At 37.8% G+C, this 105438-nt stretch overlaps 1 protein-coding gene across 1 annotated transcript; it reads right to left on the bottom strand.

Moving 5' to 3' along the window:
• Positions 1-17279: 17279 nt before the first annotated feature.
• On the bottom strand, positions 17280-94720 carry UBE2W (ubiquitin conjugating enzyme E2 W). The gene is given in 7 exon segments (XM_082601323.1): positions 17280-22717; positions 30772-30847; positions 34066-34221; positions 43409-43511; positions 51487-51578; positions 94198-94230; positions 94232-94720. Coding segments are annotated over 7 exon segments (543 nt in total). The 5' UTR covers positions 94301-94720; the 3' UTR covers positions 17280-22703.
• Between the last annotated feature and the right edge of the window lie 10718 nt (positions 94721-105438).

Genomic DNA, 105438 nt, shown 5'->3' with positions numbered 1-105438 from the left:
TAGCATTTAGTAATATCTTTGCTGGTTTTACTGAAGTGTTGAATAACAGGTCACCTCCAGCCCTTTGTCTTTGAATTGTTAGATCCTAGAAATAAATCCATTGTAAGTGACACGTCATTCTATGCAAGCTCATAATTAGTTTTCTATTTTAACATATTACATACAGGAACTTTATATGTCATACCATTTTTACCTTCAAATCTATTGCTTGAATGGAACTTAAATCACTATGCAACTTAATATATCATTTATATCCCATAATGGTAATCATAAACGTGTTTGTGCATTAGGCACCTAACCATTATTTATTTATTTATTTATTTTCGGCCTCACCACACGGCATGCGGGATCCTAGTTCCCCGACCAGGGATCAAAACCACACCCCTCCTGCACTGGAAGCGTGGAGTCCCAACCACTGGACCGCCAGGGACGTCCCATATCCATCCTTTTAAATAATAGAATTCAAGTGAATTGAGGACAAATACATATAATTTACCTCTAAAATACACTATGAATTTCTCTATGACACATCTCTTATCAATACCTCTTATGATGTCTCTTATCAATACCTTTCAAACATTCCTCAATAGAAAATACAATTGATGATAAAATATAGGTTAATACTGACTTTGTTAACAAAATGCCAGAAAGCAGGTTTTACTCTGTCAAGTTGAGTAGATTGAGTCCCAACAAACATAATAAAAGAAAAAAATTAGCTTTCCATCACCATTTAAGCATCACTTAGCAAATATTTATTTTCTTTCCAATAGTGAAAAAATGCTCATATAAGGTACAAAAGGCCTAGGGGAAGTGTGGAAATGTGGGAAAAGTGGGCTAAAGAAAATGTGGTATATATACATATACACAATGGAATATTATTGAACCATAAAAAGGAAGGAAGCCTTACCATTTGTGACAACAAGGATGGAACTTGAGGGCATTATGCTAAGTGAAATAAGCGAGAAAGACAAATACCATGTAATTTCACTTATATTTGAGGTCTAAAAAAGGAAACAAAAAAAATTCCCAAACTCAGCCAGAGAACAGATTGGTGGTTGCCCGGGGGCGGGGTGGAGGCGGGGTAGGCGAAATGGGTGAAGGTGGAGTCAAAAGGTACAAACTTCCAGTTATAAAACAAGTCCTGGGGATGTAATGTACGATATAGTGACTATACTTAATAATACTGTGTTGTATATTTGAAAGCTGCTAAAAGAGTAAATCTTAAAATTTCTCATCACATTTTTCTCATCTCATCAAAAGGTACAAACTTCCAGTTATAAAACAAGTCCTGGGGATGTAATGTACGATATAGTGACTATACTTAATAATACTGTGTTGTATATTTGAAAGCTGCTAAAAGAGTAAATCTTAAAATTTCTCATCACAAGAAAAATAATTTGTAAATATGTGTGCTGATGGATATTAACCAGACTTTTTGTGTTTATCATTTTGGAATATATACAATATATACAAATATCGAACCGTATATTGTACACTTGAAACTAATATAATATGTCAATTATACCTGGAAAAAAAAAAAGCTTAGACATAAGCAACTGAAACCTGGATGGCAGGGCTGTCCCTAGCTGCTACGTCTCTCCCCACTCACCAGATAGTTTATATTCATACACAACCTCACAGGTTGGAATATTTCACATAAGTACACACACAAACACCAATCTGTTATTTGCCATTTGGGCAATACGAAAATCCTGCAGTGGACCGTTGTAGGTAGATGTCTTCTGCCAATTCAATACCCCAACCTCATTCTCATTGTGTTGGGATACTCCTCCTCAATTTCACGTGGTCCTGATGGGGCTGTAAACTCGCTACCACAGGGGCAGCCAAGAGACCCAGGCTTGTCAAAGTACCTGGTACCCCCAGGCTCAGTGATGACTGAGGGGTGTTGCAGACATAAGATCCAAAAAAGAACAAGCAGAGTTCGCTTTAAGTTGGCTTTACCAACATTGGGAAAGGGTTTTCTTGAGGCTGCGAAGCTGGGAAGTATAGCTGTCAGTGACCCTCTTGCTCACCATTTGGGGAGAATTTGCAGAATAAAGCCAAGCAGAGCTGGGAGGGGAAGACTCAGCCCTCACTACCACCTTTGAGCCCTGTTTCCAGCTTTTCTGAAGCCAGTGCCACCTCTGGCTCTCTGGTTTTATAAACCAACTAATCCCTTTTAGCTTAAGTTAGTTTTACTTGCAAACAAAAATAGCCCTAATACAAAGCCCGGGTCTAGCTTGAAACATGGAGAAATGGGAAGGATGTTTGCAAACATTAAAAATTATCTGAATTGCTTCTCAGACTTTTGGCTAAGATCAAGTGTAAAAATAATCTGAAATTCCTTTTTGATGACTGGGATTTGTCACTGATCTCAAAACAATTCTCTCAACTAAAATCCCATATTTATTCTAAATAGGAATTGTATTTCCTCTTAATTTTTAGTTAGCAGTTTAAATAACTTCCTCTCTTTCTGCAAGAGAATTAAAGTTTGTACATATTGTTGTTGTTCCCTTGCTGTGTTATTCTCCCAGGCAAGTATTTACACTCCTGATACTGAGTTACAGCTGAAAATTACTTTGTCTCTGCCCTTCTGGAAAAGAAGGAGAAATAACATTGCTCGTAACCTAAGAAACTTGGAAATGAGTTAAACGAGTCATCCTCAGATGATTCTGGCTCTGTGTCAGAATCGTCTGGGAGAGCTTTATTCCCCTAAAATATGAATTCTGGCTCCATTCCAAATCTTACTGGAAGGAGACTGAGTTGAATTGATTTAACACTCAGCAATACTATAGTGAAAGAAGTTATAATTTTTTCTTAAAGAGACAGAGATATAAAACATTATCTCTTCCGTCGCTGGGCAGCATCCATGAGCTCATGAAAATCTGTTCAGCTTTGTGAATAGAGGAAACACTTTCACCATGGAAGACTGAGCTACAGATGTACTTCCGGGAGCATCAAAATGAGAATAATGAGAATACACACATATATATTTCTACAAATATTCTACAGCTTTGTTCTGTAATGCAATGAAGTTGCTTGGAAAGAGTTTGAACTTCTTGACACTTGCCTTTTGGGCTTTTTGTGGTGGGTGCAGAGTTTGGGATTCATTTTTCCTCACTACTAAGGTAATGCTCTTTTTTTTTTTTTTTTTTTTTTTTTTTTTGCGGTACGCGGGCCTCTCACTGCTGTGGCCTCTCCCGTTGCGGAGCACAGGCTCCGGACGCGCAGGCTCAGCGGCCATGGCTCACGGGCCCAGCCGCTCCGCGGCATGTGGGATCTTCCCAGACCGGGGCACGAACCCGTGTCCCCTGCATCGGCAGGCGGACTCTCAACCACTGCGCCACCAGGGAAGCCCGGCAATGCTCTTTTGAATATTCCACCCTATGCCCAGGAATTACAGGGTTTTCCACTCTGGCTGGTGAGAACACAAATTCTTCCCATCTTTTCATGATCTCTGGGAGTTGCTCTTTTTGGGTGGTTCCTTCCCCAGCCCCAGATGGGTTCCTCACACGCTGAGGACTTGCTGGCTGCCACCTGTGGTACTGGAGCTCTCTCCACAGTGCTTCTGCTCCCCAGCGCTTGGACCTGACAACTCTCGTTACCCTGGGCCTCCCTTGCCTTCCAGCTTTGTCTCCTCACATCAGGAGGCTGCTGGGCTCCACCTGGTTCCCCTCTCGGCACAGCAGCCTGGAAACACTCGCCAGGCAGAAAGCTGTGCTGAGTGTAGGGTTTGCCACATCCGTTTCCCTTCTCTCAGGACCACTGTCCTTTCTTACCTGATAGTCCATGTTTTGGAAACTGTTGTTTCATATATTTCATCTAGCTTTTTAGTTCTTTCCATTCTTTTCTGTTCTTTTACTTCTTTAAATTGATCCTGGCTACTTCACCTTGGCTGAAGAAGTTTGTGATTTTTAAAAAAGACATTCTACTTTGGCAAAGTGGTGGGGGACAGTAGCAGGGGCTTCCTCTTGGCCTTACCTAATATGGTGGCTTTGACCGCACCCCTCCTGATGGACTCGTATAAGGTTTACTTCAACTGCCATGTAAGTCAATCCCAGGTATACATCCAGGTATGGGGGAGTAACCACAGAGCAGGGTCACAGACCCAGTGGACCCACTGTAAACTAGAAGTTGCCAAGGACCCTATTTATTTCCTGACCCCCCATGTATGACCTCTCTGATAGGGGAGCCATGATGACATTTCAGGCTTCTTCTGTCCAACAGTCCAAGAAATGTCTGGACTTTCCTCACTGTATAATCACCTGACTAACTAACTGTAGGTAACTTCGGGGAAGAACTGGGGGCATCGTTATAGTAGCTACTTGACATGGTGCTGCAGGTTTCTGCCTCTGGGGGCTGGAACCAGCCTTACAGTCCATGGGTCCTGGGTCTAAATAGTGTTTCTTGTCTGAAAACATGGAAAATCATGTAATTTTATCGAGCTGACCACATTTTATCGAGCTCAGCCTCCTGTTCAACCGCTCTTGCATTTATTTATTTATTTATGACAAATAAAATGCTATATATTTAAGGTGTACAATGTGATGTTCTGATACATTGATATGTATACACTGTGAAATGATTACCACAACCAAACTAATTAACATATCTATGACCTCCCATAGTTACCATTTGTATGTGTGTGTGTGTGAGAGACACTTGAGATTTACACTTAGCAAATTTCAAGTATATAATACATTATTTTTAACTATAGTCACTATGCTGTACATTAGGTTTACTCTTGCTTTCATTTAATGATATATAATGAGCAATATTCTCATTGGTTGCTTCTATTTTACTCCTTTGGGGCTCTATGTTCTAACCATCTCCAGAATTCTCTGAAGTTCAAGCCCCTTCAGCTGCAAATCTAGACAGTTATTACGATAATTAAAACTCCTTAGGATGTAGACAGAAGGGAGTCCGTGTACACTGGTGGTGGAAATGTCAATTGGGGCAGCTACTGTGGAAAACAGTATGGAGCTTCCTCAAAAAGCTGAAAACAGAACTACCATATGACCCAGAAATTCCACTCCCGGGTATATATCTCTAATTAGAAAAGATACATGCACCACAATGTTCACAGCAGCATTATTTACAATAGCCAAGATATGGAAGCAGACTAAGTGTCCATATACAGATGGATGGATAAAGAAGATGTGATACACACACACACACACACACACACAATGGAATACTACTCAATCATAAAAAATAATGAAATTTTGCCATTTGCAACAACATGGATGGATTTGGAGGGTATTATGCTTAGTGAATTAAGTCAGAGAAAGGCAAATACTGTATGCTATCACTTATGAGGAATCTAAATAATAAACTAGTGAATATAACAAAATAAGAAGCAGACTTACAGACAAAGAGAACTAAAGGAGAGAGGGAGGGGGAGGGGCAAGATATGGGTAGGGTATTATTAAGAATAATATGCCAAAAAAATTGAATAAACTAGGAGAAATGGTTAAATTCCTAGAAACATATAACCTGCCAAGACTTGAATCATGAAGGAATAGAAAATCTGAGCAGATCAATAATGAGTAAGGAGATTGGATCAGTAACCAAAGTCTCCCAACCAAAAAAAAAAAAACCTGGGACCAAACAGTTTCTTTGGTGAATTCTACTAAATATTTAAAGAAGAATTAATGCTGATCCTCTCAAACTCTTCCAAAAATTGAAGAGGGAATACTCCCAAACTCAATTTTATGAGGCCGGCATTACCCTGATACTAAAGCCAGATAAGGATATTACAAGATATAAAGTTACAGGCCAACATCACTGATGAATACAGATATAAAAATCCTCAAGAAGGGGCTTCCCTGGTGGCCCAGTGGTTAAAAATCTGCCAATGCAGGGGACACAGGTTCGAGCCTTGGTCTAGGAAGATCCCACATGCCACGGGGCAACTAAGCCTACGTGCCACAACTACTGAGCCTGTGTGACACAACTACTGAACCTGCACGCCTAGAGCCTATGCTCTGCAATGAGAAGCCACTGCAATAAGAAGCCTGCGCACCACAACAAAGAGTAGCCCCCACTCACCACAACTAGAGAAAGACCGCGGGCAGCAACAAAGACCCAGCGCAGCTAAAAATAAATAAATAATTAATAAATAAATTTATTTAAAAAATAAAATAAAAAATAGAACTACCACATGATCCAACAATTCCACTTCTGGGTATATATCCAAAGGAAATTAAATCAGGATCTCAAGGAGATATCTGCACTCCCATGATCACTGCAGTATTATTCACAATCACCAAGACGTGGAAACAACATAAATGTCCCTCTATAGATGAATGGACAAAGAAATTATTATATATATATATATATATATATATATATATATATAATGGAATCTTTTCCACCCATAACAAAAAACTTTGCTATTTGCTTCAACAGGAATGGACCTTGAGGGCATTATGCTAAATGAAATAAGTCAGACAGAAAAAAACAAATGCTGTATGATATGATATCACTCAAATGTAGAATATAAAAAAGCTGAACTCATAGAAACAGAGAGCAGAATGTTGGTGGTTACTAGGGGCTGGAGGTAGGGAAATGGGGAGATTTTAGTCAAAGAGTGCAAACTTCCAGTAAGATGAATAAGTTCTGGGGGTCTAATGTACAGCATGATTACTGTTAATAATGCCATATTATAGGGAGTTCCCTGGTGGCCTAGTGATTAGGATTCTGGGCTTTCACTGCCATGGCCCAGGTTCAATCCCTGGTTGGGGAACTGAGATCCCGCAGGCTGTGCGGCTCAGCCAAAAAAAAAAAAAAACCAAAAAATATATTATATATATTCAATAATTATATATAATATATATTAAAATATACAGAAAGCTGCTACGAGAGTAGATCTTAAATGTACTCAGAGCTCTCTCTCTCTGTCTCTCTGTGAGCTCATGAAGAAGAGATCATGTGAGCAGAGGATGGCAGCTGCCTACCAGAAGAAGAGGCTTCAGAATGAAATCCAGCTTGTCAACACCTTGATCTTAGAGTTCCCAGACTCCAACACTGTGAGAAACAAATTTCTGTTGTTTCATCCACTCATCTATGGGATTTTGTTATGGCAGCCCAAACTGACCAAGAGAGAGGTCAACACAATTTATTAACAACCAGCCAATTCCATTGTCCTTATATTCATTGTTCTCTCATATTTTCCAAAGGCTTGAACCATTGTCCTGTCCAAGGCAGTCTCCTCCAATGGAACATTCTTCCAAGTCACCATCTCATTGTCAGGGCGAGTGAGTGACTGGGTTGCAAAACTCCATCTTATCATCTTCTTGACAACACCCAGTGCCAACTCTGTTGATTCGGGTTGTGCAGGAAGCAGACACTGAGTTAGGGGTGTGAGAGCTTTGTTGAGGGGAGGGGATTGTGTAATGCTTGAAAGATAAAGACGGATGGGGCTGGGAAAACCAAGCCATGATGCAGATCTGAAACCTGTGAAGGGAAAGGGAGTAGGAAGCAGATTTGGGTAGGGAGAGCATGAGATGCAGAGAGGCAGATCTGACAAAGTCTCACCACTCTCATGGGAAGACCTAGAGCAAGGATTACCTATTAGAGAAGTCTCACTTTGAGCTGAAGGGGCCAGGCCTCCACATGCTCAGTTACTGGCTGGGGGATGCTTGGGAAAAGGGTGACTGGCTCTAGAAACAGAGGCAGATTATCCCTGAAGGGCTACAGTTGGTGGATACCAGCTAACTGCACTGCTTGCACCTGACCAGCAAGTTATTTCACAAAGGGAGGTGGGAGCAGTGCACCCCCATGGTGACACACTCACCTTTTGGTCACTCGAGATATATTGTTTAGAGTGGAATGTGTACATTTCAACAGATCAGAAATTGCCTGGCAATATGTAGATTTAGTTATTCAAATAGCAACCAAAGGACTGATCATTTTGAACCAGCATAAGCTCACCAAGAACAAGTTGCACCAGAAAACCAGCATCTCCTTTCTTTGATAAAGCTAGACAGAAATATGGCCTGAGTGGTGAGAGTTTAATGTGTGACAGAAAAGTATTAGGTAGTAGTTTAAAGAATACACCGAGCTACGGATACTAAATCATATTCTGTAAGCTGCTGTCCTTTGCTTGTTTTAAACATCGAAAAGAGGTAGAACAAATGCTTCAAGGTGATACCGAAAAGGAGGCAGAGAGTATGTTGCAAGACGGAAAAAGAAAACAAAAAACACAAGGCTCAATAGAATGGCAGGACTAAACAAGATGAAGCCTTACACAAAGCCTAAACTTTACTTGGGACCAAACAATAATAATTTAAAAAGAAAGAAACCTATACAGATATAAGCAAAATGAAAAACATAGCTTTACCTATCAAAATCATGTGTGATGTGGCTGCCCAAAAAAGTGAATTCAATCACAGGTGTTACTAAAAGCAGTGTCTAAACCAGTGTTTTTCAAATTTGTTCTAAACAGCAAACCCTTTCTCCTAATGCAAACATATGCAGAACATCAATATGAAATATATTCAAGTGTGTCCCTGAGGTACCTCCAAGAAATTCCTAGAGCTGTGAGAAGCAGCTTAAAAATCTCTGACCTGGGCCTCCCTGGTGGCGCAGTGGTTGAGAGTCCGCCTGCCGATGCAGGGGATACGGGTTCGTGCCCCGGTCTGGGAGGATCCCATATGCCGCGGAGCGGCTGGGCCCGTGAGCCATGGCCGCTGGGCCTGCGCATCCGGAGCCTGTGCTCCGCAACGGGAGAGGCCACAACAGTCAGAGGCCCGTGTACCGCAAAAAAAAAAAAAAAAAAAAAAAAAAAAGAGAAAAAAAAATCTCTGACCTAAACCGGAGAGTAAATTCCATTCTCTTTCGTCTATCAGAGTATTTGAAGTAGTAAGATCAATTCTGGTTACCACACTTTAAAGCACCCTTGAAAATCTTGACCCTACAAAAGAATGACGAAAGGATATGAAAATGTGTCATGTAAAAAACCAGTGGGGGAGATGTTTTCCTGAAAGAGAAATATGTTCTCAAAACATTTGGAAACATCTGGAGAAGGAATAGGATTAAGTCTATGTGTCTCCAGAAGGCAGAACTAGAAAAAAGAGATGAACAGTGTGTATTAGTTTCCTAGGGCTGCTGTAACAAATTACCACAAACTGGATGGTATTTATTCTGTCACAGTTTTGGAGCTACAAGTCCAAGGTCAGCTGTCAGCAGGATCATGCTCTCTCCACAGGCCCTAGGGAAGACTCCTTCCTTGCCTCTTCCACCTTCTGGTGGTTCCCAGCAATCCTTGGTGTTCTCCCTGTGTGTGTCTCTGGGTCTTCTCCAATCGTAGAACACCACCACTCATATTGGATTAAGGTCCACCCTATGCCAGTAGGATCTCACCGACTAATTATATCTCCAACGACTCTATTTTCAAATACAGTCACATTCTGAAGTACTGGGAGTAAAGACTTCAACACAATTCAATCCAACACGGAGACAGATTTCAGTTCGGAAGAAATAACTTGTTAATAATAAGGTTTATTCAAAAGTGCAATAATTTTCTGAGTTAGGTTAATTCCCGTCAGTGAAGGTAGTCAGGAGTGATCGCTTCAAGGATGTTGAGAAATGACTCATTTGGTTAGGTTACTGGACTAGAAAATATTAAATTCCTTTCCAGCTTTTTGACAATAGGCAATAAGCTCATGAACCAAGAAAATATCACACTGAATATTTCATTATCATTGTCACCTAAAAACTTCAGCTTGCATCTCCTCTCAGTAATTGACTATATAAGCTACCATACTTGGTGCTATGGGGGATATAAACATATCTCCTCTCCCAAATCTGCTTCTCCTCCTTGTGTTTTGGTGAAGGTCATAGCTCTCCACTCAGTTGTCCAACCCAAGAATATGGGGGGTCATTCAAAGTATAAGCATATTGACTTAGGGCATGAAATTTTGGAGTCAGTCACTCAGGTTTAAATTCAAGCACTATCACTTTTCAGCTGTGATTCTGAGCAAGTTGATTACAGTTAAATTTGCCTATGTTCTCATACTCTATTTTAGGCCATCATCATCCTTTGTCTTTTATTTGAAAGCCACATAATTCTGTTTAATTGAGGTAAGATGTTCAATAAACTAAAATTATTTAAAGTGTGCAATGTAGAAATAAGTGTGTAATGAGTTTATATACACATACACACACACATATATATATACATACGTGTGTATATATATAATTATATACATGCACATCTGTGAAATCCAGATAATCAAGATAAGGAACATATCCATCACCTCCGAAAGTTTACTCATGCCTGTTCCCACCGCTCCATATCCTCTGGCAAACACTTATCTGATTTATTTTTTTATTGAGGTTTAGCTGATTTACAACACTATGTAAGTTTCAGGTGTACAACATATTAATTCATAATTTTTAAAGACTATACTCCATTTATAGTTATTAAAAAATATTGGCTATATTCCCTGTGCCATACAATTTGTAGCTTATTTTATACATAGTAGTATCTTTTAATCCCTTATCCACATCTTGCCCTTTCCCCTTCCCTCTCCCCACTGGTAACCAATAGTTTGTTCTCTATATCTGTAAGTCTGTTCTCTTTTGTTATATTCACTAGTTTGTCTTATTTTTTAGATTCCACATATAAGTGATAACATACAGTATTTGTGTTACTCTGTTTGACTTATTCCACTTAGCATAAAACCCTCCAAGTCTGTTCATGTTGTTGCAAATGGCAAAATTTCATTCTTTTTTATGGTGGAGTAGTATCCCATTGTGCTTATATATACACCACATCTTCTGCATCCATCCATCCCCCCCACACCCTTTCCCCTTTGGTAACCATAAGTTTGTTTTCTATGTCTGTCTATGAGTCTGTTTCTGTTTTGTAAATTTCATTTGTATATTTTAGATTCCACATAAATGCTCTCATATATTTGTCTTCCTCTGTCTTACTTCACTTAGTATGATAATCTCCAGGTCCATCCATGTTGCTGCAAATGGCATTATTTCATTCTTTTTGATGGCTGAGCAATATTCCATTTTGTGTGTGTGTGTGTGTGTGTGTGTGTGCGCGCGCGTGTGCGCGCACACTACATATTCTTTATCCAGTCCTCGGTCGATGGACATTTAGGTTGCTTTCATTTCTTGGCTATTGTAAACAGTGGGCTATGAACACTGGGGTGCATGTATCTTTTTGAATTAGAGTTTTCTCTGGATATATGCCCAGGAGTGGGATTGCTGAATCATATGGTAACTATATTTTTACTTTTTTAAGGAACCTCCTTACTGTTTTCCATAGTGACTGTATCAATTTACATCCCCACCAACGGTGTAGGAGGATTCCCTTTTCTCCACACCCTCTCTAGCATTTTTATTGTTTGTGGACTTTTTAATGATGGCATTCTGACTGGTGTGGGGTGATAACCTCATTGTAGTTTTGATTTGCATTTCTCTGGTAATTAGCGATGTTGAGCATCTTCTTTTATCAATTGTTTTCAATAACTTGTGCCATAGTTAAGAAATCTTTGCCAAATTCAAGATGTCAGATTTTCTCATTTTCTTAAAGCAGTTTCACCGTTTTTACTCGTGATTTGGGTCTATGATTCATCTGGGATTAATGTTTGCATAAGGTGGGATTGTTACTTTTTGCAAGTGGCTCTTCAAATGTTTAGTACGACGTGTTGAATATTCTTTTTTTTTATTAGTCTCTGCTTTACAACAAAGTGAATCAGTCATACATATACATCTGTTCCCACATCCCCTCCCTCCTGCGTCTCCCTCCCTCCCACCCTCCCCATCCCACCCCTCCAGGCGGCCACAAGGCACCGAGCCGATCCCCCCGCGCCACGCGGCCACCCCCCACCATCCATCCACCCCGTGCCCGGCAGTGTATACACGTCCATGCCTCTCCCCCGCCCAGTCACAGCCCCCCCACCCCATATCCCCAAGCCCACCCCCAGTAGGTCTGTGTCTCTATTCCTGTTTTACCCCTAAGTTCTTCATGACATTTTTTCCCTTAAATTCCATATATATGTGTTAGCATACGGTATTTGTCTTTCTCTTTCTGACTTACTTCACTCTGTATGACAGACTCTAGGTCTATCCACCTCATTACAAATAGCTCAGTTTCGTTTCTTTTTATGGCTGAGTAATATTCCATTGTATATATGTGCCACATCTTCTTTATCCATTCATCCGATGATGGACACGTGGGTTGTTTCCATCTCCGGGCTATTGTGAATAGAGCTGCAATGAACATTTTGGTACATGTCTCTTTGAATTATGGTTTTCTCAGGGTATATGCCTAGTAGTGGGATTGCTGGGTCCTATGGTAGTTCTATTTTTAGTTTTTTGAGGAAGCTCCATACTGTTCTCCATAGCGGCTGTACCAATTCACATTCCCACCAGCAGTGCAAGAGTGTTCCCTTTTCTCCACACCCTCTCCAGCATTTATTGTTTCTAGAGTGTTGAATACTCTTTTCTTCTAAAAGTGCCCTGGAATCTCTGTTGAAAATCAACTGACCCTACCTTTGGACTATCCCTTCTGTTCCATTGATGTGTATGTCTATATTTATGCCAATACTTTACAATCAATTCATGTAAGCATCATCTGTTGTCTGGATTAAGCCTCTTGTTTTCTCTTCCAGTTTTATGACCTTTCCAAACACACACTCCAGCCTATGGCCAAGGTAATTTTTCTGAAGTGCAAATCTGACTGTCAGTCACTACTGCCCATAAGATAAAATCAAAACTCTATAACCTGGTCTCTCATGTTCTAGCTCTAGTTTTATCTCTTGACTTATTTCCACCACTCCCTCATCCAAATTGAATGCTACAAACACTGTTCTTTCTCACCCTTGGTTTTTGCATTTGCTGTGTGCTTTATCTCATATGCCTGGCAAATACTCTTCACTTCTGCTGGAATTCTTTCCAGACTCCCTTAGTCAGCTTTGATTGCTCCTGTTTTTTTTAAAATTAATTTTTATTGGAATATAGCTGATTTACAATGTAAATCATTTGTTTCTGCTGTACAGCAAAGTGAATCAGTTATACATATATATACATATACATATACATTCTTTTTTTAGATTCTTTTCCTGTATAGGTCGTTACAGAGCATTGAGTAGAGTTCCTGTGCTATACAATAGGTTCTTATTAGTTATCTGCTTTGTGATTGGTCCTGCTGTGATGCTCACTCCGCATTCTCTTATTACCCTAGGACACCACTGTCCTTCCCTGCCAGATCATAAGCTCCTTGGGACCCAGGAGGCACTCAGTATTTGAATGAGTATAAAGTTGAACAACACAGGTTCTTGTTCTTGAGAAATTCCCAACATGGTGTGGCATGCAGAGCAGTAAACCACGTCAGACTGTGTCACTCCCTACCCCACACCTCCAATGCTTTCTAGGTCTGTTGTTTCTGTTTTTTTTTTATCTTGACGTCCTGTTTCCCAGATAGTCTTTGTGTACTGATCACTGTATTGAAATAAATCCCTTGGAGGAATAATTTGAGGCCTACGAAGAGAATAGCTTTCTCCAGAGAGGAGTTTTCTGATCACCTCCTGAGGACATGGCCGGTCATGGACCTCTTCTTAATCTAGGTCCACAGCCTGACATTCCCCAAACCACTCCAGGGTGCAAGTCTGAATCAGGGCTGTTTCCTCAAGTGACCTTTACTCTGGGAGTGGAATTCTACGGGGTTCTGGCTTTTAGTTTTTTTTTGTTGTTGTTGTTTGCTGGAGAACTAGCCCGGCCAGCCGGGCTCCCAGGAAACCGGGCCCGCCCTCTTTAAGTTAGTTTTGATGGGTGGGATGTTGGTGTAGTAACTCAAGACTCATTTGGGGCATACCCTGGGCTTTGTTTTCTGGGCAAACTTCCCTGTGATATTGCCCACACATCGGCTCAGTTTCCTAATTCCCTCCCAACTGACAAATGCCCTGAGAACAGAGGCATCTCTGAGTGCTAGGCTCATCTCTTTGTTTAGTGGAAACTTTGAAAAATCAGTTTCAATCTTACCCTGACTCGTAAAGCCCTGTATCATTTGGCCTTTGGCTTCTGCTCCCCCAGTCTCTGAACCAGACACATCATCCTCTGGGCTGACCTTCATACACGTCCTGTCCTAGAGCTTTTAAAGTACTTTGTTACCTTTGTGCTTGCCTAGAACCCACCCACAAAGTTTGTACTTTTCAAGTCATGACAACACTTTTTGCAAACAACCTGTTCCTCTGATTATCAGAAACTGCCATTTCTCTGTACCCCTTCAGGCTCATCACTGCTGTATTATCTATTTCTTATCGCCCTTATCATAGGCCTTTGGAAGATATATGCTTCCTCTTATCTGCCATCCTTCTTGGTATAGGAGAGGTCATCACTAAGTATTTGCTTAATGTCCATTTTTAACCTTAGTGAGTGTCAGGTTTACCTTTATGATCTCAGAGTCCCTTAGATATATTTAGTTTAAAACACTTATATTCTTAATTTGTGAATACATTCAAGCAATTTACCTCAGAGATAAGGCATTTTATAAAAGAAAGCAAAACCTATTAAGAATGACAAATGATTTACTTTAAAGCAATTTTTTTCAAATTCTCTGGGACAGGAAGGGTAGGGTGTTCGATATAACATTTCACACAGATGGTGGTTTGGTTTAGATGTATGTTTCAAAATTGCTAGTGCCTAAGTTTCTTTGAAAAAGCTAGGATAGAAATACAAGCACAATCAGGTTAATTCAACTAACATTTATTAAAAGCTTCTGTGGCAACTAAGACCCAACACAGCCAAATAAATATTTTTTAAAAAAAGCTTATGTGATATGTACTGTGTGCCACATGCTGGATACACAAACACAACTGAGACATTATCCCAGTGTAAAGAGCTCCAGATAGAAAACTGGTAGGGGGTAAAGAGGGAAGGACAAAGACGGTAACTTTATAACTACATCTGAACTGGACCTTGCAGGTAGAAAAGCAGAAAATGAACATGCTAGGAACAGGGGAGATCATCAGCAAAGTACAGGTAGTCTTGTGGCACTCTTACTTCCGGAACAAGGTATGTGGAGGGCTAAAGAGCAGCCACAGAACATCGGGACCAGGCAGTGATAAGTCATAATGACAAGGGGACTGGAGAAAAGGGAAAGAAATTCCAGAGATAGTTTGAAGGTAGGTTCAACAGGACTGAAAAATGTCAGAGAGGACTACTAAATAGTGTTAGATTCTTCGTTTTGATAACTAAGTTGGATAGGAATGCAATTAACTATAACAGAAAAAGACATATGGATGGCCAAGAAGCACATGAAAAGATGCTCAACATCACTAATTATTAGAGAAATACAGATCAGAACTACAACGAGGTATCACCTCACACCAGTCAGAATGGCCATCATCAAAAAAATCTATAAATAATAAATGCTGGAGAGGGTGTGGAGGAAAGGGAACCCTCTTGCACTGTTGGTGGGAATGTAAATTGATACAGCCAGTATGGAGAACAGTATAGAGGTTCCTTAAAAAACTAAAAACTGAACTACCATATAACCCAGCAATCCCACTACTGGGAATATACCCTGAGAAAACCATAATTCAAAAAGATACATGCACCCCAATGTTCACTGCAGCACTATTTACAATAGCCAGGTCATGGAAGCAACCCAAATGTCCATCAACAGAGGAATGGATAAAGAAGATGTGGCATACACACACACACACACACACACACACACATACATACATACATACACACAATGGAATATTACTCAGCCATAAAAGGGAACAAAATTGGGTCATTTGTACAGACATGGATGGACCTAGAGAGTGTCATACAGAGTGAAGTAAACCAGAAAGAGAAAAACAAATATCGTATATCAACATATATATGTGGAATCTAGAAAAATGGTACAGATGAACCTATTTGCCAAGCAAAAACAGAGACATAGATGTAGAGAACAAACGTGTGGACACCAGCGGGGGAAGAGGGGGTGGGATGAATTGGGAGATTGGGATTGACATATATACGCCGCTGGGTATGAAACAGATAACTAGTGGACCTGCTGTATAGCATGGGGAACTCGGTGCTCTGTGGTAACCTGGGTGGGACGGGATATGTGTATACATATGGCTGGTTTACTTCGCTGTACAGCAAGAGATAGCACAACACTGTAAAGCACCTGTACCCCAATAAAAAAAGTTAAAAAAACCCCCACCATATAAAAGATAAAAGAAATAGGCATTTGGGGGGCTGAGAGTGGAGATAAGAAATTTTTCATGTTAAGTTGCCTTTTCTGCAGGATATAGCCAACCACGTTAAGGTCTTGCCCGATGATATGTATCTACCCACATTAGGTCCTTGAAGATCAACTACATGTATGAGAAGATATTCTCCACCTTACTTCCTTATTTCAGCTTTCCTTATTTGTCCCTTTTACTCAGTTCATGTTTAATTTTGCCAGGTATTACGTTAGTATGAAAAGTACTGTGGAATATAGAGAGGGTTTCAACAAAACCACGTATCCACAGTAGCTTAAACTAGTGAAGAAAAGTTATACCTTCTGTCAGAGGTAGAAGTTATTTTAAGGATTCTAATAAAAGGAGAGAGTGCCATCAAAGTACAAAGAAAGACGAACCTTGCATCTATCTAACCAGCTATTAATCTAGTTGTTTAGGACTGCAGAAACAGCTTGTTGGGATAAGAGAGCTTTATGGTAGTACAGCTGCCCCAGTGAGGAGTACAGTGCTCCTGGGTAAGGAGATCCCCTGTGAAAAGAAAACTTAGAATAGCAGCAGGACATACTGAATTTCTTCCTGCCAGGAATAACTGAGATGTGGAGATATCCCCTTCTTCTGCTTACCTCCTTCTCTCTTCTCATGGCTTCAGGAGTCAGTCATTTATGTAAATTAGTTGATCCGCTTGGGAAAGCATGTCCTTATTAATCATACAACTTGAAGCTCAGAAGCACCAGACTCATGGTAACTCTGAGCAAGTGCTCCAGTCTCAATTCCATCTTTTCTGAAAATGCCCAGTCTTCTATCAGGACTCAGTTAAAGCAAAAGAACCACTAAAACACACTAGGTTACACTACTAAGCAAAGATGATCTTTAAATAAAAAAACAAGTGTCTTTAGTGACTATCTTCATTCTGTTGTATTCATTTTGGAAATGGACATGTTACTATTTCCATAATCCTTTAAAGATCACAGTCTTTTATAAAGAAGAACTATTATATAAATTTTCACATTATCATAAACTACAAAAAGGTTTAATATCTATCCAATTTAGCATTGAAGTCTACAGAAAAAGAAATCAATGACAACTGCTTTATTATTAAAAGTTACTGAATTCCATAAAGCACACAATGTAGTTTGTATTCAACTAACAAAAGTTTGATACATGTATTTAAAAATATATAATATATAGATTTATCTGTCAACATTTATATTCTATTTAAAAAGCAGTAGCTTTACATATTTTACAACTTGATTTTATAAAATACATACATCCGCCCTATGCAAATCTTCAAGCATGAGCTTCCATTCCTATTAATAAAATGCACAATCTATATTTCTGAATATTCAGAGAAAAATGGTACCAACTAAAAATAACATATCCATTATGACTTGAACATGCACCTAATTCTTGGCTACTAGATAACTGACCTAATAATCTATTCAAATAACTATGTTCCTTGAGCTTGACAATCAGTTTGCATTATGTAAACAATCTGTGATTAACTATGAAGAGACTTGCATTTCCAGGGTATCTGACACAATCTACCAAATTCTTTATTCGTCCTGTTTCAGGTTTTTAATTAGAGAGGCAAGATTATTCAGTAATTTGATGTGCCAGGAAATCTGACAAGTGAAGTCACACCTAACAAGCCAAAGCCCGGTGAGTTTTGAAACCGTGCTTTTGCCTTTGAGAAAACAGCTCTGAGAATTACTGTGGGAGCAAATTTTTCTCAAAATTCTGATGGTGTATGTGCCAAGAAATAGAACAAGAACTATTTCTCCTTTCCCAATCAACTTGCACAACTCGAGTTCTTTAGGTTTGTGAAGACGTTCTGGTTTCTATTCAGACATTCCCTCCACATATTCAAAATGGCTTCAGATATCACAGTTTTATTAACAAAAAACTTTTCATAAGAAAGATATTCATGTAATAATTTTGGAGATTCATCCCCAACTATAAGTCCCAATGCTAATATTTGAGAATTAAAGTCACAATAAACACCTCAATTATCAGGATCATAGTCAGAACCAGAACCTCAACTTGAAGGACAGAGATCTAAGTTTGAAGCACATGTTTAGATTCCACAGGCCTCTAATGATAATGATGTATATAAATCTGTCTTTAATTTATGCTGAGAAAGTAGAAGTCTCCCACAAATTATTATTTTTAAAACATAGTTCCAAGTCTCAAAATGGTTTAGAAACTTAAATGGAAAAACACTTTCACCAAAATAAGTAATTTAATTCATTTGGGCAATAATTAGGCTTTGAGAGAGTCATATCCAAAAAGTAAATGAAATTCCCTCAAAATCAGTATTTAAGAACTAAATTATAGCTAACAACGGCTTATTTATCAAGTAGTCAATTATTCAACAAATTTAGCCATCTACTGATGGACTAAGATTAGGTATCAGAAATTATTTTATTTGTAGGATAGAATCTTTTTATTAAATTTTTTTCTGATATAATGTAATTTTAATAATCCTCCTTCTCTAGATTTCCTAACCTCAAGAAAGGGAAAGGGAGAGGAAAGGGAAGGAAGGAAAGAAGGGAGGGAAGAGGGGAGAAAATCTGAGAGGTCAGAGGGACACTGAAGACTGATCCACTGGTTATCTGTGAGGAGATAGGAAGAAGAATAAAGGAGGAATAAAAATAAAGACTGCAAAGAGGATTAGGGCCAGGAGGTGCAGATTAAAAGATACCTTCTTCACAGGTCTTAATCATGCAAAGGCATTAGCATAACAGAATAGTGCAGTAGCTGATTTTGATAACAATGAATCCTCAGAAAAGACTCATATGGTCAAGCCTCAGCTCTTTTTGAAAATAAACTTATGTACACAATTACAAATCTTAAGCATTCAGCTAAAATATGTACAAAAAACTAAATAAAAGTGAGATTGAGAAATGTAAGCAGCAGTAACCATAAAGGCTTAGAACTAGTGACACTGAATTCTTTATTTAAAAAAAAAATTTTTTTAAACACACAGTACCTCCTCTTCTATTTTTAGGAAGAAGCTTTAACACGTTTTAAACACCTCAATTCTCAAAAACAATAGGCTTTTTAAAAAATAAGAGTTGATTACCAGAAACAAGTAATATGTGGTTACATACCATTTTCATATCATTACTCATTTCAATTCATCTTTGATGCAATCTGGGAACAATTAAGCAGTCACTAGATACCTGTTTTAGAATCTGAAGAAATTATTATCCACCACAGGAATCTAATGATATATATTTTTGCATATAGTTAAAATTTCTGAAGGGAAAAAGTAGTAAACTATTCTAGTTACTTTATACGAAATATTTATATACCTAGTCAAAACAATAAGTATTAAGATCTTTCTCCAGATGAACTCTATATAAAAGCTATTTTTAGCATTTTTTTCCAGGGATTAAAAAAAAGCCTTATTTCCCTGCTAGCTAAAGAGGAGGAATTTGTACATTACAAGTAAGTCCTTTAGAAATGAATATTAAATTCCTTAAGAGAACAGCCATAAAATTTATTTTTAAAAATTTATCTTAAAAAACTGAAAACCGTTTCTCTCTTTAAAATCTATGGCATTAATTACCTACTTGACATAATTTTTTTCTTTTTTCTTTTTTTTTTTGGAAAGGGCACCAAGTTCATGATCTAAACATGCAAAATAAGGAACTGAATGTATTACTGCCATAACAGAATTTGGCAAACCAGAATGGCCTTAAAATAAATAAATAAATAAATAAAAAAGAAGAGTACATATTGTCCTAAATCTGAAGGTATAATTCTGTAGACCTATGCAGCAGATAGTGCCTCACAGAGGGAGTGCAGGGAAGAGGGAAGTACCATGTTCCTATGTACATTTCCTTAGTTATTCTGGTTGACATTCAACAACGCAATACAGAGAAATATTCTTTTTATTATTACAAAGCCGTTAATTGCCCTCTCTTGAGCAATGACTCTGGTAAACATCTTATGCTTTTAATAATGTAACTTATATTTAAAATTAACTTAATTAAATCTAAGTGCACAGGAGTTTTCAATGATTCCTAAATTCAACGAAGTAATGCATAAGGTGTTACCAGATTGCAAATTTTGAATGGTTGGTGCTTCTATATTTCAGGATATTTCACCCTATCTTCTTCTCCTTAAACCATAAAATGTACCAAAATTATTTGGTTTTCTTTTGCTTTCCTCTGTGTCATTTTAATTTATTGTACGGTATCTCTATGTAGAGAGAGAGGTATGTTAAAATACTATTATTTGTATTAAAAAACTCAATTGAGGCTATATATGACCTATTAATCTATACGATAGCATTGTTAACCTTCGACCTGGTATATTAATTCCTTTGGTGAATAAATGTCACAGGTCATTTCTTTATAAAAGGATTTTAGTAAGAGGACCAGCAGTACAGAGAGAGACCTCACCCCACCCCAGAGAATGATCAAGTGAATCAGTAGTTTAGAGCAGTTATGTAAAATATGAAAAATACATAATTTACAGCTGCAATTTTCATATTAAAAAGCAGTTAGAAACTAAGAGTAGTTCAAAGCATTCCAAAAAACATTTTTTTTGTCTTGGTTAAATCAGAAAACTAATAAGACTGATAGAGACTACTGTGAGATTTGTGTATATCTCTAGACAAGAACAAAAATGCTTTTAAGTTTAAACACTGGTAGTTGCTAACCAGCAGTATAAACGGTGTCCACAATTTGGTGGCTGGCCATAGTTTAAACTTTTTTTTCAAGTTATTTCTACAGCAGACATATTTTAGAAGTCTACCCACCCCTGAGTTCAACAATTATACTTTTAGAGTGTAAAATTATATGCTCTTAATTAACAACATGTACAAAGCTACAAAATGTCCTCTATACAGAGATTAAAAACAATTTTTAAAATATTCTTTGCCAATTATTGACTGGATGGTTTTGCTGGGGTACATATTTCAAACCTTTTAGCCAACTGGCTTTCATTTTTAAGCCCAAATTGATTCATTATATTCACTGCAGGATATGTCAAAAAGAGTGCAACAATAGGCATTAGTAAAAATAACATTGTAGTAGAAACAGATTTTGCATATGTGAAAAGGTAATTTATAAAATACATTAATTGCTTTTTAAAAAGAGAACCTAGTTGCAGTATCATTAACTTACATGGTACTGAGAGTTGGACCTTTCAAACAATTTTTTTTCCTATAGAAAATGTTATCTAGCTGTAAGCAAAGTCTTAAATAACAACAAAACAGAGCAAAACAAAACAAATCCCTCCGGAACAGAACTGTATGGTTGTGTGAGACAAATAAGCAAACATATCATTCTATAGTGTATTTCTGCCTAAATTTTAAAATAAAAATGTCCACACTCTTTTGTTAAAACATTAAGCCTCTGTCAAAAATGTATTTCTTATTTTAGGGTACAGGATTGAAGGACAAGATGATACTTACAAGTAAAGAAAATTTACAAGAAAAAACTTGACAAAAGTTTTTCAATTAAAGTACTGTAACATTCAAACTTGACTTAACATAACAAAAGAAACAAAACTGCAAACAAAAATGTTTATGGATTTTCCAAACACAAATGAATGAAATAGTGTCCAGGCAGCAGGGCTCATGCTGACGGCTAGCGGGAAGCAGCAGAGTGTCATCTGCTGGGGACAATCGGTAACGTACAAACGACAAGCCCAACTCATGGACTGCAGCAGTTTACGCGTCACGGCCATTTTTCTTACTTCCAAAATAAAGCCCTGATTAAACCATTCATACCCTATATTACTCACACCTTTACTTCAGAGACTGAGGAACTATATACAACAAATGAATTCATTTTCACCATAGGGATAACATATTGTACCTCTCTGCCAATGTCACTTGAAAACTATCCATGTCAAAACAATTTGACAGCAGATATAAACAATTCAATAAATACGCAATGATCTTTCATTACAGTCCTTTAAAGACGCATGTTAATTCATGCTGTTAACCTTAGGTTCACAGTGCATAGAATCCAAATATAAGCAGTTGGGGTGACTTTCAAAGTAATGTTGGATCCCTCACTTTATTTATAATCCCACTCTAACTGATAAGTTCATTTCATAGGCCCTATCATGCATTAATCATTGGGTGGCAGGAGTTAATGAAAATTTTTCCTGTTACAACGTCCATTGCCGGCAATGAACGTCCCAAAACCGCCAAGGAAGTCATTGTTATTGCACAATACATGAGGACCTGGAACTTTTTCAAAAGCTTAAAAAAATAAAAATAAAAAATGGAATTATATTTGACATTTCCTGACACCTGCATTAATACTGTATGACTAATAAAAGCATGTCAGTTGCCTGGACTGAACCAGCGATCAACATGCGCCCAGAATGCACACGAGTAAAAATGCAGTAAAAGGAAGTAGTCTTCATTGCCTATAGGTCACTTCCAGTCAAAGGTTAAAGTTCAAAGACTGAATGATCAAAGTGCTCATTTTCTCAGTAGGACTATCTTCTGCTAGGAGGATGATAACAGTGGCATCAACAAGTATCATCTTTAAGAAAAGGAGAAAAAAGATAATTAAAATAGTCAAGCATGCATAAGTAAAATCTGCAAGTTAGTCTAATACAGAAATAATTTCAAGTAGCAAGAAGAACATGGTTTACATTTCTGACTTGTCTCCCCCAATCCCTGCAAATAAAAAAGTCCATTTTGTGTTCGAGTATATAGTGACAAGCAAATCAAGCTGTATTCTTTCAGGGAAATGGTAGTTTACACAAATCTTAAAATGATATTATTATCAGTATGTTCTATTTCAAATAATAAATTGATATATGTTAGCACATATTCATGATTTACCAATCATAAGAGAATTCTTTTACGGGCAACAATTTAAAACTGTAATGAGACAGGAAGTAAACTTCTGACCAACACTGTCATGCTATTTAACACAGAATAATACAAGTCATGTCACTGAAAGAAGTAACTGCACATATGAGCTACAATCTCTAAATCAATCAGTAGTAAATGTTATTAATTTCTCTTCAGAAAATAAATTTTTCAGCAAGTATACATACACATGCAAAGGAGGTCATTTTAAAAAACACAATCCCACAGGTATAGTAACACCTTCTGATAGGCTCAACACATTTATGTAACACATATAAATTCTGGGGAGTTGATGACTTATTTTACAAAATTTACTTCACAAAACCTATTTGAAGGATTTTGAGGACTGGTTATTCTTCAGAAAGAATCTCTAGAAAGAAGTAAGACTAGTGGCAACTACCCAAAAGTTGTGAAAGCTCTCAAGGAGAAAATTCTAAACAACTGGCCAAAATATTTTACACAAACCATCCCATGTTAGGATTGATATACTGCTAATAAAATTCTCATTCATAAAGACTCAATGACAGCTAAAAAGCAGTAAATCTGACTTCTATGCTGGGCAAATTAGTGAAACATTCTACGATCCTATACGTTAAGGGTAATCTAAAGGGTGAAACAGACTAAATTTTAAAAATAAACTGTATCTAAATCATTAGAATCCTTTAAATAAATAAATAAGAACATCTTTAAGAAGAGAACAAGTAGATAGTTTATAGCCTCTAACTGTCACATTAAAGCATCTGTTTCTTAAATGACTGTGGATCTTGGAATAAAGAGGATATATTTGTCATGGATCAGAATAAGCTTAAGAATAATGAGGAGCTTCCTTAAAACATTACTTCTCCAACAGAGTATTTTATAACACTAGGGTCTCTTGAAATTAATACTAAAACATTTAAATCTCTAAGCTAAAAGATGGCACTAAACTCTACCTAGTATAGTATGTCAAACTACTGGGGATGAAGTTTAGTATCGTACCACATAACAATGTTTACAATAAGAAAAGTGACAGATAAAATCCAAATTAAACATAAAGTTATCTAGTTAACTAGATAGCTTTTATCTCCAAAGACATATCATCTTTGATAGGTGGAACCATAAATATATCTTTAACAGATTGTTAACTCTGAAAGTTTTTCAGTATAGCAGGCTGTTGTATGAATGTGCTACGTGCCACCAGAATGATTAGGAGATCTATGAGAAGCCATTCTCCCAATCCCAATCCCCATCCCCATCTTGGGTCAGATGTTAAAAGATGTTTAGGACTAACACGATACTACTTGCTTTGAATCCTCTATCTTTGGAGAAATAAGCTTATTAAATAAGTTCTGAAGATGGATTTCAATTATTTCTGATAGCTGGACCCAAAGGGACTATAACATTACATATCCATGATGGCTATATGTAATAAGGAATCTATGAGTAAAAGTTCAGTATGAAGACAGGTTATGAGCCAAACCCATGTCTACCTTTTCCCTAAATAAGAAGGGAATCACTAAGAAGCAAAACACAGTTAACAAAAGGAACACAGTTTCCTAGCTATATGAAAAGGATTATTGGATACTAGGACTGGCTTCCAAAAAAAAAAAAAAGTTGGTAGAGTAAACCTATCTTGGATCAAGACAAATACAGGTCTATAAAAGGTGGTGAAAGAACACAATATGTTTAACCTCTTGGCTAAAGTATTTGTGGCAAAATTATGGCCTGAAAAAAAAAATCTCATAATAAACCGCTTAAATTTTTTCTGGAACTACAGAAGAACCTACTAAAATTATACCCTCAAATATAATACATAAAATACCAGTTCCAAAGAGGTGACACCTACCATGGCTAACTTCACTGGGCTTCTGGGAAATGTGAATGAGAGAACTATATTAGAAGGTGGTCATTCAATTTTCCCCAAAGTATAAAAACCATCACATTATATTGGAAACCATCTCCCTGGATATTCCCAGGGAGAGAAGACTAGAAGAAAAGGAACATAGTAAGAGGTCAGTAGATATGAAGTGGGACGCTACCTCCAAGAAACACAAAAAGAAATCTTTACAGTTAAGCTTGTGTCTCAACAGTTTGGGAATTAAAAGTTTTCCTTTGATAAACTGGTTCAAGAAAGACTACACAGTAGACAATAGAGTTGTTATCCTGTAGGAAATAAAGGCCAAAGACTTAAACTAGAGTGAAAGTTTGGACTCAGGAAGTTAGAAAGTGGTTTTGTAACCCTAAAAGGTAGTACAAATAAAAAGGTTCAAAACTAACACAGGTAAACCTATGGATAGTTATTGGGCAGGGAGAAAAGGAGTTGGTTAATACTAGTCTGAGACAATTTTGTGTTCCTATCTCCTCATTATCCTACAAGGAGATGTTCCAGCTGAATGGAACCAGAATGTAGTCTACAGCTTTATAAAAAATATTGCTTGACTCCTCCCCAAATTACCGTCTCATCAGCCTATTGGACATAGTACTGAAACATTATGCCCATTTAGTTCTTATAAGCCTAGTTTTCTGCAGCCCATACTCAGCAGCCGTCTTAAACTATACTGTTCAAGTATCTACCACCTTAAGGAAACTGCTTCAGGAACCACAGATCTGTACTCCCATCTGTGAAAAGCAACCATTTATGAAACTAAGTCATATACGTTTAATATTGACCCCAGGAAACTGATGGGTATCATGAATGGACTCTAGTTGGCTATCTCACTGAAGTATTCTTAGGATCTCATAAAAAGATACTTTTCATCTTTTTAAAGAACAATTATGTCTGTTTTACGATACAGAACTCTGAGGCTCAATCATTAATTTGTGCACTGAACTGGGTACAGATCTGTTTTCTAAGGAAGATTCTATACCTGAATCATAGGTGAATTCTTCAGCCTTTTGTATGCTGAGATGAGCTGTCTTATTCAAATACCTATTTTTGTTAGGCCTCTTTACTTTTTTAACCCTATTCTCAGCTCAACTAATTTTCAAAGCATATGGACCCCCACCTTAATCAGCAACACAGAATATCTGCATTCCAGTGCAGGAATGACCTTAATTCCTTAGTGAACAGAAACTATAAGAGAGCTCTGGACAACAGGTTGATAGTCAACTTCACGTAATTAACAACAAGGAACATGTATTCACATACCAATGACTTTTTACACTTTAACAAGTTATTGCGTTCTAGAGAAGAATCTCAAAAGAAATGCAATATAAGGTGTGATGTGTACAAAGACAGTAACAGTGGGGTAGCGTGACTGGCCTAATTTTCAAGGTATACTAATAATGTGAAAGATCACAAATTTATGCTCAGAGAGGCTTTTTTTCAAGAATCCAACAGTGGTATCTGGCAGCTCAATTTTGGTGTGTCAGCTGAGTCCTTCTCTTCTAAAACCAGGAGATCAACTCAATTTCAGATTTGTTGTTCTTCATTAATGCCTCCAGCCTACATCCTGGAAGCCCCCTCTGAGGTACACAGATATCACTCAGTATCTGAACCAAAACCTCTCTTGCCTCTTTGATTACACCTGACAGATACTCTGACCCATGCCGACCCAAGTATTTTGGTCAGCACCACACAGAGGGGCTGTGGAGCTTGACATGAGGCCTACAATTCTGCTTGGTTTCTAGAAACTGAAATGTTAAGTGTTTCAGTGAGTTCTTCCAACTCCAAGCAAGTCTTTGTTCAGTCTCTGATCTTTTTGTTTAGCATTGCAGGTCACATCAGGACACTACTCTGATCTTGTAATCCTTTCAGAATTAGAGGATGGTAAGAAAATAACTAGAGTCCGTATTTCTTGGTAACTGGCATTAGTTATAAGGAGAACATAATCAATGAAGATCTTCTGGAACTAAAGCAGCTAAGCAGAAAAACATAAGCTGAAACTTCAAAAGTTCCAAAACAAAGCTAATGTGGTTCTGCTTAAATGAGTATGATTACCTTTTTTGATAAGATTTTCCAAATTCAACTATAATACCAAGGTGGGCTATTTTTCATACTGTTTATAACTGTTATTGTGAAATGTATAAAGGAGAATATACACTACACAGCTGAAATGCTTTAGCTTTGTAAAGGTAAAGGGAGAGTTCAAGGAAGAGTCCCTGTACCCAACCACCTGTATGACAGAGCGGGTGCCCTATCATCTCAAAGCATAACGAACACTACCTTTCTTTGATTTCGTATGACACTCACTCATGGAGCAAAACCGTCCATTTAAGGGAGAATGCAGGAGAGGAATGATTCAGGCATATAGGATTCAAGCAGGAGCAAAAAACACAGTGAGATGAGAATGGTCACTGTAAGGCAATGAACTGAGGAGGTTTTAAACAGGATTATTTGTAAATGAAAAAATTTATCTGTACCTGGGACAGGAAACTAGAAAAGGATAGTCATGATTCAGTTGAATTACAATCAGGTGCCTTTTTAAAATGGCTACTTTGTATTGAGGGGGATACTTTTAATCTGTTTACTGGGAAAATGAATTCCTATACAAACCCTGTACTATTTTACATTATGTAAGAGGTTAATTTAGTTTGAAAAGCCTCTTTTCTTAGTACTTCTCGGCTAACTTGGGAGATGATCCACCTTTAAACTGTTAAAAGACTTTTCTACTTTAGTTATAAAAGTATGGCTTTCACAAGTAATAGATAAAAGCCATTAACTATGAAAAATAACTTCTACTATGAAGTATATTTTATTTTAAAGAATTTTTATATTTCCAGTTTTACTATGCAAGTTTTCTTATTCAAAAGCAGGCAATAAGGGACTTCCCTGGTGGTCCAGTGGTTAAAAATCCACCTTCCAATGCAGGGGATGCAGGTTCGATCCCTGGTCGGGGAACTAAGATCCCACATACCGTGGGGCAACTAAGCCCACACACCACAAATGGAGAGAAGCCCACGTGCTGCAATGAAGATCCCGAACGCTGAAACTAAGACCCAACACAGCCAAAAATAAAAATAAATAACTAAATAAATATTTTTTTAAAAAAGCAAGCAATAAGAAATTCTGGAAGTATTCTTAAGTAAAGGCCTTCTGATAAGTCTTTTTGACTATACAAGGCAGCATTAGAGGGCTTAAGAGATGATTATCTTCCCTACCAGGGAATAAGGAAGGGAAAAATGGGAATATACTGTCTAACAATGGGGTGGGATAGAGTGGCAAAGAGAACTGTACTTTCAAAGTATACATATTTTAAAAATTCCATCACTCTAAGACAATTTCTTCTCAAGTTTAACAAAAAGACTTAAAAGTGGTTTGAAAACACTGTGGAAAAAACAACTGGGGGATTTTTCTATTATTAGTGAGGTTGGGTCTGAAATAGAATGACTACTATCTTGGCAACTTTGACATTTTAAAAAATGTTTGATTTAGTTGTATTTGTCAACATTCTTGATTGACTCATCTTAATTTCTGATGAATTTAAGAACTTATGCAAAGGTAAAGGGTGCTGTGACACTCAAGGAATGTTTTTTTCTTTTTGAAAAGGTTCTTTGTAAAGGCACAGAGGGAAGAGACAGCTTAGTATTTAGTCCTAAAAGGCAAGACGAAGTGCAAGAATGAGAAGGCAGAAATGTAAACGGAAGGAAATGGCCAATTAATTCAAGTAGGATCTTGTTTAGTTTTAGTGGACCTTCAGTATGCAGAAAGAATTCCCATGGGAAACCTGTCCTTTTATATTTAAGAATCCCTGAAAGAGTAGTTATCAATCAAGTGACCAGCTATATCAGAATTATTGGGGCTATCTTAAAAACTAAAACAAAACCAGCATTCTGGTACAGTAATAAAGTTGATCAGATTCCTTAAAGGAGGGAGTAATCAACAAGGCTTTGGTGAAAGAGTTCCCAAGAAGAGTGGAAGGAGTCCTTCCAGGCAAATAGCACACGTGGAAACAACAGAGGATAAGGAATAGAGTGCCTATCATAAATAATGCTCCATGGAACACTGCATGCATCAAACATTTTTTGTATTAAAGATGATTTTCCAAGGATGGATTCTCAGAAGTTTAGCAACTGAGACAAAAGGTTCAGTCTTGAACTTCAAGCTTGTTAAATATCGCTGAACTGCTAAATACTGCTGAACTGCTGTTTCCTTAAAGGATTACACTAACTTGCTATACCACCAGCAAATAAGAAAACAGTTTTTTGTCTTTTGTTTTGTTTTTTGCCATGGGGCATGCAGGGATCTTAGTTCCCTGACCAGAGATCGAACCCGTGCCCCCTGCAGTAGAAGCATGGAACCTTAACCACTGGACCATGGGGATGTCCCCTGAAAACAGTTTTATTCTACCCTTTATTCTCCTCCTCCAACACTGCATTCATTTTATAAAACTGTGCCAATTCAGTAAGTTTCAAAATATTAAATCTGTCATTATTTTACTGTGTTGAACTTTTTTGACCACGCTTGTAATTATTCTTAAGCAACTATTATAAATGGTCTTTATTTTTAATCAAGCTATGTCTTTCAAAATTTTATTTTTTTAACTTTATATCGACTGTGATTTGAGGTTTTTCTGTGCTTTTTTTCTTTTAATTTATTTATTTTATTTATTTAGTTTTGGCTGCGTTGGGTCTTCGTTGCCGCACGTGGGCTTTCTCTAGTTGCTGCGAGAGGGGGCTACTCTTCGTTGCGGTGCCTGGGCTTCTCACTGAGGTGGCTTCTCTTGTTGCGGAACACGGGTTCTAGGCGTGCGGGCTTCAGTAGTTGTGGCACGTGGGCTCAGTAGTTGTGGCTCGCGGGCTTAGAGCGCAGGCTCAGTAGTTGTGGCACACGGGCTTCACTGCTCCACAGCATGTGGGATCTTCCCGGACCAGGGCTCAAACCCATGTCCCCTGCATTGGCAGGTGGATTCTTAACCACTGCGCCACCAGGGAAGCCCGAAAAGAGTAATTCTATTTCAATGTCTATTCTTGCATTATCTTTTGGTGTTTGGTAGACATATCCTCCTTCATTATCCTTTAAGTCAAAATTCATACTGCTCTTCTCAGCTTTCTTCCTAACCTTAAAAGCACCCACTCTATCATTCTACTGAATTACATTAAACCAATAATTTGTAAAGAATATACATTTTTATAATACTTTAAAAATAATTTTTATAAATTATTTTATGGTTTCTCGTGAATGTAAACTTTCTGTTCCTAATTTCAAATACCTCTTTGAGGAAGCAGTAGTCAGCTTAGAAAAGATGCTAGCAGCCTTCAATTATTAAGCTACCATTACCCAACACAAACAATAGAAATCAAATTATTAAACATAATGTATTCATAAAGCTACAATCAGTAGAACCTCAAATTTTTTCAGGAATAACTATTAGAATAGGAAGAGCTTTCTTTACGTTAACGGGCCATCTCTAACAATGCGATCCTCCGCCCTAACAACAGTACCATAACTAAATGAGTACACGAGGCGTCATAGCTTCTATATCAAGTAACAGGTTTCCCAACAGGCTAGTTCTAATTTGACTTAATATTATTAAGGACTTCTGTTCTGAAGTACAATGGTAAAGCAGAATGTTAAAGCGATTTTAGATTTTACTTGTATGATGGTCATGATTTTATGTGCCCCATTAAAAATCTAGTCTAACTTATCCATAAAATATCTTAAACTATTTTAAAGATTCATCTCCGTATTACAAAAGTACAACATCAATTATATATTCTCTCTTTTTCCCAAGCAAGCATATATATAGTCTTTCAAACCAAAATACTGAGAAGTTATCATTCTAAAATAAAACTGCTTACCATGATACCACCATTTTGTTTTCTTTGGATTCTTGTTACATGTTCGAACATAAAAAGAATTATCTGGTGGTCGTCTCTGAAACCAAAAAGAATTTAAATAGATAAGAAGTTGTAAAACAGGAAAACATAAGGGGGAGATAGTTTTAATGAAAGCTCTAGCAAAAATATTACAGAAATGCAGATGTCATAACTGAAAAAATAATATATTCCAGGCAATGTAACCTCTTGACACTGAAATTGTTAAAAAAAAAAAAACAGGTGTGCGTATGTGGTTTGGGTTAGGTTCCAATGGGATTACTAGACAATGACTATAAACCTAAAGTGGCAGCATTAGGTTGTAAAGAATTTTGGTTTCATTTATCTTATCTCCCTAGAAATAATTTAATAATTACTTTTGTGAGCTAATCAAAACAAAACTCTACCTAACTAGGTTTGTCTGAGAAACCCTAGCAACTTATAATCCTCCACAAGGGATTACTGTTTTCCTGTAAACAAATATCATCAAGGAGAGACCAAAGGATTCGGTTTCCAAAATGTATGTAAGAGGCAAAGGGGGGAAAAGACACATTAGCATTTCTGCAATGCATACGCCCTGACTAGAACAATATTAGAAGCACACGGCAGCTCTGCAAGGAGTTACATCAGAAATAGCTGTAACTACAACTAACAACACTGAAGACAGGTTATGAAAGAATTTTCTTGAAAACTGTTGGATGTTGATCAGACACAAGAAATATGTGCCTCTACAAAGATTTGGAAACATGTCAAATTTGTATTAAAGCCACTGAGGGCAGGTTAGTAGATAATATCATAGGTCCAACCAAATAGCAATGGTGAACAGGACTACCTAGGTAGCAGGAAGGAAAACTGACAGTCCACTGGGCACTTGTAAAATTCATATATGTAACTATGATCTAACTCTTAGGAGATAATAACAGTAATTTAACAGAAAGGAAGAGGAGAGCATAAGACACTAAACGACTATAGCAAGATTACCCTGTTTATACAGTTAGAGAAAATTCCTGAAAGATTATTATCATGACATTATATGTCTACTTTAAAGAACAGATGACCTGCTATTGTTTGTCCTATAAAGTCATAACCTGTGTTCATGTGGAATAAACTGCTACTACGGTAACAAACACTAAACTCATCTATTTATCAGAACCCAATCTTCAAAAGGCAAGTTTCTTTTTGTGAAAAAGGAAACTGGAACGAAAGAGTTATGACTAAAAAATGCCTACAGTTAAATTCAAATTTGTATTCAGGGAGCTGACTACTCTCTGAATACAACGGAAAGTGAAACTCACGGGACCATGTCCACCACAGAATAAAATTCACCCGTTTTAATAGAACAGCTTTCGGTGAATATTTAAAAGACTTTTCAAAGCCTATTTGGTGCTAGATTCCCCTCAGTGCCAAAACACGTTTCCTCTTCTTCTTAGTAATCTAGTACTTAGCACAGTAACAACGGCACATAGCAGGTACCTAATAATGTCTGAATTTTATCATTTTCCACAAAACTAACGCTGTCAGAACTCTGACTTCTAGATTATCGTTTTGGTTGAATAAATTATAATTTACAGTTTATAGTATGTAATATAGTTTATCAATAATTTAAATGGAATGATTAGTCTTATACCAACTACGCAAGAAACACTAACAGCAGACAACTAGAATGTGAGGGGAAAGGTGAGGGTTAGAAAGGACGAAGGAGTTAGAGAACGTAATCATTTTCTAGCTCTTAACAGGACATCATTACCTTTAAATGTACACAAAGCTAGTAATCAAAAGGCACATGTAAGGGCTATGCGCAGACACCACTCGTGTTCATCTTAACTCCTCTTATTAAACCCTAGAATTACTGCCTCATCTTTCTATAGACACTAACATTAAGAGAAGCCCCTGTGACTGGAAACTGCTCTGTGCCACACCTGAAGGTTCAGAGCCTGTATGTGCGGTGGAGGTGGAGGTGGAGATGGGGAGAGGAGAAAACATGGAAGCAATAAATGAATGAAACTTGTTTCCAAGCCCTTGGGGTTAACAAAAGCTCAAGTGTAGCCTAAAATGCAGCTCAGAAAAGCTAACAACAGGGAGGAAACTCAAGTTAAAAGGTGATACTAACATTAGATAATATGTACCCTATTTCATCTATTCTAAGATGTACATTTTTTTCTTAATATTCCTAAATGGGGATACATGTCTTTCAACTAATGGTGTATCACAGTTTAACTGCCAGAAGTTTCATTCTTCCTCTTGTACATAACATTGCATACTAAGGGCTCTTATGCTACAGTTAAAAAATACATATACAATTTAACCCATTATTTCCCATTCTTATTTGAACAAAAAAAAATTTTTTTAAACCTAACACCAAGAAACCTCTTATGGAACTAACATTCCAAGAAACTCACTTTGCACACAAGTGGCTTAGAGTGTTTCAAAATCTAGATAACCTACCATTTAAAAATGAAATACTATCTAAATGTTTTCTAAATATTAATTTAATAAAAATGACAGTTGAATTTGGAGAAGAAAAAAAACCTGCTAAAATAAATAAATAACCCCACAGCTCCCTAATCTCTAAGGTAAATTCGTTTTTTCCTTTGAAGAGAATACAAAAGGAAACCCCCATGGACAAGAGATGCTTTAAAACCTCTCAAGCAGGAATGACAAGACACTAACCCTCAAGCAGGAATGACAAGAGGGCCAGAAACACAGAGAGGATTTAGATACTTTAAAAGGGTATTCTAAATTTAACTCACAAGGTTTTTCTTTCTGGTCTTTCCCCCACTTTCTCCATCAGACACAGAATCTGTAGATTAGTAAAGGAGAATAAGAGGAAAAGTCCTGAAAATTCTACTGGTAATCTAGTCCTCCTCCTTCAACCTAGGCTTTATGATAGGAGAGGTCTGGTTCCCGGGAAATCCCCTAAAAGAGGCTGATAGGGTGGAAGCCAGCAGAGGGGAGAAGGGAGCCATAATGCTTATTCCTGGGTCCTTCCACTGTGAAATCTAGAAACAATAATTTCTTGTACACTTCTGCCCTGTGCATGCTTACAGAAATAAAATTCAGATTATTTAAGAACATCTGCAGAAATTTCCTGTTTAAGAAATATGAAACAATGTCTGACTTCTATTATCAAATTATTTTCCAATCTATTACTAAAACGTTCCCTATAACTTCGTAATAGAAAGCATTAAGTCCTTTCTTCAAATAAATTATATATTAAAATAGCTTCTCTACCCAAACTAAAAGAAGAACTATACCTGGAATAATTCTGAAAAGTCCTACCTTTTCTTTGCAGCTGGAAAGCATGCTAATAATGCTAAGACAAACTGATTGGACTGAGAGCGCTGGGGACCAGTCTTCTGTTAGAATGGATAAACAGATATGACCATTGCTATAAACATGAGGATGAACAGGAATATTCTCACCAGTAAACATGACCTAAGAAAGAACAAAATTCCATTAACACTCAAATATTCTGTATTACCAAAAAATAAAATGTTCTCCAGGTAAGTTAATATTTTAAAACCAAATTAAAAACAAATAAAATCAATGCCAGGAACAAGATAAACAACTGCTTTATTCTTATCAATTCAATAAGTACTGGTTTCACTATTATGAATGACCATGTAGTAGGAAAAAACTCCAGATTACCTATTTTATATTTCAGCTATTTTTCACAAATTCCTTTTAAAATTTTCTAAATTACCATGTATTTTTAGACTAGTGAAAGACAACTATATTTACAAGAATGGTTTTTCAAATTATTCATTGTTCTCTGCATATAGAAATCAAATACACTAAAATTTCAAATGAAAGTATTCAACTTTAGGACAATATGAATTACAGGCAGTAGGAACACCACTTCCACCTATAACAATGTTATTACCCAAGGTGCTATATGCAAAAAGAAATGACTGCTACATCTTCCACCTCATCTAAACTCACACTTCCATTATGATGGGCACAAACTACCACTTACTAATCAGCAAACATCTATGTGCTTAGATGAAAAAACGAAGGTTGAATGAGTCTCCCAATTACTTGCTGTTTTGTCTCTATCTTTTCTTTTACTCAGTTCTTCTACGTTTTCCCCTTTCTCCATGTTGCCTCAGCACTGTTGTGAAAGGTAATCAATCTATTATTTCCTTCCTTTGCCCTAATAATTCAATGTCTCAATAATACTGTTTCTTAAACATATCTACCTAAGCATCTGAATAGGCAGGAGAGTAAATTCGTACATCCTGAGGAATCTGTAAGCATAGCCCAAAGTAGGTCAAAGTAGAAGTCTCATATTTAAGAATGCTTAGGGCCTCCCTGGTGGCGCAGTGGTTGGGAGTCCGCCTGCCGATGCAGGGGATACGGGTTCGTGCCCTGGTCTGGGAGGATCCCATATGCCGCGGAGCGGCTGGGCCCGTGAGCCATGGCCGCTGGGCCTGCGCATCCGGAGCCTGTGCTCCGCAGCGGGGGAGGCCACAACAGTGAGAGGCCCGCATACCGCAAAAAGAAAAAAAAAAAAAAAGAATGCTTAGATATGTTAGTTCATAATAAATTATTTACTTTGATATAAAAATTAATCTGTCAATCTTTTAAGTGAATTTTATACTGCAGTATAATATATAATTTTTATTGTTGCTTAGGAGTAATTCCTATTTCCTGATCTGGCCCTTAAAAAAAAAAAATCACCTGGAGAGCTGGCTAAAAATACAAATTCAAGAGCCCCACTTTCCCAGATTCTGATTCACTAGGTATGATGGCATTTTTATAAAACTCATCAAATATAAGCCAATAGTTCCCAAACTAGGCTTACAGTAAGTATATCTCAGCCCTGCAAATTACCTCACACTCAGATATAGCGGAATCTTAGTAAGGAGAAACCCTACCTTAAGTGATGACAAACTGATGAAATATATTGCTCTAGGAATAAGCCCTCTTTTTTTCCTTTATAGAGCAGAAGACAGCCAGTGAAATAAGGGTGGCCAGAATAAGGTATGCCATATTTTAATATGTGATATGCTATGGGAAATTACCATAAGCTAGGTTTTGCTTTTATTTTTAAATTTCTACCTACATATCTGGTTTTATTACAATTTTACAAATATTTACATTTAACAAAGCACTCTTTCATATAAGTAGGAGTTCTCCAATATTTCAAATATACTGCTAACATATGGGCCTCATTTCCTTGGCTGAAGCTAATATAAGACAGGAAGAGGAATTTTTTCTCAAAGGAATGACTTCATACACTTGTGTTTCTTTCTTTCTTTTTTTTTTTTCTTTAAATTCTGGTGATCCACCCTCCATTCCCACGAAAAAAGAGCTAAAGTAAAGCTGAAAATTAAAAGTAAAGTCTTAAAACAAGAGATATCAAGTGACTTGTCCTACCCAATTGCAGAAGACCCCCTGAAAGACTTGGGCACAGCTGTGTTTGAAGCACCATTTATCTCAATTATATCTAGCAGAATTAGTGCCTTTTTCATCACTTTTTGCTCAAAAAGTGCTGCTCTGCAAAGGGAAATGACTGCTTAAAGCTCTTGCAGCTCCATGAGTCCATCCACAATTATTTTTTAATTAATTTTTTAATAAATGTGAACTACAGTTTATTATATTATATGCATTTGATATTCCCACAATGCACTGTGGATGTCTAGAGTGGGAGTTTACAAATCTCACACAATATGCATCTGCTTTGGGGTGTTCATTTTGCCACAAAATGCCATTTGACTAACAGGATATTTTCATGAAGAACACAGCGGTGCCCACGAGAGCTTACTCCCTGGCCACAATTATTTTTAAAGGCTATTTCTTTTCCAGTAAGGTTTTTTTTGAAAACAAGTCATGTAGAACAGTGCTCTGGTACCAAAAAAGTAAGAACTGCCAAGTTATTTCCTTGGGCACAAATGAAGCAATCAACAACCATCAAAGAAAATACACAGACAGCCAACCAAAAGGTTATCACGAGATGCTTTGACTAGCCAATTCACAAAGCAGAAGGAAAGCAGTATTCTTTTTGGAGAGAAATGATTATAAACTAAATCACTCGGTCTGAGAGCCAAGAAGTATGCACGAACCAAAAGTAAAGGAGGAGAGAAGAGAAAGAAAGGGGATGGGGAGCAGTGGAAGACACCTACGGCACAAAGAGCAGACATTCTATAAGCAGAGAAGAGAGCCAGAAATCAGGGAGAAAGAAAGTTTTGAAGTTTGAGGGGGCTGAAATAAAAATAAATTAGATCTCAATAATGCTTAAAAAAAAGCAGGGGCTTTTAAACCTGCTGCATTCAGGGCAAATGCAACCAGCCTAAAACTTCTAGCAACCAAAAACAGGGGAACGAACTTGTTATACATGGTACAGGTAACCCCTAGAACCCAACCTGGCAGATAGAGAATTTTAGAAGTTTGTCTAAACATGGACAGCCTCCATCCAGGATTTCCTGAATTCCATCCAGGAATTCAGATGAATTCCTGAAATATAAGAAAAAACTTTTTTCAACAGTTTATCCATGTAAAAGGCTGGTAAGTAGTCTGCACAGACAGTTTGATGCAAACTTTGTTATTCTGGTTCTCTGCATGTGACAGAAGAGTAACCAGCGCTGAATTTCTTCAAGACTACACTCTTTTTAAAAAAATAATTCATTTATTTATTTATTTATTTATTTATTTTTGGCTGTGTTGGGTCTTCATTGCTGCACACAGGCTTTCTCTAGTTGCAGCAAGCCAGGGGTATTCTTTGTTGCAGTGCGTGGGCTTCTCACTGCGGTGGCTTCTCTTGTTGCGGAGCACGGGCTCTAGGTGCACGGGCTTCAGTAGTTGTGGCGCACGGGCTCAGCTGCTCCACAGCATGTGGGTTCTTCCTGGATCGGGGATCGAACCCGTGTCCCCTGCATTGGCAGGCAGATTCTTAACCACTGCACCACCAGGGGAGTCCCAAGACCGCACTCTTAACTATCCTCGTTTATTTAATATGCAGTACAAGCCAGAGGAGGGAATGCACATTTCAGGTTTTTTAATACAGCCAAGTAGGCTCTGAAAACTTAAAAAGACTTTAAGCTGTTTCCAGAGTTCAAAAACCTTTCTGGGGGGGAATCGCAAATAGCTGATAAACTATCTAAAACAGATATGACAATATAACTGAATACAATGAATTTGAAACCAAAGGGAATAAAGAATTTTGCTAATTCATTTTTTAAACAATTTATTCAGATTCAAAGTAGTCACATAGATTGAACAGCGCGACCAGAGACTGCACACATTCCCCACTGCATAAACCATACTGAGTAAAATGGAATTACAGATTTTTAATAACAAGCTATTAAATGGAAAAAAAGTCACAATGTTAGAAAAGGATGTTAAATCTAACGCATGTGAACCACATCTGAAGTTCTGAGTCTGCATCAGAAGAAGTCCTCATATGTCTGTAAATTTCCAAATATCCCCCATCAGTGTGGCTCAAATTCAAGAGCAGGTGAGATGTGAGAGAGAACCACGCTCAGGATCCACGTAATTTTGGAGGTGAGTTCGCATATCCCACATCCAACCTAAAATTTTAAGTAAGCCAACCTCTGGGTAACCTTTGGGTACTAAAAAATCTAAACTGAAAGCCACCCACAGTGACAACATAAAGGATGGATATTAGCTAGCTGTTTCTAACGTGAAATTCATGGTAATCATCCCTGAGGACTTCCAAAGACTTCAGGCTCCATACTGTATGACCTCACGGTATTGAGATCTTACCACAATGAAGGCACACTATGTGCTCAGACGAGTGCTCTGCGAGTGATCAGAAAGTCAGACACCTACTGCGGTATATCAAGCGAGGTGAAAATACAATACACACAGAAGGAGCAATACAAAACAGGCTATAATTATAAAGCCAATCTTCAATATAGATACCAAGGTTTCTACAGGGACAATATGAGGGGATGTTTTCTCTGATTAAAATTGTCAGTAGATGACAATATTTAAAGGGCAACTATAAAAACTGAACATACAAGCAGAGAGTTTAATAAACTAAATCAAATATCTAATTATGAATAATATATATGACACAGGTAGTCTAGCATAAATGAATGATAAATATTTGACAAAAGTGACTGGGAATAAGAATTTTAGCATAGTTTTCAATTCAATTCTCCCCTTTCAGTCATCTAATATGTATCAGCAGCATGAATATTGATAGCTTTCCCAAAGCAGGGAGAATCAGACCACGAGCAAAAGGATGAGGACACTATGAATATAAGTTCTGGATCTCTGCAATGAGGGAATTTGAAGCAACACAACAAAAGGGTTCGTGTTAAAGGGGCATGAATAGGAAGGGGAATAGGAGTGAGGGGAAAGTGATTACTCTTTTGCCCCAATGTTTCTAAAGCTTTATGATCAAGGCAAGTATATTTTTAGCATCTTTAACATAAGTCCAAAATACTGCCACCTTCCACAACCTCCACTGCTACCCTTCTGGTACAAATCACCATCACCTCTCACATGGATCACTGCAATAGGGGTACCCTTGTGCCTCCAGAAGTCAATGTGCCACATAACAGCCAAGTTTCTCCTTTTAATTTTAAGCAGGAGCATGTCGTTCCTCTGCTCAGCATCTTCAAGGGCTTCCTACCTCATTCAGAGTAAAAGTCAAAATTCTTATGATGGGCTATAAATGTCCTATCCAATCTCTGATGGACCTTCCAGCCCAAATTCTCTCTCTGACCTAGGCCCTACTCTTTTCTTCTTGATTATACAACACTCCAGGGACCCACTTGGCATGCTCCAGATTCAGGACCATTGCATTTTGTCTTCACCTGCCCTTTCTCTCACCTCTTTGATGTGGCTTATGCACTCACCTCTTTCAGATCTCTGCCCCAATGTCACCTTCTCATGAAATCTTTCCTGATCACTCTACCCAATGCTGCAACACGCTGACTCCTCTTTTCTGCTTTTTTTCACCACCTTCCATACTATATATATTTTGCTTTTTGTTTACTGTCCTTCTCTTTCTGCAAGAATGCAAACTCCACGTAAGGAGGGTTTTTGGAGGGCCACTTTGTTCACCACAGAATTGCCAGCACCTAGTAAAGTGTTCGTCTTATGATACATGCTCAGTAAGTACTTACAGAATTAATGAATAAACGTCTATCTCTCCAAATACTAAACAGATGATCCGCTTTTTAAAGTCAGGCCCAATTCCTTTTTAATTTCTGTGCTCTCAGCCATCTCTAAAGTACACAGTTCATGCTCAACACATGTTAAATTAACCAACCATTTACCTGTATCCTACTAGCATAAGGAAACAGAATACACTATATAGGAAGGATTTCATTTTCTCTATGGCTGCTGGTAAGTGCACATTACTAGAAAACAGTGATGAAAAGGTGCTTCATCTCTGCTCCCATTTTAACTGAGAAAGTTTTCTGTTGCTGTTATTGTTTCTTTTAAAGCAAATGATTGGGCCAAACACCATGTTTTACATAGGTAGCCTTTTCACTGTAAAGTGAGATACATGTGAAACTAATTATAACTAGTAGAAGACAATAACACAGCCTATAAATTTTATGTATAGTCTTACAGATCTCATTTACAGAGAAAGATCTCACTGACACAAAAGTAATAATTTCACAATGAGATGTTTATTCTACAGATATGTCCTCAAATTCTACTCTTGTAAGTAGTGGTAAATTTAGTACTGCTTATTGCATAGGAAAATGAAAGACTAATTACCTAACAAGAGCCAATGCTTCCACATCTGAACAAATAAAATCTTTGGTGAATGGGGGATTTTACTGCCCTTATCCAGAGCAATGCAATGGACCTTTGGAAAGTTTTAGTTACCATAAAAATCTTGAAATCTATATGTACATCAAGCTTTGATTACTGAACATGTTATAATTATTTTATAATCATACAGATGATGTGATTAATAGAATTTTAAAATAATTTAAAAGTATTACTGGACTCAGAGTGGTCTGTTATTTTCTCAATCATGGATATTAGAATATTACATATATATATATATAAATATATAAATTAACTGATGTTAAAAGGGAATCCTCATATTCCAAAAGATTGGGAACAACCGCCCTAGGGTTTCCACATCATTCTACATGTAATCTTTCACTTTCAGAGATAACATTACTTAATGGTTACATTAATAAAGTATGATGCAAATATTACTACACAGTTGAAGGCATGGAGGTAATGTGTGGCTAAAATGCTTCAGTTCAGACTCAACCATAAAGGGACCGGACTGCTAAGCTTGATCTGACCCCACAGGAAATAAGAACCATCACAGGATTTACCAAGAAGGGTGGGGATGGTGGTGGTGGATGTATGTGCAACAACCAATGAGGTGACTGCACCTTCAAATAAATCTAACAGCACTGTGAAAGGACGGCTAGGAGTGGAAACAACTAGAGGCTACTTTGTGATAGTCCAGGTAAAGCTGAACACTTGGACCACACAGCACTGACGATAAGGTAAGAAAAGTGGTGGACTGCCTTAAGTCTGTGAAAGGATTGGAAAAACTGCATTTAAGAGTGAGGGAAAGGAAATAAATTTAACATGAGAAGATAGGTGGACAGAAACCCAAGAAAAAATTCTTTTTTTATTTTATTTTGTTATTAGAAAAAAACAGTTTAGCTGTGTTAAATTTGGACATCTGGAGGTGTTCAAGTAGAGATGTCCAACAGGGGTGTGAAATTAAACCTCAGAAAGAGATTGTACACAGAGCTGGAGATCTGGGAGTTAGTGGCTTAAGGTGGTTAAAGACTTCAAAAAGTGAGAAGAAAAAGGGAACGCTGAATAAAGAACCTGGAGGACGGGACTTGCCCGGTGGTCCGGTGGTTAAGAATCCGCCTTCCAATGCAGGGGACATGGGTTCGATCCCTGGTTGGGAACTAAGATCCCACATGCTGTGGGGCAACTAAGCCCACGTGCCACAACTAATGAGTCCACGCTCGTCACAACTAGAGAGAAGGCCACATGCTGCAACGAAGAGCCCACGTGCCACAACTAAGACCTGATGTGGCCAAAAATAAATAATTAATTAATTTAAATAATAATGTCAAAAAAAAAAGAACCCGGAGGACACCAAAATCAGACCAGAGAGCAGGAGTATAACCAGGGAAGGAGGATAAAAGGAATATGAGATAAGATGACAGAATTTATTACAATGGTTCTTATGGAAATATTAAAGATGAAATTCAACTGATGGTTAAGTTTGATATTTGATTTAGAATTAAAAACTGAGAGTTTAGAGAATACTTTTTACTTGGTTTCATGTTTACAAAATATTATTTCCCTCTGATTAAAACTTTGTGAGTTCCCAAAGTAAGCCTTCTCCAATAGTCCCCTAGGCAAAGTTTCTGAGCTGGTGAGCCGTATTCTTCCTTCAACGAACTTAGGCTGAAGGTGACAAGTGGATACCTCACTGCCTTCAAGCAATAACAGTAAGATGATGCTGATAACCCGAAAGCCAACAACAGAAAGTGAAGATCATTTTCTGGAAAGAAGGAATACATTTGCTTTGGTTTTTGATTACAGTCTACACATGGTTATTATAGAAGCCTAGGGGTCATGACAATACATACGTCTTTGCCTTTTTTTTATGAAAAAGATAAAAAGGAGCCCCCAACCTCTTAATTTTCTGCTCACATGGAAACTTTAGAACTCAAGGAGTCCATTTCCATTTAATTCTATGCCTTAAAACAATCATCTCTTTATCTATAGCACAATACAATAATTGACTTCCATCTATACTCTTACACGGCTAAGAGAATTGATTAAGCTGTTTGGTATATTCTATTTAAAGTAGCAATGAAATATGATTTTCCTCAAAAACAGCATACTTTAGCACCTCACATGTTGAATTTCAAGTTATTTGGGAAATCTCACTATCCACAACACCTCATTACCTAGCAATGCTTCACAGAGTTGGGCACCGTCTTATCATTTTGCTACTAGTAATTCATTACCCATCTTTTCAAGCCAGAAATCTGGAATTCATCCTAGAGTCTCCTTTTCTCTAACCTCCAACGATTGATCATTCACCACAGTTAAGCAGCTCTCAACATTTTTTCTCCACCACCATTGTCCCTTGTCCAAGTTTTAAGACATTAACTAAATTGACTCTGCCCCAAATTATAATGAACAGATTTGGGGCTGACGTCTAGATATTTAACATCTTGTAATAATATATTCTGCCCTTGCAATACTAAAAGGCGCAAAAGACAGCATGCCAACGTGAAATCAAAGAAGTGCTCCTTCCCAAAAAGCACTTGCCTCTTAACGATGTCATTCTATCATCATCTTATCGAGGAAGACGTGCCTCCAGTTATTCCAAATGCTAAGTTCTCCCACAACCCACGGGCCTGTGTTAGATTTCCATCCCTTTTTTCTGCTTAACATGACTGGATAAGAAAGTCTTAAGTTTTCAGAAGTACAAAAGCAGCAAAGCCCTAATCTCAGTAAGGTAAAATGTTCATATGATCTTGATTGTATTATAAATAAGATAAAGGAACAAATCTATTCACATAATTATAATGAGTTTCTTTTATAAGTTTTTACTGAGTCAAAAATCGCTAATTTAGCATTTTGCTATAATCCAAAAATACAATAAAAATTTAAAAAGCAAAACAGTTACCTGAGGAGAGTCAAAAGGATATCGACTACTAAACTTAAATAGAAGTTGAAATTTTTCCCCTTCATATAAGGTACCTGGTGCACCTTCCATATCTACAATCCACCTAGAATAGAAAAAAAAAAAATTAAACTTCAGTTATAAAGGATTGGGGTGAGAAGGAGAAAAGAGAACACCAAGTATTCCTCTATGCCAGGCACTGGGACAAGAGTCATTCGTGTATAACAACACACTTCATCCTCCCAACAATCACAGGAGTAGGTATTAATACCCCTGGCCCTATTTCCTTCTCTGACACTCCAGTTAAATAGCTAGATCAAGGTGAGACAGCTAACAAAGGACAGAGCCAGATTTTAACCCAGGTCTGGAAAAAAAACAAAATAAAACCCAACTGAGGTGTGCTGACACCAGAGCCTGCACTCCTCCCACTCGATTTATGCTACCCTATTTTTTCAGACTATTTTTACAATTATGGAAAAGATTTTATAGATAACATCAAACTAATCAATTGTCTTTCTGATATCAATTATTTTAGAAGCTATGAGAGAAATCAGTATCAGCAATGACTACAGAGAACTGTAGCTATCAGACCAATTTTCTCATCAGCATTCTAGAGAAGGCTAAACAGGAAAAAGGAAGCTAACTTGACATCAGTACACTTACTCTGATAGCTAGTTAAGGCTCCAGAAGGCCCTTCCTTTGTCTCTCATTATGTTTCAATTGTTTAATAAAACCCCAAATAGATTTCTATGGCATCTATGTAAGCTTATTTTGTTTTCATATATAACAATCATGAATATAAATCTGTTTATAATTATATTCTTATAACAAGAACTATCTCTTGTTCTTTTTTTTTTTTTTTTTTTTTTTGCAGTATGCGGGCCTCTCACTGTTGTGGCCTCTCCCGTTGCGGAGCACAGGCTCCGGACGCGCAGGCTCAGTGGCCATGGCTCACGGGCCCAGCCACTCCGCGGCACGTGGGATCTTCCCGGACCGGGGCACGAACCCGTGTCCCCTGCATCGGCAGGCGGACTCTCAACCACTGCGCCACCAGGGAAGCCCTATCTCTTGTTCTTTTAAAAAAAAAAAAGTGCGGGTAGAGGAATAGAGATTATTATGACAAAGATGACAGGGCAGAATTTAGAAGCAAAATGAGTTCCTAACTATATCCATGCCACTTATAATTATTGTATACGTGGTCAATTCCTTTAATCTTATACTTTTCAGGTATAAAAACTTATTATTTTAAATACAGGGAAACAAAAGGAAGATTGAGGATATACTGTTGGGGTTCTGTTGAGCACCTCACATATTATGGACTTAGGAATATGTAAAATAATAAATGTGCTTACTCTCTGAAAGCAATCAGGCTGGAACACATATAAACCCTTAAGAACATGGTTATTCATTTTCACAATGCATGCTAAATACCTTATATGGTAATAAAAGATGCGACCACAGACCCAAGAGGCAATATTTTACAGTAAAATTAGACAGATCTGTCCCTTAAATAGCTGTGGGGCCCTGAGTAAGCTGTTTTATCTCTCCTGTTTTAAGTACTTCAATTGTAAAATAGGTATTTTTAAAAATTAACCGCTAAAGCTAAAAAAAAAAGTCACCTCGAAGTGTTGTTGGAAAGATACATCACGTTACATATGCAAAAAACCTAGTACATTCCTGACATCAGAACCAGTACACAGTAAATAAAATATAATGCAAAAGCTGCATTAAAAAAACAAAAACAAAAAACCTATTCTCTTTAAAACTAGGTCCTTCCTCCTAATCAAACTTATAAGCTTTTGCACAGCACAGGAAACCATCAACAAAATGAAAAGACAACCTACAAACTGGAAGAAAATATTTGCAAACAATGAGATGGATGAGGGCTTAATTTCCAAAATATACAAACAGCTTATACAACTAAATATCAACAAAGCAAACAACCCAATCAAAAAATAAGCAGAAGACCTAAACAGACATTTCTCCAAAGAAGACATACAGATGGCCAACAGGCACATGAAAAGATGCACTGAATCGCCAATTATTAGAGGAATGCAAATCAAAATTACAATGAGGTATCACCTCACACAAGTCAGAATGGCCATCATCAAAAAGTCTACAAATAATAAATGCTGGAGAGGGTGTGGAAAAAAGGGAACTCTCCTACACTGTTGGTGGGAATGTAAATTGGTACAGCCACTAAGAAAAACAGTATGGAGGTTCCTTAAAAAACTAAAAATAGAATTACCATATGATCCAGAAATCTCACTCCTGGGCATATACCCAGACAAAACTGTAATTCAAACTATAGTTCATATATATGAACTATACATGTTCATAGCACTGTTCGCAACAGCCAAACATGGAAACAACCTAAATGTCCATTGACAGATGAATGGATAAAGACGTGGTAGATATACACAATGGAATACTACTGAGCCATAAAAAACAACGAAATAAGGCCATTTGCAGCAACATGGATGCAACTAGAGGTTATCACACTAAGTGAAGTAAGTCAGAAAGAGAAAGACAAATACCATATGGTATCACTTACATGTGGAATCTAAACTATGGCACAAATGAACCTATCTACAAAACAGAAACAGACTCATAGAGAACAGACTTGTGGTTGCCAAGGGGGAAGGGGGAGAGAGAGGGATGGACTGGGAATTTGGGGTTGGGAGATGCAAACTATTACATTTAGAATGGATAAACAACAAGGTCCTAATGTATAGCACAGGGAACGACATTCAATATCTTGTGATAAACCATAATGGAAAAGAATATAAAAAAAGAATGTATACATGTGTATAACTGAGTCACTTTGCTGTACAGCAGAGATAGGTACAAAATTGTAAATCTATTATACTTCAAAAAATATATATATATAAAACCAAAAACAAAAAGATGTACATATATACAATGGAATATTACTCAGCTACAAAGAAGAATGAAATATTGCCATTTGCAGCAACATGGATGGACCTAAAAATTATCATAGTAAGTGAAATAAGTCAGACAGAGAAAGACAAATATTATATGATACTTCTTATACGTGGAATCTAAATAAATAATACAAATCAACTTACTTACAAAACAGAAACAGACTCACAGACATAAGAAACAAACTTATGGCTACCAAAGGGGAAAGGGGAGGGGAAGGGATAAATTAGGAGTATGGGATTAACAGATACACACCACTATATATAAAATAGATAAACAACAAGGATTTACTGTGTATAATAGCACAGGGACCTATATTCAGTATCTTATAACTTATAATGGAAAAGAATCTGAAGCTGTATACCTGAAACTAACACAACATTGTAAATCAACTAAAGTTAAATTTAAAACAAACAAACAGGGACTTCCCTGGTGGTCCAGTGGTTAAGACTCCATGCTTCCACTGCAGGGGGCACAGGTTCGATCCCTGCTCAGGGAAGTAAGATCCCGCATGCCACATGGTGCAGCCAAAAAACAAACCAACAACAAAAAAACCCACCACCACCACCAACCAAACAAAAAAAAACACCACCAAACTAGGTCCTTCCTAGCCATGAACATCCCTTTTTAGCCCCACCCCCCACTCCCACCTACTATGCTGGGATAGTCCAAGAAAAAAATCACAGGATTTCTTGGTGCCCTTTCGTTCTGTTTATAAGGCAATTCTTAGGACACATAATGTACCATAAATTGACATGTGACCTATCCAAGCATAGCTCTTAAATAACAGCTAAGAGACACCTTGCAATATATGGGTGAGATAGGTCAAAGAAGGCATACTTCTCAACATTGTGCAGGATAATTTAAAACGTTTTGCTAATTTAAAAAGTAACATATGTTCACTATAGAAAATTTACATAAGCATAAATAAAACAAAAATCACCCAAAGATAATCACTGTTAAAGTTTTTAGGGTACATTTCATTCTAGTCATTCTGCAGTTTCTATATCAATGGACTCCAAGTCCAGAAGAGTTGCATTTAGGTGCACACTTAAATTACATTACATTCAAATCATCAATGTTCACGATTCCAGTCACAAGCACACACGCCCCAGAGTAAGGATGATGGGAGAAGTCTCACTTCTTAACCTCTTGTGAATACCCATTGTTCTGTGATTCTAATGTTTAAAACAGGTATTTTTCACACATTCATGGCTCCTAATGAAAGAAACAGCCATCTATGCCACTCTGAAGGAAAAACTAGCTTTGTGGATATATTAATATAGGATATATATCAATACAGCCTCTCTCAAGGGATGTTCAAAGGCAATTATGACTACACAAAATTTCTGCCTTACATGATATGATGTCTATGGACTGTAACTCAAGGGGTGCCATTTTACTTTACTACACTGAGAAACCATTTCCCTACTTAATTAGTTCTAAGTCAATCTTTCTGTATCTCTGTTCTTTCCTTAGGACAGCATATAGTTGATTTATTAGGTCAAAGGATATGATACGCATATATATATATATATTTTTTTTTTTTGCGGTACGCGGGCCTCTCACTGTTGTGGCCTCTCCTGTTGCGGAGCACAGGCTCCAGACGCGCAGGCTCAGCGGCCATGGCCCACGGGCCCAGCCACTCCACAGCATATGGGATCTTCCCGGACCGGGGCACGAACCCGCGTCCCCTGCATCGGCAGGCAGACTCTCAACCACTGCGCCACCCGGGAAGCCCCGATACGCATATTTTTTAAGGTCTACATGCTACCAAACTGTCTTCCACAAAGCTTAACGTGCTTTCATCATCTTCGTTTACCCATATACCCCATCCCATATAATCCCACTTAAACAACATTTTTTTTTTTTCTTTATTTTGGCCACACTGCACAGCTTGCAGGAGTTTAGTTCCCATACCAGGGACTGAACCTGGGATGTGGCGGTGAGAGTGCCGAGTCCTAACCACTGGACTGTCAGGGAATTCCCCAAGTAATAATTAATTTTTTCAAAATAGGTCAGTAGCTACATCAAAACCTTGCTTTTTTGCCCTATCTCTGATTGCTCTGATGTCTATCTTTTGCTTCAGCTTCTGCCGTGGCCTGATTAAAGAAACTAAAAAACTGAATAGGAAAAAGTATACATACAATAGTATTTTAAAATCAGCATTTATTTCCTGTTAACTATATGCGTCTCTTTCAACTAGATTAATATTTGGTTTGGATTTTCCTGGTGGTGCAGTGGTTAAGAATCCGCCTGCTAATGCAGGAGACACGGGTTCAAGCCCTGGTCCAGGAAGATCCCACATGCCACGGAGCAACTAAGCCTCGTGCGCCACAACTACTGAGCCCGCGAGCCACAACTACTGAAGCCCGCATGCCTGGAGCCCGTGCTCCGCAACAAAGAAAGGCCACTGCAATGAGAAGCCCGCGCACCACAACGAAGAGTAGCCCCCACTCGCCGCAACTAGAGAAAGCCCGCGTGCAGCAAAAGAGACCCAACACAGCCAAAAATAAATAAATAAATAAATAAACTTATTAAAAAAAAATTTGGTTTGTAATTCTTCCACTTTGGAGATAATGCTTCAGTGGAAGGGGAGTCCTAAACACTAGACGGCCAGGGAATTCCCAAGATCTAATTTTTATAAGACTATTTTCATATCCTGGAAGATGGTCCAAAGATAATAAAACTTTTGTGGTTCATTTACAGTAAATTATTTTAAGAGAAAAATTCTTGCCTGACAAACATCTCTAAGTGACAGGTTTACTCTGTAGCAAAGATGCTGTTTATTTTGGTAGTTACACTTTCGGTTGCATTGGGTCTTCATTGCTGCGCGAGCAGGGGCTACTCTTTGTTGTGGAGCACAGGCTCTAGGCACTCGGGCTTCAGTAGTTGCGGCACGTGGTTTCAGTAGTTGTGGGGCACGGGCTTACTTGCTCCTCGGCATGTGGGATCTTCCCGGACCAGGGCTCGAACCCGTGTCCCCTGCATTGGCAGGCGGATACTTAACCACGGCACCACCAGGGAAATCCCAGTAGTTATAATTTGTGGTAGAAATATCTATACAAATATTTCAATCTTAAAATCGTAAAATGGTCCTTTAACTTTTTATAACTCATTGTGTTGTGTAGTTCCTCCCCCCCCCCCCAAAATAAAGGTTGAAAGTGGAAACGATTGGTACCTACTTCCTTGAAAACTATAGGGCTAGCTCTTATAGGATATTCTGAGGCAGGTTAACAAAGGTAAAGAGGAAAAAGATGAAAATGGAGTATAATCCACCTGTTTAATGATACAGAACAAAAAACAGTCACTTGTTTAATCATATAGAACAAATGCTTTATACTCTAAATGTCTGCTCCATTTTAAATTCTGTTTGAGATAAATGAAAAGTCAATTGAGAGCTGTGAAAAGACATGGAAGAAACTTAAATGAATATTACTAAGTGAAAGAAGCCAGTATGAAACGGTTACACACTGTGTGATTCTAACTATATGACACTCTGGAAAAGGGAAAACTATGGAGACAGTGAAAAGCCCAGTGGTTGCCAGGGGGTGGTGGGAGGGGAGGATGAACAGATGAAGCACGGAGGATTTGTAGGGCAGTGAAAGTGCTGTATGATACCATAATGACGACACATGGCGCTATGCATTTGTCCAAATCCACAGAATGCATCAAGAGTGAATTGTAGTGTAAACTACAGACTTTGAGTGATTATGACATGTCAGTGTAGGATCATCAGTTCTAACAAATGTGCCACTCTGGTGGGGGATGCTGGTAAATTAGAGGCTATGGCATGTGTGGGAGCAGACGGTACATGGGAAATCTCTGTACCTTCCACTCATTTGGCAGTGAATCTAAAACTGCTCAGTCAACTGAGAACCCAGCAACGTTTTAAAGAGATCGTTATAGAGCTAGATACTCTACGGTATCTACAGTATGTAGTAATACACACTACATTTTCTTTTTTTTCTTTTTTTCTTTTTTTTGGCTGTGCTGTACAGCATGGGGGATCTTAGTTCCCAGACCAGGGATCGAACCCACGCCCCCTGCAGTAGAAGCATGGAATTCTAACCACTGCGCCACCAGGGAAGTCCCCCATACTACATTTTCAAACATCAGTATATCCATTCAAACATCAACATGCCCTTTCTTCATACGCCTGTTCTTAAAGCTTGGCTCCTGTCTTAAGTACTGACTCAAATGTCAAAGTCAAAGGTAACCAAAATTGTTTCTTCTGAAAATAAATATGTCCCTGTTGTGTGAGCTTTGGTCACTTTTGCTCTTTGGACCCAGAATATCACTAAATATTTGAATTGTTCAATTTGTCCTACAAGTTGGTCTACAGTAAACTTTTTCTTGTTGGCTTCTACCCCTTTTACAGTTTTGGAGTTTTTTTTTTAAGGAGAGAGTCAACTGCTTAAAAATTTCCCATTTTAGAACATTTACCCTTGTCTAACAGAATTGTGAAATCAAAGGAGTGGTAAGGATAGACCACACTGGGTTGTGAAATCTTAGGATGATACTCTTGAAAACACTTTAAACTAATTCAAATGCTCATTTTTAACAGAGGGGACCAATACCTCTACTCTGCTTGGCACATACCTGGGAAGAGACTTCGGCTCCACTCCCACGGCAGGAGCTAAATTCGAGAATACTTCTATGTCCTCCTCTACCCTTCACTTCTTCATCCTCATGGAAAAGCTTCTTATTATTAAATGAGATGCTAAGAGTGTGACATTCATTCAGCTACCCTTCTGTAAAGAAAGCAACTACGTAGTATGTTCAGGGGACAGGGATAGAGATACCTCTTGACTGTCATTCTCTTCAGAGCCTTAAATGTTTTTTAAAAACCTGATAAATAACCTCATACCAAACTGCTCTATTACAGGTGAAGAACATTTCATAACAAAGTCAGACCAAAGTTTTTAAACGCTGCCTCATTAGCAGGAAACTTTTATAAAACCAAATTGTATATATAAATGCACAGAATAAGATCTGTTTACTGTACTTACCTCTTGGTGGAAGACAATGGGATGAAATAAGAAAATAATTCTGTATTTTTAAAATGAGTATATATTCATACATTACATTGATAACAAAAGAAAAACAAACAAGTACTTTAAAACTTAAACACTTACTGTGTAATTGAATTTTGAACACTCTTTTCATTTAAAGTCATTCCGGGAGGTGGGTCATTTTGCAAAGCCAACAGTTCTTTCTGTAGTCGTTTCTAGAAAAGAATATCAATAATAACTTGTACTTTTTTTCCTTACAACATAATATACTTGTATTCACACAGTATGAAATCCTTGATTAAACTTCGTCCAAATGCTCATGCCTTTTCCTTTACAAGTCCCTTACATCTTCTATATATTTTACATGCCTAATTCTCAAATTTTTAATTGCCTGTCCTATAATTCACAATCTATTGTCAAAATATTTCTAAATATATTTGTAAACATAGATGCTGTAAAGTGGTTATGAAGAGCAGCCAGCTACCTATAACACTTCAAAACTACTCCATTAAAGTTATAAGGTTATAAATGCTTAAAAGTTTTAGCAGGGTTTCCTTTACTGCTTTTCAATTATAAAAACCACAGTTCTCCATAATCCTTAAAGAATGCATCATTTCAGACAGACAAGCTTTCCAGAAGAACTATATTAAGTTAAAAGGTCTTTTGAAAAAGTTTAAAATAATTTTAATTTACAATTTACAGCCCCTATTTTCTTAAAATAGGATCATTCACATATAATTTAATCTTTCAACACCAGAATATAACATACCAGGGCCTGAGATACATAGTTATTTTTTCATACACTAGATGCCCCAAAATGGCTATGTATTTGCATTCTTGTTTGTACAGCTTTTAGTGTTCAATTCTTCCCTTGTTATCATCAGTGGACATTGTTTTTCAGTATACAATAAAGCAAAACAGAAACCACAGCAGCCCATAATTTACAGGTTTAAAAGCAAAATAACCAATGTTATTAGAAGTGCATGTAACATTATAAAGATTCTTAATGAACGTCTTTTCTTGGATTAAAGCACACAAGCATGGATTTCTGTTCAGAACTCCAAACAACTCTCTTCTTAAAAGCTAGTTTCTGATTTCTCTAGACAGTGAAATATTACTATCAATACAGCAATGTTTCTAGATCTTTTCAATTCATAACGCCTTTAAATAAGCTTACCACCATCTAACAACACTACAGAATAGAAAACTCCTCCCTTCTTTGCTGAGAATCAATGGCTCTTTAAATTGCCAAAAGCGAAAACTTTTCCTCAGATGGTGCAATATCATAACTGCTAGTAACGTGGAAAATAAGATATCAACTAATTGCAATTTCTGACCTCAGCTGCCTTCTAAAATGCAAAATTACAAGTTGAAAATGAGTTTAGAAAAATTTTAATTATCCAAAATATAGAAATAAAGCTGCATAAACAATTTGTTTTGAATAAAGGAGGATTATATTTGTGGTAAGTGTCTTATGTTAGAAGAGGGTTTTTAATTTATTCTACTTCTGTCAACAAACGTGGGTTCTGTGATCAAGTAAATTTTCAGAAACACTGGGCTCAACAACAACAAAAGAAAGAGGATTTTTTTTTCAAAGCAGGAATTCTCAGAGACTTCTGATATACGAACTTGCACAATGATTCTCTAAGGGAAGGAAGATAACATACAGGCTTCCAAAAGTACTGGAATCCTCTCAGTGTAGGGCATCTTTCAATGACTACATTTTGGGAAACACTGCTGTGGAAATCCTCCAGATCTTGAAAACTTTACTAAGACAAGGAAGACAGCCCTTGTTATTGAATTAAGATATAAAAGAAGGTCGATTTGCATAGCTACCAACTGAAACAGGATATAAAGGCAGGTTAAGAAGAATCATGTTGGTGTTAAGTATTCCTAGGTCTCGTGAAGAGCACTGTGGAAAAAGTAAAGTTTCCCCCACCCTGACACTACTTCTTATAGGTCCACAAAGAAAGGGGCCTGTGGTATAGCCAAACTCCAAGAGAATCTCCAAGTAACTGCCTCCTGGTATTCACATCCTAGTGTAGTTCCCTCCCACACTGTACCAGAGTTGGTCTGTGTAACCGACAGAATACAGCAGAAATGATGGTGTATCACTCCCAAGATGAGGTTCTGAAAGATTATGATTTACATCTGGGTCATTCTCTCCAGAATCACTTGCCATATTGTGAACAGTCCAATTCAGAGGCCTACGCGGTAAGGTTAGGGCCGCCTGCCAATAACCATGGATGATTTGGAAGAATCTCCAATCTGGAATCTCCAATTCCAGCCAAGATTTCAGATGACCGCAGCTGGGGCCAGTATACTGCCTGCAAACTCAAGCCAGAATCCAACTCTCTGCTTCAAGACCCTTTGAATTACATGGGATTATAAATGCTTGTTCTTTCCAATCACTAAATTTGGGGGCACTGTGTCACACAGCGAGAGATGATTAATACAGAACCTCTGCTCCCACCTCTCCCCATCAGAAGGGGCTATCATCCACTTCATCATTTCAATTTCAGTATCACAGGTCAGAATCCAAGACATTCACTGGAGCATGGTTTTTAATGGAGGGGTGGAGTCACTACATTAAAAAGACAATTCATGCCAGTCCCTTACTGTCTCTGCTCTCAGGCCATAAACTACCTTGCACATCCACATCCTCTGCAATACAGAGACAGAGCAGGACGGACATTTGGGGGGTTAATGAGTATTTACTAAGCACACTAATAAAACGAATGATTTACCAGTGTACTAATAAAACTTACCGGGGGGAAAAAAAAATAAAGAGTAGAAAGTCAAACAGTGTGTCTGGCAGGCTCATGGAAACAGGGAATTCACTCTTAGGGATCCTTCCTGGAACAATAATCATTGAAGAGGGCAGGAAGTGTCTTTAAGTAAGCAAACAGGTCCCTCAAGGGCCCTCTGGCTCTTCTAAGAAACTGGTTCTAAGAACCCTGAATGTGAACACAGAAGCTAAAAAAGGAGGACTTAAAGAGTTCAGTGTAAAAATAAAGGAAAATTCATACTCACTTGAGAATGTGAAGAACTAGCATAACTGTTTAGAGATACCATGTGTTTAGAGATCATACCATGCAGCATCTATCAACAGAAAGCTATCATCCCATGAGGAAGCATTCACCTCCTAACTTTGAGGACAAAGTGTTAGCAAAAGTAGATGAGAAACACGTGCGTTAGAACACTGGCAAAAGCAGTGATACCACCAGATTATTAGACCATCAGGGCAACACTGGCTGCTTTCCCACACAGTGGTGAAAATGAGAGCCCAGAATTGAGATAACTGGAGATAACTGGAAAATAACTGCAGAAGGTAACTAAGTAAAGAAGCAGAACTACTTACAAACTACTGGGAGCTAAGGGGGCTGAAAAATTAACAGTTCCAAAGGTTCACAGCCAAATACCACCCTGTCTGTCCCTAAATCGGAGAGGTATGGGAAAATTAATTACATATATTACAAACGTACCATGGTTCTTTGAATCTAAGACAATCAATCATAAGACACACTATTATTTTATGTAATACTAGGAAAGGAAAACTGCTACCAATGAAACAATTACACACCACTGATTAGACATATATTGATTTCACATATGTTAAAGTAGGGGAAAAACTGTGCATTAAAAAATATGATATATGTTATTAATAAAAGTTTGATCTTCCTGGGGACTTCCCTGGTGGCACAGTGGTTAAGACTCCGCACTCCCAATGCAGGGGGCCCAGGTTCAATCCCTGGTCAGGGAACTAGATCCCACATGCATGCCACAACTAAGAGTTCGCATGCCACAACTAAGGAGCTGGCGAGCTACAACTAAGGAGTCCGCCTGTCGCAACTAAGACCTGATGCAATCAAATAAACAAATAACTATTAAAAAAAGAAAGTGGCTAGAGTAGACAACCCACTTTTAAAAAAAAGTTTGATTTTCCTAACTCTTTAAGTACTAGAACCACCTGAAAAATAAAAATTAATTTTCTGAGTAAATTTAATATGCTTAAAATGATTCTTCTCTCAATATTTAACACGTACCCGGCGATACATGATCTCAATCAATAAATATGCACTTTACTCCCAGACTGTGTACAGCAGTACATCTGTCTTCCAAGGCAAAAAGGCCAGGCCCAGAATCTAAATGTTTTAAAGCATCCCAAATCTAGAGTAAACCTGAAAATTCTATCTAGCCCTCACCTTGCAATGGCTCAAGTCTGGAAAACTCATAGGAATTTGAGCTCTTCTAAGAGATCCAAGTGGGTTTATATACACAGTAAAAAAGATCCTGATATATCTAAATACCATGAAAAAAAAAAGATTTAACACTTTCAGAACTGGCTTGGCTTTTCAGTGGCTCTGTAGTCCAGCCAGCACCTCCCTTTCTCTCCTTCCTCATGAATGCAAATGAATCTAAGTGATATGAATCCACTGAAATTTACTACTTTTGGGGGTAAAAAAACCACTGACAAATCTTGCAGTTAACTATTATCAACCACAAGATGTTGGGAAACAACACAAAACTGAATGTCATTCCTGTATGTCATCATACGATGGTTGAGAATCTCTAAGACTACTGTAACATCCTAGGATGTGTGGCCCTGCACTTAAGAGTGACACAAGTTCAGTTCTTAAAGCTTTTTCCCACTTCAGTACACGTGAGGGATTATTCTTGAGATTTACTCTTCCCTATGACTGGCGTTTACTATAGGGGTCGAGGAGAGTATTTCTATAACATGAAAAGGCTGACCAGGAGCTTAACGCTTCCTCTTCTCCACTACCACTTCTCCAAGAATCACTAGAGTAGCTAATTCACAGCAAAGGTCAAGTGTGGGGACATAAAAACGCCAACAGAACAAAACAGATACATATATTATTACTCTTAGCCTTATGAGATTTAAAGTCCTCGGAAAGCTCAAGATACAGTTTGGTTTTTTTTGCGGTACACGGGCCTCTCACTGTTGTGGCCTCTCCCGTTGCGGAGCACAGGCTCTGGACGCGCAGGCTCAGTGGCCATGGCTCACGGGCCTAGCCGCTCCGTGGCATGTGGGATCTTCCCGGACCGGGGCACGAACCCGTGTCCCCTGCATCGGCAGGCAGACTCTCAACCACTGCGCCCAAGATACAGTTTTTATACAAAAGAGTAAAAGCAATTTAAAGATCACTTTAAAAACTGTAAACACTATGGGAATTCCCTGGCGGTCCAGTGGTTAGCACTCTGCATTTCCACTGCAGGGAGCACAGGTCTGATCCCTGGTCAGGGGACTAAGATCCCACATGCCGTGTGGGACAGCCAAAAAAGAAAAAAAAAAAAGTAATCACTATGTTCTAATCAGTCCTGTTCCATTTCCAATTGATAATATCAATGCCTGTCCCAACATAGACCCATAATGTTAAACCAAGTTTGAATATGTTGGCATGATCAGGAAATGAGATAAAATGAAGACTAACACTTTTCAATATCAAAAAAATTTTAAATGAACATGGTAAAACTCTGAACTCTAATACAGATCCCTGACATTATGTGTATTGAACATAATTTAGTCTGTTAATACTGATTACTCGCAATTATACTCCAATAAAAATGTCAAAAAGTTTTTTTTAAAATAATGATTACTCTACTGTGACATCCTCAGACAACAGTGAGGTCTACAAGCCCACATGATCCTTCAGTATATAGTTCTGATAGCTTGATAGCCCCAGTTTTCACTTTTTTTAACTGTCATCTGCTCTTTGACTATCAATAACTTGTCATAATATCTAACCTCTAGTCACTGACATTCTCTTTCTTTCTCCTCTTTTCTTTCTCTGTTATTTGCTGTTTCCCCCTCCCTAGCCCCACCATACATTGCCAAGCAAAAGGGTTTACTTATTTTGGTGAATATATCACATTATTTCGTGTAACAAATCCTAACCAATCTTCAGTGCTGGCATTTAACATTGGCTAACACTTATTGCTTCATTTGCTCTTAAACCATACTATACTTCCTCACTGAAATTAACCGGAGAAATCAGGTACAATTTTTCCAAGTCCTCATAAAATGAAAAGCACAGCCCAGTAACAGGTCCACAGACCACACTATGTGTAGCACAGTGCTAAAACATGGTGTTTCATCCCAGTGATGCCATCTTTACCCCTTCGGCTTCTGATCATTTTCGTCAGTGCTCATGCTTATGTATTAGTTAAAGTTTCTGCTTTTTCAGACAGCTGAGGATGATGAGTATGACTGCATAAAAAAGTACTACTACAGCTGTATGACAGAGAACATTAGTGTTTAATGAAGAATACCACGCTCAATGAAATGCTCTTAATTTAAAAAAAAGGAAAAATATACTAAGTCTTTTTTTAAAATTTATTTATTCATTTTAATTTTTGGCTACATTGGGTCTTCGCTGCTGCATGCGGGCTTTCTCTAGTTGCAGCGAGCGGGGCCCAGGCTTCTTTGTTGTGGGGTGCAGGCTTCTCATTGTGGTGGCTTCTCTTGTTGCAGAGCACAGGCTCTAGGAGCACGGGCTTCAGTAGCTGTGGCACACGGGCTTCAGTAGTTGTGGCTCGCGGGCTCTAGAGCGCAGGCTCAGTAGTTGTGGCACACGGGCTTAGTTGCTCCGCAGCATGTGGGATCTTCCCGGACCAGGGCTCGAACCCATGTCCCCTGCATTGGCAGGCGGATTCTTAACCACTACGCCACCAGGGAAGCCCCTAGACTAAGCATTTTAAATAGCATCCTAAAAAGCTCATTCATATATAAAACAGTTCAGCTTCTAAACTAATGTATTTGTGTAAGTATCATCCCACACTAATATATGTTGAAACCAAGCCACAAAATATTTAAATGATACTCTTATGGTTATGAATCAAAACCAGGAGAGAATATATCCCTCTTAGATACTAATAACGGCAGTACATCAATGGACAAACTGACAAGATTCCTGGCCCTGTAAAGCTTAAACTCTAGTGAGGGAAGAGAGTTAATAAATAATAACAAAAACAAATAAGTGTATGGTATATTAAAATGTGATGAAAAATGGAGCAAGTTAAGGAGTTGGAGAGTTAGGCCTCACATCTTGTAAAATTTTATTTAAAACTGACACTTTGAGACCCCGAATAGCCAAAGCAATCTTGAGAACGAAAAATAGAGCTGGAGGAATCAGGCTCCCTGACTTCAGACTATACTACAAAGCTACAGTAATCAAGACAGTATGGTACTGGCACAAAAACAGAAAGATAGATCAATGGAACAGGATAGAAAGCCCAGAGTTAAACCCACGGACATATGGTCACCTTATCTTTGATAAAGGAGGCAGGAATGTACAGTGGAGAAAGGACAGTCTCTTCAATAAGTGGTGCTGGGAAAACTGGATAGGGACATGTAAAAGTATGAGATTAGATCACTCCCTAACACCATACACAAAAATAAGCTCAAAATGGATTAAAGACCTAAATGTAAGGCCAGACACTATCAAACTCTTAGAGGAACACATAGGCAGAACACTCTATGACATAAATCACAGCAAGATCCTTTTTGACCCACCTCCTAGAGAAATGGAAATAAAGACAAAAATAAACACATGGGACCTAATGAAACTTCAAAGCTTTTGCACAGCAAAGGAAACCATAAACAAGACCAAAAGACAACCCTCAGAATGGGAGAAAATATTTGCAAATGAAGCAACTGACAAAGGATTAATCTCCAAAATTTATAAGCAGCTCATGCAGCTCAATAACAAAAAAACAAACAACCCAATCCAAAAATGGGCAGAAGACCTAAATAGACATTTCTCCACAGAAGATATACAGACTGCCAACAAACACATGAAAGGATGCTCAACATCTTTACTCATTAGAGAAATGCAAATCAAAACTACAATGAGATATCATCTCACACCAGTCAGAATGGCCATCATCAAAAAATCTAGACACAATAAATGCTGGAGAGGGTGTGGAAAAAAGGGAACACTCTTGCACTGATGGTGGGAATGTGAATTGGTACAGCCGCTATGGAGAACGGTATGGAGGTTCCTTAAAAAACTACAAATAGAACTACCATATGACCCAGCAATCCCACTACTGGGCATATACCCCGAGAAAACCATAATTCAAAAAGAGACATGTACCAAAATGTTCATAGCAGCCCTATTTACAATAGCCCGGAGATGGAAACAACCTAAGTGTCCATCATCGGATGAATGGATAAAGAAGATGTGGCACATATATACAATGGAATATTACTCAGCCATAAAAAGAAATGAAATTGAGCTATTTGTAATGAGGTGGATAGACCTAGAGTCTGTCATACAGAGTGAAGTAAGTCAGAAAGAGAAAGACAAATACTGTATGCTAACACATATATATGGAACTTAAGAAAAAAAAATGTCATGAAGAACATAGGGGTAAGACAGGAATAAAGACACAGACCTACTAGAGAATGGACTTGAGAATATGGGGAGGGGGAAGGGCAAGCTGTGACAAAGTGAGAGAGCAGCATGGACATATATACACTGCCAAACGTAAGGTAGATAGCTAGTGGGAAGCAGCCGCATAGCACAGGGAGATCAGCTTGGTGCTTTGTGACCGCCTGGAAGGGTGGGATAGGGAGGGTGGGAGGGAGACGCAAAAGGGAGGGGATATGGAAACATATGTATATGTATAACTGATTAAATTTGTTATAAGGCAAAAAATTAAAAAATTAAAAAAAAACAAAAAAACAAAAAACTGACACTTTGAGAAACTATTCTAAAGGGTAGAAATCCTTATTTAGGGTAGGAAGAAATATAAACAAGAGTGGGGAAAACATTAAAAATGTAGAGCTATACAACAATGATTGCTAATGCAACTGTACATAAAATGTCCAACATGTTTTCTGTAATTTCATCTAACAATCAACTAAAGGTGGAAGGTTAACTATAGGAGGATGTGATGGAAAAAATAATAAGAATACCATACACATTAATATCATTTCACTAATAAATTACTACTTTCCCCCCAACAATATTAAACAATTACAACATTTTTCTTCTTTCAGGGTGAGATGACATGGCACTGAAATGATTTTACCTTATTTTAAAATAAGGTAGAATTTGATTCATGCAAATTAAGAAAAAAATACTTTTTTCCTAAGTATACTTCTATAGCCCTTAATTCTAACATTTATTTATTGAAACTCTTCCCCCTTTTAGGAAATGGAAAGCCTTCAACAAATCAAGGCGTTCATTCTTATTTTAAGCTAACATTTTGGGGAATTCCCTGGTGGCCCAGTGGTTAGGATTCGGCACTTTCACTGCTGGGGGCCTGGCAGTGACCTGCACTTTCACTGCCGGGGGCCTGGCAGTGACCTCGATCAGTGGTCGGGGAACTAAGATCCCACAAGCTGCTCAGCATGGCCAAAAGGATAAAAAATTTAAAAATAATCTAACATTTTCAAAAATCAGACTGGGATGCAAAAAAATGACAAGACTAAATGAGTCCTGTTTCTAAAGAGCCCACAGTCTAAAAAGACAAATATGTAAATAATCTCTACATGCTTTCAGGGTACAGCAGTGTTCAAAAAGAGAGTGATCAAAGGGGAGAAAAACCAGGACCGTGGTATACTGAAAGCTAAAGGAAGAATGCATTTAAAGACTAAACAAAATTTTATTTCCAGCACAATGTAGATACTCTGAATAATTCCACAGAAAACAAAAATAAAGCGAACACACGAACTTTGAAATATTCAAAGGATCAGGGTTGGATTTCACTTTGGGGTTTTCTACCAAACCCAAGGGGGGTACCAAACCCAAGGGGGGCAAGACCAAAAAGTGAGGAATCTCTCGGAAGACCTGAATAAAACTATGGCCCTTCAGTGTAATAGTGAATAAGATAAATGGCACAGAAAGAGATAACAATGAAATTTACCTGCTCAGAACTTAGCAATGGGTATAGGAAGAAAAAAACGTCTCCCATGAAATGTCAAAATCTCAAGCAGACACCCACATGGGTCTGAGTCTGAATTCCTGCTGAGAACCTTAGGCAAGAATTTAATCAAGTGGTCAAGGAAGAAATGCCCCAGGCAACTCACAGAATCAAAAAAAAAAAAAAAAAAAATCCTGGGGAATACAACTTCTATCCACTGAGGCAACAATTTGTCTTTTCAGAATCTAGAAATATACTTTAAAAAGTAGTAAGAACCAAATGAGAAGTTATTCAGAAGACAATAGCATAAAATACCTGATGCAATAAAAATCTATCTTCCTAGGTGGAAAAGCACCAGATCCCCAATTAATTTACTTAATGTTCTTGTAGCATTTATATAACTGTGAGCAACCTAAGGCAGAGATTATGGTCTACTTATCTTTGTAATCCTAGCATTCAAACCTGTGCCTGACAAATAATGTTTTTCCTCAGTAAATGCTTTTTAAAAAAATTAATAAGGATGTTGACTGCTTCACTGTATACAAAATCCAGAAACAATATATGTGTCTATCAATAATTATACAAATTATGGCATATGGAAAGAAGGCTACACAACCATTAAGAATGATGTGGATCTCTGTGTACTAACAACAACAGAAGAATCCCAAAACATAATGAAACGGAAAAAAAAAGCCTCAAAAATATATAATTCCTTTATATTAAAACAAAAGCAAGAGATTTATATAAACGTCATATAAATGCATATGGGAGAGAAGGAAGCATATCCAACTATTTTACAGTAGTTCCCTCCTAGCACCATAAATGGAGGAGAAACAGGACACCCCTGTTTACACTATATACTTTTATATTATGACTCTTCTACAATAAGAATGTAGAAGTATATTTCTTGTATAATTAGATTTAAAGGCTCAATGGATGAAGAAAACATATCCACATAAAAACATGAACACAAATGTTCAAAACAGCATTAATCATAACAGAAAAAAATAGAAGCTACCCAAATGTCTATTAACTGATGAACAGGTAAATAAACAAAATCTGTTGCATTCATACAGTGGAATGTTATTTGGCCATAAAAAAAAGAATGAAGTACTGATACATGCTGCAACATGGAGGAACCTCAGAAACATTATGGTAAGTAAAAGTGGTCAGTCACAGAAGACCACATATAGGTTGATACCATTTATTTGAAATGCCCAGAAGAAGCAAATCTATAGACATAAAAATTAGACTGGTGTCTGCCAGCAGATGGGAAGAAGATGGAGAGTGAATGTTTATGGGTACAAGGTTTTCTTCTGGGGATGATGAAAATTTTCTATTAGATAATGGGGACAGTTACACAACTGGGTAAATATACTAAAAAAAAAAATCACTGATTGGACACTTTAAGTGGATGAATTCTATGGCATGTGAAATGTATCTAAATAAAAAAAAAAAAACCTTTTTAAACTCAGTGGATAGGTTAAACACAGGTGAAGAGAGAATTAACACCTAGGAAGATGTCTGAAGAATTTTTCCAGGATGTGACAGAGAAACAGAGGTGAAAACATGAGACAAAGAGAATACAAGAGAATAGGAGGCAACATTTAAAGAGATAATGCATGAGAATTCCCCAGAATTGTTCAAGACATCAATCCTCAAGTCCAAGTCCAGAATGAATTCCAAACAGCATAAATAAAAAGAATCCCAAACTCACACACATCACTGTGAAAGTACAGAACACCAACTGAAAAAGAGCTAATCCTAAAACTAGAGATAAAGGATTACCTACAAAGATACATAAAAGTAGAATGATGGCTATCATTTTAAGAGCAATAATTGAAGTCAGATAATACTAGGATTTAGAAAACAAGTGGAATTTTATCTTCTATCTAAGTGAAAATAATTGACAATTTTAACTCCCACACCTAGCAAAACTAGATACAGTTTCAAGAACACAGGTGAAAAGAAGGTATTTTCAGATAAAACAGAGTTTACCACCAACAGTAAGCAGCTAAACAATAAATCTTAATTTCCTTCTGGAAAATAATCCTAAATGACAAGTGAAAGATGCAAGAAGACATAGGAAGCGAAAATACATAAATATGTAAGTAAATCTAAACAATGATTGTATAAAACAACACAAGCTCACAATTACTTATGTAAAAATCCCTGGGGCCAGATGTTTCAAAATTAAGAATTTTCTGGATTTTATAAAAACAATAACAATGCACACCACCAAACTAATTAGTATTTAGCACTGAAATATGTGAATGTTTATAGCATATGAAATTTTAAAAAACACTAGGCAATCTCATACCCACTCATTTCAGGTTTCACCAGAAGAAAAATTTGTAGTCAACTTCCAAAAAGTTTTGATTTCTAAATCAAATTTATTTAAATTTATTTAAATTTATTTACTTTTTCCACTTTATTTTTTTTTAAGTTTTTTTTTTAATTTGGGTATAGTTGTTTTACAAAGTTGTGTTAGTTTCTACTGTACAGTGGAGTTCCCTGTGCTACAGCAGGTTCTCATTAGTTATCTATTTTATACATATTAGTGTATATATGTCAATCCCAATCTCTCATTTCATCCCACCTCCCCCTTCCCCCCTTGGTGTCCGTATGTTTGTTCTCTACCTCTGTCTCTATTTCTGCCTTGCAAACTGGTTCATCTGTACCATTTTTCTAGATTCCACATATATGTGTTAATATATGATATTTGTTTTTCTCTTCCTGACTTACTTCACTCTCAGTTTCTAGGTCCATCCACGTCTCTACAAATGACCTGATTTCATTCCTTTTTATGGCTAAGTAATATTCCATTGTATATATGTACCACATCTTTATCCATTCGTCTGTTGATGGGCATTTAGCTTGCTTCCATGTCCTGGGTATTGTAAACAGTGCTGCAATGAACACTGGGGTGCATGTGTCTTTTTGAATTAAGGTTTTCTCTGGGTATGTGCCCAGTAGTGGGATTGCTGGGTCATATGGTAATTCTATTTTTAGTTTTTTCAAGGAACCTCCATACTGGCTGTATTAATTTACACTCCCACCAACAGTGCAAGAGGGTTCCCTTTTCTCCACACCCTCTCCAGCATTTATTGTTTGTAGATTTTCTGACGATGCCCATTCTAACTGGTGTGAAGTGATACATCATTGTAGTTTTGATTTGCATTTCTCTAATAATTAGTGATGTTGAGCATCTTTTCATGTGCCTCTTGGCCATCTGTATGTCTTCTTTGGAGAAATGTCTGTTTAGGTCTTATGCCCATTTTTAATTGGGTTGTTTGGTTTTTTGATATTGAGCTGCATGAGCTGTGTATATATTTTGGAGATTAATCCTTTGTCCGTTGATTCATTTGTGAATATTTTCTTCCATTTTGAGGGTTGTCTTTTCATCTTGTTTATGGTCTCCTTTGCTGTGCAAAGCTTTTTAAATTTCATTAGGTCCCATTTGTTTATTTTTGGTTTTATTTCCATTATTCTAGGAGGTGGGTCAAAAAAGATCTTGCTGTGATTTATGTCAGTGTTCTTCCTATGTTTTTTTTTTAAAAAAATATTTATGTACTTATTTACTTGGCTGCGCCAGGTCTTAGTTGACACGTGCAGGATCTTTAGTTGCAGCATGCGGGCTCTTAGTTGTGGTATGCAGGATCTAGTTCCCCGACCAGGGTTTGAATCTGGGCCCCCTGCGTTGGGATCACGGAGTCTTAACCACAGGACCACCAGGGAAGTCCTCTTTCTTTGTTTAAATTGAAGTATAGTTGATGTAAAATATTATATAAGTTACAGGTACACAATATAGTGATTCACAATTTTAAAAGTTATACTCCATTTACAGTTATTATAAAATATTGGCTATATTCCCTATATTGTAAAATATAACTTTGTAGATTTTTTTATACGTAATAGTTTGTGCCTCTTATCTCACCCCTGCCCCCTTTTCTCTCCCCACTGGTAACCACTGATTTGTTCTCTATGTCTGTAACTCTAAGCCTTTTTTTAGATTTTGGATTTGCAATAAAGTATATTAGCCAGAAATGCCTAATGTGTAAGATCAGGGCAATCAACATATAAATTAGTAGGCAGGTGATGGGAGTTAAACCCTTCCAAGGTCATTTTATTTTTTGAAAAGAATGCAAACATACTGATAAAACTTTAGATTTTGATAACTATGTATGTTAAATTAGCTATCACAATTCTTGCAAATTAACTTTAAAAAAAGACAACTGAACAGAAAAATTGGTGAGAAACTAGAACACATGATTGACAGAAAGCATCTTAATGACAATATAGGAAAAAGGGGTCAACCTCAGTGGGGAACAGAAAAATGCAAATTAAAGCCATATTACAATAGTGACATATATCTACCAAAATAGCTAACATTAAAAACTGACAAGACCAAGTTGACAAGTATATATGTTCAAGAAATGGAACTCTCATACACGGTTGGATGAAGTGTAAATTGGCAAACTATTTGGTGCTTCTTTGTAAACCTGAATATAAACATATGCTCTCACCCACCAATTTCATTCTAAGGTATATACCCAACATACATATGTTCGACAAAACACACGTACGAGAATATTTATAGGAGCATTATTCATGACAGGCCCAAACCAGAACTAACTCAAATGCCTATCAACAGTAAATTGAGTAGATAATCTGTGATATATTCATACACTGCAATAAAAATGAATTTTTTCTACACAGAACATGGATCCCATAAACTTAATGCTGAGCAAATGAAATCAAACAAAAACCAAAACATTAAAAAAAACCCATCTCATATAATTTCATTTACATAAAGCTCACAAACAGGCAAAAGTAACCTATGGCATTAGAAGTCAAGACAGTGGTTACCTTTGAGAAAAGGAAGTAGTCATTAGGAGTGGGCATAAGAGAGGCTCCTGGGGTATGAGTATTATTCTATTTCATGTGGTGGTTATAAGGATGCATTCACTTTGTGAACTCTATATTTAGATTTGCGTACTTTTCTGTATATTACACATACTTTAGTAAAAATGTTTATTAAACTGTCCTAAAATTGACTGTGGTGACAGTTGCCCAACTCTGAATAATAAAAGCCATTAGCCTGGATACTTTGAATGATCATGGTATGTGCGTTATTTCTTAATAAGACTTAACAAAAACAAAAAATGTTTATTAAACAAAAAAATAAATGAAAAAAACACTAAACGCAGAAAATGTTAATTGCTGAATCTACATAAAGACTAGAGATGTTGTACTATCTTTTTTCTACTTTTCCTCATGATTGAAATTTTCGTAACAAAAAGTATGAAATAAAAACTAGAGGGCCTCCCTGGTGGCGCAGTGGTTGAGAGTCCGCCTGCCGATGCAGGGGATACGGGTTCGTGCCCCGGTCTGGGAGGATCCCATATGCCGCGGAGCGGCTGGGCCCGTGAGCCAGGCCACTGGGCCTGCGCATCCGGAGCCTGTGCTCCGCAATGGGAGAGGCCACAACAGTGAGAGGCCCGCATACCGCAAAAAGAAAAAAAAAAAAAAACTAGAATGGTAACAGCAAAATAAATGCAAAAATAGCTAGGGTAACCTGTAAAAGAATAGGAGTGTGTAAGTTCCAAACGTGGAGAGGTGGAAAAAGCAAAATGAGAAAAAGGAAAAAGAAATCAATACTAAGACACAGATACAAAAAAAGGACAAATGAAAATCATACAAAATGAAAGAAATTCCATTATATCAGTCAGTAAAAAAATGAAAGTTCTTTAGTTAAAAGATAAATGGATGGTGACAATATACAGTTTATGTGATTTTTAAAAGATAAGGGCACCGAAAGGTTCAAAATCAAAGGAAAGAAAAGATACCAGGCCAAAGAAAGTTGACAAAGTTACACTAATATCAAGTAAAACCGACTTTAAGACCAAAAATACTAACAGAGATTTTAAAAAAACAAACTATATAATGGTAAAAGGTTCAGTTCATCAAAAGCATAGAACTTGTATACACCCCACTAATATGTATAAAATAGATAACTAATAAGAACCTGCTATGTAAAAAAATAAAATAAAATTTAAATGATAAAAAAAACTTGTACATACCCAACTTAGCTTTGAAAATAGACAAGCAAAGGAAAATTAACAAATCTACTTTCATAGTAGGAAATTTTATTAAGATCTCTCAAAGTAATGGATAGATCAAGTAGACAAAAAAGCCTGTAAACTATTTCAGTCAGACTCCCCTGTCTTCTTCCATTCTGCCAATAGAAGGTACTGGGGGGAAAAAAAGTAGAAGAATAATGCCATTCCCCCTCTCATTTTATTCCTGGTTCTGAAACACCTCCAACAGAAGGTATCTCCTATTGAAGTCAAGAGCTGGCAGCTGCAGATTCCAGAAAAATCAGCAAAAGTTGAGCTCCTGGGTTCTTGCTGAGTTGCAGGAGTGTACATGGTTCTACCAAGTAGCAGTAACTTGTACCAGTGCTCCAGCAGCTTAGTAGCAAGTGCAGGCTCTTTGGTTCCAGTCATAGGTAGTAACAACTCCCAGATCCTTAGACAACCTCCCTCTTCCTCTCAAACCCTCTCTACCCTTTCTGCTGCTCTAGTCCTAACCATACCCTTGTAACCTATTACCTGTATGAAATCTCTCTCTGCCTAAAAGTATCTAGAGTATTTAACTATTTTCCTACCTGCTCACTGATCAATAGGGCATTTTAAAAACACTGCCACTAACTAGAGAAAAAAATCTTTTCAAGCACTTACAAAGCATTTATAAAAACTGGTGTGAAGCCATAGAGTCTACCTCAACAAATTTCAAAGAACTGTGATACAAATCACATCCTCTGACTACAATGCAGTAAATTAGAAATCAACAGCAAAAAAGAACTGGAAAAAACCCACATACATTTGGAAATTTTAAAACACACCTTCGAACAACTCAATGATCAAAGAAGAAGGAAACCAGAACATATTCAGAAATGAATTATCATGGGAATTCTCTGGCAGTCCAGTGGTTAGAACTCCGTGCTCTCACTGGCAAGGGCCCAGGTTCAATCCCTGGTGGAGGAACTAAGATCCCACAAGCCCCACAGCACAGCAAAAAAAAAAAAAAAAAAGGAATTATCACAAAAATATTACCTATCAAAAGGTGTGGAATATAGCTAAAAGTGTACTTAACAAAGTATATATTAAGAATTTTATATGTTTACTTTAGAACAATAAGTCTTAAACTTTTTGGTCTCAGGAGCCTTTTACACTTATAAATTTTTGAGTAACCCAAAAAGCTTTTGCTTATATACAGGGGGAAAATATAGATATATTGCTATTTACTGCAATAGAAATTACAACTGTGAAATTTTAAATTTTGTTAATTTATTTAAAAATAAAAATAAATTCATCATTTATTAACAGACACTGTTTTATGAAAATAACTATTTCCAATACAAAATGTATTATACATGAAGACTGGCATTATCACAGCAATCAGATAAAAAAAAGAAACAAAAGAAATCCAAATTGGAAAGGAAGAAATAAAACCATTACTGTTTAGAGATGACATGATACTAAACACAGAAAACCCTATAGAGGCCACCAAAAAAACTGTTCAAATTAGTAAATGAATTTAGTAAAGTTGAAGGATACAAAAGTAATATACAGAAATCTGTTGTGTTTCTATACACGAACAAGAAACTATCAGAAAGTAAAATTAAGAAAACATTCCCATTTACAACTGTATCAAAAATTAAATACCTAGAAAGAAATCTAACCGAGGAGGTTAAAGACCTTTACTCTGAAAACTATATTGATGAAAGAAAGTGAAGACGACACAAACAAATGTAAAAATACACCATTCTCATGGATTGGAAGAATTAATATTTCTAAAATGACCATACTCCCCAAAGAAATCTACAGATTCAATGCAACCCCTATCAAAATACCAATGTATTTTTCACAGAACTAAAACAAATCTAAAATCTGTATGGAAACACAAAACTCCAAATAGCCAAAACAAACTTGAGAAAGAAAAACAAAGCTGGAGGCAACACACTTGCTGATTTCAACTTATACTACTAGGATACAGGAATCAAAACAGTATGGTACTGACACAAAAAAAGACACATAAGTCAATAGAACAGAAAAAAGCCCAGAAAGAAACCCACACTTACATGGTCAATTAATCTGCAAGGAAGGATGTAAGAACATACAATGGGGAAAAGACAACCTCTTCAATAAACAGTGTTGGGAAAATTGGACAGCTACATGCAAAAGAATCAAAATGGACTACTCTCTCATTTCAGGCACAAAAATAAATTATAAATGGATTAAAGACTTAAATGTAAGACCTGAAGCCAAAAAACTTGTAGAATAAAACTTAACGAGCACACTCTTTGACAACAGTCTTAGTAATATTTTGGGGGATGCTACTGCAGTCAAGGGAAACAAAAGCAAAAAAAATAAATAATAAATGGGTCTACATCAAACTAAATAGGAAGCTTTTGCACAGCAAAGGAAACTAACAACAAAGCAAAAAGGCTGCCTACTGAATGGGAGAAGATATTTGCAAACAATGTTATCTGATAAGGGATTAATATCCAAAATATACAAAGAACTCATACAACTCAACATCAAAAAAACAAACAGCGTGATTTAAAAATGGGCAGAGGGGGACTTCCCTGGTGGCACAGTGGTTAAGAATCCACCTGCCAATGCAGGGGACATAGGTTCGAGCCCTGGTCTAGGAAGATCCCACATGCCATGGAGCAACTAAGCCCATGCGCCACAACTAATGAGCCTGCGCTCTACAGCCTGTGCTCCACAACAAGAGAAGCCACCGCAATGAGAAGCCCGCACACCACAACAAGAGTAGCTCCCGCTCGCCACAACTAGGGAAAGCCTGCACGCAGCAACAAAGACCCAACACAGCCAAAAACTAAATTAATTAATTAATTAATTAATTAAAAATGGGTAGAGGACCTGAACAGACATTTTTCCAAAAAAGACATACAGATGTCCAACAGACACATTAAAAGATGATCAACATCACTAATCATCAGAGAAATGCAAATCAAAATCACAATGAGGTATCACCTCACACCTGTCAGAATGGCTATTATCAAAAAGACAACAAATAACAAAGGTTGGGGAGGGTTTGAAGAAAAGGGAACCCTCATGCAGTGTTGGTGGGAATGTAAACTGGTGCAGCCACTATGGAAAACGGCATGGTGATTCCTCAAAAAACTAAAAATAGAACTATCATACGATCCAGCAACTCCATTTATGGGTATTTTCCCGAAGAAAACAAAAAGGGTAATTTGAAAAGATATATGTATCCTTATGTTCATTGCAGCATTATTTACAACAGCCAAGACATGGAAGCAACCTATGTGTCCATCGAAAGGTGAACAGATAAAGATGTGGTATACATACACAACAGAATATTACTCAGGCATAAAAAAAGAATGAAATCTTGCCATCTGTGACAACATGGATGGACTTCGAGGGCATTACGTTAAGTGAAACAAGTCAGACAGAGGAAGACAAATACTATATGACTTCACTTACATGTGGAATTTAAAAAGCAAAACAAATGAACAAGCAAAAAGAAACAGAAACAGATTCATAGATATAGAGAACAAATAGGTGGCTGCCAGACAGGAGGTGGGTGGGGGAACGAGAAATAAGTGAAGGAGATTAAGAGGTACAAACTTCCAGTTACAAAATAAATGAGTCAGAGCAATGAAATGTACAACATTGGGAATATAGTCAATACTGTAACAACTGTATGGTGACAAATGATAATTAGACTTACCATTATCATTTTGTAGTGTATAGAAATATTAAATGTTGTGCTAACATAGTGTTGTAGGTCAATTATACTTCAATAAAAAATTTTTGATTTAAAAATTTTTAATTTTAAGCATAAGCTCTTAAAAATAAAGGTAAACATGTGATATACAAACATATGTAAACATACTCTGATCAGGAAAGGCAAAGTTAAGTGAAATATAAAACTCCTTTCAATTATTCATTTTTTAAAAAGTAGCTTTATCTTACATTTTTGCTAATTTCTCTTACATTTTTGCTAATTTCTGGATTTTTAAAAAAAAGACATCTAGATTTGAAAGGCAGCAGGATTAGCCCTGGTAGGCATCAAGATTTCATCACAGACTCAAATATGGACACATACAGGCCAAATGGGACAGAAGAGATAGCCCAGATGATGCAGATCCACAAATATTTGGAAACTTGACTGTTGACCAAATAGGAAAGCTTCTTAGTAAATGGGGCTAAGACAAATTGTGTATTCATTAAAAGAAAAGAAAAAAAAAAAAAAGAAATTGGATCCCTAACTCAACCCATAAGGGATTAAAGATTTAAATGTGAAAGACTAAACTGCAAGACTTTTTTTTTTTTTTTTTTTTTTTTTTTTTTTTGTGGTAGGCGGGCCTCTCACTGCTGTGGCCTCTCCCCCTGCGGAGCACAGGCTCCGGACGCACAGGCCCAGCGGCCATGGCTCACGGGCCCAGCCGCTCCGCGGCATGTGGGATCCTCCCAGACCGGGGCACGAACCCGTGTCCCCTGCCTCGGCAGGCGGACTCTCAACCACTGCGCCACCAGGGAAGCCCTAAACTGCAAGACTTTTAAAAGACAACAGTTTAGGACAGAATTTTAGAAAAATTTCATGAGCTCACAGTAGAAAAGGATTTCTTAAAACAGAGAAAGTACAAACCAAAAAGGAAAAAGACTGATAAATTCTCTTTGTGGTTCATCAAGACACTGAAAGTGAAAAATCAAATCTTAAACTGGGAAAAGAATTTAGTCATACAAAAGAACTCCTGGGCTTTCCTGGTGGCGCAGTGGTTGAGAGTCCGCCTGCCAATGCAGGGGACACGAGTTCGTGCCCCAGTCCGGGAAGATCCCACATGCTGCAGAGCGGCTAGGCCCGTGAGCCATGGCCGCTGAGCCTGCGCGTCCGGAGCATGTGCTCCACAACAGGGAGAAGCCACAACAGCGAGAGGCCCGCGTACCGCAAAAAAAAAAGAAAAAAGAAAAGAAAAAAAAAGACTTTGTAACATGGAATAGTACTTCGTCTAAAAAATGTACTGTTACATCCAGCAAGACGGATTAATCTTAAAAGGTTAAACAAAAGAAGTCAGAAAAAAGTAAAGAAAAATAGGGGATGATAAACAAAATCCAGGAGAGCAATTTACTCTGGGAAGGAATGAGGTACAATTAGAAGTACATAGAGGGGGCTTCAAAAGTAACAGTAACTTATCTCTTAAGCTAGATGAATATTAATATTCTTTATTATTTTATTAATATTCCTTAAAATAGTCACTTATGATTTTTAAATTCTTTTTTATGCATCATACCCTTTTTTTTTTTTTTTTAGGCCACTTAGGAAAAGCTTGGTTGTGAAAGGACGGAGAAGAAACTTTAGCGTAAGTAAATATTCATGAGACGAATCAAAACAAAGAGGAAAGGGGAGTGATAACTGATATGTGAAATACCTGTGAGGAGATGTTTAGGATTAGGGACTGACTTTACAAGGGAATTGTTTTTTCAATGTTAAATGCCATGTTTATAAGGAAAAGACAGAAACCAAAATATTTAAAAATTAAAATAACCCCTTAATCTCATCATCCATTGATCTTCCCAGGGTACTGATTTTTCTTTTTACTAATCTATAGTTTTCTAACATTTCAACAATGAACATACATAAAAATTTAATAAAATGACTGATAACTGACAACAGTGTGGCAGATGTACTGGAGGAGTTAAGACAGAATGAAGGCCAGGAAGCCATATTGAAAACTACTTAGAAAAATAAAGAGGCGAGACATTACTAGTGAACAATCGAGATACAAAAGACTGGATTTAGTGGTAAATGATGGGGGGAGTAAGAAAGAAAAAAATGAGAATGAGTCCAGGGTGTTAGCTTGGGTAATGGTGGTACTATTAATCTGAAACAAATACAGGAGGAGGAACAGGTAGAGGCAGCCAGTCTCTGTCTATGTGGCATTGGAGGCAGCTGAGATTTGGACCTGTGGATTCAAGCTTCTCGTGAATATTCAGATAGACAAAAATAACTGAATCAACCAGAGCTGAAGCCTGGCCTTCTATTTTATTTTTATTTGTTTATTTATTTGGTTGAGCCAGGTCTTAGCTGCGGCAGGCGGGCTCCTTAGTTGCGGTGTGCATGTGGGATCTAGTTCCCTGACCGGGATCGAACCCGGGGCCCCCTGCACTGGGAGCACGGAGTCTTATCTGCTGCGCCACCAGGGAAGTACCCTGGCCTTTTAAAACTCTAGGCTGGGTATGCTCTCTACCATGAACCTAATGGATCCATCATGCATACTTTTTAAACTACCTCAGCTCCAGGAGGCAATGAGTTCACAACCCGTATTTCTCAAGCTAGTTCAGAAGTTATCTGTCCAGTGTTTTGGAAATTAACGTTCCAAATACAATACCAAAGCCAAATTTCTCAAGCTAGTTCAGAAGTTATCTGTCCAGTGTTTTGGAAATTAACGTTCCAAATACAATACCAAAGCCAAATTTCTCAAGCTAGTTCAGAAGTTATCTGTCCAGTGTTTTGGAAACTAATGCTCCAAATAAAATATCAAACCCGAATTTCTCAAGCTAGTTCAGAAGTTATCTGTCCAGTGTTTTGGAAATTAATGCTCCAAAAAAATTATTTAAGTTACCCAGAAACCTTGACTCTGAATGAAATAAAATACAGTTCTGAGTCTACCTTTCTGCCCTTGTGATCACTACATTTCATGCTATAGGTAAAAAGCAGTAATTAGCACTAAGCCTGATAAGAGTTGAGGTCTCATTTTAGCTAACCTTTTCTGACACTGGAAGAATATTTAAATGCGGTGGGTTTTTTCCTTGTAAAGGTACAATTACAAATTTTTTATTATACCTTCCAGATTTGGTTACACTGGGCTACATTCAGAGGCTTTGATAAGTATTAATAAAGTTGCTGAAACAAATATAATGTCATAAAGCATAAAACATGCTATGCAGTGGAAAATGTAGATTATAGCCAGGGTTTGGCACACATCAAGTCTTAAATAAATATGCTGAGTGCAAAGTTTGGTTTGACCTACAAATCAAACTGCAGATCTATCACAAGAGACAAGAATTAGGATTTAGGATAATAGGATCTGTCACTTATTTTTTTAAAATGTAAGTAAAATTCAAGCCTTAGAAATATAAGTGCATGGGAATTCCCAAGCAATCCAATGGTTAGGACTCCACGCTTCCACTGTCAGGGGCCCAGGTTCAATCCCTGGTGGGGGAGCTAAGACCCTGCAAGCCACGTGGTGCAGCCCCCCAAAAAAGAAAGAATACAAGTGCTATAAAGGATATATTCAATTGGCAAACTCAACACCTGCTTTCCAGGAGTGTATACTATGTGTGACTTTGGATAAATAATAATCTGTAGCTTAATTTCTACATAATTAAATATCTACCTCAGATTGTTAGAATGAGATGGGTCAGCAAATTTAACAATATTTTGAAATTTAAAAAAATATTTTGAAGCTCATGAAAATACGTATCAACTTCATTTGTTTGGAGGAAGTTTTTTTTTTTTTTTTTTTTAACCTGGGCCCTTGGCAGTGAAAGCAGAGAGTCCTAACCACTGGACTGCCAAGGAATTCCCTGGGGTAATATTTTAAATAATAAACTTCAGCTTTTCTTTCAGCTCAAATCTATAAACTGTGTCACCAATATTCTCCAAAATTCATTAATGAAAAGCTTCCTTCTAAGTAAAAATGCTAAATATGCAAAATGTGCAAACTGCCAACTTGTTTCCCTATTTTTAGCCAATAACTAAAAGAAAAATAAATAAAAATCACACCACCCCTAAAGTCAATCTCTGGTCCTTCACTTAACTCCCAGAGAAAGAAAATTCTCTCCCATTCTTGAAACCCTCCCACCTCTCTCTCTGGACCTCATGCCTTATCAACTCATCCAGGATATTGTTCTCAGGGTTAATAATCTGGTTTCTAATAACTTCACTCTTTCCCAGTCCATAACCCCTTCCCCTCAGTCATCATTTGGGTCTCTCCTAGCTTTAAAACAGTCATCATTTATCTTCTCAGTCCATTCCTTCCTTTCCTTTCACTGTCCCACTCCATGAATTCGGTCAACACCCACTGCCTCTACTTCCCCTCTAATACATTCACTTAAACTTCAATCCCTGCAAGCTTCTCAGAGTTCAAGCCACTTGCTTATTAAACCAACTGGAGGTCTAATTTCACAAACTTATCACTTAACAATCTCCCATGTGAAGAGCTTTCCCCCTTTGATTCTATTATACCAAACTTGGCTCTCTTCCTATTTCTGCGATACTTCTCACATTTTACTCGCAAGGCTCTCTTTCTGTAGGCACCCCCAGAGCAAAGTTTTCTGGTATTTTTGGTGTGCTCCTTCACAACTTTCAATTCACTATCAAGTATTTCGAGAGCTAGAAAATACCAATTCTATGACTTAGTAACAGCATTCTTGAAAACTTACTCTGAAGAATAACACTAAACTGGGTGTGGGGGGAGAGGGAGCAGCACACATGCAGCTTACAATGGTAAAAAAGTGGAAACAGGAATACAGCTAATTAGATCATGACATACTGTTAGAACAAGTACTGATGCTCAACACTCTATACCAAAAGGCAGCTTGCACAACTTTTATCTTTAAAGTTTTGTGACTTAAAAAGATTTTATAAGGTTCTTCTTAAGCTGTAAAAATAGATGGATCTTAGTTGCATAGATTTATCCTTCCTCTAGATTTAGTCTCAAAGGAACACACATCTGGTTACTGTTAGAATACTCTTCTAACAAATATGTATTCTTAAAGATGTACTGCATTCGTACTGCAAATTTTACTATTCTACGTTCAACATTTTTCAGTGAACATAAAACCTGGTTTTGCAATGGAACTCATCTTGGATAAATAAAATTGATACTATAAATAATTTGAGAACATTTTTACTCTGTCAGGTAGATTTATCTGAAAAGTACAAATTACAAATACTTTAAATTAGGGAGGCCACTTCTTGAATTGCAGGTACACCTTAAGTATCATAAACCTACGCAAGTTACCTAACTTCTGGGCCCATTTTTTCATTAGAAAAAAAAAAAAAAGATTAACTTAAATTATCTAAAGTTCATTTTTTTAAAATTTTTTAAAAATAAATTTATTTATTTATTTTTGGCTGTGTTGGGTCTTTGTTGCTGTGCGCGGGCTTTTCTCTAGATGCGGCGAGTGGGGGCTACTCGTCCTTGCAGTGCACGGGCTTCTCATTGCGGTGGCTTCTCTTGTTGCAGAGCACGGGCTCTAGGCACGCGGGCCTCAGTAGTTGTGGCTCGCAGGCTTAGTTGATCCACGGCATGTGGGACCTTCCCGGACCAGGGCTTGAACCCGTGTCCCCTGCATTGGCAGGCAGATTCTTAACCACTGCGCCACCAGGGAAGTCCCTCTCTAGAGTTCTTTTAGTTTAAAAATTCCAGAACCCAGGTTCTACTTAATTTTCCCAAGTTAAAGCTTCCTCCACATACTGTCAGCCTAATTCAGTCATATATACCTATAATTACTTTTCTGTAGTTTTACAAGTGATATACATATTCTCATTATGGTTCTAAGCACTTCTCAATATTATCTCATAAATCTTGTGTGATATTATAATAACCTCATCTAATGTGAGTAGTGTTATTTATATATATTCATATCCCTACATAACTATAATGGTTTAAAAATGTTCCAAAAAACTATAAAGCTGTTTTTAGCACAAACTTTTTTTGTTAACCAAGTGAACAAATTACCACTATAAAACCAAGTATGTTCCATAACTCATGTTATCATTACCTTGTATCTTATCTAAGGCAAATAAATTTCCAGTTTTGTTTTTTTTTTTCCGGTATGCGGGCCTCTCACTGTCGTTGGCTCTCCCGTTGCGGAGCACAGGCTCCGGATGCACATGCTCAGCGGCCATGGCTCACGGGCCCAGCCGCTCCGCGGCATGTGGGATCTTCCCGGACCGGGGCATGAACCCATGTCCCCTGCATCGGCAGGCGGACTCTCAACCACTGCGCCACCAGGAAAGCCCAAATTTCCAGTTTTAATTTAAAACAGTATTGGGGAAAAGCTAGTCAGTATAAAATATTTTCCTCCCCCTTGTTCCCCTTACCCACTTAAATATACACAAAATATTATAACCCCATGCATTTCTAGGCATTACTTACAAAGAGAATTTCTATCAGCAGGAATAAAATCTTAAAATGAACTCCTAGGGCTTCCTAGTGGCACAGTGGTTAAGAATCCACCTGCCAATGCAGGGGACATGCGTTCGAGCCCTGGTCCTGGAAGATCCCACATGCCGTGGAGCAGCTAAGCCCGTGCGTGCGCCACAACTACTGAGCCTGCACTCTAGAGCCCAGGAGCCACAATTACTGAGCCCATGTGCCACAACTACAGAAGCCCATGCGCCTAGAGCACATGCTCCGCAGCAAGAGAAGCCACCTCAATGAGAAGCCTGTGCACCACAACGAAGAGTAGCCCCCGCTCGCCACAACTAGAGAAAGCCCGTGTGCAGTAACGAAGACCCAACGTAGCCAAAAATAAATAAATAAAATAATTTATAAAATGAACTACTAACCTTAACATTCCAGGTTAGTTACCTCACAAAACCCAAATATCCATCTAATGAAAAGACAGCTTGGGCAACTTTTTTTGTTACATTCAATGTATATAGCCATTTGTTCTTCCTCAGTATGTGTATGCTCGGTTATGCTATGCTGTGATTTTAGGGATTTCCTCCACCAATATTTTCTCTTGATAATGTAGGTGGAAACTTTTATAATATTAGTTAGACTCATTAACTTTAGAAAGTAAGAAAAAAGAATCACATTTAATGTTGACAGGAAGATTTTTTAACATAAGGAATACAGCAATATGCTTAAGAACTGGTGTTTAAGGTAGACAGCAGAATATCTCATACATATATAAGTGACCAAAATAAAACTGATTTTCTTTAAAAGTTTCAATTTGTGTTTTATAAAAGACAATAACAATGTGTTATTAAAAAGCTACACAGGGGCTTCCCTGGTGGCGCAGTGGTTAAGAATCTGCCTGCCAATGCAGGGGACATGGGTTCGAGCCCTGGTCCGGGAAGATCCCACATGCCGCGGAGCAACTAAGCCTGTGCACCACAACTACTGAGCCTGCGCTCTAGAGCCCTTGAGCCACAACTACTAAAGCCCACGCACCTAGAGCCTGTGCTCTGCAACAAGAGAAGCCACCGCAGTGAGAAGCCCGCGCACCGCAACGAAGAGTAGCCCGCGCTCACTGCAACTTGAGAAAGCCCGCACGCAGCAATGAAGACCCAATGCAGCCAAAAATAAATAAATTTTATTTTTTTTTAAAAAAGCTACACAGTATAAACACCACTATTTTAAATAAAGATTAAATTCAAATCTCTAAGCCTTCTTTAAAACAATTTTTGCTTACAAATTTACACATACTTGGGCCTCAGTTGTCAAAAATAGCAACAGTATGATTCTGAGGTTCTCAGAAAGAATATCTTTAGTATGCTTCTTTCACTCTATGCAAACTCAGAAGTCAACAACTTCTTTAAGATTAATATGTAAAATCTCTGGAAATACAAGGCCATTACGATTTAATTTTTTTTAAAAAACCAACAACTCGTTTTTTTCGGACAGTAATGCAAAACTCAGTTTATTAAAACAATAAAGAGAACATAAAATCTATTTATACCACGTTTCATTCTAATAAAGAATGAAGAAATATGAAAGTATAAATGATTAACTTATAAAATCAATTTTGGCATCCTATGTCGTCAGTTTAAGAAATTATCAATTTACCTTTCCATTGTTTTTTTCAATTACAAAAACAAGGGCTGCTGAATATTTAAAAATTTAGTCTTAATTTTTATCAGTTTATGAGGATCAAAAATAAGATAATAAAAAACGTTAATGGGGGAGTTCCCTGGTGTCCTAGTGGTTAGGATCCAGGCTTTCACTGTGGTGGCCCAGGTTCAATCCCACAAGCCAGAAAAAAAAAAAAATTCAATGTATCTTAAATAGAAAAATCTGGTTTCAGTCACAACCCGATACAACAGTCAATTTTAGAATAGGTGCTGAGAAAAAAAGGAAGAAGTAACACCTATTCACACCACTTTTGCTATTCAGGATCATAGATAATCCTTTCCAAGCCATCACCATTAACTTGTCTTAGTCTCCTCTGGTACTTCAATCACTGTCATCAAACTTCTGAAAACCAGAGGCCTGCAAGGATTAAGCCAGACGTCTATATCCTTGTAGGGGTTGTTTTTTATGCTTTTTGGTAGAAGTATTCCAAACTGACGTATTTCTTCCATTATAATTTAAATTGAAAAAATCTGAAGTAAAGCTCTGTCACTTTGAAAAAACTGTCACTACCACAGATAAAGAACAAAGAGTGTTTGTTGCTCACCACCCAATTCTACAAGAGTTAAGTAGTAACCCACTGCAGTTGCCCACCAACAGTACAACCTGAGAGGAATTCAGAGTGAAAAACAGGATAAGGAACTCTTTGGATAAACAGGCCCTTAAATAGTTAGATGCATATCTCAGGAAGAATTTCAATGATCCCAGATGCTTTTATCTTCCCACACGCAGAAAAGCACTAAAATCATTCACTTGAGATATCTGTTCTTGGTGACTAGCAGTAATCTTTTACCAAGATGTATGCTTGACTGCATGTATTTCCTAGCCAAAAATCATATATAAACTGGTTTCTCGCCTGCCTCTTTCGAGCAGTTTCCTCAGAGCTAACTGAGTGGCTATGTCCTGGGCTATAGTCCTCAGTGAGACCCTGAATAAAATTTAAACTCGTAACTCTTATGTTTTATGGCTTTCTTTAAGTCAATACCATGTTTATGGGTAATAACGCTTATCAGTAAGCCCAGTCTACACTTCACAGACCATCAACAGATGTCCTGTCCTCTGCTACATCTGAAAGAACCAATCACAAACTCCCTATACCAAAACCCCTCCACCCAATAAAACCTCATACCTCCTCCTCCCACATGCACAAACAGATCCACACCCAGACACACCCTACGAATAAAACATTTAGAAAAGGAATACAACTTCAGGAATGAGAAGTATCCTGAGACACAACATATTTGGACTTAGGGAGAGAGCAATCACATAATTTTATTCTCAATGAAGCAAGACCTAAAATTATTTGCTGTCAAAATAAGCACTGTGGACTCGAAGCTTAAGGGAAAAACCTACCATAAGGAAAAAAAAAAAAAGAAGACTTCCATTGAAGCATTACATCCAAAGTGAAAGAATTACAAACCAAATATTAATCTAGTTGAAAGAGATGTATGTAATTAACAGGAAATGAACATTAATTTTAAAATACTATATACTTTTTCCTATTCCATTCAATTCTTTAGATTTCTTTAATCGGGCCAGGGCAGAAGCTGAAGCAAAAGACAGACATCAAAGGAATCAGAGATGGAGCAAAAAAGCAATGTTTTCATATCACTTCTGACCTATTTTGAAAAAAGTATTTACTTGAGTTCCTGTTCTATTTATTTACTCAGAAAACACTTGAGTGCTTACTACTGGGAGCACACTGCCCTTAGTAACTTAAAGATCTAATAAAGTACCTTTATGGTAAGTACAAGGCAGAAGTGAAAAATCCTATGAAAGAGGTAAAAGGTGCTGTGAGGGCACACAAGGTAAGAAAAAGTGTGTACAGCTATGAGACTGAGGCTAAGTTTGGTGGATTCATGATGCCAGATATAAAGATTTAAAGAACTAATGGGGATTTCGAATAAAATCTGAATTCAAAAAGTACAGGGACTTCCCTGGTGGTGCAGTGGTTGGGAGTCCGCCTGCCAATGCAGGCGACAAGGGTTCGAGCCCTGGACCGGGAAGATCCCACATGCCGTGGAGCAACTAAGCCCGTGCGCCACAACTACTGAGCCTGCGCTCTAGAGCCTGCGTGCCACACCTACTGAGACTTCATGCCACAACCACTAAAGCCTGAGCACCTGGAGCCCATGCTCCACAACAAGAGAAGCCACCACCGTGAGAAGCCCGCACACACCAACGAAGAGTAGACCCCGCTCACGGCAACTAGAGAAAGCCTGTGCGCAGCAACTAAGACCCAACACAGCCAAAATTTTTTAAAAAATAAACAAGACAGACAAAGAGTAGAGGGACTAATTAGGTAAGTTAGCTAGATAAGTTTTTTTAAAATCTCAGAAACAATGAAAAGACAAGACTGAGAACTGTGAAAATACCCAGAATTCAAAGTGGAAGCTCACTATTAAAAAGTGAGTAAAAAGATTAAGTATTCATAACAGGGAAAGGCTACTGACAGAATCTACAAATTTGCAGTAATGTCCAGTTCAGCCTAAAGACAGGAAAGATAGACCCAGGACCCAGAATCATAAACAGCCTGATTCTCAGTGATTTTAACAGACTGACAAAAAGCTCTCAGCATAGGCCTAAAATGGGAGCTGCATGGGGTAACAACAATAACGGCCAAAAGACTAAAAACAAGACTAACATTCCAAGGGCTATTCACATTTTAATATAGGACTCCTAAGATTATTTAAAACAATCAAAAACAACCAAACCAAACTAAAACAAAAAAACCCTTAAGACTGTAATTATTCATATTCAACTCCAAAGATTTCTGATATAAAATTTGTAAGTTTGTCTAGGTAGACAACTGGCACAGAAGAATCACTAAGCTCATAACTAAGCCTAGAGGACCACCCAGCAGCAGCATAGTAATGTACTTTGTTTACTAATCCTCCTCCACAAAGAACTCTCAGGGCAGATACGTTGTTTCTTTGTATAAAATGGCCACCAAACAAGAGATTTCACAAAAATTGAAAAGGCAGTCAACATTTGCTCTGATATGTACAGAAAATGGATGTTCTTTGATAGAACTGTGATCATGTAAACAGCCAGAAACATAAACATTTTCATAGTCTCAAACTTGGTTCTTAAAAAGATCTCTCCAGGGCTTCCCTGGTGGCGCAGTGGTTGAGAGTCTGCCTGCCGATGCAGGGGACACAGGTTCGTGCCCTGGTCCGGGAAGATCCCACATGCTACGGAGCGGCTGGGCCCGTGAGCCATGGCCGCTGAGCCTGTGCGTCCGGAGCCTGTGCTCCGCAACGGGACAGGCCGCAACAGTGAGAGGCCCGCGTACCGCAAAAAAAAAAAAAAAAAAAAAAAAAAGATCTCTCCAGAAGTATCAACTTTGAAATGTCTACCATCTCCTGAACCCTAAATCTGGAGATTTATTATATCTTATCCAATTTACATAATTTGCACAGCTAAATTCTCCCATTGTAGCTGAGTTCTCAGCTTTGGTTGCAGACCAGACTTAGCAAGGAGCTGAGAAAAATTCCAATACCCAAGATGCATGCCAGACCAATTAATCAATCTTTGGGGATAGTTGTTGTTTTTAAAGCTCACCAGGTGTCTTCAATATAATGCCAACATGGAAAACCACTAACTTGGATTGTGTGGGTAACTCAAGAAAAAAACTGGGGGACAGTACTTACCTACAGTACAAAATGGAAAAAGGCAACAAGGAACCTGAATGTAGTAACATTACATTTTGCCAGTTTTAACCTGGCTTCAGTACATTTCAAATCAAAGGTGGACTGAAATTTAAATCCAAATATAGTCAATTCTCATTATTCACAGTAGTTATGTTCTGTAAAGTCACGACAAATACTTAATTAGCAAACAGTGAAACACTGTTCCTAGGGGAAATACAGGGTTAGGTTTCTGTGATCCTCCACTCACATTCATCCAATCAGTAATAACCTTAATTTGTGTGTGTTCCTGTTTAGAGTTCTTAATATATATTGTTTATTCAGTAACACTGAACCCAAGGGCAACAGTACATGCCTGAATGAAGGTTATCTAACACACATATTTTCTACACACGACACATCAGTCTTCTTGCAACTAGGAACACTGAATGGTACTCCAGTACTGTGCTTGGGGGCCACTTTAAACAGTGAAATCACTAAAAGCACAAAAATGTGAAAGAAAGTGGCACTAAACAGATCCAAGAAAGGACACTCGTTTACTGTATGACAGCTGCAAAGTTGCCCTGATTTACCTGAGCTGCAACATGCACGTCAGCAACTCAAATCTTCCCACTCTGCACATGTGTGCAAATCACCACAAAACCACCATGAGAATCGATTTTAGGGTTACAAATAAACTTTACAAGTAGGTGGACTCACAAATACAGAATTCATGAATAATGTGGACAGACTGTAGAAATATCAAATCAAGTAGCTCAAACTAATTGTTATAAAGATAGGAATTTGAGGTTTCCAGCAACATAAAGAGCAAAGATGGCACCAATATGCCCAGCTACATAATTTTCTCCACTAAAATCCTTAAATTGGTTTTCCTATTTAAGGAAATGTAACCATTTTTCTCATATCAAATCTATATACTAAAAAAACTATATATCAGTTTGCTCAATATAGCTTCCTTTCATGCAGTACAAAAGTCATCATTTTATCAACTAGCTCTAATCACAAAATGCAGCAATGATTTAAAGGTATGATGGTTGGACTAGATGACCTCTAAAATGCCCAGTGGCTCAATGCTTTTTGCAAGTCTAAAAACCAAAGTTCGTGTGTCTATTTCAATTATAATAAAAGCCAATATAGGAATACATAAATATCCTCAGTCATAGTTTATCAGGACTATAATCACATTTTTTAGTAGTAGGGCTGTAATATAAATTCTTATCTGAAAAAGAGCTAACAGCTCCAGTCACCAAGAGAAAGAATGTGAATCCAGCAGGATAGTGTCAAACCTGATGGACTCTCACCTGGGACCTATACAACTTCAAAAAGAAAACCACCTGCCATAGTAATGCTATAAAAGCTAAAAATACCTCAGACCATATACAAAAGTTAACTCAAAATAAATCAGACATAAATGTAAGAGCTAAAACTATAACACTCTCAGAAGAAGAGAGGTATAAGAAAGTATGTCTTCATGACCTTGAATTAAGTAATGATTTCTTAGATATGAAAACCAAAGTACAAATGACAAAAGAATAAACTGGACGTCATCATAATTAAAAATATTTGTGCTTTAAAGGATACCATGAAGAATGTGCAAACGCAGCTCACATAGGAGAATATTTGCAAATCTCATGTCCGATAAATTCAGAATATATAAAGAACTCTTACAACTCAACAATAAAAAGATAACTTATCTTTTTAAATGGCAAAGGATTTAAATAGACATTTCTCCAAGAAATGTATCAATAAGCACAAGAAAAGATGTCCAACATTAGTCATTAGGGAAATGCAAATCAAAACCACAATGAGATACCACTTCACGCCCACTAAGATAGCTATAATTTTTTAAATAGATAACAAATATTAGCCAGAATATGTAGAAACTGGAACCTCTGCACACTGCTTGTGGGAATGTAAAATAGTGTAGCTGCCATGGAAAAATCTGGCAGTTTCTTAAAAAATTAAACATAACAGTTACCAAATGACTCAGCAATTCCACTCCTAGGTATATACCTAAGACAAATAAAACATGTCCATACAAAAACATGTTCATAAATACCCATTGCAGCATTATTCAAAAAAAAAAAAAAGCACGGCTTTCCTGGTGGCGCAGTGGTTGAGAGTCCGCCTGCCCATGCAGGGGACACGGGTTCATGCCCCGGTCCAGGAAGATCCCAAATGCCACAGAGCGGCTGGGCCCGTGAGCCGTGGCCGCTGAGCCTGCGCGTCCGGAGCCTGTGCTCCGCAACGGGAGAGGCCACAACAGTGAGAGGCCCGCGTACCGCAAAAAAAAAAAAAAAAAAGCAGAAATAATACAAACAGTCAATTAACAGATGGGAACAGGAAACAAACCAAATGTCAATTAATTGACGGATAAACAAACTGTGGTATGTATAACCATAAAATGGACTATTACTCAGCCTAAAAATGAATGAAGTACTGATACAAGCTACAATATGGACGAACCTCAAAAACATTATGCTGAGTGAAAGAAGCCAGTCCCAAAGGCCACATATTGTATGATTCCATTTATATGAAATGCCCCAAATAGACAAATCTATAAAGATAGAAAACAAATTAGAGATTTCCAAGGGTGGAGGTGGGGACTTGGGGGACAGGATAACATGATACACTGGGAACAGACTGACTGCTAGTGGGTAAGGGGTTTCTTTTGGGGGTGACTTTGTGAGTATATTCTTTTAGTGACAATGGCTGTGAATGTATTTTGAAAACCACTGAATTTTATACTTTTAAAAAAAGGTTATGTTTTATGATATGTGAGTTATATTTCAATTAAAAAAAGAAAAAAATTGGGACTTCCCTGGCAGTCCAGTGGTTGGGACTCTGCGCTTCCACTGCAGGGGGCATGGGTTCGACCCCTGGTCAGGGAACTAAGATCCAGCATGCCATGCGGCGCAGCCAAAAAAAAAAAAAACTGAACATGCCATGTAAGACTGAAGTAAGAGGCTCAAAATTTTACTTGGCTAACTCTCAAATTCTGAAGAAGATTGGCAAAGAATACATGCTAATTAGAAATCATACTTCCTCTCTCCTTCCTGTGGTGTGTAAATACAAGGAGAGGCTTCATATAAAGGAAATTTGTTTTTTTCCATTGGTAGCCGACACAGGACCAGGAATCAAAATTTTTTTAAAGTGAGTACTTGACAGAGGTAGTTCAAAATAAGAGGCCTATAGAATTACAAGATGTAACTCACAAACAATTCCAAAGATCTATAACATGAAGTAATTTGTAATTTTACCCCATAGGATGGGTAGAAAAGAGGTTACACAGATACTACATGGTAAAGCTAGAATTCAAACCAAGTTTATCTGAATCCAAAAGCTGTGCTTATTCCACTGACATTTACTGAGGCCCTACTACATGCCAGGCACTGGGGTATGGCCAGGAGAAATAGTATATTAATTAACAATATGTCAGGGATATGAAGATGAAATTTAGCAGGGAAAGGGGCACTGCAAGCGCCACAGTGGAAGGACTCTTTTTCTGTCGTTGTTGCTGTTTTTTTTGCGGTTCGCGGGCCTCTCGCTGTAGCGGCCTCTCCCGTCGCGGAGCACAGGCTCCGGACGCGCAGGCTCAGCGGCCACGGCTCACGGGCCCAGCCGCTCCGCGGCATGTGGGATCCTCCCGGACAAGGGCACGAACCCGTGTCCCCCGCAGTGGCAGGCGGACTCCCAACCACTGTGCCACCAGGGAAGCCCGGAAGGACTGTTTTGTACTGGGTGATCAAGGAAGGCTTCTCTGAGAAAACTGCATTTGAACAAAGATCTGAGATTTTAAAAAAAAGGAAGTGAGCCATCAGCTATGTGGAAAAGAGCACTTCAAGCAGAGGAAATACCAGGGGCAAAGATAGCAGGGAGGCCCATAAGGCTGTAGAGAAGTGAGATGGGTGGGGCAGTGGTCATTAACAGGGATTTTGGATTATATTCTGAGTAAAATAGGGAAGCCACAGTAAGGATGTGAGTGAAGTGACACTTGACTTTTGTTTTGAAAGAATCTGATGAGTTGAGAAAAGACTGGAAGGGAACAAGGGCAGAAGCAGAGAAACCAGTTAGGAAGCTGTTGATATAATACAGATGACAGGTGATGATGATGATTTACATCAGGTAATGATGCAGAAGAGCGGACAACTGGATTCTGGATTTATTCTGAAGGTAGAGCTGGATAGAATCTGCTGATGGTTTGACTACGGAGTGGGATGAAACCAAGGCTTCTGACTGAACAACTGGAAGAACGAAGTTGCCATGTACCATATGGAGAATACTATAGAAAGAACAAGTTTGGGAAGGGAAATCAAGAAAGGAGTTTTACAAATGTTTACCTCTCTGTTAATCTACTTTTGTCTTAACCACTTCACTACACTGATGTTTGTGCAACACAACTGTTATGTAGTGAAACAGAACCTGAATCCAGGTCTTTTGATTCCAGATCCTGAGCACATTTTTCTAATAAAGTTTTACAAAAGCAACTGAATGAAACTACCGTTTTTCTCAGAATAAAGTAACTCAAAAGACATGCACCATTTGTTGGTACTCCAAAAACTGCATTCCCAAATAAAGGCTATCAAATGAAGACATTCTTAAAACACCTGACAAACATGAACAAGTATCATGTAGGTAAAATAATGAAGCAAACAATGATATAAAGATGCAATAAAATTCATCTAACAAATGCTCAATTTAGATAAATACTATGCAGAAGTATATTTTCAGAAAAATGCCAGATCACCCCTTTAAAAATTCTCCTTAATAATAAAGATTATCTTTGAACAGTAAAGATTTGCCATTATAATTTTACTCAGTACACAAGTATATGCATAAAGAACCTTTGTAAAAATTTTGATAAAGTGACTTTATATTTTAAAGTATAAGGAACATTTTCTTCTCATTTTCTTAACTATAGAAGCTATAAAATATTTTAGTAAATGCTAAATTCTTGACTGAAGATTTAAATAATTATCCAAATGATTTCTCAACAATACCAAACTTGTTAATATGTTCATTACCTCCAACTTAACAGCATCAGTAGATTTTAGAGCTTGGTTTCCAATTCAGCTTCACTACTCAGTTGCTATGAAATTTTGGGTAAGTCACTTCCCAAATAAGTGATTACTTATCAAAAGTCACTCTTTCTATCTAACAGAATAAAATGGGATTATCTGACTTCCCATTTTGCAAGGTTGGAATAAGAATCCAGAGAGGAAGAAAATGAAAATACTTTGAAAAACATAAAGTTATGGCAAACACATAAATCAAGAAAATAAGCAAACTTTGGGGGGAATACACATGTAATTATAAATATGAATTTTGTTGTTCCTTTATAGGTATTCAACCTTACTGTAAGAAAATTGCTTACTAGATTTCTCTAGGAGGTGGGTCAAAAAGGATCTTGCTGTGATTTATGTCTTAGAGTGTTCTGCCTATGTTTTCCTCTAAGAGTTTTATAGTGTCTGGCCTTACATTTAGGTCTTTAATCCATTTTGAGTTTATTTTTGTATACAGTGTTAGGGAGTGTTCTAATTTCATTCTTTTACATGTAGCTGTGCAGTTTTCCCAGCACCACTTATTGAAGAGGCTGTCTTTTCTCCATTGTATATTCTTGCCTCCTTTATCAAAGATAAGGTGACCGTATGTGCATGGGTTTATCTCTGGGCTTTCTATCCTGTTCCACTGATCTACATTTCTATTTCTGTGCCAGTACCATACTGTCTTGATTACTGTAGCTTTGTAGTATAGTCTGAAGTCAGGGAGCCTGATTCCTCCAACTCTGTTTTTCTTTCTCAAGATTGCTTTGGCTATTTGGGATCATTTGTGCTTCCAAACAAATTGTGAAATTTTTTGGATTTCTCTAAAATAGAACTAAATTAATGCAGAATTTGCTATGTCAAGTGACCAACAAGCACTTACTGTAGTCACTATGTGCACATTTAAGGAACAGTGAGAAAGGATTTTTTTTTCCTATTCTAATGGAATCTATGGCCCAGAGGAGTGAAAGAGACCTAAAAAGTTAAATGAAAGACCCAAACCAACACTTTAGGACAAAACTAGAAGGCATCTTGTAAAGTAGCAAAAAGAAAAATACCACAATGACTGCTTTGAGAATTAAGATGATGACCCCAACTTTATGCTTTTGTTCACAATGTAATCTACTATCTACTTATGTTTCTCATTCACACAGAACACCGTCAATTCTACTCTATGCTGTTCCCCTTTTCCTTCAGCACTTGCTCCAACAGCTCTCTGTCAGCCTCATTCCTAGACAGAGTACCTAGCCAACCTTCTCAGATACTGTAATTCTAGCTATACACCCCAAGTCTCCAGTGCTCAGTAAGCCTCAGGATCCATGATGACAGTCAGTTTTCTAACTTTTAATTATGCTGTAACCCTTCATAATGATGTCAACAGTCATATGAAATCTAACTGTCAAGGTAACATGACTACAATAATAATGTCAGCCAAGAGCCCATACTCTACCTCTCTCAATCACTACAGCCAATTATTTGAGTAAACAGCAATGCAGAGTTGTGAATAATCCAAAATAATTTATTATTTCTAACTCATCTAAGAAAAAACACACATTCATAATCCATCTCCTGTTACTAAATCTCAATCTCCTTCCATCTAGTCAAGTCAACAGTCAATAGTCTAAGACCCAATTAAGAGAGAGGAAGAAAACTCAGAAAATCTGCAAGAGTAATTCAACTGACCATTTCTTTCAATTATATCACTATTTCTGGAATTGACAAATATCAACTACTATACACTGACTTTCTAAGATCTTAAGACATAAGGTAAAAGTAGTTCATTACCTACAATCAGTAAATCTATATGGCTAAGTTAGAAAAGTATACCAGGTATACTCAAAACCTTCCAACATAAAGGTTGAATGAAACAGCTAAATTCTAAAATCAGAAAATATATCCAGGAGGCAATATTAATTATTTTATAATATGAAATGAGCCAATAGGGAAAAAAAAAGATTAGGTACAAAATGAAAAAAGAAACATAACACAAAAAATACTATTTTATGGTTTAGCTGAAAACAGAATACCCTAATATTGCTACACTTTTAAGAAATGTTTTGAATCACATAAAAATTCACTTTAATAATGCTTTTGTAGTTTGGGGATAGAAAGTTTGTACCAAATTATCTAAGTCCCGAAAATGCTAAATCTAAAAATTTGTTATCGACAACTTTTCCACATAATATTTTAAGAATTCTAGAATCATCAAAATTAAAAGTAAATCTATTTCTTTACTCTAACTCCTGCCAATTTTAAGTATCCATGAACCCACCATTCTCAAAGAATGGTTTCTTAAAACATAATCTAATCATATCTTACTTGGTGATTTGTGACTTTGTTCTAGGAAGAAAAAAGAAAAAGAAAAAAAATGGGGAAGAACATCTCAAAGGGCTCATATAAATCTGAAAACCACAATCCTGAACTGTATATTGAAGAACAACTCTAGCAAAACTACAGAGCAGAGTTTCCCCAGCATTACAGTTGTACCAGAATACTGATCCTCATCCCCAGTGTTTCACTCTGAGCTGCTCGGCCAGGTGCTTCTAGCCTCCAACAATCTCACCCACCCTGGTGTGCAATTCAAAAAGTATTTTCTGTGTGTGCCACAGCCTAAAAAAAGGTTGAGAGGCACTGACAGAGTATACTGCAGTAGTTACAACATCAACTTTAAAATACATACTCCCCGAAAAGAATCCGAAGAAGAACAGATATATATACATAAATGTATAACTGAATCACTGTGCTGTACACCTGAAATTAACACACTGTAAATAAACTATACTTCAATAAAATTTAAAAAAAAGACAAAACAACAACAACATACTCTCCAAAGAAGAAATTCAAAGTACAACATACTCTCCAAAGAAGAAATTCAAAGTCTACCTTTACTTGATATCCTGATGATCCTAAAGGCTAATTTATTTTATTCATTTATTTATTTTTATCAATGTAAGTAATCAAATCTTATGCTACATTTGTATAATATGCATGTTTTTAAAATACAGTTCCTCTTATAGCTTAAGTAACCTCCTCATCAGCAATAATATCCTGGTGCCGGTTAAGATAAGGAAATCTACTGAAAACTTTTTTAGGTAGAGACATGGTTAGAGCAGCATTCATGTATAGCTTGTTTTTTCCTAAGCACTCAAATTAAAATCCAAAGAATATTTCCTAACCTCCTTCCGCAATTTTTCTCCATAGCACCATCACCTTCTAATATAATAGCGATTAACTTAAATATTTGTTCTTATCCATTGTCCCTAACCAGACTATTACATTCACAAGGGCAGAAATCTTGCCTGCTTTTGTTCACTGCTGTATCCCCAGCACCTAGATGAATACCAGACACATAGTGGGCCCTCAAAAAAATTACTGATGAGTGAATGAACAAATTTCATAATTTAGCTGTAGTTTTATGTATAATTTATTTGTTTTGAGGAGTTAAATTTTGCCATTAAGATGGTCAGGAAAAAATGTTGTTCTAAGACACAGAATAACCACACAGAAAGTGCTGTGTTTCAAAAAGCTCAGTTTATCTATATTAAAATATTTTTCAAGACACTACCAAAAAAGGATGTGAAGAAAAGGGAACCCTTGTACACTGTTGGTGGGAATGTACATTGGTGCAGCCACTATGAAAAATAGTATTGAGGGTCCTCAAAAAACAAATTAGAACTACTATTTGATCCAGCAATTCCACTCCTGGGTATATATCAGAAGAAAACAAAAACACTAATGTAAAAGATACATGCACCCCAATGTTCATAGCAGCACTATTTACAATTGTTAAGATATGGAAGCAATCTAAGTATCCATCAACAGATGAACATATAAATAAGATGTTGGCGTGCACACATGCACACACACACAAACAATGAAATATTACTCAGCCGTAAAAAAGAATGAAACTTTGTCATTTGCAACAACACAGATGGACTTGGAGAGTATTATGCTCAGTGAAATAAAATCAGTCAGAGAAAGAAATATTGTACAGTATCACTTACATGTGGAATCTAAAAAGTAAAACTAGTGAATATAACAAAAAAGAAACAGACTCACAGATATAAAGAACTAGTGGTTAACACTGGAGAGGGAAAGGGAGAGGAGCAAGATAGGGAGACAGGGTTAACACGTGCAAACTACTATGTACAAAATAAATAAGCTACAAGGATATATTGTACAGCACAGGGAATATAGCCAATATTTCCTAATAACTATAAATGGAGTATAATCTTTAAAAATTGTGAATCACTATATTGTACGTCTGAAACATAAACTATTGTATATCAACTATGCTTCGATAAAAAAAATTTTTAATAAAAAAGATACTACCAGAAAATCTGTATCAGGTATTTTTAAAATACAAATAAAAGGAAGAATTTAGTTTTAATTAAAATAGGAAACATCAGTTTTCCATTCCTCTAATCAGAAGACATAAGGGAATAAAGGGTGAAAAGACAGTCAGAGGTAGTACTTGGGATGCAGAAAAAGGCAGTATTGCACTGCCAAGTATTGTTTCCACTGCTTAAGTCGCCGTGTAAAATTCAAGACTGTCAACATTGTTTTGTACCGACTCAAGTTTTTTTCTCTTAAAAACTGAAATCTGTCTTCTCCAGACACTAAAAGTCTAAATCTAATCAGCAAATTAGTTATCCCTATAATCCTCCTGCCAAATATAATCACAAGTATAGTGGATTTTAATCTTTTAATACAAATAATCTTAAATTGGTCATATAGCCGATCTACTGTTCAACTAGTGTTCTACAGTTCCTTTTTTGGCCTCAAATGATGAAACTTCTCTAACGTCTCTCGGGAGATTAGGGTAAAGTATAATGTTTCCCGAAATTGTTCTTGTTTTTTCTCTGGACTACTTCATGACATCTCTTCAACTAGGAATGTTATATACAATTTTCTTTTTCTATTCTGCAGAAAAGTCCAGAGGGAGAAGCAAAGGTAAAAAGAGTCTTGAATGGAGAGGCTGAAAGGGAACAGACAACACAAAAGCACAGAAGTAAATGTGAAGCAAATACGTGCACAGAAGAGGAAGAAGATGCAGAAAAGAGAAGAGATGAAAGAAAAGCACTTTTCTCTCCTAAAAAGAGGAAAAAAGGGACAGGGAAACGTGCTTATTCTTCTAGAAACAAAAGCATAAAATCCTTCCAAGAAAAACGTGGTCTCTTTAAGATGTTGTTAAAACTCTAAAAAGCGCTCAGATGACACTCCAAACAGGAGTTCTGCCTTCTCTTCCTATGTTTTGACAGAGTTAGTCTTCATCTGTAAATTAAATGCAAGCTATAGATAATGCAGAGTTAATCTCTACAAAACTGCAACTGTGGATGCCATCTTTGCCTGAAAAAAAATCAAACTCCCTGGATTTGGTAAAAAGGAGCCTATTAAGTTGGAAAACCAGAAAACCACGCATTGCCAGGTCAGGTAAATACAACACGGGTTAACAAAACACCTCCTACCAAACTAAGGTTCCACTAAAGGTCTGGGGAAGAGGGGTAAAAGGCTGTAGCCTAACCGCGACCGCAAGGGTGGGGCACCGTAGGAAATAAAAAGATTTGAGGGCGAGCTATCTATCCCGGGAGGTATGGAGAGCTGGTGACTTGTCTCTCGGGGAGACTGCATATTAGGCGGCAAAGGACTTTGATGGGTTAACGGCAGCTTCAGGGAGAGGGAGAAAATGGGCTGCTGGACGTATGTTCGTTGAGAGTGCGGAGGCTGAGAGAGGAAGGTACCCCTGGGGCAAAGGACTAAGAGCCAAAAGGGCAGTAGAGGGGCCGAGCAGGCCAGGGAGGCCGGGCGTGGGAGGCCTGAACAGAGGCCGCGAAACGCCTCTGCAGCCAGCCGCCTTCTCCGGCAACGCCTTTTCAGCTCCCCACACTCAGCCCCTCTCAGGGCCGCCCCTGCCCCAGCGACAACGGCGACAGCAGCTGTTTCCGCCCAGCCGGGGACCGCGGAGGAAAAGACATCCCTGGGGCGGGGGTCAGGCCAGCGGGAACCGTCCGTGTGAGCTGGAGATGATTCCGAGACCATTGCCGCTGAGCGAACATCAAACTTCACCCTTTCCTCCCCTTAGCCTTCTTTATCCCCCAACTTCCCGGCCGGCTGGTGTCCGCTTCGACCGACCGAGAAACCCCCTTCTTCTCGCCGCCTCTCACCCCTCCCAACGCCCGGACGCTGGGGAAGGGCCGGCCACCGGAGCCACTCCGGAGCCGGCCCAGGTGCCCCAGAGTCCCAGACACCCCCCCGGACGAAACGCTCGTATCCTCCCTGCGGCTCCGGAGCCCGCCCAGATGCTGCAAACTCCTCTTACCTGCATTGACGCCATGATAGAACCATCCCCCCCAAGGCCGGTGAGGCCAGAGACGCAGGGGGCGGAGCTGCCGTGCTTGCGTCACGCCGCGGAGGCCCAGCATCCCGGGCGCGGGGGGCGGGGCCTCCAATGGGAAGGGGAGTGCGCGAGGGGATTGGCTAGCGTACCAGGCGCCCGGCGGGGGAGGCGCGGACCCGGCCGCGGTGAATGGCGATGTCCGTACGTTCGGTCACATCCAGTTCCCCAGCCTCCACTAAGATCCCCACTCGCTACCCCGATCGCTTAGGAAATGCTCCTCGGGTTTTGACCCGAGCCACGATTGTTCTTTTTTTTCTGTCTATACCCCGAGATCCTGATGATATCCAGATCCGTGGGTTTTGGGGCTTTTTTAATGTTTTGTTTTGTTTTTCCAACCACAGGTGTATGGTTTACAGATTTTTTCTTTTCGGATGCTTTTTCCACACTACCATGCCCACTTTCACAGCTTTGGGGCAAGATAAAACTTGCCGCAGGGCTGCTTTCTGGTCTTTACGGACCTGGAAGTCTTCTCATATTCCTAATTTGGGGAAGAGAGACAGATTTCCTTGCACAACGGGATGAGAATTGAGGGCAGAACAGCACTTTGATATTTTAAAGGCAAGGGTAGATTTATAGAACTGAAACTTGCCTGAAGGGGAAGAGAACATTTGGAAGTTTTTCTTTTGTTTGTGTGCGATTTCTGCCCCGTTACCCTAGCCCCTCAGTTTGAAACTTCACGTGTATCAGTAATAGTTATAGTGTTATGGCACTGACATTTGGTTAGATATTTGACCCTAGACATGAAATTGTTTTTAATTTCAGTGTCACGCTATAATATACACTTATACCTTCTGTCACATCCAGATTTCTCTTCAGCCTGTTTTGTAGTGGGCAGTTTTGTGGTCGTTCCACCTAGGGATGTATATGAGTAAGGAGAGCTGAGTACACAGAATTTATTCTGGGAGTGCACCAGTTCTGCCAACATTTATCAGAAGCCACATATTTAAAAGCTGTTCTAGAACTGAAGATGTTATTGGTTTATAAAAGGAAAATGGAAGCCAAATGTTTGCACTTCCTGTTCTTTTTTTTTTTTTTTTAATGTAGGTGGCTGATACATTGAGTAGAAGGCTTTTAGTTTACCAGACTGAAAGCTTAAAAATCTGTCATTTTATTAACTTGGAGTTCTTTTAAGAAATTTATGTAAGATTTAAATATAAGAGCAATGTAAGATATCATCCTTCCCACTCTTTAGATCATTATGTTCTCTGTGAAATTCTCTAAGGTAAAATGTGTTCAAAAAAGGAAAAAAGATCCTTAAAGTACCCTACTTATTCTATGGTATAATATTAAACACCCTATTCTTCATCGCTAGAGAGGAATTTATATTGGTATACTTTTTTTCCTCTTAGACTTCCACCCGATTGCCAGAAAGGGGCAGGTTTTCCCTTTGTTGTGCAAAATGACTGCGTCCTTGAGGAATGTTTGGAGGCTTTTGGCAACCAAGGGTGATCCAGAAACATATCAGGTGTCAGCCCAGTTGTGTTGCCTACATTTCAACTGAGTAAAACTCATATCATGAAAGAGGAAAGCTTTTCCAGATATATTTTGTTCTGGAGATCTTTATCCCTATGATCTCAGAAAATTGATCGTTTTACCATCTAAGGTTCACTTTGTTTAAAAGCCAATTCTTCCTAAGGTATGTGTCTTTAGATGACCCCACAAACAAAGCATTATGACATCATCAGAATCAACAACCTGCCATGACAAATACTAATAAGGAAGAAAAGGGTTACAGGAATCCTAATACTCCTCACAGTAAAATCAACATCTGGTCCATTGGATTTTATATGTGTTAAAGAGGACCTTCATCGGAGGGAAAAGTCAGTACCAGTCATATCTTTCCAGGAAATAGTAAATAGTACATAATTACCTCACTATCTTCTTCATTCTTTCATTGATATATAAAAGATCCTGATGTACTCAGGAGCTAAAACAGTGACTTTCAGATGGGGTGGGAGCATATAATTATCTCCAGGAAGCATGAAATGTTTATATCTAAAACAATTGATTATACAGTGTTTGAGGACTAGGCTCACATCTCTTTCAGTTTCACATTTCACTCTTCTCTTCAGCTCACATTTCTTCAGTTTTTGTTTTGTTTTGTTTGTTTTTTACACATCTCATTTCTTTACAGAGTAGAGCTTCCTATCAGATAGGCAAAAGACAAAATGCCTGACAATTCCAAAAGTAGGAGAGGAAGTGGAGCTCTCACAAACTCTATATGAGGGCTTCCCTGGTGGCGCAGTGGTTAAAAATCTGCCTGCCAGTGCAGGGGACACAGGTTCGAGCCCTGGTCCGGGAAGATCCCACATGCGGCGGAGCAACTAAGCCTGTGCTCCACAACTACGGAGCCTACACCCTAGAGCCCGTGAGCCACAACTACTGAAGCCCACAAGCCTAGAGCCTATGCCCTGCAACAAGAGTAGCCCCCGCTCGCCGCAACTAGAGAAAGCCCGTGAGCAGCAACAAAGATCCAACACAGCCAAAAAATAAAAAATAAAAATTTCTCTCTTAAAAAAAAATTTTTTTTAAAGGGTATCTTGGAGACAACTGGAGAAATTTAAGCAGAAAATAGGTATTAGATAATATTAAGGAATAATAGCTGTCTTTGTTAGATTTGATAATCATGTTCATTTTTTAATTTCCATAGCAATTAGAAATGACCATCAGGTTCAAGGAAGTGATTCTCCTTCACCTCACAAACTACCCCCACCCCCATCTCCCTGGAAGAAAAAAACCAGGACGTACACAAGCTGTGTATGTGCCTGAGGTCTTCCCTGCCAAGGAAAAGGCAGAGCCTGTGACACAGGGGACTAAAAGCAGCTGGACTTTCTGGCAGAAAAGGAGAAGAAATATGGGAAACCAAATAGTCTAATTTCTTAAAGGACCCACAAAGGGATCAATGGGCAAATCCTGCAATATTGATAGTGTCATGTGATTTATGAATGCTTGAGTTCTAGTGATTCACTAGACCGGTGAGTTAGGAGCAGTCCTATGAGAATATGCTTGTCGGAGGATGAAGAGGCAGAGCTGACGAGTCCGTCCTTACTTGAGTCTGTGTCTCCCCAGAGTGGTTATTCTTAGTCTCCCACTGGCTGATCTCATCAGAGAAACAGAGGCAGTTTAGCAACCAGCAGCTTGGTTATTGGATTGGAAAAGCCAACAGGCCAGGAATCCAAGGCTTGTATTCTTATTCCAGCTCTGTCATTAGCAAGCTTGGTCAAGGCTCTTAATGTCTCTGGGTTTATTTCCTTATCAATAAAATGAGTAAATCAGACTGTAAAATCTTCAAGTTTTCTTTCCAGATGTCAAATTCCACGCACCTATCAGAGGGAATCAAAATTTGAAATGATGTGTTTAAAATACTATGTTTAGGGCTTCCCTGGTGGTGCAGTGGTTGAGAGTCCACCTGCCGATGCAAGGGACACGGGTTCGTGCCCCAGTCAGGGAAGATCCCACATGCCGCGGAGCGGCCGGGCCCGTGAGCCATGGCCTCTGAGCCTGCGCGTCCAGAGCCTGTGCTCCGCAACGGGAGAGGCCACAACAGTGAGAGGCCCGCGTACCGCAAAAAAAAAAAAACCAAAAAAAAAAAAAACTATGTTTAAAAGTCTAAGATAAAATGCAATGGACATGATGTACTATTTTGAGTTTTTAAAAATCACTTTTATAAGTATAATAAGGAACTTGATTTCATTGTAATTTTTGTAGAAATACTGGGGTGCTTTAGTTAACAATTTAAAAATGCTAACATAATCCAACTGAGCTGTAAATGGGATTTCAAAAAGTATCAGGGGAGGGCTTCCCTGGTGGTGCAGTGGTTGAGAATCTGCCTGCCAATGCAGGGGACATGGGTTCGAGCCCTGGTCTGGGAAGATCCCACATGCCGCGGAGAAGCTAGCCCCGTGAGCCACAATTACTGAGCCTGCGCGTCTGGAGCCTGTGCTCCGCAACAAGAGAGGCCGCGATAATAAGAGGCCCGCGCACCGTGATGAGGAGTGGCCCCCACTTGCCGCAACTAGAGAAAGCCCTCGCACAGAAACGAAGACCCCACACAGCCATAAATAAATAAAAAAATTTTTTTTTAAAAAAAGCAAAAGAAATCTGAATGAAGTATGGTCTTAAAAAAAAAAAAGAATAAATAGCCTTTAAAAAAAAAAAGTATCAGGGGAATTCCCTGGCGGTTCAGTGGTTAGGACTCCGTGCTTTCACTGCTTTGGGCCCAGGTTCAATCCCTGGTCGAGGAACTAAGATTCTACACGCTGCAGGGGCGCAGACAAAAAAAAAAGTATCGGAAACTCCAAATTCATGATTTAGAGTGATACTTTTAAAAAAGCATATCTACAAAACAAAAGTATTATTTTTATAATTTTGAATCTAAACTAGTCATTTCATGTGGATCTCCTAAGAAGAGACAATGAAAATTAACAAAATAACAGATGGTTTGTATATGTGACCTATTCTGCATGACTTACTTTACATGTCACAAACAATTGATTTATATACATATCTGGTTTGTAAATAAGACAGCACCACATGGAGTCCAGCTCATTCAGTTAAATGATTACACTTGAAACCATGAAAATAAAGAGATCACTCCAAGAGAGAGTTTAGGGGAGAAAAAAGCATAATGCTGAGGTCAGTGGCTAAAGGAACACCAACATTTAAGAGAAATGTGGCCTAGAAGTCAAAAGAGTCTTGAGGAGGGAGGAAGTAATCAATAATGTAAATTCATTCAAGATTTGTAAAACAAACACACACAAACAAAAACTGAATTGGCAATGTGGAGTACGTCAATGCTCTTCATCAGATTACTTCTTGTTGCAGTGAACTGTGGAGCGAACTGGTAAGTGAAGATAAAGAGGCATCAAAGGCTTGGACTTCCCTGGTGGTCCGGTAGTTAAGAATCTGCCTGCCAGCACAGGGGACACGGGTTCGATCCCTGGTCCGGGAAGATCCCACATGCTGCGGAGCAATTAAGCCTGCGAGTCGCAACTACTGAGCCCTCGTGCCACAACTACTGAAGCCCACGCGCCTAGAGCCCGCACTCCACAACAAAGAGAAGCCACTGCAATGAGAAGCCCGTGCACCGCAACAAAGAGTAGCCCCCGCTTACCACAGCTAGGGAAAGCCAGTGCGCAGCAACGAAGATCCAATGCAGACAATAAATAAATAAATAAATTTATATTTTTTAAAAAAGAGAGACAGCAAAGGCTTGGAGGAGATGCGAAAAAGGGAGATAAGATTGCACTAGTGACAAACCATGTACAAAAAAGTTCATAGCAGTATTTTTTGTAACAGCTCAAAACTGGAGACAACCTAAATGTCCATCAACAGTGGAATGGATAAATAAGCCTATACTGTGCTGCATCTCAGTTATATCTCAGTAAAACTGGGAAAAATAAGCACTAGCCCTTCTTTTCTTGAAGGGGAGCAACTGTCTTGCCAATTACTGAATTAAAAAAAAATCTGAGTTCTCTAAATAATATCAGTTTCTTGTCTAGTTCTCTTGTGATCCCCTCAAGGACTAATTATAAAGTTAAAACTCCAAAAGACCTAAATAAAATAGTGGTGGGAAAAGGAGATGGTGGGAAAAACAAAAAAGGAAAGTAGTTAACACATATAAATATACACAGGGCATAGCAGGGAAGAATATAAAGGAAAGGTTGTAATTGTCATTTCTGCAACGGGTAGTAAGGTTGAAGCAGGTTTTTATGATTTTCCTCTTCCATTACTGTTTCCTTTGCCTTCAGCCAGTAAACGTCCTGGCTGGAGTTTTTTACCCAGTAGCGTGACTTGAACTTTTTTTCCTGAGGGATCTAAACTCCTGGTGATCTTGTCTTTATGGAGTTGGCAGTAATCTTTCATTAACTTTGATGCTGAATCCTGGGAGTCCCCAGGGATCCATTTGTATTCTTACTCTGAAACAACAGCATGTGAGGTGAGAATTACCTCTCCCCAGAAGGTATCTCCAGGTATAAGGGAGTCCCTGCTTCTTACCAAAAGATGGTGGCAGGTTGATTTAGCTGTTGAGGAGGGTCATGAGGGGTTCAAAATGATCCCTGTTCAATTTTTTAGGTTACCACCCTTTTCTCAATCAATATCTTAAATTTTACATGGTAGACATATAACCACCAGACACTAACTGAACTGACATTTTAATTTGGCTTATTGGATCAATCTTCAAGTTTGGTTTTACAATGATCAGAAAGCTATCTGTGGTTAAATAACAGAATACTAGAAATTTCCTAGGAGTCTACTGTGCCTTGAAATTTGTGGGATTTGAGGTTGTCCTCTTTCTTTAAGCACCCAGTACCATTAAAAGCAACCACTCCAGGGAATTCCCTGGCGGTCCAGTGTTTAGGATTCCATGCTTCCACTGCAGGGGGCACAGGTTTGATCCCTGGTCAGAGAACTAAGATCCTGTAAGCCGCACGCGTGGCCAAAAAAATAAAAAAGAAAAGCAACCATTCCACTTCTCAGGCTATAAGTCTTTTTCATTTTTTAAAATTGAAAACAGGGTTTAGTTATTGTAACTGATAATTGGAGTACAGGCTAGTGGTAAGATAAAATCAGAAACTGAGTTTGGTGCATTTTGATTTTGTTCAGAACAATATATCAACTGATGAGTTTTTAATTTTTCCTGAAATTATTTCCATTAGATTTTTAAAAATTATTTTTTAAATTTTTATTGGAGTGTAGTTCATTTACAATGTTGTGTTAGTTTCAGGTGTACAGCAAAGTGAATCAGTTATATACATATATCCACTCTTTTTTTTTAGATTCTTTTCCCATATAGGCCATTACAGAGTATTGAGTAGAGTTCCCTGTGCTATACAACAGCTTCTTATTAGTTATCTATTTTATATATAGTCGTGTGTATATGTCAGTCCCAGTCTCTCAATTTATCCCTCTCCCCCTTATCCCCAGTAACCGTAAATTTGTTTTCTACATCCGTGTCTCTACTTCTGTTTTGCAAATAAGTTCATTTGTACCCCCTTTTTTTTAAGATTCTGCATATAAGCGATATCACGTGGTATTTGTCTTTCTGTGTCTGACTTACTTCACTCAGTATGACAATCTCTAGGTCTATCCATGTTGCTGCAAATGGCTTTATTTTGTTCTTTTTGTGGCTGAGTAATATTCCATTGTACTTATATACCACATCCTCTTTATCCATTCCTCTGCTGATGGACTTTTAGGTTGCTTCCATGTCCTGGCTATTGTTAATAGTGCTGCAATGAACATTGGGGTGCATACATCTTTTTTTAAAAATTTTTATTGGAGTACAGTTGCTTTACAATGTTGTGTTAGTTTCTACTGTACAGCAAAGTGAATCAGCTATACATGTATATATATCCCCTCGTTTTGGGATTTCCTTCCCATTTAGGTCACCACAGAGCACTGAGTAGAGCTCCCTGTGCTATATGGTAGGTTCTCATTAGTTATCTACTTTATACATACTATCAATAGTGTATATATCTCACTCCCAAGCTCCCAATTCATCCCACCCCCACTCTTCCCCTTGGTATCCATACGTTTGTTCTCTATGTCTGTGTCTCTATTTCTCCCTTGTAAATAAGATTGTCTATACCAATTTTTTCAGATTCCACATATATGCGTTAACATACGATATTTGTTTTTCTCTTTCTGACTTATTCACTCTGTATGACAGTCTCTAGGTCCATCCGCATCTCTACAAATGACCCAATTTTATTCCTTTTTATGGCTGAGTAATATTCCATTGTATATATGTACCACATCTTTTTTATCCATTCCTCTGTCGATGGATATTCAGGTGGCTTCCATGTACTGGCTATTGTGAATAGTGTTGCAATGAACATTTGGGTGCATGTACCTTTTTGAATTCTGTTTTTCTCTGGATATGTGCCCAGTAGTGGGATTGCTGAGTCACATGGTAGTTCTATTTTTAGTTTTTTAAGGAACCACCATACTGTTCTCCATAGTGGCTGTATCAATTTACATTTCTACCAACAGTGCAAGAGGGCTCCCTTCCTCCCCACCCCCTCGAGCATTTATTGGTTTGTAGATTTTGTGATGATGCCATTCTGACCAGTGTGAGGTGATAGCTCCTGTAGTTTTGATTTGCATTTCTCTAATAATTAGTGATGTTGAGCAGCTTTTCATGTGCTTCTTGGCCATTTGTATGTCTTCTTTGGAAAAATGTCTATTTAGGTCTTCTGCCCATTTTTGGATTGGGTTGTTTGTTTTTTTGATATTGAGCTGCATGTGCTGTTTGTATATTTTGGAGATTAATCCCTTGTCAGTTGCTTTGTTTGCAAATATTTTCTCCCATTCTGAGGGTTTTTTCATTTTGTTTATGGTTTCCTTTGCTGTGCAAAAGCTTTTAAGTTTAATTAGGTCCCATTTGTTTATTTCTGTTTTTATTTTCATTACTCTAGGAAGTGGATCAAAAAAGATCTTGCTGCAATTTATGTCAAGGAGTATTTTGCCTATATTTTCCTCTAAGAGTTTTATAGTGTCCGGCCTTACATTTAGGTCTTTAACCCATTTTGAGTTTATTTTTGTGTATGGTGTTAGGGAGTGTTCTAATTTCATTCTTTTACATGTAGCTGTCCAGTTTTCCCAGCACCACTTATTTTTCCATTGTATATTGTATAGCTTTTCTCCATTGTATATTCTTGCCTCCTTTTGTCATAGATTAGGTGACCATATGTGTGTGGGTTTATCTCTGGGCTTCCTATCCTACTCTATTGATCTGTATTTCAGTTTTTGTGCCAGTACCATACTGTTTTGATTACTGTAGCTCTGTAGTATAGTCTGAAGTCAGGGAGCCTGATTCCTCCAGCTCTGTTTTTCTTTCTCAATATTGCTTTGGCTATTCGGGGGTCTTTTGTGTTTCACACCATTCATTCTTGATGTCTTCCATCTTATTCTTTCATAGGTGCATTGAAATCATCCAAAGCCCTGTCCTCAACAGGCAAGAAATAACTTGAACAGCTATTTAACCTCCCTGAGCTCTTTGATTTCAGATTCCCATTTATGAATATTGTGGAATTGCCACCACTTTTGGCCCTACCTGGGCAAGGTAATCACAATTAGATTCCTCCATTTTCTGGAGGGTTTGTTGCCTGCAACCTACCCTCAATATCAATTTCTGTAGGAGTTATAATTCCCAACAGAAAGCCTAGGTAGAAAAGAGAAGGCAATTATTGGAAGGATGTGGAGGGTTCCTTGGTCATGTTCCTGTGCCCTGGCAGTCAGGAGGCAGGGAAGAAGTCTCTATCTTTTTAAAAAATTTATTATTTATTTGGTTGTGCTGGGTCTTAGTTGCAGCAGGTGGGCTCCTTAGTTGTGGCACATGAGCTCCTTAGTTGTGGCATGCAAACTCTTAGTTGTGGCATGCATGTGGTATCTAGTTCCCTGACCAGGGATCGAACCTGGGCTCCCTGCATTGCGAGCACAGAGTCTTAGCCACTGTGCCACCAGGGAAGTCCCCAAGAAGTCTCTTTTTTGATTTCTGTAGCAGGGTGTGGGGATGCCCCCTTCACCTGGATTTAGATAATGGGTATTTCCCAAACCCAGGATGGGGATTTCTATGCTGTGCAGCCAAAAGAAAAGAAAAGAAAACATTCTACAAATGTCCACTACATTTTCTACTTCTCTCTTTTAGATTTCAGAATTTTTCAGTTGAGACTTTGGGGATTTTCCTGTGAGATTCTATATTGCCTGCAGATATTTTTGTCTCTTCTTTTCCAGTATTTATACCTACATAAAAAAATTAACAGCAACGTCTGGATATTTCCAAGAAATGCTAAGTAGTGTATTGATAGCAAGTATTCTCATGTTTTTTTTTTTATTTTGAGGTATAGTTAACATGTAACATATTATTTTCAGGTGTAAAACAGAATGATTTGATACTTGTATATATTGCAATATGATCACCACAATAAGTCTAGTTAACATCTGTCACTATACACAGAAAAAATTGTTTTCTTCTGAGAAGTTTTAAGATTAACTCTCTTAGCAACTTTCAAATGTGTAATATATTACTAACTACAGTCACCATGCTGTACATACATCCCCATGACTTATTTTATAATTGGAAGTTTGTATCTTTTGACCCTCTTCACCCATTTTGCTCACCCCTCACCCCCCACCTCTAGCAACCACCAATCTGCTTACTGTATCTGTGAGCTTGGGTTTTTGTTTTCACATGTAAGTGAGATTGTATGGTATTTGTCTTTCTCTGACTTATGTAAGTTAGCTTAATGCTCTCAAGGTCAATCCATATTGTTGCATATGGCAGGATTTTCTTCTTTTTAAAGGCTGAATAATATTTCATTGTATTTATATACCACAATTTCTTTATCCATTCATTCTTTGGTGGACATAGGTTGTTTTCAGATCTTGGCTATTGTAAATAATGCTGCAATGAACAGGGGGGTGGTGCATATATCTTTTCGAGTTAGTGTTTTTGGGTTTGTTTTTGGATAAATACCCAGAAGTGGAATTGCTGGATCATACAGTAGTTGTATTTTTAATTTTTGAAGAACCTCCATACTGTTTTCCATAGTGGCTGCATCATTTTACATTCCCACTGACAGTGCATGAGGGTTCTCTTTTCTCCACATCCTCACCCACACTTGTTAAGTGGTCCTCATTTTCAATGAGAGCACCTCTGATAAATGTTTTTTGTTAAGTATGATAACTTTAGCTTAATGTTGCTTTAAAATAATAAATGAAACATTCTATTCGTAGTATATTAGTTTAAAATTAGGAGTGGAAATGATATTTTGCCAAATTATTTTTAAACCTCTATTGAAATGATCCTACATTTTTCTTTCAGTAAATTTACATCAATAAATTTTCTTACCTTAAACCATCCTTGTTTTCTTAGAATAAACCTCATTTAATTATGGTGTAGTATACTTTGACTATAGTCTGGATTTGATTTGCTAGTATTTTATTTAGGATTGTTGTCTCTATATACCTGTGGTATAGGCCTATAGGATTTTTTTTTAAGTCTGTTATCTCAGAATTTGCTATCAGAATTATACTAGCTTTGTAACAGGAATTTAGAAATTTGCTATCTTTGTGAATCATGCTCCGTGAAGATTTTTAAAAAATACTAGAATAATCTAGTCTTACGTTTCTTTGGGAGAATATCTTGACAACTACTTC

This window comes from Mesoplodon mirus, assembly GCF_964341445.2.
Source record: "Mesoplodon mirus genome assembly, chromosome: 16".
NCBI classification, from domain to species: Eukaryota; Metazoa; Chordata; class Mammalia; order Artiodactyla; family Ziphiidae; genus Mesoplodon; species Mesoplodon mirus.
The sequence above is the reverse complement of the archived record's forward strand: the minus strand, read 5'-3'. Positions and strand labels throughout refer to the sequence as shown.